Source organism: Salvia splendens, chromosome 1, assembly GCF_004379255.2.
Source record: "Salvia splendens isolate huo1 chromosome 1, SspV2, whole genome shotgun sequence".
NCBI lineage: Eukaryota > Viridiplantae > Streptophyta > Magnoliopsida > Lamiales > Lamiaceae > Salvia > Salvia splendens.
The window spans coordinates 35,873,650-36,014,729 of record NC_056032.1 but is presented as its reverse complement, the minus strand read 5'-3'; the positions used below and the strand labels follow the sequence as shown (position 1 = coordinate 36,014,729).

Genomic DNA, 141,080 nt, shown 5'->3' with positions numbered 1-141,080 from the left:
GGAGAGGAGAAACTCGGCTGATCTTCTAATTTCTTGGAGTTATTTAGCACGATTAATTTGTTTGGGCCCACATCATTTGTATTTTATTTACATTATATAGCCCATAATTTATTTTCTACCAGACTGGGCTTTAGTAATATTTATTCAATTTATCGGATCCAACACGAAATTGAGTCCAATAAATATTCCTCACGGAAAGGAATTATTTAAATCCGCATTGCGATTCACTCCACAAATTTCTAGCTCTCATAACAAATTATCAATTATTCGAAAACATTTAATTTCGCCCCACATCAATTATTTAAAACATCCACATCACATATTCAACGGAGTTGACTCGGTCAACCCACAATTATAACTCCGAACCAAAATTTGGTTACCAAAGAAGTCACATAACAAATCCACTCGTCATTTAATTTGTGGCATTAAATGAAATAAAAGAGATCGTTTTAGGGTTCGAAAATTAGGGTTCAAAAAGTGGGGCGTTACACTCTCACTCTCTCAATTACACGCTCTCACTCTCTGACTCTCTCACTCACAACCGCGTTCCCCTTTCTTCCTCCGTGGAAACCCTAATCCACGCCTCCTCTTCCTCCTCCAAATCGCCGCCTCCTCCTCCTCTTCCCCAGTCGAGCGTCCATGGATAATGCACCCTCTCCACCCCGATCCCCCATCTATGGGTTGGATTCGGCCAGAAATCGCATCCAACTTCCACGTTGGCCTCGTCCGAATCCTGCGCCGGAGTGGACGTTCGACCCGTCGGAGGGGTCGATCCCGACGCCAATTGCGTCGCACCTGTCGCCTATCCCTACATACTCGTGGGAGGCGGGTGATTCGATGTCTACGGTTGTTCCTGAAACTCCGACGGTCGACGTACCTTCCTGGACCGATTCCCAGCCCCCAATGTACCTTGAAACCCCAGATCTTGAAGATATGCCGTCGATGGTGGGTGGTTCCACCGTGGTCCCTGGTACGCCGGATCCCATGCTCGAATCTGAGCTTATTGTCCCTGATACGCCGGGTTACGAGAGTCCGGACTCCGATTTGGTCCCTGAAGCTCCGCGAGTGAAGAGACGAAGGCGACCTGTGGAGGAAGAGGAGTGGTTCAAGGAGATCCTCCTGATTCTCTTACCCGGCATGAAAGATTTCATCTAACATGGTGAGTTGTGTAAGAATCACCCTCGGACTAGGGTTTGGAGATTCTGTTGTCGGCTGTATTTAGGGTTCTTTTGTTGGTGGCTGTATTTAGGGTTCTTTTGTTATGCATTCGACTCCTATATGATGAAATATGTGATGTTTGTCCGATTACCCTACTGCTATAGGGTGCATTGTTGTTATACATGCTAGAATTTGTTGTTTGTTGCTCCTGTGGTGTTGGGTTATGTTTGTGGGTCCTGTTGTGTGTGAAATAGCCACCCCTTGATATGGTTTGGAGGCTTTTCACAATGCCTATGATGACATTTTTCTGAGGTGGTTTGATGTTGCTAAATTGTTGACTAAGTTGATGGAATATGTTGTTGGCTGCTGCATTCTGTGTTGGGATATGTTTGTGATTCCTGTTGTGTGTGAAATAGCCACCCCATGATATGGTTTGGAGGCTTTTCACAATGCCTATGATGACATTTTTCTGTGGTTGTTTCATGTTGCTAAATTGATGACTAAGTTGATGGAATATGTTGTTGCCTGCTGCATTCTGTGTTGGGATATGTTTGTGATTCCTGTTGTGTGTGAAATAGCCACCCCTTGATATGGTTTGGAGGCTTTTGTTGGTGTATTGCTGTTGGTTGTTGTTGTGATGTGTAAAAGCCACCCTTGTTTCTGGTTTGGAGGCATTTGATGGTGTAGTGTGGTTGGTTGTTTCTGTGATGTGTACAAGCCACCCCTTGTTTCTGGTTTGGAGGCTTGAGCCAATGCCCTATGATGAAATTTTTCTGAGGGTCTCATAGCATTATCCTGCTTATGTGCATTACATTAGGTTTGCACTATGTATGTGTACCAAAAAACCAAAAAAAATGCAGACCCTAACCCAAAAACCATAGGGGCTGACCTACACACCAAAAAATTAGACTACCCTATCTCATACACATGACTTTGGCTGACCTAGAAGCCAAATGCATTTGACAAAGGGCCAATATCATACACTGACCCAACATTGTTCTCTGGCAGTTGTAAGTACTGAAGCACATCTCTCACAACATCCTCCTCCACCTCCAGCACATTGGACAGCACACATAAACATGACTTTGGTGATGTATCTCTTGGATTTGCATGTCCTATATGGCTCATCCTCATCGGGCAAAAGGTAGTACCTGTCTGATACCTTGGTCATATAGAACCATTTTTCATCTATATGCACAACATTATGCATGCTCTGAAACTTAACTCTACCTTGATTAATCTGTGGCTGAAGTTGACTAAGACTCCATCTAGCTCTTGCTATCTTATTCATATTGGTGAGGGCAGGTTTGATTGCATTTGTATGTGGCCTTAGTTTACCTTGCTTCACCCAATGACCTAATGTGCTCTTACTCACATTCAATTTTACTGCCATTTTCCTCAGGGATGATCTTTCAAGAGTAGATAAGTTTCTAACCTTTTCTTGATCAAGTTCTAATATGTCTCCATGATGATAGCCTTTAACCTTTCCTTCCATCATTGCAGGTTCTCCCCTTTGCATCTGCTCATTGGCTGCCTTCCACAGCCTGTATACTGTCTTCCTACTGATGCTATGAGCTTCTGCTGCCTCCATTACAGCCCCTCTTGATAGTACTCCATCATGGCTATGCTTGAGTAGAAACTGAACCACATTATTCTTGATATTGCTGCTCAAGTGCAGGGTTTGCCTCTGCCCATTATCCATCCCAATGATGAAAATTTTCTGAGGGAATTAAATTTACTTGATGCTTGGGAGTGTTTTTGGTAGATTTTCAGATTTTGAGTTGGTAGGAGGTGGATTAAATGAGTGTAGTTGCTGCATTTATAGCAGCCATCAATGTAACTGTACTTTTTGTAGTTCAAATTTCCCTCACTCTTTGTAGAGGAAAATTTGAAAATTTGCCTTCCCTCAATTTCTTTGTAGAGGGAAATTTCCCTCAAACTCTATGTAGTTGGTGCAGCTATAGCTATGTTGAGGTGATTTCACCTAATGGAATGGATATTTTTATATATTGAGTGTTCTTTTTAAATTCAGTTTTCCATGTCTTATTCCCACTCATAATTTTGGCAGCCAATGACCCAACAATTGCATTCCATGAAATGATCCTCAACGTGCTGCATTAATTGACAAATTCAAATTTGGCAGCCATCAATTTAATTGGCTATCTTGAATTCCATTGGCAATGCTCATTTTTTATTTAAACTAAATTAGGTGGGTCCCAAATTCCACTACCACACCCCATTTATTACACACTCCAAAACTTTCTTAAAACCCGTGCCCGGGAGAAATGGGACTCCTATTGCTGGACGGAGGGAGTATTTTATTAATATTTAAAAAAAAAATAAAGTTTAATATTAAAATAATGGTGATGGGTGAGGCACAGCCGCCCCTGCTGTGATTGGAGCACAACTAGGGCTGACAATTTTTTATACGACACGGACACGCACGAAGTTAACACGACACGAACACGCACATTGAGGATCTGGGTCATTATAGGGTCGACCCAATAAGAACCCGAAGATAACGGGTTGGGTCGGGTTGGGTTAGTGTTATACGTTAAGGAAAAAAATAATTACTTTTTATAAATTAAAAAATATTAAACTTTAATTTTAGTTATTTTTGTTGATTAAAAAATATTATACTTTAATTTTAATTAATTAAAAAATACTGTACTTTAATTTTATTAATTAAAAAAATTTAATTAATTTTTTATGAATTTTAAGAAAATATTATGCTTAGATTTTATTAAAAATTAATTTTCTAATTATTTAATTTTATTATTTAGATTTAATATTCCTATACTTTAATTTATTATTTTGATTAAGAAAATAATTATTTTAATTTTGTAATTTTTTATTTTATCGTGTAATATAATGTTTAAATCGTATAATAATATCATGTTTTAGTCGTTATCGTGTCGTGTAAAGCTAACGAACTATCATTAACAGAAGGTTGACTTTTTTTGGGTACACGATAACACGCACGAATCCGACACGAACTCGTTGGGTTGGGACACGATAAGAACCCGATGATTTCGGGTTGGGTTAGATTGGGTTGGGACACGATAAGGTTGGGTCGATAATGGGTTGACACGATAATGACCCAACCCGCACGATTTAACAGCCCTAAGCACAGCAGGGGATCCAACTTCCAAGTTTGGGGAGTTTGTGTGGGCAGAGGATGATGCTGGGGATACAGTGCTGCATTTGGCTGTACGATTGAAACAAGTTCAGGCACTATTGTCCTTTATATCACTTTTTTATTATGCTACATTTTCTTTGATGTTTAAATTTTTTAGCTATTTATAATGTGCAAGTAAAATTATATGCAACTCATGCTCCATTAGTATGATGCCTTGGAAAGTATCCCAAGCACTAAACGGTGGAGCTCGGGTGTGTATTAGCGAACCCTCACAATTTCCAATTTATTAGTACTACATAATATAGTTGATTGTTTTCACATTTTTGCGACTAATTCAACTCAATCGGTATATGTTTAATCGTATTATATTAGTATTAATTTTAATTCTGTGTGGAAGTAATCAACAATCAAAATGGCAGATTATTAGATACTTGGTGACAAGCACACGAATCGACAAAAACTCAAAGAATTCCAAAGGGCAAACGCCGCTGAAAATGCTAGATCATGGTTCTAAACAGAATCCCACATGTCCTACCCCTCTCATCATCAGATCCCACCGGAGGATTGGCTGACGAAGAAGCGCGACTCTGTAATGGTGGTGGCCGTCCTGATCGCCACCATGGCCTTCCAGGCGGCCGTCAGCCCCACTGGTGGCGTGTGGCAGGACAACTCGTCAGGGCACAGAGCGGGCGAGGCCGTGATGGCTTACAAAAACCCTAACATACAAGAACTTCATATGCTCCAACACGGTGGCGTTTGTGACGTCACTCAGCACAATCTTGCTGCTCATCATCGCCTTGCCGTTCAAGTACAGATTCTTCATGTGGGCCCTCGTGGTGATCATGTGGGTATCCGTGACGGCGGTTGGAGTGACATATGGGGCTTCGATAATGGTGGCCACCCCCAAAATTCACAAGAGGTCGCTCAGATCGTTGCTTGGGAGTGGCTTATGGCGGTGCTGCTCGTTGGGACTTCGCTCCGCCTGCTGAGACGGTGGTGGAGGTCTCCGGTGAATTGTTTCAAGCAATGTGTTGTTACGGTTTAGCAGGAGAATATGTACGTTTGAGGTTTTTTTAAGTACTCCCTCCATCTCAGATAGTTTGTCTTACTTTGACCGGGTACGAGTTTTAACAAATGTAATGAAAAGTGAACAGAAAAAGTTATTGGAACGTGAGTCCTACTTTTATATATTAGTTGTATAATAAAATGTGAGTAGGAATGAGTTAGTGGAATATGAGGTCCAATACCGAAAATGGTAAAAAGTTAAATGGGACAAATTATATGGAACGGATCGGAATTGAAAAATGGGACAAACTATCTGAGAAAGAGGGAGTAACATTTTGGATTTTATTATGGTTAATTTGCAAGTGATCTGAGGTGATTAAGTTGGTTTCTAGGAGATTTGTTGGAGTATTGTTGGAGTTCCTTTAGTATTGCAATGCCTGAAAAAATACACTGGTCTCATTTATATAGAGGAAGAAGTTTGGCCACATGTTCGTTGTCTCAAAATACAAGAACATTACCTAATTCATAGTAATATTTGTGTGTTTCCTCATACTATATGTTTTCAAGGTTCGGTGAGATCGCTGCAAATTATAGAAAAAATACTGATTCAATCCATCATGAATGTGCTGATTCATTATCACAATACATTCAGTTCGACTGTGTGCTAGATAACATATATAAGAGATGTTGATAGAAATCATAGGTTTGCATCCTAAAATAATGATTAGTGACATATGAGACTTATATATAGTGATTTCAGTTTTCTATGAATACCGATGTGAGATAATTATATTTGTATATTTAATTTCAATTGCCAACAAAAGTAATCATCATGGATTTCAATGTCACGTTGAGAAACAAATCTATCTTTGCATATTAGACTTCATACTGCTCATGTAATCTAAGTTGTTAGTCAGTTCATGCACCATCCTCAAATCGATTGCGCTAAGAGTTACTCCATCCGTCCCAATTAAGGTGAGACAAAACTTTTGGGTACGAAAATTAAGAAATTTTGTTGAAAAGTAAGAGAGGAGAATAAAGTAGGAGAAATAAAGAGAGAATAAAGTAGGTAATAGAAAGATAGAATAAAGTAAGAGTGATAAAATGTTTTATTTTTTGTCAAAAATGAAATGACTCAACTTATATGGGACATCCCAAAAAGGAATACGACTCAACTTAATGATAGAACTCGGAGGAGCAACACTATGGTAGTGGTCTGTAGAGGAAGAAAACGAAGAATATGGTTGGCTTCCTAGGAACGTGAAGGATTGGAGGAAGAATAATGACACAAAACTCAAATTCTACACGATTTTTGAGTATGTCACTGCAAAATTTTGGAGTACCAATATGTTTGGTGTTGTTTCGTAAAAAAGCCAAAAATAAGTTTGAATTTGGTATATATATTTGGAGAAGTTTTTTTTACCAAAATTCATTTTTAGGGTATGATTGGAGATGGCGTTAGCTTATGTTCAATAATTAATCAATTCTAATAAATGGGTTCATCCACATACAAGTTTTGGATTTTATTATTATTAATTAGGATGGATTTTATTATTAGTAGTAGTATTAGTAGTAGGAGGAGGAGGATGGATTTTATCCGACTAAAAATATTACTCCCTCCGTCCATAAAAATATACACTCTTTGTTCTTTAGTCCGTCTACAAGAATATACACTTTCTAAATTTGGAAACTTTTTTCTCTCTAACGAAGTAGAACTCATTCTCCACTAGTAATATTATAATTACTTTTTCTTTCTACTTACCTCTTATTTTACTATATGTGTATTAAAACTCGCTTTGGGATGAGGAAGTATAACTATTTTCAAGCAAATAATTTAAATAATTTTATTTAAATACAAATTTAGATTTGAATAATACTCCTTCCATCACACAAAGTTTGTCCCATTTTAATATTTTCGTCCGTCCCACAAAGTTTGTCTCAATTGGAATCTTTCCAAAAATAGACATTAAATAAACTCACCATCTCCTCAGTGTGGGACCCTTATTTCACTACACATTCATTTAATACAAATTCAAAAAATTTCTTAAAACTTGCACTAGATCAAGCTGGGAAAAATTTTGTGGGACGAGTAATTAAAATAAGATATAATCATCTCCAAAGAAAAATGTAATAATGTACTCCATTTGTCTCATTAGAAATGAAATATTTTACTTTTTAATTTATTCCATTAAAAATGAAACGTATGGATTACTACTATAATCGCTCTTCTTCAACGTTTACGACCACGTTCCCAAATGGAACCAGATCCAAAAGCATTTCCAGAACAAAATATTTAGTCGTGAAATCAACTCCATCGATCGCTCATCCCTTTTCTATCCCCAATTCCCCATTTCCCATCCACCTTCTCCACCAATTCCTCCGCCGCAAATCGAAGATGAGAAACCTACTCCCCGTACTCCTTCCGCTCCTCCTCATCGCATCCTTCGCCTCTGCCGAGATCAAAAATCTCAAAATCACCTCCGATTCACGCCCTATGATCCTCTTCGAGCGATTCGGATTCACGCACACTGGTCAAGCATCCATCACCGTCTCATCCGTCTCCGTCATGTCCAACGTCGCCTCGCCGGAGCCGTCACGTCTAGGTTTCTTCCTCCTATCGGAAGAATCCCTAATTCAGGTTCTAATTGAGCTTCAGTCAAATCCTTCCTTCTGTGTCCTCGATTCCAAGTACATTAGTCTCCTCTTCACCTTCCGCGATCTGTCGCCGCCGCCTCACTCCTCCTTCTCCCACTCGTACCCGATCACATCTCCCAACGAGTACTCGCTCTTCTTCGCCAATTGCGCTCCTGAATCTACTGTGTCGATGAACGTGCGGACCGAGCTGTACAATCTCGACGGCCGTGGGGATGAAAAGGACTACTTATCCGCTGGTTTAACTCAACTGCCGTCGTTGTATTTCTGTTTCTCTGTTATTTATGTAGCGTTTCTGGCCTACTGGATCTATGTGTTGCTGCAGAATAAGAAGTCTGTTCATAGAATCCATTTGCTTATGGGGCTTCTGGTTGTTATGAAAGCATTGAATCTGCTTTGTGCCGCCGAGGATAAACATTATGTGAAGGTCACCGGGACTCCACATGGATGGGATGTGTTGTTTTACATTTTCCAGTTTATTAGGGTTGTTTTGTTGTTTACCGTCATTGTCTTGATCGGTACTGGATGGTCGTTTCTGAAGCCATTTTTGCAGGAGAAGGAGAAGAAGGTGTTGATGATTGTGATCCCATTGCAGGTCTTGGCCAATTTTGCATCCATTGTGATTGGGGAGACAGGTCCCTTTATCAAGGATTGGGTAACATGGAACCAGGTGTTCCTGTTGGTTGACATTATCTGTTGCTGTGCCATTATTTTCCCAATTGTGTGGTCTATTAGGTCATTGAGGGAGACATCAAAGACTGATGGGAAGGCTGCTAGGAACCTGGCCAAATTGACTCTGTTTAGGCAGTTTTACATAGTTGTAATTGGGTATCTCTACTTCACGAGGATAGTAGTGTTTGCTCTCAGGACCATTGCTGCCTACAAGTACCAATGGGTGGCTAATGCCGCTGAGGAGATTGCTAGTCTTGCTTTTTACGCTATAATCTTTTACATGTTTAGGCCTGTTGAGAAGAATGAGTACTTTGCACTTGATGAAGAAGAGGAATCTGCTGCAGAGATGGCTCTTAGAGATGAAGAATTCGAGCTTTGAAGTTGGAGATGAAGTGCTACTCTTTTTTGCCTGAATACTACAAGAGTGTGAGTGATTTGGTAGATTTGCTACAAAATCTGATTTGTGTAACTGTTGCACTTCTTCCTTACTTTACATAGAGACAGAATTGAGTTTGTCTTACAGTGGCCTCTCTTTTGCATAATGTAAGTTTTTCATTTGTTTATATGTCATTATTTCTTAGCCTTGTGATATTCTATGAATCTAGTAGCAAACTGCTGGCTATTTGACTGTATGTTGTTTTTTTGCTATAGTGTCACTATTTTCATTTGCTCTTGGTGCTGTCTCATTCCACTGCCACTAAATTGAAGTAGATCTTGTTTCCATTCTATGGATATGCTGTGGTATGTGCAGTTATATTTTAGCTTATAATGTTGGAGAACTTTTTTTCCTCCGTGGTTTGAATCCTGGTTTCTGCACACATATGCATAGTGGTGTTGGCTGTCATCTTGAATATAGGCTTACAAATGCAAGATCTTAGAAACATAGATGTTAACAGTATCACATTTTGTATATGGATCTGGAAAAGCTAGTCTTATCCAATGCATAGAGCTTAATTAGGAGGTGCTGGTGTTCAATTCTGATACTGAAAGCTAATGCAGCTAGTTAAGTTCGCTATTCTTTCAGTTACTACTTAAGTTCTTTCTGAGAGTGAAATTGCAGGATTTTTTCATAGTATTAATTTTCTTAGTTGAACTGCCATAACAGCCTTCCATGACCATTTGACATTGAAAGATAAGTTACATTGCATATCTATATTAATTGAGGAAACCTTTGTAATTGATTCCCACTGATTTATTTTACTTAGTCCATGCTGGTATTTCTGATGTGATATGTCTATGTTGTCACCTTTGTGTTGTGATAGGCAAATGTATTGCTAAAATTGTAGCTGAAAGGATATGGATGCGCATACATTTCTGGTGTGCAGCGATTATGGAATATTGATGCCGTCGTTTCTTTGAATACTTTGGTTTCGTGTCATGTTTGAAGTTTAATTCCCAAGATATCCAATCAAAAATGTACGCAATAAGATTAAGAGCATTCACAAGGAGCAGGCTGCCTGTTGTGGCCCAGCGCCCGTTGCTGTTCAGGGGGGCAGGATGTCATGATTTTTAAATCCCTAAAAATATTACCTCTGCGAGTATACAAGTAATAAATCCCTAAAAATACTACCTCTGCAAGTATACAGACGTGTAATGCAGTATAAAAGATGTCGAACCCACATGGAGGAGATTAATTGCTAAAACAAATAAACCTAACTAAAAAGCAGTAAAATAGTTTAATTTTGGGCTTTTGATCAAGAGGCGAGTGAAGGACGAAACGAGAAGGAAAAATACAAGGGAATCACGATAAAGAGGGAAGACTACTCCTAGCTTGTTTCGGGTTGCTTGTTCACATGAATCCTAAAGTCTAATTACTTTCCATTATTTATCGGGATCGTGTTGATTTTACGCTCTCACATAGCTGATCACTGATCGTGGAATTTTACACCTAGGATAAGCTGATCACGTCTCCTAGGCTCTACTCACCAACCCCCCACTCCTACAATCGCATAGTAAGCTCGGGATTGGCTTCTACGAACATTCAACACACAAGATCCACCCCAGACTATCCCCTGATCAGTTTTAGCCTAGGGTTTCTTATCTATGTTGGCTCCCTACTCCAAGTTAAAGAGACATTGAAGTTAAGGCCATTACCGGATTAAGTTTGCTAGCAAAACCCAACACGGATTGAAGTAAACACATAGACAAAAACCAAAATACGGAAATCAATCAAAACACAATCATGGATTCATATTTACAAGCTTCCCTAACTAACTAGGAGTAATCCCTAAAATCTAGCCACTCATAGTGGGCAACAATACAAGAAAAAAAGTAAATGCTACCATATGGGCAAAATTAGGGAAGAATTAGCCTCAAGCTTCTTCTTCTTCTTCTTCCTCCCAAAAATGGACTCCAAGCCTATTTCTCTCTCTACAAATCGCCTCTAGCCGCCAAAAGATACATTGAAAGTCGTGCCCTATCTATTTAAATAGTTAGGGCTTAAAAAACAGGCCAAGTACCATTTGCCCGGTCGGGCGATCTGCGCAGTGCAAAACGCCCGGTCGGGCATTTTGTCTGACTCTCGAACAGGTTGGGCGTTTTGAATGCCCGGTCGTGCGTTTTGCACTGCATTGCGCTGTCTTCGTAAAACAGCCGTATCTTCTTCATCCGGACTCCGATTGAGGCGTGCGAGGTATCCACGCGAAACTCTTTCGAAGGTGAATGCAATGATGGACTTGTAGAAGCATTTTTAAATTAATTTTGAAGAGCTGAATACTGATCAGATTCAGACCTTTTTTTCTTTCTCCTCTCTTTTAAAGCTTGGTCTTTTATCCTACAATATATCAAAATGAGTCCATTTTTCACCTAAAAACGTGTGTTGAAATAATACAATAAAGGACTATAATTTGATTCACGTCACAGGACTGGCGGCTGCCCGGGGCGGGATCTGGCTGGTGCTGCTCCGATCCACTATTGACTAAGAGTCATTCCCAATTGAATATCTGAAAATTATAATGCACATCGAGTCAAGCTAACTCAATGCATGTCTGACTTGCGTCCCAATGGTATTGATATTAATATATGATCCCATCTTTTATTTTCGATATCATAATAGACATCTTGGATTTTTTTCCTGAAAAAAAAATTAGTCCACTCTAAATTCCAGAATTAAGGACCTATACTAGCATTACTTTATCACTAAGAAAATGCTAAATCGTCGAGTAGAAATCTGAGTTGTTACATAAAAAGTAATATTGCATTGGTTGTAGTTATTTTAAATACTCACGAGTCACACTCCCTAAATAATCTGAGTGTGACTGATGAGTATTTAAAAAAAATTATTTAGTTTTTGCTATGTTATTCTATTTGTAATTATCTTCATCCTTTTTATTTTACCATCTTTATTTTTATTTTCTCTCACTTTTGAACTTTATTTCCCAAATGAGTTCCAAAGAGGGCAACTCTTCTCCTGTTCGACTTCAGTAGTGGAAGAGGAGTACATGGAAGAATATATCTGAAATTATTACGAAAGAAAAGTAAATAGGCCACCTAGCAAATCCTTCATCGTAGGTGTGTGTACAAAGAGCATGTCATTGCCGTTGAACAACTAGACATATACTATTTTATTGAACAACCACGATAGGACGGGACAATATTTCGGCACTATACTAAAATGCACCAATTTTTTTTTACCTGCACATTGCAAATATGTTGACAGAACTCGACGATTAATTCTATGAACCTCTCGAATGTTTAAGAAGGCTCGGTCTCTAGACTCTGCAGAAGTGCACAACTGTAACTAGGCAATATGGAGGGGCGTCGAATATCTCTATGTCACAAATACAACTGGTCGTCAACGCGAGAAGAAATTATGTCAAAGAGTTGTAGAGTAAGGGAGAGCAAAAAAACCGCAAACCGAATATCCGAACCGAACCAAACCGAAATTTTGAAATTCGGTTCGGTTATTTTGGTTTTTCGGTTCGGTTCAGTTTTAAAAATTCAAAAATTTTGGTTTTTCGGTTCGATCGGGCGAAGAAAAAAACGAAAAAACCGAAAAACCAAATTATATTTTATATAATATGCATTATATATATTCTATTAATTTTATATTATATATATATAGGGTCCTGTTAAGTTGAGATTTTTTAGCTTAATTGAGAATTGAGATGCATTTTCAGCCACTCATCCACAACATTTTCGAAATGTCAACTGCAAGTAGATTATGTCAACTCGGGGTTATTATCGTCGATAGCCTACACATCAAATGTCAACAACTTATAATTGACATTATATGTGTATAGTTGACATGAATTGTATATGTAGTTGACATTATATGTGTATAGTTGACATGAATTGTACACATAGTTGACATTATATGTGTCTAGTTGACAAAAAAAATTAATTTTTTTAAAAAAATTAAAAAAAAGTATTTATTGAATAAAATGTACCATGAAATTATCATTCTGCCCTTTCATAATTAATTAATCTATAAATATTTTCCATGTCGCAAATTCTGGACCACTGATTTAATAAAAATGAGTGGCTGATAATGCATCTCAATTCTCAATTAGGCTAAAAAATCTCAATAGATCACAACCCTACACACACACACACACACACACACACACATATATATATATATATATATATATATATATATATATATATATATATATATATATATATATATATATATATATATATATATTAATGTATACTCCATATTTTTTTCGGTTTTTCATTTTTTTTTAATTTCAGTTTTTTCGGTTTTGTTTGGTTTTTGAAGTTCGGTTTTCGGTTCGGTTCGGTTCGATTTGGGTTTTGAACTAAATTCGATTTTTCAGTTTTGGCAAAAAATCGAATCGAAACCCGAATGCTTACCCCTATTGTAGAGGGCATTCTGTGACACATATTTGCGAAGACCTACCTTGGGATGAGAAAAAAATACTGAAATACCGCGCTTACCATAGCGAAAAAATATCGAAAATACAAATTTTTCGGTATAGCGCTATTTTCAGTACGGTAATGATATCAATATTCCTATACATCGGTGTGACGATTTTCGGCATATACCATATATGCGATATACTGCATATATTGAAATATTATACATGCATGTACAAAATAGAATTTAAAAAAGAACCTTCAAAACCCAACTTTTAGAATATAAAACGTCAAACACTCTCGTCACCTTGACAATGAAGTTTCAAGAAATGAAGACAATGTTCATCATGACTTTATTGTTTTGGATTTGATAATTGAAGTTTTAATGATTTCAAATATTTTGAAAAAGAATTGATAATGGTGATGTTTTATTGTTTTACACGTTATTCAAATACCCCCTCCGTCCCACTCTAAGTGGAACATTTCCTTTTCGGCACTAGATTTTATGTAGTGATATTCTGTGAGTTAAATAAAGGGAGTAAAATAAGAGAGGGGGAATTAGTGTAGAGAGTGATGTTGCTGTTTTAGAAATGTGTCATTTAAAGTGGGACATCCCAAAAAGGGAAATGTGTCACTTAGAGTGGAACGGAGAGAGTAATTTAATTGTTATTTTAAATAGTTTGTGTATAAAATAAGTTTTTCCGGTATAACATAAGTGTATTGGTATACCGTATCATATTTCAGTATACCGTAAAAGTACGGTATACCACAATTATAGTATGGTAACAGTATAAAAAATTTATCTTACTGAATTTTCGGCATTATATTTTGTTATATAGTAGCTTTTAATACGGTATACGGGTTCTCGATACGATATACCATACAGACCCATCCGTAGGCCAACTACTCTTGTTTGACAGGGCTAATGATTTTCCAGATAGGTATAATATGTATTGGGCTCGGAAGCATTGTTGGACTCTATGAAGACGCATGTATACATACGGGAACAAGGCCGACATCCGACCGTCATCCTTAAAGTTGTCACTAACCAACGACTCTAGATCTAGCATATTCTCTTCGTCCTACAAAAGTATGCACTTTTGGTTGAGCATGAGTTTTAATACACAATTGGTAATGTAAGAGAGAGATAGAAAAAAATAATTAAAGTATTATTAATGGAGAATGAGTCTCACCTCCTTAGAGATAAAAGTGTTTCAAACTTAGAAAGTGCATACTTTGGTAAGACGGACTGAAAAAGAAAGAGTGCATACTCGTTTAGGACGGATGGTGTATTATTTTGGATGAGTAGTCAATATCCAAGGGGAAATGCATATACTCCCTTCATCCCATTCAAAATGTTTATATTTTCTTTTTAGTTTGTCTCAATTAAAATATTTACTTTCCTTTTTTGTTAATAAATTCATGTCTCTTCCCTTTTCATTAAAATATTCTATTATCATTTTTATGTTATTATATTCAACTTCTTCATTTAAAATCTCATAGTACTTCATCCGTCCCAACTAAAATGAATCGAATGGAATATTCCAACTAAGTTGAGTCACAAAGTAATATTTATTCGAGTGTTAGACATCTTGAACGACAAAGGAAAAATTTATACTACTCGCAATCGCTTTTGTTCGACGTTTTCTACCACATTCACAAATCTTAAGGGCATTTCTGGAATAAATTATTTCAGTCGTGAAATCAACTCCATCGATCACTCTTTTACTTTTTCTCTCCCCCAATTCCCCATATCCCATCTACCGTCGCAACCAGTTCCTCCGCCGCCGAAGCAAAGATGAGGAACCTGATCCCTCTTCTCCTTACGCTCCTCTTCATCGCATCCTTCACCTCCGCCGAGATAAAAAATCTCAAAATCTCCTCTGATTCACGCCCGATGATCTTATTTGAACGATTCGGATTCACGCACACTGGCCAAGCCTCCATCACCGTCTCCTCCGTCTCCGTCATGTCCAATGTCGCCTCGCCAGAGCCGTCGCGTTTAGGTTTCTTCCTCCTATCGGAAGAATCCCTAACTCAGGTTCTGATTGAGCTCCAGTCAAATCCTTCCTTCTGTGTCCTCGATTCCAAGTACATTAATCTCCTCTTCACCTTCCGCGATCTATCGCCGCCGCCTCACTCCTCCTTCTCCCACTCGTACCCGATCACATCTCCCAACGAGTACTCGCTCTTCTTCGCCAATTGCGCGCCTGAATCTACAGTGTCGATGAAAGTACGGACCGAGCTGTACAATCTCGACGGCCGTGGGGATGAAAAGGACTACTTATCCGCTGGTTTAACTCAACTGCCGTCGTTGTATTTCTGTTTCTCTGTTATTTATGTAGCGTTTCTGGCCTACTGGATCTATGTGTTGCTGCAGAATAAGAAGTCTGTTCATAGAATCCATTTGCTTATGGGGCTTCTGGTTGTTATGAAAGCATTGAATCTGCTTTGTGCCGCCGAGGATAAACATTATGTGAAGGTCACCGGGACTCCACATGGATGGGATGTGTTGTTTTACATTTTCCAGTTTATTAGGGTTGTTTTGTTGTTTACCGTCATTGTCTTGATCGGTACTGGATGGTCGTTTCTGAAGCCATTTTTGCAGGAGAAGGAGAAGAAGGTGTTGATGATTGTGATCCCATTGCAGGTCTTGGCCAATTTTGCATCCATTGTGATTGGGGAGACAGGTCCCTTTATCAAGGATTGGGTAACATGGAACCAGGTGTTCCTGTTGGTTGACATTATCTGTTGCTGTGCCATTATTTTCCCAATTGTGTGGTCTATTAGTTCATTGAGGGAGACATCAAAGACTGATGGGAAGGCTGCTAGGAACCTGGCCAAATTGACTCTGTTTAGGCAGTTTTACATAGTTGTAATTGGGTATCTCTACTTCACGAGGATAGTAGTGTTTGCTCTCAGGACCATTGCTGCCTACAAGTACCAGTGGGTGGCTAATGCCGCTGAGGAGATTGCCAGTCTTGCTTTTTATGCTATAATCTTTTACATGTTTAGGCCTGTTGAGAAGAATGAGTACTTTGCTCTCGATGAAGAAGAGGAATCTGCTGCAGAGATGGTTCTTAAAGATGAAGACTTCGAGCTTTGAAGTTGGAGACAAAGTGCTACTTTTTTTGCTGGAATACTAAAAGATTGTGAGTGATTTACTACAAAGTCTGATTTGTGTAACTTAAGCACTTCTTCCTTACCTTACATAGAGACAAATTTGAGTTTATCTTACAGTGGCATCGCCTTTTGCATAATGTAAGTTTCTCATTTGTTTATTTGTCATTATTCCTCAGCCTTAAGAGTTAAGATCATCTATGAATCCAGTAGCAAACGGCTGACTGTTTGACTGTATGTTGTTTTTTCTGTAGAGTGTCATTATTTTCATTTTCTCTTGGTGCTGTCTCTGTTATTTGATTTTTTCTCTGTTTATCTGCTTATTATATTTGTCATTCCACTGCTACGAAGTTGAATTATCCGTAATTAACTGCAATTAGATCTTCTTTCCTTTCTATGGATATGCTGTGGTACGTGCAATTAGCTTATATGCTGGAGAACTCCTCTTTCCTCCCTTTTGAGTCACCTGCATAAACCTTCATACTTGTGTTTGATTTGAGCCTCTGAATCATTGTTCCTGTACGCGTAGTTTGTCTGGCTTCTATTCTATGTATGTTGGTGTTGTCTGTCATCTTGAATAGAGGCTTGCAAATGCAAGATCTTAGAAATATATATGTTAACAGAATCACATTTTGTATACGGTGCTGGTGTTCAGTTCTTGTACCTCAATGCTAGTGACGCTAGTTTTAAGTTCACTATTCTTTCAGTTATTACTTATTTACTTTGGATTCATCTGAAAGTGAAATTATACATAATAGTGCCGGAAATGAAAATCTCTGATTATTTAGATTTAAATTACAAAATTCACGAACTACACATGATTTCTTCACATTATTTTCCCAGTTGAACTGCCATAACAGCCTTCCTTGACCACTGCCATTAGAAAGATAAGTACAATCAGAAACGTGGATCCGTGCTGAACGGTTAGACGATCAGAACTAGTAACATTGCATATCTATATTAATTGAGGAAGCCTTTGTAGTTGAATCCCACTGATCTATTTTTCTTACTCCAGTTAATAGTGTAGTTATTTTTATTTTTATTTTTATAGATTTCATGTGGGTATTTATAAATTGCAGATACACCTATATTTTTTGGTCCATAGGTTTCTGATGTGGTATGTCTATATTGTTTCCTTTTGCATTGTGATAGGCAAATGTCTTGCTAAAATTGTAGCTGAGTGATATGGGTGTGAATACATTTCTGGTGTGCAGCGATTAAGAAATTTTGATGCCATTTGTTTCTTTGAATACTCGGGTTTCTTGCCATGTATGCAATGCTAGTTGACTGTAAGTAACTGAATAAGGGTAAACACCTATGTATCAATAGTTGATAGCGATTGAAGAGTCATGTGTTCCAATATCACAAATGTCTTCTAGGTCAAAATGCCTAGTGACTATTTAGGAGTAGTGATAGTTCCTACAAGCAGGGGTGTGGATAGAGCAAGTGGTCATGGGTAGTTCCAACAAATATATGCACTAGTGTGGAAGGGATGCTGATAGGATAAACCTCCTATCGGGCTGATCGGCGTCCGTAGATCGGCGATCGATAAATGTTTGTCGCGGGCGAGTGCCCGTCGAGCACGACGGTTTTCTCACTTGGAGAAGAGAATGAACGATAATATTGATATTCTTGATTGATTTCTCAAATGATTACAATAACTCCTATTTATAATGCTAATAATAATTTAATGAATAAGAAAACAAAGATATGGAAAAGATATGCAAATCCTAATTTATCTGACTAATAATGCTCGTATCAGATGCTTAAATGATTATTAGGCTATCGGTTAACTGATAATCAAATACGTCAGGTATGGGCTCGATTATAGTTACCATATCTAGTTAAGCTTGGTTATAGTTAGCATACTTAGTTGTAACTGAGAATCATTTGGCATAATCGAAGTAGAGGTCTCCAAACCGAACCGGCCCGGACGAACCGGCCCGGAACCGTCACCGGCGGTTCCAAACCGGAACCGGAACCGTCGGCGGCGGTTCGAACCGGGACCGGAACCACCCGAACCGCCGGGCCGGTTCAGGTTCACAAAAATTGAAGAACCGTAACCGGTGGTTCCGAACTGCCGGTTTCGAATCGCCGGTTCGGCAGTTCTCGACACCTCCCGACACCTTTTCAGGCCTACTTCTTAGCCTTTTCAGAAACCGCTCCCCCGGCCGCCGGTTTCGGCCGAAAAATCGCCGGTTCCAACGGTAATTTCAAAATTTTGAATTTTTAAAATCGACGAAAACCGCCGGTTCCGGCGAAAAACCGGCGGTTCGGCCGTTTTTTTAATTTTTTTTAATCACAATTTTCCCCTATAAATACCCCCTCCTCTTCATTTCTACTCACCCCATTCTTGTGTTAATAAGAATTTCTCTCTCAATCTCAATTTCTCTATTCTCCATCCTCATTCTCTCACGTTGTTTACGTTATTTGCGCTCATACTTTACTCTCACGTTATTCACGTTATCATCTTCACGACTTTCAATTTCCATAAATATTTATATCATGTCTTCATCTCGTCGTGGTGGTGATCGGGGCAAGGGAATTGCCCAAGATCAAAGTCAAAGTGATACTCGTCGTCGACGTGCCCCTTCTAGAGCACAAGTTGCGGAGGAGGTGGGAAGGCTAGCCGCTCTTCGAGCTCAAGTAAGTTATAAGATCTTTTAATTTTTTGTTAATTCATTTTTATTAAATTCATAATTTCATTTTTTATGTGTTTTATTTTTGTGTTAGTATTTTTACTTAGTTGTATAATTTTCGTAGGAGGAAGAAGATCGAAATGTGGCCTTGTTACTTGCCCTCGGCGACGACGACCCACAAGGGGGGCATTCACATTCGGCTTCGCGTTTCGAGTACGATGTGAATCTATCGTCGGGCGAAGGCGATGATGGATCGCATCAATTCCCCCCTTCTAGCACCGGGCAAGTTGGCGACAATGATGAGGAGGAGGCCGATCCTCTTCCTTCCGCAGGACGACAAAAGAAAAAGATGTCTCCCAAGTTGAAATCCGAGATTTTCACCAAACATTTCAAGAAGATCCAGGTGTTAATTCTAAATCCTAATGATCCGACCACTACCATGGAGACGGGTGAGTTCAAAGCATATTGCAACTATTGCGATAAAGTCTATCCATTTGTTATCGGTGGGGGATATGGTACTCTCCATCGCCATTTGAAGTCAAAACACCCCGTGGAATATGGGCATACTAAGTCCCAAAGCCAAATAAACTTCCCCGCCGGCTCATCGTCTCAAACAGGTACGCCGCTATTTAAATATGATCCGAAAAATGTTACCGATACTATGGTGAGATGGGCGGCAATGAAACATTTGCCGTTCAATTTTTTTAATGACAAAAAATATGAAGTTACTATGCAAACCGCTTTTAATGTTGCTACAAAGAGAATTTCCCCCCTCTACTGCTCAAAGATCTAACAACCGTCAGTTTTTTGACAAATAACGAGAGGTTGGAAAATTCCTCTCCACCTTGGGGCACAAAGTTAATATTTGCTCCGATGTGTGGACGGATTCTTTCCAATGAAATTCTTACATGGGAATTTCATGTCATTTTATAGACAATAGTTGGTCTTTAAATAAACGTTTAATTGGTTTTAGACAATTTCCTTCCCCACACACCGCACAAGCAATTGCATCTTTAATTATTCAAGTTTTGAATGAGTATGAGTTATGCAACAAGATATTTTCGGTTGGTTTTGATAACGCAACCGCTAACACCGCAAGTATATCCGATTTAATTGCGGCTTGCTCTCCGGTGATAAGTGGTAAGTATTTTCACCAACGTTGTATTTGTCATATTTTAAACTTATGTGTACAAGATGCTTTGTCTTTGTGGCAAAGACATATTCAACCTATTACTACAGCTGTATCCTTGATCCACTGGAAGCCTCAAATTGGCAAGGCGTGGAAGAAGTATTGTCATTCGAAGAAAATAAGGTACACAACTTTTACTTTAGACGTGTCTACTAGATGGAACTCCACATATGATATGTTGCAATCTACATTGGAGCATATAGAATATTTAGTTGATTTTTATAGAACTTACCCTGTTGATGATTTATATCTAACATCTTCTTGTTGGGATCAAAGCATGAGCTTGTTTAAGTTATTCAAAGGTTTTCGAAATGCCACTATTGAGTTATCGGGTGTGTATTATTGCACATTCGTTCGTGTTTTAGAACATTGCATGATCATATCACTTGGTTTTAAAACTGCAATGAAAAATTCCACAAACAATCTTGAGTTAATGTGTGTTTTATATTATATGGTTGAAAAATGGCTCAAGTATTTCAACGAGATCCCCACGGTTTTTTTGCTTGCCAAAGTTTTGGATCCAAAGTGGAAACTAGTTGGTACTTTCAAAATTTTAGAATTTTATTACAACAATTTGGCTTCTATTGATCTTGAACCACTCCGAGCTTTGCAAACTGACGAGGACGACGACAACTACATAAACCTAGCCCAAACATTCCAAATAAACATCCCCACCTCCCAAGCCTCCAAAGAAGTTTTGAGTTCGACTTGCGGACTCTCTTTCACGATTACGAAGCCAAGTACAATCGTACCCACCAAGTGAGACCTAGACCCCCCGTCAAACACATAACTTTGGCTTCTTCCAAGTTGATGACCCCAGACCTATACGGCTTCAGCAGCGGAGGAAGGACGGCAAATTCGACAAGTGAGTTAGACTTATATTTTGACTCACACTTTTCATTCAATGAGGAAGAAGGAGGTCCCGTTCCCCAACAAATCGACGTCCTATATTGGTGGGGATCACACGAGAAAGATTTTCTCATCCTTGCATCAATGGCCAAGGAGATCTTTTCGATTCCGGCTTCCACTGTCGCCGTCGAGTCCGCCTTTAGTGTTGGAGGCAACGTCTTGGACGACCGAAGAAGTAGACTCACCGGGCAAAACATGGAAGCCACCATGTTACTTGATGATTGGTGCTCCGCCGAAATTAGAGACCAAGAACCGGATTGGGACAATCAAGTAGTACAACCCGACCAAGACTACTTCCCCGATGAAGAAGAGTAGGCGCCAATTCTTCCGATCAAGCCAAATATGTAAGCAAGGTAAGAGAACTACGTGGACTTTGATTCCAAAATGCAATTGAGCATTGAGGATACGTAGGCATCTCAACTTAAATTTCAACTTAAATTTTAAATTTAAGTTTAAATTTAAGTTGAGCTCAAGTCCTTTTCCTTTATTTCTTTTTTCTCCCCTTTGTTTCGAATATGTAATTTTGTAAATTGTAATCAAGACTTTAAGTCTTTTGTAATTTATAATTTTGAAGTTGTAATTTCTAATTTTTACGTTGTAATTTGTAAATTTTAAGTTGTGATTTGTAATTTTAAAGTTGTAATTTGTAATTTTGAAGTTGTAATTTGTATCAATAAAATTGCATTTGTACATCGCTTTATTCTAATTTTATTTATGCAAATATATTTACATTTTTTACTTGAATTACAAATTTACAAAAAAAAATTAAACGAACCGCCAAACCGGCCAAACCGGCCCGGAACCGGATTTGCACCGACGGTTCCGCGGTTCACGGTTCACGAACCGGAACCGCCGAACCTTGGCCGGGCCGGTTCAGGTTCCATCATTTCTCGAACCGGAACCGGCGGTTCCGAACCGTGAACCGCCGGTTCCCGAACCGTGGTGACGTCTAACTCGAAGTAACCGCACTTACTTAGAAAGATATGCAATCTTGAGTACGGCTATCGATATTCCTCGTTGTGTGTGCTATTTAATTGTCGTATGTTGTATTATGTGCAATTCACTGCAATTCACTGATTCGGTTATGCAACCATGCATAGTTATATTTTAGAGGGTATTATGCAACCATGCATAGTTATATTTTGAGCAGAACACGTGGCAGAATAGAAATACTTGTGGTTTCTTGTTCATCAATTGTTGTTCAGTTGTTCAGTCTATGTGGCTTTTGTGGATTTGTGATTATTTTTCATCGGTTCCAATCGGTTAACCAACTGCCATAACGCTTCAGTTATGATCCTGCAATTTGGCCATTTTCTTAGTCAATTAACTGATCGACTAATCTCAGTTTGGTTAGAACACAAGTAATTCTGCTCTAATAAAGAAAAGGACATAATTGAGTAAAATATACTCCCTTCGTCCCAAGGAAGATGACCCCTTACTTGGCGTCACGAGATTTTATGCAATTTTATTTTGTGTGTTTAGTGGAGAGAGTAAAGTAAGATAGAGGGAATAAAATAGAGATAAAGATGTTTCCATTTTAAGTAATGGGTCATCTTGATTGGGACAAACCAAAAAGGAAAGTGTGTCATCTTCAATGGGATGGAGGGAGTACATGAAATTGTGTTTCTTTTGACCACTGTGTCAGAGAATTGTTAGTAGAGCTTGTTGTGCAACGTATCTGATAATCTTGAAAAAAAAAGGTTGAAACCCCAGCCTCAAGGATCAAGGACCCTCTACATCCCGGCCCGACGGTACCCGCTAAAGGGAGGGTGTAACCCACTGTCATGCCAGAAGGGCACATTCCAAGGCCTCACACTTGTGCCTGAGAGGTTGCAACTAGTATATGACAGTAGTGGGAATCGATCCTTGGCCATTCTTGCAAATCTGCCACTGCGGGCATGTATCTAATTATCTAAAATTGTGTATGGGGCGTTATACAATAGCATAACCAAATTGAGTCCTCATCATCCCTTTATATAGTTGCAGCAATGTGAAATAAACTTCTTCACGATGTGCCTGAAGCCATGAAGATAAGAGTTTCGCCCTGATCGTAATTACTCCTAATTAACTGAATGTTTAGAAGTTTATAAAATCTTATTTGTGGGGACATTCATAGCATGCTCCTTATAATTTATGTAAATTCTATATATTCTTCATGAAAATAATCTTTTTTTCTATTTGTGTGTTATTTAACTAAATTCCAATTGGTAATATTACATAGTACTCCTGTAAGGTAGTAAATGCGTAGAGATAAATAGATAAAACGATTAAAATAAAGCCAAGACATCACTATTAACTATCGAAAGCTGAAAGATAGTGCAGATGAACACCCTTACCTACTGTAAATCCAACTTAGCACGAAAATGAATAAATGACGAGAGCTTAATTGTCGCTTAAAAAATCCTATCATTGACATTCTTTTCATTAGTTAGCGTGTCCAAATGATATTAGGAAAGTTTTGGTCACCACATTGAAAATAGCATTCATTACTATCAAATATGCAAAACAAAGTGATCTATGGAGTACTGAACTAATTTTTAAAAACGACTAATATATCATTTCAATCGATCCGTCCAATTACAGACAATCAACGTAACAAATCTATTAAGTTATGTAGTTTGTTTTGCTTATATATATTTGACTGAATATAGTTACGTTATTATTCCACTAATTTCTAAAATTTTTAGCAAATTTTTAATCCACTTTTATTTTTGAAAACTTTTTCACACACTACACTATTAATGATGTGAGATTCACTCCACTATTATTTAGTTCAATTACCTCTCTCTTTACCGGTCTCATTAAAATGATGATGAGTCTCCAAAATATCTAATATTAGGTGATTGAGTAAATTGTAGTATTTATTCAACTTAAATATGGTAATGTTACAAACACTCACGCAGACTATATATGTGATAATGTAGTAGTTCGAAGTTGATCTTCGCACACAATGTCTAATAAAAATTCATAGATGCCTCAAAAAGAAATTCTTGGCAAGAAACCTCTCCATAGTAGAAACGTGACGTCGAGCCGGTTTTTTAGCATCAAAACACTCGCACCCAAATTTATACATAATGTATGGGCAAGAAGAGCATTAATAATGACAGTGCAACATCCCCACCTAATAATACCTCTTCCCCACCCCACACGAAACAATCCACCATCCAACTTAGATATATAACCCTCTTTATCTCACACCAAAGCACCACTAAATGTTTACTTGTTTCTCTATACAATCATCTCAACACTTTGTGATCATTTAACAATAAATCCCATGCCTCGAAGCTTCGGATACGACAGCCTCTCGATGAGCAGCGACATGCCATTTCTTGGCCCGAGGCAGGCAATGGACCTCCAAGAATTCAGCCGCAAGCCCAAGCGTTCCACCTCCCACACCCTCGGCGAGCTTCTCCAGAGCATCGGCGACTCCACCACAACCTCCCCCACCCACCCCTCCCCCTCCGTCCCCTTGCTCCTCTCCTTCCACAACCTCACCTACAGCGTCAGCGCCGGTCGATCACTCCTCCCCGCCTGCTTCACCCGGCGCACTAGCACTAACACCGAGAAAAAGCTCCTGCTCAACGACATCTCGGGGGAGGCCAGGGAAGGCGAGATCATGGCCGTCCTTGGCGCCAGCGGCTCGGGAAAATCCACCCTGATCGACACGCTAGCCAACCGCATCGCCAGGGAGAGCCTGAAGGGGTCCATCACCCTCAACGGGGAAGCCCTTGAGTCGAAGCTTCTTAAAGTGATCTCCGCTTATGTGATGCAGGACGACCTCCTTTTCCCCATGCTGACCGTGGAGGAGACGCTCATGTTCTCTGCCGAGTTCCGCCTTCCCCGAACCATGCCGAGGTCCCGCAAGAGGTCCCGAGTCCAGGCCCTGATCGACCAGCTCGGCCTCCGCAGCGCCGCCAACACCATCATCGGCGACGAGGGCCGCCGCGGCGTCTCCGGCGGCGAGAGGCGGCGCGTATCCATCGGCACCGACATCATCCACGACCCCATCCTCCTCTTCCTCGACGAGCCCACCTCCGGCCTCGACTCCACCAGCGCCTTCATGGTGGTCAAGGTCCTCCAGAGGATCGCACAGAGCGGCAGCATCGTCATCATGTCCATCCACCAGCCCAGCTACCGAATCCTCAAGCTCCTCGACCGCCTCATCATCCTCTCCCGCGGCCACACCGTCTTCAGCGGCGTCCCGGCCTCCCTCCCGCTCTTCTTCGCCGAGCACGGCCACCCCATACCTCCCCACGAGGACAAAACCGAGTTCGCCCTCGACCACATCCGAGAGCTCGAGGCCACCCCAGGTGCCACCGAGGATCTCGCACGCTTAAACAAAACTTGGCAGATGAGAAATAACCCTAATCGCATCCGTCAAACGCAGAAACTCTCCCTCAAAGACGCAATCAGCGCCAGCATTTCAATGGGAAAACTCGTCTCCGGCGCCTCAAACATGGACTCCAATTCCGTCCCCAAATATGCCAATCCCTTCTGGAAAGAGATGATCGTGATCGCGCAGCGATCCTTCACCAACTCCAGAAGGGCTCCTGAGCTATTTGGAGCCCGGTTCGGAGCAGTGATCATCACCGGATTCATCCTGGCCACCATCTTCTGGAAGCTGGACAACACCCCCAAGGGCATCCAGGAGAGGCTAGGCTTCTTCTCCTTCGCAATGTCCACCACCTTCTACACCTGCGCCGAGGCCATACCGGTGTTCCTCCTCCAGAGATACATCTTCATGAGAGAGACAGCCTACAACGCCTACCGCCGCTGGTCGTTCGTCATCTCCCACGCCATCATCTCCATACCCTCATTAATAGTCCTCTCCGTGGCATTCGCCGCCACCACCTACTTTGCGGTGGGGCTGGCCGGTGGTTTCCTCTTCTACCTCACATTCGTGTTCGCATCCTTCTGGGTGGGGAACTCATTCGTGACGTTCCTCTCCGGGATCATATTCAACCTGATGATGGCTTACACAGTGGTGGTGGCGATTTTGGCTTATTTCGTTCTCTTCAGCGGCTTCTTCATCACGAGGGATCGGATCCCCTCGTACTGGTTATGGTTCCACTACGCTTCCCTGGTGAAGTACCCTTACCAGGGGGTGATGCAGAACGAGTTCGAGGATCCACTGAAATGCTTCGTGAGGGGGACTCAGGTGTTCGACGGGTCGCCGCTGAGGGCAGTGCCGGAGTCGGTGAAGCTGAGCCTGCTGAAAACGATGAGCAAGACGCTGGGAATGAACATCACGAGGACGACGTGCTTGACGACGGGGTCGGACATTCTGAAGCAGACGGGGGTCACTGATATAGACATATGGAGTTGCTTGTGGATTACCATTGCTTTGGGGTTTTTCTTTAGGGTTTTGTTTTATTTTGCGCTCTTGATTGGGAGCAAGAACAAGAGAAGGTGAGATTAGTTTGTGGAGGAGTGATAGATCAGTCCAACAAAGCTTCATGTGCTATATATGTATTCACTCATAATTTGTTTGCTGTGAGAATTGGAGTTGTAGATAGTTTGCTAGCTGCATTTTGATTTAGTGCAAGGTTGTGTGACAGCTTGGACTCCAGTAACTTCTGCTCGAATTTGTTCTATAGCTTCTCCCTTTCTCTTCTTCTTCTAATACAGTAATTAATACTCCTAAGATATTTTAATGTCGGTTTGGTTAGAGTAATTTTCTACTTATTTATTTCTCCTAGTATAAAGGATATGATGAGTACCAAATAGTAGTAAGTAAATTCAAATAGACTAACTCCGGCCAAATTCATACCAGAGTGGGAGCAAGGAATGACTAAAACGGTTAAGAATCTAAGGCTTATACAGCTATTAATAGATAATCTGGGGTGTTCGGTTGACAAGATTAAATCTCATGATTAAATATATATCATGTTTGGTTCACAAGATTGAACCCTTCAACTTAATCCTAGATGGATAGTCTCATGCATCCCCCTCCAACTAAAATAATCTCACAACTTAATCCTAGATGGATAGTCTCATGATATTAGTCATGGCAACCGAACGTCACCTCTGTGTTTTAAAACCCGGACACAATTGTGAGCCGGTCTTTGGTTCGGTCTGATTTGAATATTTAAAACTCAAAAACTTTTGAGTCTGCCGAAAATGAAAAATCAACTCATTCGGCCGTGAACAATAGGAATTGTGTGAAACACTTTTATCACGTCATTTTAAATCATTTTCTGATAATGTTATAGACTTATAGATATGTCATTCGTTAAGTGTATAACAAAGGAAAAATATGATTCATTAGATCGAAAATTGAACATCTAAGATTAGATTATTAGAATGACATTAAATTATCACATATGGGGCATTTATGTTTTGTATCTTGACGGTTGTATAAAATCGAAAATTAAGGATAATTAGTAGGGATGTGATATTTTTTACGAAACTGCTCTGTTTTCCCGCATAGATCATTTTACAAATTTGAAACTAAACTTCATTATAACAATGAAGTTACTTATCCCCATCACACTACAAGTATATATTAATATCACGATAGTTAAGGGATATTGTCATTAACCTCACTACAAAATTCAAGAACACGCTTCATTGTAGCATTTAAATTTGTTACATCATAATATCATATTTACATCATCAGAAAACTGAACTTACTTCATTGCATTGCAATAGACCTGTACTTACATTTTTTCATGTAAAAACACACCATTAGGATTTTGTTACGATCCTTATACAGATAGTTACCTTTAATTATAGTATAAATTATATGTGAATAATTTAAATCTGAGAGATTTATAGGAAACTATAAGTGTTTGAAATATTTTAGGAGTGTCCACTATAAATGAAAATGATAATTTTCATTACAGATTTGAAAATGTGCTTCAAGTAGTAACATTGAATATACTTCATAGCATTGAATTTACTTCATTATAATAGTGAATTTACAACGTTATTGTATTCATGTACATCATTATAACCAAACATCGAATTTTTATTCTTATTTATAAAAAAATTATCGCGTAATATGTGCATTTTATTGATCTAAATCATAATATCACATGGTTTAAATTTGGTCTTGATTATGCATTCAAATATAATACGTTTCGTCCTCTCGTCATTTTTCACATAAATATTTTCGATTGATACATCAATGATTTTTCACAAATTAAGAAAAAGATGTGATGATGATTGCGATTTTTTCATACTTTGTGTACTCCTATATGAAAAGTGTTAGATGGTCTTGATTTGTCTTCTTGCCCTTTTGGTTACATGGATATTACGGTTGAAAAATCAGCAAATCAACAGGTACTTTAAAAAGTATATAAAATTTATGATTTTTAAAAATTTTGTGATTTATAGGAGTATTAAATAGGAAATAGAAAAGAATTTGACTAAATTTAGTACCCCACTTACTAATTTATTTGAGAAGTGTTGATGCAATTGTATTTGATTATATTATAATAATAGTTCCAAGTTTCATCCCAGGATTATCTTGACCCTGATTCTGAACTTAAAACTTGTTTAATTAACTCCACTTGGTCAAATCATCTCAATAATCTAAAATATTCTAATATGTCATTACTTATTTACTAGATCTGCGTGATGGGTTTTAGACTCGCGTCTCGTCCCGGCGAGACGGGACGCCGGCGCGACGCGTTGCAGCCTCCATCTCGTCCCGCGTCTCGTCCCGGCGAGCCACGAGACCGGCTGTCTCGCCACGCGCCGAGGCAACGTGGAGCAACCCGGCGTCGTGCATGACGCCCACTCGCCGGCCCGCGAGTGGGCGTCGTCACGTGCTGACGCAATAAATATTTTTTTTTAAAAAAATTGAATTTAAATAAAAAAAATTGAAACGGTAATAATACCGTTTTTGTTTTTTTTTTATAATTTTTTTGATTTTTTATTAATTTTTTTACTCTATAAATACTCCTAAACTCATCCTCATTTCACACACAACTACACATCTATTCTTCCTATCATCTAAATTTTCTCTCAAATTTTCATAAACCAACTCAAGATGTCCGACGACGGCGACGGCAACTACGGCGGTTCCGGCTCCGGCGGGTGGGATCTCAACGCGTTCGGCGATTGGGAGACCATGATGAACACATTGGGCGGTTCCGGTTCGTCAACCCCTGGGACTCAGGGTTCGGCGACGCCGGGGGAGTACCAACCACCCAATTTTGACCTTGATGCATATGTCCGTCCCTCCGCCACGCGGTATTCGCAGGGATTATCCCAGATCCGGGAGGATTTTCCCGGTGGCACTGGCGGTGGAGGTGGCCGAGGCGGTGGAGGTGGCACTGGCGGTGTACAATCCCAGGCGGGCGAGGACGAGGAGGAAGAAGAAGAAGAGGATCTTGGCCGGCATCCGTACAGCAACTTCGAAACGATGGCGGTGTACAACGCCTGGATCACGGTCTCGTACGATCCCATCGTCGGGAATCAACAAACCCGGAAGTGTTTCTGGGAAAAGGTCTGCGAGGTCTACCACCAGATAAAGCCGAAAGGCTCCCGCAAGCGCAAAGTTAAAATGCTCCGCTCTCACTTTGACCGAGTCGACCGACAGATCAAAAAATTCTGCGGCATCTACTCGACTAAAGAGGCGCGCTACCAAAGCGGCGCCACGGCCACCGACATTTTGACGTCCGCTTTGCGCGCCTACTACCAGGACGAGGGTCATCAATTCAGATTTGTTGATGTTTGGCAGGCCGTCAAGGACGAGGAATGGTGGGCCGGAGGTTTTCGCTCCAGCTCGGGCTCAACCTCGAAGCGCACGAAGCATACGGCGAGTGGCCAATACTCGTCTGGTGGTGACACCGATGGCATCAGCCAACCTGAGGCTGAATCCCGGGAGTTTGCGGGTACGGTCGGCGATGCTGGAGGATCCGCGCGTGGGCGTCGTCGGCCGCAAGGGACGAAGGCGGCGAAAGCGGCTAGAGCAAGGAAGGGCCGAGGCGAATCAAGCCAGCCGGCCTCGGGCTCGCGGGGAGGCTCGGACACACTTATGGTGGCGTACATGACCGCCACAATGGCGGACACTTCCCACTTCTCGTACGCCCAATTCACGGCCTGGTGGAACGGAATTGTTGCTATGGCAGCACAACTTGACCTTCCGACACCCCCTAAACCTCGACCGCCTCCAGAGGATGATTCGCCGGCGGAGTAGTTTTTTTTTTATTTTGTGTGTTTTTTTATTTTGTGTGTTTATTTAGTTTGTGTGTTTTTTAATAAAGTGTGTTTGTTTAAATTGAATTGGGTAGAAAAAAAAATTCTAAATGAAATTGAATGAATAGTAATTAAGGGACGGTATAGAGACGGTTAAGAGACGGAGCGTTGCAGGTTCCGTCCCTTAGTTAAGGGATAGAGGAAAAAAGGACAGTGGGGCCCTCAAATAGTGCTCAAATAGTAGTTAAAAGACGATTTAAGGGACGGTATAGAGACAGCGTAGTGGATGGCCTTAGAATTTTAGGATTATAGGAGTACCCATCAATCCAATTGATAAAACGCCACCCACCTTACGATTTAACCATTCAATCCTAGCCGTTCAAATAAGTCGGTTATTGACTATAAAAGCACGTCGAGATCCCGATCTATCCCCTTTTGCGCTGTCCTTGAAAATTAGGGTTGCAGTCTCAAGTGTAGAATTTTGAATTGCAAGGTTTGATTTCATGCCTCTATCTGCCCTTTGTATAAATAAATTATTATTTTGAAGGTGATTTCTTTTTTCTTTTCCAATATCGTTACTTCTTGAATTGATTTTACTTATTTTAATTTCAATTTCAATTTCAATTTCAATTTCGTGCTTGTTGTACTGGTTTTGTGTTAAGTTCGATCCAGCGGTTAAATTTATATTATTCCTCAGATTGTGCAATTGGGGGAATGGATTTGCTTCTCTTTTAGAACTACGGCTACTGTTTCCAATTCTCCCCCTCTAATTCGAACTTCGTTTTCGGGCGTTTTAGGCTGTGTGCATCAAAGTTATTTGAAACCCGATTCTACCGATGGTTAATTTGTTTTTTAACCCACACATAGAAGGTTACCCCCAAATAAAAATAGATGATAAAAATGAATAAAACAAAAAATTTAGTAAAGCGGGAAGAGACTTTCGCAGTGTGGTGTAATTGGGTTGAAAAACTGCTGCATATCCATTCATTTCTTTATGGAATGATTTTTGGAGTTTGTTTTATCTTTAATCTTTCTTCTATATAGCCCCAATCACTATCTAACAAATTACCGCATATTTTGCTTGGCTCTAACAATTCTCAATTTGAATTTGTAGTTGTAAAATGCCTCGCTATGAGGATAGGTATGGGAGCACTACTCGCCTCTATGTTGGTCACTTGTCCTCTCGGACCCGATCCCGGGATCTTGAGCATGTTTTTAGTAGATATGGCAGGTACTTAATTGGCGTTTTGTTATCATATCTTGGTGTCTTTTAGTTTGTGTTTCCTTGAGAATTTTAAGTTTCATGCTTCCCACTGCTTTTTACAAAATGGAGTTGTATTTTTTTGTATTTTGTGGATCCATCTATGTTTAATACTACATCTAGCAGTAGCACCCTCTGCCTAAAGCTGGAACTTTGTGGTCAAATGTCGCTGTCTATGTCTATTTATTCCATCTATGTTCAATTTAAAGAATTTCTTCATTCTGATTTTAGTACATATTGCAAAAGATTTTGGTATGTCCTTCCCTGTAGCATAAATAAGGGAAGTTAAAATGGTTATCTGGTGATATTTATTCCTTATCTGGTATGAGTTCCCTGAACTAAGCATGTCCAAGAACATATACTTCTGGTTTATTCTCCCTCTATCATCGTGCTACATCAGAGGTTGCTATATGGTGTAGCTTCGCTTCCCACCTCTTGCTAAGAGCATAGTTGCTTTCCAGGCATGGTTGTTGCTTGGGCATCATTATGATCTTGTTTTTTGTGAAGGAAAAAAGTGTCTTAGGTTCTTTTGAGTTTGACTTTAATGATTCTATTGAAGGTTCTGAGCCTTTGCCTGACCTGGTTGTCAATGGTGGGAGGGTGGACTATGCCTGACCTGATGGTCAATGGTGAGAGGGTGGACTTGGTGGAATTTCTTGCCGATTGTTAGAAGCCTTTGGCGATTATCTATGTTGTCTTTGCATGTTTTTATGGAATTTGCCACAATCAAACTGGTGTTTAGTTCGTCTTGAGGACCAAGTTTCATGCACTGCAGTTCGTAAGTAGTTTTGATGGCCTTACTGTTTCTGGAAACCATTTCCGCAGAGTACGCGATGTGGATATGAAGCGAGACTACGCCTTTGTTGTATGTACCATCTCTCTCAGTGTCTGAATGTTTGTAGAAATACTTTTATCCTTCATCTTAAGATCAACTGATCACATGTTTCTCAACTACACTATTTGTATTTCTTGTTGGGGAATTTTTCTTGTTGCCTTGATCAGGAATTCAGTGATCCACGGGATGCTGATGATGCTAGATATAATTTGGACGGGCGTGATGTGGATGGACGCCGCATAACTGTGGAATTTGCTAAGGGTGTAAGTACTTCCAGCATTCTCTTGTTATATGCCTGTGATGTCGAGATACTGAGATATAAAAGCTGCCTTTCTTTTCTTTGTCATACACCTGTATTGAAGATGTAAAAACTCCCTTTGAAATATAGCTACCACATGTTCTATATTAAGTTATTATGATCCATGTCTATTTTTTCGCACATGGTTTAGGTTATGTGGTAGAATACTGTGTTGCCAGCATTACCTGCCTGACTTGGCCTAGTTGGTTTTAGAAACTTATTAGTGATAGAACTTGTGGATTTTGCTGTACCTTCTGACATTGCATGATATGGGACACAGGTTCCACGTGGGCCTGGAGGGGTTCGGGAGTATGTGGGCCGAGGTCCTGCTCCAGGTTCTGGCCGATGTTTCAATTGTGGCATTGATGGTCATTGGGCTCGTGATTGCAAAGCTGGAGACTGGAAGAATAAGTGTTACCGCTGTGGAGAAAGAGGTCACATTGAGAGGAACTGCCAAAACAGTCCTAAGAAGCTCAGGTATGCATTTTGAGTGGCTTCTTGAATTGATTTTATACCAGCCCATATTTTTCTTGTGTCTTGTTGTATGCTTCAAGTTGATACGTTTCCTGTCTTGTCCTGTCCTCGACTGTTGTGAGCATTGATTAGATCTTGCTGAAATTTTATAATTGTTATATAATCTAATTCTTCTAATGTCTTGGTAATGCTTCAGTAGTGGACGTGGGCGCAGTTACTCGAGATCTCCTGTGAGGTCACGTTCTCCTCGCCGTGGTGGCCGCAGTAGGAGTAGAAGTTTCAGCAGAAGCCGCAGTTACAGGTTTGAGCTCTTGGCCTTGAACAAATTAAGGGATGTTTGGTTATTTTTAAATATTACCAGTTATTTGATCACTATTACCTCTGTTCAGCCGGTCAAGGTCCCCTGCTGCCAGGAGAGGACGTGATGCTGATTATAAAGAAAGGAGGTCAAGGAGCCCGATTGATGAAAGCCCAGATCTTAAGAGGGCTGCGACTCCTACTAAATCGAGGAAGCTCAGTCCACCACCTGACAGGGATGTGCCCAGAGAGCAAAGTGCTTCCCCTAGTAAAGGCAGGGTGGAGACTGAGCAAGATGGGTACAATAGTGATAGCCCAAAGGAGACTAGCCGTAGTCCCGTTAGTCCTGCAGCTAGGAGATATGAAGAGAGTCCTTATGAGGAAAATGGCCGCAATCGCAGCCCTAGTCCTAGAGAGGACAGAAGCCCTGTTGAGGATGATGATCCAGTACGCTCTCCCCGTGGTAGCGCCTCTCCATGAATCTATTTATAATGTGGACACACTAACTTGGGATTTATGTAGTCTCTGCTCTACACTTGTGTGTTGTCATTTTGTGAGGTACTAAAACTAGTGTTATGTTGAGCCGTGGGTTGGAGAATTTCCAAGTTTATCTTTCAGACTACAAACTTTTATGTGTCGTAATTTATTTTGTCGAGCTTTTAGAGCAAATGGTTATGAATTGTCGGTGGAGTTTTAGTTGTGTGATATCGTGCGTGTTATTTGACTACATTGTCTTATTTTCCTTTTCCGAATGCACCGTCTGTGTAGAACATCGACAGTCACCTGTGATTTTGTTATTAATTAAATAGTTTTATTTTGAGTTGATCATGGTTTCTGAACTGGTTTCGCAGCAGCAATGATACCGATAGTGAGACTTATCGGATATTATTATTGCTATGACTGGCAACCAAGTCAGATACGATTGTGGCTTTGTTATCCAGCCTGCTGCTTCTCCTAATGTCACCATCACCAACTTTTTTAATGTTTCAAGTGTTTTAGGAGAAGCTGAAATGGAATATAACTGCAGTAATTTGAGACCAAGGAGTGATGAATTTCTCTCCCGAAAATGACAATCGTTTCTATTTTGACGCCGAGGGATGTGAAGAATGTGGTTCAAGAGCAAGATGTATGATTTTTGTTGCAGCTGCTGCCTCAGACGTGGTGCAGTGGGATGTATTGTACCACCAGATCGACCGGTACTCTCTGCGGCGAGCATCCCTTTATGGTGGTATCCTTGTAATAGTGTTCTCATGGCGTGCCAACCCTAGTCTTATATGACAACTAAAGTGAAATCTTGACCACTCGATTTCTCTATGTGACATCGATATTTATTAAAGTAAAAGGATAACGGTATAGTCTTATATGACAACTAAAGTGAAATCCGATTTCTCTATGTGACATCGATATTTATTAAAGTAAAAGGATAACGGTATATCAGTCATTTTACAATATTTGAAAACATTAAATCTTTTATAACTCTTATGATTTAAATTATTTTTTCACAAATCATACATCAAATTTAAGGTAATTTTATGAGGATTCTATCGTAATCTTAATTGCATACGTTCGCGTGGAAAAAATTGCTTGTAATATATTCTGATTAAGTTTTATATATTCATATGCTTACTGAATTTCTAATATACACCGATTGAGTTTCTACTACTCCCTCCAACTATTAATTGAATTTTTACCACATGCTAATAAAGTACATATATAATTAATACAATCAACATAATTATAACATACAATCAACATATCTAAAGGGTATAATCAATATATCTGGTTATATTGCTAACTCAATACTTAATTGGTAACTATAATTAAATAATAGTCATTAGACTCAATACTTAATTGCTAACTACAATTCATTAGATATTCAAATCAAGGGCCTAGATCATCAGCTCCGTAAGGTCAATACGATCAACAAAAAACGTCAATAAGAATAACAAATTAGTTGTAACTAACTTTTGAAAAATATCTCATAATTTTAAAACGTATATAACTTTCTCGATTTAAATTAATTTTTCACACAACATATATCAGATTAAAGATAATTTTATTAGGATTCTAACGAGATCTCACTTGCATATGTTCCGATGTCAAAATTTGAAAAAAAATGTCAAAAATTTTCAATTTTTTCATACAACAACAAATGTCAACATAGTATATAAAATATGTCAATATAATACGTGTTGAATGTCATTTTTAAAGCAATGTGTTGACATTCTCAAAGCATTGTATTGATATTTTCAAAACACTATATTGACATTTTCATCTAAAACCCTAATTTGGTAGTTTTTTTTATTTTTATCTTTTTCGATTTAATTAATAAAAATGAAAATTACACGTGGCAAATTTTAGACCACTAGATTTCTAAAATCCTATGGTCTTAAATTAGTTGTAGTTAGCAACTAGAGAGGAAATTAGTAATGGATCAAAAGCCTCTATAACATAGTACAAATTATGCCACCTTTATGCATGATTCTATATGCAATTTCAAAATGTCTAACATCCATTTTCAGAAGGAAAAATAATTATGACCTATTGAGTGAATTTAGTTGTTGGGTTAACCTATTTTGAGAATTTTGCTTGCAAGGTCAGCATATCGCTTTCTGCAGTTGCATTTGTTTTCTCCAAAAGTTAAAAGCTTTATTTTCTTTTCCTAGAAAAGAACTCAAACATTCATAAAAGATCTTTTCGCAATTTAGTTTCAAATAAAAGTATTGCTCCCTCCGTCTTTCTTTTCGGCACGGGATTTAAAAAAGTTGTGTTAAATAAGTTAAGTAAATGAATAATAAAGTAGAAAAGAAAAAAAAGTAGAGAGATAAAGAGAGAATAAAGGAAGAGAGAGTAAGGAAGAGAGAAGAAAAGTTGGTGCTTTTTGCCAAAAAGAAAACGACTCAGCTACAGTGAGACAATCCAAAAAGGAATACGACTCAGATACATAGGAACGGTGGGAGTGCTAGTTTTTATGTAAAACTGATTTATTCGCATGGAAAAGTTTCTTCTCTTTTATTTATAAATACATTGATAGAATTCGCCCGCACAATATTAAATTAGATACAGAAAATAAGCTAAAAGCTTGGAGGTTAATTATAAGTAGGAGGAATCGCCTTGTGAAGAAATGAGCAGTCATCTAATCTTTGGAGATCATATATAAATTTGATTGGTAATTTTTCCACACCATTAGCAAGCATGATTTGGGAATTTTCCTACTTTTCTTCTGCTTCCTATTTGCGTTCTAACTCGTATGAAATCATTTGAATACGTATAAAATTCTCCTGCAACATATGTATTTTTGGATGTGGAAGTTTTCGTAGATCTATTTCCTTCAATTGGATATATTGCTATATAGGATTCAGAAATTGCGAAGATTCAAATTAAATTCACCATCTGGTCAGACTTGATCGAGCCAGGTGAATTGAACTACAGAAGAATCATGGAATATAATCATGGAATGATATGATTTAAAAGATGAACAGTGATTCGACATTTTCTAGAGATTTTCTTGTGAGCTTGTTGCCGAGGACAACAATTATTTCCGAGTCTGATTTTTTTTTAAAGAGTACACCACGTCTATACTGATTACTTGATTAGTGATTACTATAACCAAGATAACATTAAGGGCACATTTGACTCGACATGAGGTTTAAGAAATATAGTAGAAAGTAGGTTGAGAATGCCAGTGGAAGGTAAATCCTATTTAACATATTAATTTTATAATAAAATGTGAGTTAGAAAAAATTAATGGAATATATGTGGGTCCATTACCAAAAAACGTAAAAAGTAAATGAGATTTTTATTGGTGGACGGATGAAAATAGCTAAATGGAACGTTTATTGGTGGATGAAAGTATTAATGGATTATCATGATATACATATTCTGAAGAAAAAAAAATGTTCGCAAAAGTATATATACTTATTAGTTATTACTAATATTTTCAAAAAGTTTTGTACTACTTCGTGTTGGAAAGAAATCCTGTAATTAAGGTGATTGATTCCAAATTGATTGTATACCATAACTAGAATAGGATCTCCAATGATCTCGTTTACCATATGTAAATTTTCTCATGCCTATAAAGGTTGTAACCCTAGCACATATTCAAATCAAGCAATAAAATACATCTTTCCGATCCCTAGTTATTTCTTCATGGCATCAAGAGCAGGAAGAATTCTAGCTCAGAGAAATCTCATCATAGCCGTGTAATACCCAATTCTCGGCCTTTACCTAAAACCAAAAAAAGAACCCAACTCTCACATCAAAATGTCAGACACAGACGAGGAGAAACCAGCAGTCGAATCCTCAAAATTGAGGACAAACAAGAACGTTACCGTGGCGTTCAAATTAAACGGGAAGAACTACCCGTTGTGGTCGCGCTTGATGAAAGTCGCGATAGGAAGCAGGAGGGGATATTCACATATCCAAGATGAACCGCCGGAACCAGGCAGCAAAGGATACCGGGATTGGGAAGAAACCGATCTGGTAGTCTTTTCTTGGATCATCGATAACATCGAAAATGATATTATCTCCGATTTCGCTCACCACCAAACTTCCAAGGCGTTGTGGGATAATCTCGCAATCACATTCGAAGGCAAGGCGGATCCATATCTGATTTATGACATGGAGGACAAAATAATATATATGAGACATGGAAATCTTGATCTTGAGACGTATTACCGTCGAATCCACGGATTGTGGGTGAATATTGATCGAACTCAGAAGCAACCTGATACGACCACAAGTTCCGAGCCTCAAGAGTCACTCGTACTCCATGAGCCTTGGGTAGATTGGGGTCCTAGAACGATGAAAAGGCCATGACAAGGAGCTAAGATGTAGCTGGGGTCTGATTCAAGCAGTGATCTGACAAATCAAATGACGTCCAAATTCTCTTCCAAGGCAACCGATGTCTTCGTCTTCGAAAGAGGGTCGCGTGAGTATGTTTCACGCCTCAAACGGAGTTCGGATGAGAGAGATATGGCCGTTTGAAGAAAGCCGCGCCATGCAGAACAAAACGCGCGGGCGGGCGTTTTCCCTTATGCAAAACGCCCGGTCGGGCGTTTGTGTCCGATTTTAAGAATTTAGGCAGAAAATTCGCCCGGTCGGGCGATTTGCCATTTTCTAAACGCCCGGTCGGGCGTCGGCACTGTTTTTGCCAATTTTTCACTTATTTTGGGCCATTTTCTTGGGTTTCCAACCCTAGCTATAAGTACCATTTGTGAGACATTTATTTGCAGACTTTGATGAATGTTATTATGAAGACTCCTTTGAGAGCATCTCCCATGTGAGATTTCTATCCAAATTCCTACATTGTAGGTTGCTTGTTTTATGTTCATTTGGCTAAATCAAGTATAGGTATGCATTTATGGTTGTGTAATCATGAATGTGGAGCCAATGGAGTATTTGCTTTGGGTGAAAGTAGCCTAGGGTTGCCCACATCTTTTTGTGGGAGGTCATAGGTCCTCAAAGAGGATTCCTCCTTCTTTACACTTTCTTCTCACCTTTTTTCTCTCCATCCAAAACCATTTTGAGTTTAGTTTTTGTGGCTAGCTCAACTTATCTTTACTTTATCTTTGAAAACACAAAAAAATTGAAATCAAACACCGCTTTGGGTATTTCTTGGGCACATGGAAGGTTTCCCTCACAAGGAACCTTTATCATTTGGTATCTAGAGCCTAGGTGCCTACCAAGTGTTTGATTTTAAACCTCTATGAAATTTCATTTTCCTTGTTTTTCCTTATTTCTTTTGTTTTAGCCTTTGCTTGTTTATTGGTCAATTGTTGTAGGATTGAGCTGATTTTTGGTGTGCATGAACCTTGATATATGAACTATTGTCCTGAAAATCTCAGCCAAAAATTCTATCATTTGATAGGTCAAATTAATGTGTGAAGTTGCTGCCCTGTTTTGTGCCCTAGTTTGACAGATTTGGGGAAAACGTAAAATCGAGGGTCTTCTCGAAAACCTGCTATATTGGGGATATTTTTCCCTCTTTCTAAACCCTTTAATCTTGTTATCTACCAAGTTTCATCAATTTTGGGGTTGGGTAGCCATATCAAAAAAATTCCTAAAGATCAGCCAAGAGTTACATAAATTTTCAGCTCAACTAAGTTTGTTTGTTAGCTTCCTTAGGCATTGAACCTTACTTTCACATGCTTGATTGGCTTTACTTGCTTGGTTATATTGCCTATGTGTATACCTTGATTGATTTGTCTTAGCACTTGCATTTTGGAAGTTGGATATTGAGAGTGAGTGAACCTAGCCCTCACTATATTCTAAGCTTTGTTCCGAGTGACATTGGTGAGCGAATTGGGGGTGGGATTATCATTTGGGAAGTGAGCTCTTACTAAAATCTCCTCTTGTTGTGTGGGTGAGTTGTGTTTTTGCTAACCACACTTGGACTAGCTCCTAGTGTATTGTTTGTTATTTGTGTAGGTACACCTTTATGGATGTTTACACTAAGGTCCGTGATTGGCAACTTAACTCATTGAGGAGTGAAAGGAGGATAGCTTGTGATAATTGGGGTCGAGGAGAGCAAGAGTTGGAATATGAAGAAAGACCTCATCAAGATTATAAGTGCTATGAAGAATATAGTCGAGAGAGGCATGGTAGAGGTGATTATGTGTCAAGGGGGCATGATAATGTAATTAATAGAGGGATTAGAAGGGAACGAGTCTCAAGGCGTTATGAAGAGACTCCTCGTAGAAGCAAAAAGAGAGAGTTTTGTAGAATTCCGGGGCTTGAGAGGGAAATTGAAAGAGAAGTTCCATGTAGTGTACGTATTGGTCCTTTTGATCGACATGGTGGTGGGGACATAAACCAAACATTCACCTCATTAAGTTGTAAGTGCACATCCTCTTCTTTCCATACCCCGAAGGTGCCTCATGGTTTGTGTCCGGATGCCTCATCTTCATCGATTTTAATCCAAAGTGATAGAAGAGATAACCGAGAGAGAGAAAAAAGGCTTGAGAGTGAAAGTGAGTCTAAAAAGCCAAGAGAGCGTGATAAAAGACAAGAGTGTGAGGTGCAAAAGTCAAGAGAGAGTGGTTGGGGTGAGAGAAAAGAAAAATATCAAATGAGAGAAAAACCACAAGCACAAGTGAGTAAAGGGTGTTTGTTAGATTCTAAGGCCAACCTTGGGTGGGCACCAAATGAACCTTTGCCTCTTGCCCTTGGTGAGGAAAATAAGTTTTTACCTACTAACACTACTTGTATGTCTTCTTGTGTTGATGACTTTGTAGTGAGTAAAGTTAAAGACATGGAAGTGAAGTATCAAGTTGCACATGGCTTGGAAACTATGCCCCCAGAAAAGGATCAAGAGGAACGAGGGCAAGTGGATGAACTCCTTGCCCAAGGTTCAAGTGCACTATCTTTATCTACTTGTGATGATTCTTTGAGTGTGATTACATTAGAGAAGTCCCTTTGTGTTGATAGATTTGTTAATGATGATTTGTGTAAAAAGTGGGCTCATGAGCTTGAATCTTTGGAGGATAAATCTATTTTTGCCTCACATGTTGATCCTTTTGGGTTAAATACTAGCATTGATAGACATGACTACTCTCTTGTGAAATCTACCTTGAATGTTGGAGTGACTTCCTTTCGTGCCAAGATGCCTAAGCTTTCATTTGTTGGTAACTTTGAGCTTCATGAGTATGTAGATGAGAATAGTAGGACGAAGAGAAGTGACATAGATAGTGACTTTAGAACTTGGTGTGGGCTATGTTTTCAATGCAAGGTGGTTAGACCCTTCAATGGGATTGGAGTGTTCTATGGCCGTTTTGTGAAGGATTTTTCCACTCATATGTCTCTTGTAGATTGTGTTGTGATTAATGGCATAACAATGTATCGTTCTCATATTTGTGTTCATGCTTTGAGATTGTTGGGGCAATTGAGTGAAATCCTTTTTGATAAAATTGGTTTGTTGATTGACATATCTTCTTGCAAGCTTGATGTGAATTGTCATGAACCTACTTTATGTGTTGGACAAAAGTTTGTCAATTTGAGGAAGAGTATTCCTTATTTGAGCAAGAATGATGTGTTAATGATTATTGATGGTCTTCCCTTGTATGATCTTGAGGTTAGAGATTTTGTGCTTAGGTTTTTCTTGGTGATATTCGACTATGCACAATATGAATACCCTTTCTTGTGTACATTTATCCCTAATGTGAATGTCAAATCTTTTGTAAAGATATTCAAGAATTTGGGCATAGATAGTGTAGGGATGATTGAGCCAAATAGAAACAAAGTGCTTGGGGTATGTGTGTTTTGGCATGTTAGTTGTTTTTATTGCATGTCAATCAAGCCTTTCAACGTAATTGGGATGTTTTATGGTCCTTTTATTAAAGACTTTGTTTCTAGTGGTCTTGTTTGGGATTTCATTGTTAAAGAATGTATAGGCTTATGTGCACCCACATCTAGTGCCGATATTTTGAAATTATTTGAGTATTGGCATGAAGGATATCTTGATGAACTTGATGTATTTTGTTATGGTGATCGCTATTTGAAGTGTTCTAATATCCTTGGTCACATGTTAGCTATTGAGAATGTCTATTTGCATGAAAACCTACATTTGTCGATTGGTAAGCGGAATAGATGTTATGTATTCTTGAATGAGATTGGTTCATTTGATCATATTGCTATGCATGTTAGAATCATCCACGACAAGGGAATTGAGAATGTGATGAATTGGCTTATGCTTGGTTTCTATTATGCATCAATTAACCCAATCAATGGAGTGGTAATAATTTATGGAAACCTTGCTAAAGACTTTTCTTCATATGGTTGTGCTTTGGACATGAAAGAATCCATGAATTTATGTTCTCATACTTCTTGTTACATGGTCTTGAATTTGATGAAGCATGAATATGTTAGTTTGCCGTTTGGTTTTGTGCATGATTATACCCACCTTATTGGTGTGATACCATATTTTGGATGTTGTGGTGGTCATAATCCCTTTTATCGTACCATGATACTTGATTGGTTCATGTTCACTCTTGTAGGTACGCGCGGGCGGGATTTGAGGACAAATCCTTTTCAAGGAGAGGAGGATGATATGACCACGTATGCCGGGCATCAAGAGTCACTCCGAAGACGTGAGCCGTGGGTTGATTGGGGTCCAATGATGGCCTCCCAAGGATGATAGGAAAGAAGAACGCTCGGATTTGAGGACAAATCCTTCCAAAGAAGGATAGGATGATACGACCACAAGTTCCGAGCCTCAAGAGTCACTCGTACTCCATGAGCCTTGGGTAGATTGGGGTCCTAGAACGATGAAAAGGCCATGACAAGGAGCTAAGATGTAGCTGGGGTCTGATTCAAGCAGTGATCTGACAAATCAAATGACGTCCAAATTCTCTTCCAAGGCAACCGATGTCTTCGTCTTCGAAAGAGGGTCGCGTGAGTATGTTTCACGCCTCAAACGGAGTTCGGATGAGAGAGATATGGCCGTTTGAAGAAAGCCGCGCCATGCAGAACAAAACGCGCGGGCGGGCGTTTTCCCTTATGCAAAACGCCCGGTCGGGCGTTTGTGTCCGATTTTAAGAATTTAGGCAGAAAATTCGCCCGGTCGGGCGATTTGCCATTTTCTAAACGCCCGGTCGGGCGTCGGCACTGTTTTTGCCAATTTTTCACTTATTTTGGGCCATTTTCTTGGGTTTCCAACCCTAGCTATAAGTACCATTTGTGAGACATTTATTTGCAGACTTTGATGAATGTTATTATGAAGACTCCTTTGAGAGCATCTCCCATGTGAGATTTCTATCCAAATTCCTACATTGTAGGTTGCTTGTTTTATGTTCATTTGGCTAAATCAAGTATAGGTATGCATTTATGGTTGTGTAGTCATGAATGTGGAGCCAATGGAGTGTTTGCTTTGGGTGAAAGTAGCCTAGGGTTGCCCACATCTCTTTGTGGGAGGTCATAGGTCCTCAAAGAGGATTCCTCCTTCTTTACACTTTCTTCTCACCTTCTTTCTCTCCATCCAAAACCATTTTGAGTTTAGTTTTTGTGGCTAGCTCAACTTATCTTTACTTTATCTTTGAAAACACAAAAAAATTGAAATCAAACACCGCTTTGGGTATTTCTTGGGCACATGGAAGGTTTCCCTCACAAGGAACCTTTATCACAACCAGTCACGTGCTGTGACAAGGGGATCGGGCAGTATCGGCAGCACGCAAGTGAGAAACGACTTATCAAGTTTCGCACGGGCTTGAATCAGGAGTATGACCACATCCGTCGGGAGATCCTCAAAGAACAGCCGTACCCCTCACTCGAAGAAGCCTACGGATGGGTGAAGAAGGAGGCAGCTCGACAGAAAATCATGCCACCGGCATCCGCTCCACCCACCGGAGACTCCACTGTCGTGGGAAGCGCCGATGCATCATTGGGGGAAATAGGCTACGGATTCGGGGCACAGAGGGATAGATCGAATAATCGAGGAAGCCAGCAACGACCGCTACATGCCGGAGCCACATACCAAACCGCCAGAGGCGGAGGGAAGCCGGACAAAAGCAAGCTGTGGTGCTCCCACTGCGGGAAGAACAAGCATACAAGGGAGACATGCTTTCTCCGGGTAGGATACCCGGAATGGTGGGACGAAAAACAGAAGGCACGAGCCCAAGGGAAGCTCGCCGCCATCGGAATTGCGGAAAACAACCAGCGACAGATTACTCCAAATCAGAATAGAGAAGGGGCGATTGGAGGAGGGAATCAAACCCTTCCCAACCGGAAACCGGCGGCGGTGGTGGCGGCGGTGGGAGTGGCATCCGAATCGGAAATTTCGTGGAACGAGCCGGAGCGACGACGGAGGGTCAGAACTGGGGAGACGGAGCAATGACAGGAGGTAAAGGGTTTGATTCTCAATCAAACCCTAACAAATCCGTTAAATTGCATAGTCAATCCCCATTTTGTGTTAAATACCAGAATATACCCCATTCTCTTACAAATAAACCCCTTATTCCTCCAATCATAATAAGCTGCCCAGATTTGTTAGAAATTTCAAATTAACCCCAAATGTTGACCAAATTGGCACCCAAAACCGTTTTGCACCTCTGATGAATATTTCCGCTGCATTCAACGTGCAAAATAGTGATAGAATTGATAAAAGGGGATGAATTTTTGATTGTGGGGCCACAGATACCATGACCCCAGAGAGAACAGACTTTAGTGACTTTAGTGAGATCACTTAGACTATATTAGAACTGCAAATGGAGAATTAATTAAAGTAGCAGGGGCTGGAACCATAGAAATTTCTCCAAGTCTTCGTCTGTCGAACTGTTTATTTGTGCCAAGCTTGTCTCAAAGATTAATGTCAGTAAGCCATGTCACAGGAGAACTGAATTGCACTCTTCTGATGCACCCAAACTGTTGTATTTTACAGGGTATTCGGACGATGAAGATCGTTGGGCGTGGCACTGAGAACCAAGGACTCTACTACGTGGATGGGGTAGCTCAACATGGCAGTGCAATGCTAGCTCACGAATCCACAAGAGAAGAGGCTTGGCTGTGGCACAGAAGACTAGGACATCCTTCCTATGGTTATTTTCAACTTTTGTTTCCAAATTTTAAAATTCCTAGAGACTTTTCCTGTGAGACATGTGTTTTGGCCAAGAGCCACAGACAATCTTTCAAACCTTCAAATACCCGTATGAAATTTATGTTTGAACTTGTGCATGCTGATGTGTGGGGCCCTGCGCCTGTTATTGGGGGAAAGGGATTTAGATATTTTGTTACTTTTATTGATGATTGCACTAGGATGACTTGGGTTTATTTCTTGAAACACAAATCTGAAGTGGCCGAAAAATTTGTTCTCTTTTTCCATATGATCCAAACCCAGTTTTAAACTACCATAAAAATCCTTCGGTCTGATAATGGGAGTGAATTTGTCAATAGTGACATGTCTGAATTTTTTAGGAAAAAAGGCCTTGTTCACCAAACTTCTTGTGCCTACACACCCGAACAAAATGGGGTAGCTGAGAGAAAAAATAGAATAATTCTAGAAGTAACCCATGCCATTATGATTGAATCCAAAGTCCCAACATTTCTTTGGCCAGAAGCCGTGGCAACCTCCATCTACCTCATCAACCGATTGCCCACAAAAATCCTCAACAAAAAAACTCCCCTTGATATCCTCTCACAACAAGCCAACATACCCAAATCCCATAGCATGTCACCTAAAGTGTTTGGGTGTACAGTCTATGTCCATATTCCCAAACATGAAAGAACCAAATTTTCTCCTTGTGCTACTAAATGTGTTTTTGTGGGATACGGGATAAACCAAAAGGGTTATCGATGCTTTGACCCAAGTACTAAGAAAATCATCACCACTATAAAATGCAACTTCTTGGAAACTGAGTTCTTCTACCCTCACCACCTTAGCAGTCAGGGGGAGCAAAATCCTGGAACTAACTATGAGGACTGTCTAAGTTGGTTTGTGTCACATCCAAGCCCTTTAATTGAGGAACCAAGAGAGACCGTAGCGGTCACTGCCGCCGAGCACGCCCCTCCACCAGAGTCTCCTCAACCACCTCAAGATCAACCTCAACCGATATCCCAGGTATCCCATGTACCAATTTCTGAAGAGAATACTGTAGTTAATGCTAACACTACAGAAGAGGAAGAAGAGGATAATACCATTGACAGTGACACTTGGAAGTATGTTCTTCCATATCGGAGTACTCGGGGTATTCCCCTAAAGCGATATTCTCCCGAGAAGATTGGTGCAAAGCGATATTCTCCCATAGCGGCACTCTATGAGGAAGAGGAAATTGCTCAAACTTCCGAGGAAGCAATGAAGCACAAACACTGGAGAGAGGCCATGTTTACAGAGATAAAAGCATTGATGAAAAACAATACATGGGTGAAGGGAAAACTGTCGTAAGGGGTCAAAGCCGTGAGGTGTAGATGGGTGTTTACTATCAAGCGAAGACCAGATGGCTCAGTCGAGAGATATAAGGCGCGACTTGTAGCAAATGGGTACACTCAGACATACGGAGTTGACTATGTTGAGACCTTCTCGCCAGTAGCAAAAATCAATACAGTCAGGGTACTGTTCTCAATTGCAGCCAACAAAGATTGGCCACTTCACCAGTTCGACCTGACGAATGCCTTTCTGCATGGAGAACAGCCTAAACCAACTTTTATGGTTCCTCCCCCGGGATTCACGAATGAGTTTCAGCCTGGAGAGGTGTGCAAACTCCAGAAGACATTGTATGGGCTTAAGCAGTCTCCAAGGGCCTGGTTCAGTCGATTCACTGAAGTGATGAAGAAGTATGACTACAAGCAGAGCAACTCAGATCACACATTGTTCATCAAAAAGAAGAATGGGAAAATCACGTGTCTTATCGTCTATGTTGACGACATGATCATCACGGGGTATGATGAAGAAGAGATTGGCGAATTGAGGAAGAACTTGTTCAAAGAGTTTGAGATGAAGGATCTGGGTCTTCTCAAATACTTTTTAGGAATTGAAGTTCTGATATCAGAAAGAGGAATCTTCATCAATCAGATGAAGTATATTCTCGATCTTTTAGCAGAAGTGGGCATGGTAGACTGCAAGCCGGCAGACACCCCAATGATACAGAATCACAGATTGCAGATAGTAGAAGGAGCGAAGCTCACAGAGAGGGGGAGATATCAGAGGCTGGTAGGTAAGCTCATTTATCTTTCTCATACTAGACCCGACATAGCATATGTTGTGGGAGTAGTAAGTCAGTTCATGCACTCACCACAAAAAATCATTGGGAAGTTGTTCTACGAATTGTCCGATATTTGAAGGGTACTGCGGAGCATGGGGTGCTGTTCGAAAAACATGGGCACATGGAGATTAATGGCTTTACTGATGCAGATTGGGTCGGGAACCCAAATGACCGAAAATCCACAGCAGGGTACTTTACATTGGTAGGAGGAAATCTTGTCACTTGGAGGAGCAAGAAGCAGAAGGTAGTTGCACCTTCAAGTGTAGAAGCAGAATTCCGTGAAATCAAAAGTGGCCTCACTGAGATATTGTGGCTAAGGAGGCTCATGACAGAGCTTGATCTGTACGTACCAACACCGTGTAGACTGTTCTGCGACAACAAAGCTGCGATTAGCATCTCTGAAAATCCAGTTCAACACGATAGAACTAAACACGTGGAAGTCGACAGACACTTCATCAAGGAGAAAATTGAAGCCCAGATTGTCGGGTTTCCATATGTGAAGTCGGAAGATCAGTAGACAGACATTCTAACCAAAGCTGTGAATTCCAAATCGTTCAAAGAAGTATTGAGCAAGTTGAGTATCGGAAACCCCGTTACTTAACTTGAGAGGGAGTATTGGAAAGAAATCATGTAATTAAGGTGATTGATTCCAAATTGATTGTATACCATAACTAGAATAGGATCTCCAATGATCTCGTTTACCATATGTAAATTTTCTCATGTCTATAAAGGTTGTAACCCTAGCACACATTCAAATCCAGCAATAAAATACATCTTCCCAATCCCTATTTATTTCTTCACTTTGTTTGATATTTACTGAGTACATTACACTGATTAGTGCATATTTAATGCTTGTAAGATAGAATCCTGACATTGGCCCCATTCAAACCTCATTTAATTCATTATGAATTTCAATAATGCTTTGGCTAAATTATATTGGATGCAAAGCATCGACCACTTTTTCCACTATCACCACAAATTTACTGTCGTTTATCGGTCATTGAGAAGAAAAGCATCATAAAAAAAAATTGCAAATGATGGTTATTTTAGGCTTATCATTTGACAAAAGTCGCATGGGATTCGATGTCGTATTTTCGTGTTCCACTATGTTTATTACCGGCTTATTCTACTCTTTTTTTATTTTATAAAATATTTTAGTTGTGTAACTATGCAAATTAAAATGGAATAATTATTAGAACCAAAATCTTGATATATTAATAAAAAAATCAATGACGATGAATTCCAACATTATTAGATAGCAACATATTAGTAGAAAGTGTATCCAGAATGATGGCAGGAATGCATTTACACCCATTCGATTGGTTGTTTTCGTTGACCTTGACACTGATTAAATGCCAGCAATGGTTCCCTTGCTCAACTCAAGTGAAACACGTCCCATTCACACTGTTAAAATATTCTCAATTTGAACACAAACTTCAACATCTTGACATGCACACTCCACCATCAACATTAATTAATCAATTTTCGGAACGCACACTCACATGCAGATTCAAACACCACTCACCAACTGTTCCATTAAATACTCCTACTACTATAAACTTTAAATATAAATTCTTTTAATTTTATTTTTAACCACTTGCCCTCATCCTTATATATATGTAGTTCCGTATCAGTTTTTGAAAATCAATCGCCCAATAAAACTCAATCTTCCAATGGAAACTGTTTGGTTGATGTATTACCTATTATCCCCCATTATCCTAATAGCCCTGTATAGCATATCCCTACACATCCTAAACAAGCTAAAAAACCTACCTCCAACCCCGTTCCCGGCCCTCCCTTTCATCGGCCACATCTACCTCCTCCACAGGCCTTTCCACAGGAGCCTCTCCCAAGTGTCGAGACGCTACGGCCCTGCTCTCTTCCTCCGTCTGGGCTCTCGGCCCGTTCTCCTCATCTCATCGCCATCTCTAGCTGAGGAATGCCTCAGCAAGAATAATGACGTCATCTTCGCCAACCGGCCCGATCTCCTCAACGGCAGATACTTCGGCTACGACTACACCAGCCTCTCGTGGTCGTCTTACGGCGATCACTGGAGAAATCTAAGGAGGATTTCCTCTCTAGAGCTGCTGTCATCACAACGACTGCACACGCTTTCGCATATCCGGGCCGACGAGGCCTTCAGCCTGGCCCGAAAGCTCTATCACTTGACCAAGGATGAGCCCGAGAAGGTTGTGGAAGTGAAATCGGCTCTTTTTGAGTTCACTTTCAATGTGCTGACGAGGATGATCACGGGCAAGAGGTAGACGGCATAAATATTACTAAATGTTTGTAAATTGGTTTTGTGATGAATTTGGTTTTGTAGATATTATGGCAAGAGCGCGGAGAATTCGAGGGAAGCGAAGGTGCTGGAGGAGATAGCGGCGGCGACGTCGGAGGTAGCGTTTGAGACGAATGTGGTGGATTTCCTGCCGTTGATGAGGTGGTTTGGGTTCGGAGGGGTGGAGAAGAAGCTGATGTCGATACACGACAAGAGAGACGAGTTTATGCAGCGTGTCATTAATGATAATCGGAAACTCATGGAGATGAATATTGATATTGATGTGAAGAAGAAGTCCATGGTGCAAGTGTTGCTCGATTTCCAGAGGTCAGACCCTCACTATTACACCGACCTAACCATCAAGAGTCTCCTTCTGGTACGTAACTCCATTTTTTATCCTTAATTTATTATTCCTCTTATGTTTAGTCAATGATGATTTTCCAATACTTCATTCATCATAATTCAATAGTTAACCACAATATATTGGATGCATATATACATACTATTATCATGATGATGTCAACATTCTCGAATTGGTCATTAATTGTTTGTGTTGCAAATAGAGTTGAGTACACTGCATGATGCATGCATCTGAGTATTTGTTTTGATTTGTGCACTGCATTATATCTTTATTAGCCACCACATGTTAATTACATACATATTTTTGTGAGCACGCAGTCGTATATATAAAACACTTTCAAGTATAAAATTCAAATAAAATAGTAGCTAGCTGCTCAATTTCGTACTATAATTTGAAGATAATCCAAAATATTGTCATACATACATGCAGTTATATAGTGAGCATGTGCACTGGTATTGTTTAGGAAATAAGGAAATAGTACAGTGACCTGGAATAACACAGGCTGTCACCAGCAATTAATAAACCTGACACTATCAACATATACTATAGTTTAGGGACTAATTAATGGGCTAAATCAAGATGTTAATTTATTTTAATGAATCATCATATTCGCTGCGTAATTGCCATCTGTTGGTTCTTTATTATGTGGATTCCAACTTGCTATATAGAAACACATCACGAGGTTCAGTTCAGACGATAATCCATAACTAGATTGTTTTCTATTTTTAGAAATAATTCTAGATTCTTTGTTGATGGAAAAATTAGTGAGACGGTTCAACTTATAAAATGTTACTCCACTCCTTTCAGTGTCTAATAGATATCCCATAAATGATTTTCTAAAAAATGGATAGAAAAATTAATAGAATGTGAATCCTATTTTAATATAATAATTTATAATAACTATCTACGAGTAGAATGAATTAATAGAATATGATGTTTCCTTATTAAAAATAGTAAAAATAAAATAAAACACTTATTATGAACCATCCAAATAAGGTATAATACGAAATAATTAATGGGGAGGAAAGGGAGTAATGAATTTCAAGTTTAAGATTTTGTATCACAAATATTAATACTTGTTACATATACTAACAATTCAGAATCATATTCAGGGGAAAAACCTTACAGCCAACCAGGAATTTAAATTTAGCGAAACATTCATAATTCATTGATTTCAGAAGACAAAAATTAATATTCCTTTTAATTAGTTTCATAATGAACTTAGAACAATGTAGGTTATGGTATATTCGTATGAAGACATTAAATATCATATGACAATTTTACTTGTCGGCTAAGAGGTTTATAGTTGATGGTTACATATATAGCATACTTAAATAATGGGACGTGATGATTTGTGTGACATGATCGTACATAATTATTTACTCAATCATAAAAAGACTCCATATTGTCAAACCATATCAAATGGGATATTCCCACAAAGAGATAAGATTGCACAAAATCAGTGATAGAATAGGATTGATTACATTGTATTAATTCCTAGAATAGATTGATTACACAATTATTGTGATTACCATAGATAGGGGATCGACCTCCCTATAAAGTGTGAAGCTGTAACACTCAATCATCAAGCAATACAATACAATCTTCTACTCCAATTACCATCGTCTACTCCCAATTCCTTTCACCAATATGCAAATCATCTCCTCTCTCGATTACCATCTTTAAGATGGTATCAGAGCAGGATTGATTCGGGATCAAGACTCAGAGCAATGTCATCATCGTCCCGAATACCTTTCCCGACCTTTTAAGCCCTGCACAACAGCCAAACAGACAAAATGTCAGAATCCGACAATTCCTCAAACACAAACCAACCCATAACACTTTCTGCCGAACAGTTTGCAGAATTATTGAGACTAAGCATGTCTCAAAACTCTCCAAAACAACCCCAATCTGAACCCCAGCCAGAATCATTGGAGGATATAAATCTGAAAACCAAGCTCGATGGGGAGAACTATCCCCTATGGGCAAAACTGATGGAGCGGGCCATTGGGGGGAAGGGTTTGACGTCTCACATCTCTGGAGTTTCAAAACCCCTCTCACCAACCGACCCAAACTATAACCGATGGCTGCAACGAGATCATTGTTGCTTCAATTGGATCATCAACAACATCGACGCCAGCCTTGTGAACGAGGTTTCCCAATACGAGACGGCTCAAGATTTGTGGGAAAATCTGGCCATCACGTACGGAAGCGGCGCCGACCCATTCCAAATCTCAGACCTGCACAGACAAGCTTACGGGATGAGACAAGGAAATATGTCATTGGAAAACCTATGGCAGAAATTTCAAGACTTATGGATCTCGATCGATAGCCGAGACCCGAACCCAATGGATACGCCCTCCTCCATTGAGAAATACAACCAAAACGTCCAAAGACACCGGCTGTACCAATTCTTATGGGCCCTCGACGATCGGTACGACACAATCAAGCGTGAGATTCTGAATATGGACCCAATTCCGACGGCGAGGAAAGCTTACGGGTTGGTCAGACGGGAATCCGTCAACGGAAGATTGATGAATCCAGACACCAAGGAGTCAGGAGTCGGGGTAGGACTCGCAACATTCGACCGAAACCGAGTCCACCCCATCCCAAGCGCCGGGAGCCAGCCGCCACCAGCCAAACCCTACCGGCGAGACGAAGATAAAAGCAAACTTGTGTGCACTCATTGTGGGGGGAAGAAGCACACGAAAGACACGTGCTTTCACCTCCACGGATTCCCGGAATGGTGGGAAGAAATGAAGAAGGCTCGCCAACAGCGAAGTGGACACAGGAATCACAGCGGAGGCGGCGGGAGAGCCGCGGCAGCCGTCACAATCAGCGACCGAGCCACCTACACCGATACATCGGCGGGCGGCGCTGGTCCGACTGTGGTAAACGGAGGCGGCGAGAGGGACAAATCAACAACGGAAGAGAAAGCTGTTGCCTCAGCATCAATTGCGAGAATGTGGTCAGAAGGTAAAGAAACGAGGAGAGCCCTCACCGGAGTCAGGCAGACGGCGACGGCTTGGGTCCCCACTGGAGAGGATTCGGCGGCGACAAGGGATTCAAGAGAGGGGACGGCGGCTAGGGTTCCTAAAGGAAATGGAGACCTTGCCTTAAAACCCTCCAAGTCTCAACCTTCACAAATAAGCCCCAAACCAAAATCAAAATCCCACCCCGAACCCCGATCCGGAAATATACCTCAAAATGCACCCCCAACTTCTCACATATTTCCCTCTGACCCCCGAGCCAAACCTATCTCCCAGAATCTACCCCATAAGTTCTATAAAATACAGAACCACCCCAGAAAATCAAACCCGCCTGATACTCAGCCCCACAAAACCCGAAAGTTCCATTCCGAACCCCACACAGCAAAAACATTACAGATTACACCCCAAATTTTCGAAAACCTTGAAAACTTACCATCTATACCCTGTCAAAATTCCTTTGATGCCTTGGCTTGTTCCTCTATGTCCCAAACAGGCCCTAAAGATACCCAGTGGATTTTTGATTGCGGCGCAACTGACACAATGTCGTTTGACGCATCTGATTTTCAGACTATCACAACATCCACCAAGTCTTATGTCCAGACGGCCAGTGGGGACCTAGCCCGGGTCCAAGGGGCGGGCACAATTAATATTTCGCCAACTTTACGCCTATCTAATTGTCTTTTTGTGCCTTCATTATCACATAAGCTCCTCTCTATTAGCCATGTAACTAAAGAACTGCATTGCAAATTACTAATGCAGCCTCAATTTTGCATGCTACAGGATATCAAGACGGGGACGATAGTTGGGCGTGGCACTGAGCGCGACGGACTGTACTATGTGGATGAGATAGCCCAACAGAGTGTTGCAATGCTGACTCACGGACCGACGGACAGGCATGCTTGGCTTTGGCATCGTCGGTTAGGACACTCATCCATAGGATATCTACGCATGCTTTTTCCTAAGTTAGTAACCTCTATGAATTCCTTTCGTTGTGAAACTTGTTTACTAGCCAAAAGTCACAGACATACCTTTAAGTTGAATAATACGAGAATGAAAACTCCTTTTGCTTTAATACATTCTGATGTTTGGGGCCCCGCTCCTGTTATTGGGGGACAAGGTTTTCGATATTTCGTACTATTTATTGATGACTATTCTCGCATGACTTGGATTTATTTTATGAAACATAAGTCCGAAGTGTTTGACAAATTCACAGAATTCTTTAGCCTGATCCAAACCCAATATCACCAAACAATCCAAACCCTTAGGTCCGACAACGGGGGGGGAGTTTGTCAATGCAAAAATGCAAAACTTTTTCAGGGAAAAGGGATTAGTTCACCAAACATCATGTGCCTACACTCCCGAACAAAATGGAGTTGCCGAAAGGAAAAATCGATATATCCTAGAAATCACCCGAGCCCTACTACTTGAATCCAAAATACCCAAGTCTTTTTGGCCTGAAGCTGTAGCTACTTCAGTTTACCTGATGAACCGCTTACCCACCGGGATCCTAAACTTCAAAACTCCCCTCGACATTTTTTCCCAACACTTTGAGCTTCCATCATCCTTGTCTTTAGAACCTAGGGTATTCGGATGTACTGTCTTCGTTTATATCCCTAAACACGAACGTACCAAATTTTCCCCCTGTGCCCTAAAATGTGTGTTTCTAGGGTATGGAAAAAATCAGAAAGGGTATAGGTGCTATGACCCAGCCACCCGCCAGATACACACCACCTTGAATTGTGATTTTGTGGAAGGAGAATTTTTTTACAGCCAATCTAGTAGTCAGGGGGAGACACCAACTTCAGATGAACATCAGAATAGTGACCTACTAAATTGGCTGCCTACACCCATACCAAACATTGTTCCTAGGGAAAACCACTCTAGGGGAGAGTCATCGCCAAGTCCGGTCACATATGTTGGTCCAACAGATGAGGTTAACAGCACCGCCGGGCCGTCAAATCCAGTAGTACAGAACGAAGTGCAAAGTGACATTGACCAGAGATTACCCCGGCTTTGAATCCTGAGGTACAAAATTCCAATATTGATGATAGTATTTCTCCAGAAAGTACTAATGTGGATATGAACAGAGGTGATGGAGGAATGGAACATTCATATGAGCTACCTCCAAGAAGTACAAGAGGAGTCCCACCTCGGAGGTACTCACCAGAATGGAAAGGAAGAAAGGGCAGATATTCTATGGTGAATACCGCACAAGGACAATTATCAGAAATGGCTCGAGCATTCGAAGCCGCCCTGTACGAAGAAGAAGAAATTCCTCAATCATTTGAGGAGGCATCAAGACACAAACACTGGAGAGAAGCCATGAAGAAAGAAATAGATGCACTCATCAAAAATGAAACGTGGGAGAAGTGCATGTTACCTAATGGGAAGAAGCCTGTTGGATGTAGATGGATTTTCACCATCAAAAGAAGAGCAGATGGTTCAATCGAGAGATATAAGGCGAGGCTTGTGGCGAAAGGATACACACAAGTGTATGGGATAGACTATGAAGAAACCTTCTCCCCGGTTGCCAAACTTAACACGGTCCGAGCTTTATTGTCTGTAGCAGCATGCAAAGATTGGCCCCTACACCAGTTCGACGTCACCAATGCCTTTCTTCATGGGGAATTAGAAGAAAATAAGGAAGTATATATGGAAGTGCCGCCGGGTTGTGCGGCAGATTTCGGAACAGGACAAGTGTGTCGGTTAAGGAAAACATTGTATGGACTAAAGCAGTCCCCAAGAGTATGGTTTGGAAGATTTTGCCAGGCTATGGCCAAACAAGGGTTCAAACAGAGTCAGTCGGACCACACACTCTTCACAAAGAAGAGGGGAGACAAGATTACCTGTCTAATTATCTACGTAGACGACATGATCATTACAGGGGATGATAGTGAGGAAATCCAAATCCTGCGAGAGAATCTATTCAAAGAATTTGAAATGAAAGATCTTGGAGCATTGAAATACTTTCTTGGAATTGAAGTGTTGAGATCGAGGCACGGAATATTCCTAAGGCAAAAGAAGTACGTCCTTGATTTATTGGCAGAGACAGGCCTATTGGAGTGCAAGCCGGCAGAAACTCTCATGCTTCCAAACCACGGCTTGAAGATAGAAGAAGGAGCGGTACTTGCAGATCGCGAACGGTATCAGAGATTAGTAGGGAAGCTTATCTATTTATCCCACACTCGGCCAGATATTACTTATGCAGTCGGCATAGTTAGTCAGTTCATGCACCGACCGCAAGCTGACCACATGGAAGCCGCCTTGAGGATTGTTCGATACCTAAAAGGAACGGTAGGATATGGAGTGTTCTTAGCAAAGAGAGAAACTCTAGAAATCGACGGATACACCGATGCAGATTGGGCAAGTAACCCCGTCGATAGAAAGTCTACAGGAGGCTACTTCACCTTTGTTGGAGGCAATCTTGTCACTTGGAGAAGTAAGAAACAAAAAGTGGTGGCCTTATCTAGTGCAGAAGCTGAGTTCAGAGGAATCAAAAGTGGACTTACGGAAATCATGTGGTTAAGGAGGTTGTTAACAGAAATTGGCTACCCACCTACGAGGAAAAGTCAATTATTTTGCGACAACAAAGCAGCAATCAGCATCTCAGAAAATCCGGTGCAACATGACCGAACTAAGTATGTGGAAGTGGACCGTCACTTCATTAAAGAAAATCTCGAGGCAGGTACCATTGAATTCCCGTTTGTACGATCAGAAGAACAGTTGGCAGACATCTTAACCAAGGCAGTTCATCCGAAAGCTTTCAAGGAGATTTTGGGCAAGTTGAGTATTCGAGATACCGTTTCTCAACTTGAGGGGGAGTGTCAAACCATATCAAATGGGATATTCCCACAAAGAGATAAGATTGCACAAAATCAGTGATAGACTAGGATTGATTACATTGTATTAATTCCTAGAATAGATTGATTACACAATTATTGTAATTACCATAGATAGGGGATCGACCTCCCTATAAAGTGTGAAGCTGTAACACTCAATCATCAAGCAATACAATACAATCTTCTACTCCAATTACCATCGTCTACTCCCAATTCCTTTCACCAATATGCAAATCATCTCCTCTCTCGATTACCATCTTTAAGACATATTAGCTGCCTTGGTTGTTACCTATATAAAATAAGCTTGATGAGACCCTTCAATATAATATGCCGAATTGATTTCAATTTTAATTGATGCAATGCTGTGCTCTAAAATCAACATAATGTGCAGTGCCACCTTTTTTCACACAAATATTATTTTTATAATGAATAATTATCAGGTGCTACTCCAAGGAGGAACCTCAACCTCAACGATCGCCCTAGAATGGGCATTTTCTCTGCTGCTCGACAATCCCGAAACCCTAAGAAAAGCCCAATCCGAAATCGACCGCCACGTCGGACGCAGCCGGCTGATCGCGGAATCTGACGTAGCGGAGCTGCCGTATCTCCGCTACGTGATCCTGGAGGCGATGCGGCTGCATCCGCCGGTGTCCATATTGATGCCGCACCTCTCGTCGTCGGAGTGTGCGGTGGGCGGGTACCGGGTGCCGGCGGGGACGGTGTTGCTGGTGAACTTGTGGGAAATCCACCACAGCCCGAAGATATGGGCCGACCCCGAGGCATTCAGGCCCGAGCGGTTTGAAGGGCTGGATGTGAAGAAGGATTTGGGGGTGCGGCTTTTCCCTTTCGGGTGGGGGAGACGGGCCTGCCCGGGAGAGAATTTGGCCAACTTGCATATTGGGCTGGGCCTGGGATCGTTAATCCAGTGTTTCGAATGGGAGAAAGTTGGGGAGATTGATATGAGTGAACAAGGTGCTGGAACCACTACACCTAAGCTTCAACCGCTAACGGCTATATGTACGCCCCGTCCATTTATTCTTGATTTTTTCGCATAATTCATCATCTTTTTTCTATTTTTCATCATGGAATATACACATTTCTATGCTTATACATGTACGTATAAATAATTCAATACTTTATGGACTACATTTGAGTTCAGGTAACTTTATATATCTATATCATAATTTCATTGACAACTCAAATTTAGGTTTCTGAATAGTTTTGAATTTAATTCAATACTTACTTATCATTGCTTATTATGGCTCTACTTTTTATTCAGTTTATAAAATATTTATAAAGCCGTATTATTTTTTCGGTCTGGACTCTTTTCCATATTTTGATAAGATAATTGAACCAGCTAAAGAAGTAGGTTTATTTATCTGCAACAAAAAAAGGAGATAATTTAGTTTAGTTACTTGATTATCTTCAGTTAATTGAATGCCTAAACCTTGCATAACGTTTTTACCCATCCTCTTGTCTATGCAAGTAAAATCTGGCGCAGCCCTCCATTATCAGCTTCTTGTATAATTGATCTAATATACCAAATATTAACTAATGTTATTTAGCCATCTAAAAAACTAAATAATACGAGTATTAAATGATTTTTAACTAATTAAGTAATCTTAACTATATATTAAATAGACCCTAAAAATAATGGTTCAGTGATCTAGAAGATAATGGGCCTATATAGAAAAATGCTTATGAGGAGAATTTAGACTTTAGAGGCTCAAAGTCATAAAAGCACTTGGAGGCCACAATGATTGATGAATATACTACTCCATATAACTTCTTTCCGTCGACATTAATAGCTTTATTTTGCCATTTTCATTCATTCTACGGTAAAAGTCATATTTCTTTTTACTATAGATAGTAAGTAGGCCTCATATTTTATCAACTTATTCACTCACATTTTTATTATAAAACTAATATATAGAAATGGACTCACATTCCACTAACTTATTCAATCCACTTTTCTTTACGTTCCTTAAAACTCATGTACAAACCAAATAGGATTCCTATGGGACGGAGGGAGTACTATTTTTATTTTATTTTCAAGGGAATATATATAGTACTCCCTTCCAACTAAATTGTAAAGGAACATAAAATAAAATAAAAGATAATGATAAAGTAGGAGATATAAGAGAGAGTAAAGTGAGTGATGAAAATAAAGTAAGAATGGTCAGATTTTTTTGTTTTTTTATCAAAAATAAGAAATTATTCAACTTAATTGGTACATTTCAAAATTGAATACGACTCAAATTAATTGGAACGGAGGGAATAGTATTTACTAATTAGCTAGGCAGATATATGTGCAACATCATGCATGAAAAATATGATCCTAATTGGTTGAGGGTTATAGGGGTTGAAAGAATAGAGTGTTTGGGTATTTATTTGACAGCAAGTTAAACTTAAACGTGAGCATACTAAGTAGAGAGGCAGAGAGAAGTGGGGTTACTGGTGATGCATAAGATACCAACAATATTGCAAGTAACAGAACTTAGTCAGACTCCCATCACGCTTCCACTGTCTCCTTGATCAAATTTCAAACACAAAAACATTTAAAATTGGCCCCTATCTTGGCTTTTAATTTACATATTAATTATTGTCCAAATTTCAATTGAAAAAAAAAGAGAAAAAAGAAACGTGGAGCAATGTTTGAAGTTGAAATTGTTTTATCGATTTGGCAATTTGGATGGGTAAAACTCGGCCTCAGCTAACAACTTGTTGCTTGTCCAAAGAGTTGAATGAATAAGTAGATTGAATAGTAAAAGTTAAATAGCTAAAAGTGAAAAACCGCTGCAAATAATTAATTTGAAGGTACAGCAGCCACGTATAGAGGAGCTGGGATCATCACCAAGTCGATGTGTGATTTTAAAAGTTTCAACACGTCCCTTCACGTATGGGCCGGAATGATACATGGACTTCCATCACATGGGTAGGCAAGAGAAGAGATAAAGAGATATAACTCATCATCGACTTGGGCCTACTCTGATACCATAACAGATTTCTTTGTGGGGAAGTGAGCAACATTCATGAGAACCTCAACTACTGGATGCGCTTTAATACTACATCCTTGAAGATCTAAGAAGACCCCACACCAGTGGATGCAGTCTTTCCACTCTATCCCGTGATCAAACACCAGTTCTCGTGGAGCCCAAAAAGGTTCGCCACAAACATTCTAGGTGCTCGTATTAGACTCGTACACCTTAATCCGACAGCGCCTCGACCAGCTTCCTGATCTCCTCCGAGTAGGCTTGATCAATGTAATGAGGCGATTCCAGGGGATCGAATACCAAGTTGAGTCCAAAATCAATTCTATACTTGCGATCCACGTTGACCAAGATCTTCTTGGACTGCTTTGTGGCGAGATTGTAGACGCGACAACCTTCAAGATGGCTCTCAACGTTGCGGCATTGGAGCAGAAAGAGGCCGTTGGAGAAGCTCCGTATAGTTGGAGAAGCTATAGCCGAGGAGAAAGCATATGGCACCAACTTTTCACCATTGGGGCTGCTGTGAAGATACAAGTAGCTTGATGCCTCTGCGAGATAGAAGAGGAGGGAAGGCCTCAACTTTGAATGACGCATCTGTGGCGCTGCTGCAGAGTATGTTGTTCGGATAAATGATGGCTCGAGATCAAATCAAACCATTTCCTGCTCACCAATTTGAATCTGATGTATTATAAATGGACCACTCACCCCTTAAAAGGCCTTATAAGGGGGGAGGGTTATCCACACTTATATAGAGGAGCTAGAATCATCACTAAGTCGATGTGAGACAAGATTTTTAAGAGTTTTAACACGCCCCCTCACATGTGGGCCGAAATGACACAGAGACTTCCATCACGTGGGTAGGCAAGAGAATAGATAAAGAGATATAACCCATCATCGAGTTGGGCCTACTCTGATACCATAACAGATTTCTTAGTGGGGAAGTGAGCAACATTATGCAAAAAACCATTCGACTCTACATATTTCTGGAGGATGCCCCTCGTTTGATCATTCTTGTGAACCTCAACTACTGGATGCGCTTTAATACTACATCCTTGAAGATCTATGAAGACCCCACACCAGTGGATGCAGTCTTTCCACTCTATCCCGTGATCAAACACCAGTTCTCGTGGAGCCCAAAAAGGTTCGCCACAAACCTTCCAGGTGCTCGTATTAGACTCGTACACCTCAATCCGACAGCGCCTCGACCAGCTCCCTGATCTCCTCCGAGTAGACTTGATGCAAATAATCTTCTAATGAGGCGATTTTAGGCGATCGAATACCAAGTTTAGCCCCAAATCAATTCTATACTTGTGATCCAAAATTAGAAAATGTATATTCTTGTAAGAATGACTAAAAATGAAAGAGTGCATATTCTTGTGAGACGGAGAGAGTATTATATAAATGGCGGAAATTGACAATTTACTGTTTTTTTTAATGATGATATTATATTTTTGAGTTGATAATGTCGTGATGGTAAGTAAATGATATTTTGACGAAGGGAAATTATAATACTTTTATTATGTTAACAATATGATTCTATGAAGAAGGAAAAATATACTTCCTTCTATCCCTGAAATATATGAATATTTGGTTGGACATGAGTTTTAATGTATAAGTGGTAAAGTAAGAGAGATAGAAAAATGATAATGAAAATAGTGTTAGTGATAGTATAGAGTAAGATCAACCATTTTTTATTACTGTAGTTGGATTTTTAAAATTAAAAATTTTATACTTTTTAAGAATGAGGGAACATCTTTTTTGGTCCACGAACTTTGTCAAAGTATCATTTTAGATCCGTGAACTTTGAAAATATCATTTGAGGTCCACCAACTATAGATTAATATCATTTGAAGTACTTTTTACTATTTCCAAGTTTTTTTGGATGAAAATACCCTCAATACCTTAAAGTGTATATATTTTTAATAAATTTATCATATACTCATATTTTTTTATAAATATCTTTACAATATATTTTTGACAAATTTTCTAAATATAATTTGACCTTAAATATTATCACTTAATTTTGTGACATGCAAGTAAAATTGCTTCTTCAATTTTTCATATTAATTTTTTTTAAAATTGAATAAAGAACTTTTCTTTAATAATAAAAAATTGAATAAAGATCTTGCATGTCACAAAATTAAATGATAATATTGAAGGTGAAATTATATTTAGAAAATTTGTCAAAAATATATTGTAAAGATATTTATAAAAAACTATGAGTATGTGATAAATTTATTAAAAATATACACCCTTTAAGGTATTGAGAGTATTTTCGTCCAAAAAAACTTAGAAATAGTAAAAAGTACTTCAAATAATATTAACTCATAGTTGGTGGACCTTAAATGATGTTTTTAAAGTTCACGGACCTAAAATGATACTTTGGTAAAGTTCGTGGACCAAAAAAAATATTCCCTCTTTAAGAATAGACCAAAAATAAAATAATTTATAATTTTCTGGGGGTATTAGTTTTCAGTAATAATGATGTTGGGTTGAATGAAAAATGACGTTATGTTTAATTTTTAATTGATTGATCTTTCTTTACAAAAAGATACCCTAATAGTAATAATGATGTTGGGTTGAATGAAAAATGACATTATGTTTTATTTTTAATTGATTGATCTTTCTTTACAAATAATACTCTAATAAAGAGAAAAATGATGTTGGTCTTCAATAATAATAGAATTATATCAAATAAAAAATTATATTGTGTTGTAGTATGTGAATATTAAAAATGCTTAACTTTTAAATATGAAATGAACCACAATACCCATAAAATCATACTCCCTTCGTCTCATAATAATAATCATTTTTTTGTCATTTTGATTCATCCTACAAAAATAATTCATTTCTATTTTAATAGGTTTTTTCTCTTTAATCCTTATTTTATGGGATGGAGTGAGTATATATTAAATTTGGATTAAATCCGGATCTTTCATTTTAGTTTAGTGGTCTAGATTAGTAGTTGGGTTATCAACTAAGTGGGAGTTTTAGGCTATTATGACCTTATATATATTGTCATACTTGTGTGATACCACTATTCTAGTGCATAACAAAGACCACTTAACATCCACTACATCAGAAAATTAGCAGTCCTTGGAGAGATCCATGAGGTGGGTAAAACGTGGAGTCATAAATAGTTATTGAAAAAGGACGATCGGTTATGAGAGTGTTATCTTAACTCTTAAGTAAGAAATATGGTCAAAATATTTTATGAAATCCATTAATAATCTATGGAGTTCCATAGTAATTGACTATTGCATAATAGATTATATATTTCTTATATTTGCTAATATCATTTTGTGATCAAGCTTCAACTGTAATAGGAGTAATAAAGAATGAGTGGCATTATCCTTTACGTAATGATGCCAATTAGCCTATTTTTGAACTCCAATAGAAATCTATAATCGTTTCTACGTACTAAATAATTAGCTCTTGGACACTATCTTAATTGGTGAGTTCAATAGCACCGACTCATAAAAATGGTGCAGCAAAAGACAATCTATTAAATAGTGTTATGTCTGGAATAATAATTGAAAATTAAACCACGTCTTTGTCTTTTTGGATGGCCTACTTTTTATCATGTAATCACTATTGTCAATTTTATTTGGAAGACTGTCGCATCAATGTTTTCTGATTTCTTATTAGTACTAAAAAATACTCCTCATTTTTGGTCCACGAACTTTGTCAAAGTATCGTTTTAGGTCCGTGAACTTTGAAAATATCATTTTAGGTCCGTGAACTTTGAGTTATTATCATTTGAGGTACTTTTTACTATTTCCAAGTTTTTTTTGGACGAAAATACCCTCAATACCTTAAAGTGTATATATTTTTAATAAATTTATCATATATTCATATTTTTTTATAAATATCTTTACAATATATTTTTGACAAATTTTCTAAATATAATTTGACCTTAAATATTATCACTTAATTTTGTGACATGCAAGTAAAATTGCTTCTTCAATTTTTTATATTAACTTTTTTTTAAAATTGAATAAAGAACTTTCTTTAAAAATAAAAAATTGAATAAAGATCTTTTTATAAATATCTTTACAATATATTTTTAACAAATTTTCTAAATATAATTTGACCTTCAATATTATCATTTAATTTTGTGACATGCAAGAAAAGATCTTTATTCAATTTTTAATTATTAAAGAAAAGTTCTTTATTCAATTTTTAAAAAAATATATAAAAAATTGAAGAAGCAATTTTCCTTGCATGTCACAAAATTAAGTGATAATATTTAAGGTCAAATTATATTTAGAAAATTTATCAAAAATATATTGTAAAGATATTTATAAAAAATTATGAGTATATGATAAATTTATTAAAAATATATACACTTTAAGATATTGAGGGTATTTTCGTCCAGAAAAACTTGGAAATAGTAAAAAGTACCTCAAATGATACTAACTCAAAGTTCACGGACCTAAAATGATATTTTCAAAGTTCACGGACTTAAAATGATACTTTAACAAAGTTCGTGGACCAAAAATGATATCCCTCTAAATTAAATGCCATCCCATCCTCTTTGCGCCACCGCACAAATAAAACTTTATCTGTGTGATATATATTCCTCTTACTATCGTCAACTTTGAACTTTCAACATTTATATTTAGTTGATTTGTATTACGATGTCTAGTACTCTATTGGGTGGTTGAATTGGGCAATTTTCTTATGTTTTGCAAATCCATCTAAAGATTAAATAAAATGTCAAATCTTGGCGACCAAGAAAGTTTCAATAATATCTCTTGATTTAATAATTATGCCTTTATCTGCCAGCACACAACTTCAACTTTCAATTAAAATCCACGCATTTTGTTCGTTATCATATAATATGAATTTTAATTTTCAAACGTTGAATCTATATTAATTAAAAATATGACAAATTGGGGGTTTCCCTACCCAAAAAGATATACTAAGTACTACATATCATAATTGATAATACAAATGGATTGGAGCCACCAGGCACCAGCTGTAGAGAGTGAATTCAAAATCAGAGTGACACCAGAATTTGTAGAGCAGTTTTGGGGGACCAATCAATTGAATGAATGAATGAATGAAGAAGAAGAAGCCCATAAACTGATACATATGAAATTATTGAAGTATTAACATTACTAAATGTGACCCACTCATCATGCTATCCTAATACAGAAAATAATGTCACTGTCACTCATTTTTCTACTACATTCTTTAGCACTGATATGCCAATATTTCACCTACCTAACACCCTTATATCCTGGCAACTTGAAATCACAAATCTTCACTACCTTTTTACAACATTTTGCTGAGTCACGTTAGTTAGTAAGAGATGGAAATTGGAAAGAATTTTGTAAGACTGACATATATTCAAATACATTTAGGGCTCGTTTAATAATAAAGATGAGATATAAGAAGATTTGCAAAGTACGATAAGAAATGCGGGCTTCGTGTCAAGATAAGCTCAAATAAGAGTTTTTTTGTTATTGTTCGGTAGACAAGAAATGAGCCAGAAATGCTATCCGATCAAATTTGTGAGATACATATCATTGTATTTTGAGAAAAAAACTGCGGGCTTGGATGGGTCATAAAGGGATAACACATGCTTACATGATAAGTCGACGATGATACCAAACACTTGAAAATAGTCATATAAGTATTTATTTCTAGGCATTATCAATTTATCAAAGAGACCCTATATTATAGTAGTATATAATTAGGCGAGGATTGAATATGTTAGTTGAGTTAAGCTAATGTGGCCCGCTAATAAATAAACCAAACTCATTAATCTCTCAACTTTGAAAGATCGGTTCGATTATACCTAAAGAAATGAAGATACAAAGGAACATTGCCAAATAATTAAATGTGTTTTGCCATAATGATCGTAGTGATTCACATGTATGAATACATGTGCCCAACCCGGACTTATATAGGCAAATTTTATTTCGAATCATACTTAAATTTAATTGGGTGCGACTATTACATACTAGCAGTATTTTAGATTCAGAGAATAAAAAAAGTCATAATTCACTAAATTCAACTTTCATTTTGCTGATATTCTTTTTTCTTATTTTCTTAATGTTCACATTCTTGCACATGAGAGTGAATTTTTCAATTGGTGATGGTTCATTAAATCTTACTCCATATGCAGCTTATGACAATGACAAAATTGGCAGCTTGCATTATTTTCAATATATGAACAACAAATTAAAACCACAACCATGAAAGTTTCCCTTCACATTACACAAATCCAATGGCCTAAACAAGTAACAAAGTAAACAAATCCAATATCTAAATGCAAAACTACCAATGTTAAACAAAATTTGGTATCTTCTCTATTATCTTTACGACACTAGCAAATGTTCCCTTTATTGTTATTCGAAAACCAGAATTAGAATTTGTTATTGAAGTTCGAGTCTTGATAAGCGAATTACTTTTAAAAAATAAATTTTCTCGGTGAGTAACAAAACTAGTCCATCCCAAATAATCTTTTCTCCTAGCAAATTGGCAATTGCTAGGAAACCTGAAGACTTATTACGGACCAGTTTGGTGAATAAGAAAAAAGCAAAATGAGGAAAATGACTTCGCTTGATTTATATTCATAGTTTAGGGGTCTCCAGTGATATTTTTTCCAATGATCACAAAAATAAGATTCCAATAATTTAAGAATTATTTATATAACTCACTCTTGAATATATAAGAGCATCTCCAATGGCGGCGAGCGGACAGGCTAGCCGATTCCCGGCGCTGGCCAGTCCGCTCGCCGAACCATTGGAACCGGCGAGCGCCATTTCGGTGAAAAAATCGGCGACCCGACGCCGATTTTCGGGGGCTGGCCGATCCGCTCGCCGGTCGGCTGGCCGCCATTGCAGGCTCCCGATCGGCGAGCGATCGGCCAGCTCAAATTTTTTTTAATTTTTCGAAACACTATATATACGCGATTTGCATGTCATTTTCATTCGCACCACTTGTTTTAACGAGTTTTCTCACCATCTTAATTTCTGTACAAGAGCAACAACGTGAAATGAGTAACGCGGGTGGTAGTAGTGGTGATAGTGGTGGTGATGCTGAGGAGTACGAACGGCAAATGAAAGAAGAGTTGGAGGCCTATACGTCCCGCGAGATAAACCGGTTGATACAAAGGGCCTTGCAGCTGACGGTACCTCGACCTCCACCCGTTGTCCACCGACGAGCAGTGATTGATAGGGATCACGTAGCTGCACATCAGCGGCTATATGAAGACTACTTTGCGGAGGAGTCGCGGTTTGGGGTGCCTCTTTTCAGGCGGCGTTTTAGGATGCGTAGGGCAGTGTTTATGCGTATCGTTGATGCTTTGGAGCGTCGATATTTATGTTTCCGGTTCAGGTACGATGCGGCTGGCAGACCCGGCCACACACCTATACAAAAGTGCACTGTGACAATCAGACAGTTGGCCTACGGAGGCGCGACAGACATGTGGGACGAGTACCCCCACATCGGTGAGACGACTGCCCTGGATTGTCAGAAGTATTTCTGTCAGGGCGTCATTGAAATATTCCGTGATCAGTATCTTCGAAGCCCTACCCCTGAAGAGTGCCAGGATCTGATGCAGATGCACGGGGAGAAGCATGGGTTCCCCGGGATGTTGGGCAGCATAGATTGTATGCATTGAGAGTGGAAGAACTGCCCCGCTGCCTGGAAAGGGTTCTACACGACCGGCTACAAGGGAAAGAATCCCACGATGATCCTCGAGGCCGTAGCTGATTACCGGTTGTGGATTTGACATGCATATTTTGTGGTAGCCGGGTCGAACAACGACCTCAACGTCCTCAACTCGTCGCCCTTTTTCAACGAGCAGTGTCAGGGTGTCGGTCTTGCCATCAGTTTTATCGCCAACGGGAACCAGCATGATATGGGCTACTACTTGGCGGATGGGATATACCCTAGGTGGCCCGTCTTTGTGAAGACGATCAGATGCGCTTCAGATGAGAGGAAGACCTACTTTGCGGAACGGCAGGAGTCGGCGCGCAAGGACGTGGAGCGCGCATTTGGTGTGCTCCAGTCTCGATGGGCGGCAATTAGGGGTCCAATGCGTTTGTGGCATGTCGACTACATTGCTGATATAATGTACGCCTGTATTATCATGCACAACATGATTGTCGAAGATGAAGGTGTACAATTGACTAGTTGGGCCAATGACGATGCAAATGAAGCCGGCCCAAGCCACGGCGTGGCCGCCCCCAACGTACGAAGGGGGGTACCTCAAGATGAAGTCGGCCGCCTCAAGGCACATGCTTACATGCGCCAAGTGGATGCTCATATTCGACTCCAAAAGGATCTAATTGAAGAGTTGTGGGCGCGGAGGACTGCACGTCGTTAGATTTTTTAAATTAATGTACTTTTTTTTAATTAATGTATTTTTTTAATTTAAATATTATTATTGAATTTTCCCGTATCTTTGTCGTAAATTTAATTCCGTATTTTGTGTGATTGTTAATTATTTATTTTTTATAATTTTATTTATTGTGGCTAGCCTATTGCTTGTCCAGTTGCTTGTCCTGATGATGTGACAGGAGGAGTTTTTAATGCTAATAATATGACAAGGGGAGTTTGTGGCTAGCCTATGGCTGACCTATTACTATTGGAGATGCTCTAAGCTAGGTCACAAGTAGTATAGTCTATATAAAATAGGCTTTAGTATTGGTATTTAAATCATACTCATAGAATTCACTTCTAAATTCTAATGTAAGTTTATGACCTCATAGTCAAATTGAACTTGACATCCTTTTAAAAGTTACTGTAAAACAAAATGGATCCAAATAAATTGTCAAAAGAAAAATTGAAGTGAGTGAAAATTGAATCATGGCATATGAATATGATTTGCTAGTGTCAGTAAAAACTCAGGAAACCAAACAAAAGGGCCTCAATTGCCCCCCAAGAAAAAAAAATAATTGAGGGAGAGAGAACGAACTACTCTTCTACTATTAAACTAGAATACTCAGAAGAAAAAAAAACTGGTTCTTTGAATTGAAAACAATACTCCACAAACAATCCCTAGAATTATTTGTATTTTTCTGAGCCTCCCACCATATTAACAATAATCTGAGATCTCATTCTGACACTAATCTATCAAGATTTTCTCTCTGCCAACAAAATTCCAAGGAAGAGTTTCTTTTCTTTTTGTTATCCAATCTGCGATCCAGGAACAAACTCTGTCACCATCAAACTTGTATGGGTTTTTCCAGCTAAGGGTGTTGTTGAAAGTTGGCACAAAAGCTATGGAAGGCCCCCAGGTTCAAGGTATGAAATTAGAGAGAGAGAGAGAGACAGAGAGAGAACGCCATCCAATCCATATTCTCTGCACTTCTCAGATAAAAATTAACTATTGCTTTATTGTCTCTGCAGAGACAGATTTTGAAGAGTAAATTCGGCCCATACCCTTTTGGTTTCCTTCAATTTGTATCTTGCATATTAATGGTGTCTACCCCTTGTACGGCTGTTGGGTATAACACTTGTGCTATGCTTAATCTGGAGTTGAGGTCGGGATCGATGATGAACATGTTGTCTGCTGGCTGTTTTGGATGATATCTGTCTGTATATTTATATGTTTAGGGTTTAATTAAGTTGTTGTGATTCTTTGTTAGATAGATCAATTGGACATGTAGGTTTTATATGTGTATTATTATAAGTGCTGTGTTGTTGTATCAAGGAGTAGTTGAATAGAGTAAATGATGGTGAAGCCTTGTTGGAGAGCATGTGTTGAGGGAGATGGGAGTGGGAGTAGGGATGATACAGATGGTAGGGCTAATGGGCTGTGGTGGTATAAGGATCTTGGCCAACATGTTAGTGGAGACTTCTCAATGGCTGTGATTCAAGCCAACAATTTGTTGGAGGATCAGAGCCAGCTTGAATCAGGGCCACTGAGTTTGCTTGACTCGGGGCCTTGTGGTACCTTTGTCGGAGTTTATGATGGACATGGAGGGCCGGAGACCTCCCGCTTTGTCAACCAGACCTTGTTCACCAATCTAAAGAGTATGTCTCTCAAGAAACTTGTTTGTTTGTATCTTTAATTCCTTTTGTAAATGAGCCTTAATTCATTATTCATCATAAGATACCAATACAAAGGGGCAGAGAGAAGAGGTAGTATAGGTTTAGATTGACACAAATGCATAACTTCTACCATATGTTAAGTTGCTGCATCCATTACTTCACTATGAGATTGATGCTTACTTTGTTGGTAAAAATGTGGCAAGATATGCATAAATCCAGTCTCAGACTCTGAATTTGTTTGGTGGTAGTTAATCCTTGTTAGCTTAAGCTCGTGCCGCGAGTTGTTGATGACACAGGCTATGTTCTTTCCTGTTGCTAACATGGCAATTACCCCACTGAACTAGCTTGCCTTGATAATATGCTGAAAGATCAAAGATGTAAAAAGTAAATAGGCAATTGTATAAGGCCAAATACTAAGTATGAAGTTTATCTAGAAAAAACATGTGCATAATCACATCTTCCTAAATGTCAATTGTGTGTTCAAGTTATGTGATTGGTGGTGTTGGTGCAGGATTCGCCTCCGAGAGTGAGGAGGTATCTGCAGATGTAATTAGAAGGGCTTTCTTGGCAACTGAAGAGGAGTTTCTGTGTCTAGTAAGGCAGCAATGGTCTACAAATCCTCAAATGGCTTCAGTGGGGACATGCTGTTTGGTAGGGGTGATATGCAACGGGGTCCTTCATGTCGCCAATGCTGGAGACTCACGAGCTGTCTTAGGCAGGGCAGATAAGAGTGGTAGAGGAGTAACCGCCGTTCAATTATCCACGGAGCACAATGCTAGCTTCGAATCAGTTAGAAATGAGCTACGGACCTTGCATCCTGATGATCCACATATTGTAGTTTCAAAGCACAAAGTGTGGCGCGTGAAGGGCATCATCCAGGTAACCACCTTTGCATTTCCTCGTCTTTAATCCAAAAAATATGCGGCTACCAAGATGATAATGGAGCTGGTTTTATTTAAACAACAGGTATCAAGATCCATTGGCGACGCCTATCTCAAGAGGTGGGAGTTCAACAGAGAACCACTCTTGGACAAATTCAGGCTGCCTCGACGGTTCAGCAAGCCAATTCTCAGCGCAGAACCGTCAGTACTCATACACAGGCTCAACCCTGAGGATCAATTTCTCATCTTCGCGTCAGATGGTTTGTGGGAGCACTTAAGCAACCAAGAGGCGGTAGATATTGTCGCCAGCAATCCCCGTAATGTAAGTCTCTCTGATTCTGCTAGGAAATGAAACCAAAGAGTTTGAAGTAGTTTTTCAAGCAGCTTATATGATTTTTTGGTACAATGTTGTTGGACAGGGCATAGCTAGGCGACTGGTTGAATGCACTCTTCGAAAAGCAGCCAAGAAGAGAGAGATGCGCTATGCAGACCTGAAGAAAATCGAACGAGGCGTGAGGAGGCATTTCCACGATGATATAACGGTTGTCGTCGTTTTTATAGATCGTCAACCATCTATTGCTCGATCAACTCCCGTTGTTTCCATACGAGGGGGTGCTCGCCTTCCCAGTCGTGCAAATGCTTAATGTACCTACCTCTTTTATCTTTCGTTTTGAAAAGATAAAATGAAAGAAGGAATATATTGTTTTATTGAATCTCAGATGACTAGCTCATTTGGGAATTGGGATATTAACCATCGACTCAACAGATAGGTCATCGCATTTCATATCTTCATTTTAAATAATAATGACAACTTATAATGATTTTGAGATAATGATCAGAAATAACAATACCCTTATCAACATATTTAATTTCTCTAACTTTAATCTATGTCCATTTGCTTTATATTTTCATTTAAGTGACTAAACACACCCTTCTTAAGTTCAATGCCCAAAAAAACACTATATTGAGACAATCATGTAAGTTATTACGAGAAAGATATAGTTGGAAAAGGATAGTAATAATTAATTCACAATAATTCACATATGGTTTACAAATTCATTCACAACAATTTTCTGTTTGCATTAGCATAACGCATGTTGTATGTTCAATGGATTTTTGAGAGACTGAAATCATCCATAATAGAATCAGATGGTATGAAGAAAGAACTACAAACATCCCTCTAGCCGCCAACCAAACTATTACAAGTTCACCAAGCTTTCCATGCTAACTTGCGTTGCTAACTAGGAATTACTACCTGAAAGCAAAAGAAACCTTGCTAGCATTGCAAAGTAGTTGCAACAACCAATTCATGCACATTCAATAAGCCTTTAGCTGATTCACCTGACATGACCGTGCATGGTCGACAACCACAAACCACCTCCTGAACGGCATTTCATCTCAAAGGACAAGCCAACCATTTCAAAAACACCATATGATAAGAAAATATTTATCCATCATTCAAATTTTAAAAAATAAAACTACCAAAACATCAAACAAACTAGAAGGTTTCGAATCATTTTGAAGTAAATCTATCAGATCAGATACTTCTAAGAAATTTTCTGGAAAAATAGCACAGAGTCACTAACATAGGAGAAGAAAAAAGGTGATGGTTTTAAACAGCTGTTGAGTAAACCAGCATTAACCTTATCAAAAGTTGACAATTTTTAAAGATCTCTAAACAACAACTATTTGAAACGCAAATCATCAACAAAGATTTTATCAGTCACTTCCACATAAGCAAGCCACGGGTGGGCATATAGTACACTACAAGCACAATGACAAGTTTGGGTAGCAAATATTCGATCAAACACAATCTAGCAAAACCTAACAAAAGACTTCTCATAGACCAACATGACCAAAATTTATGGGTACAACCTGTTAAACCAATATTTGTTATCCAGTTCATACAAAAGTACTCATGCATATCAATGCTTGCGGTCAGACAACAAGATGCAGGTATAAACAGGAGAAAAACGCAGAAAATTACACAGAGCTACACATCTAAAAGACCTTTTAATGCATTTAATTCTTTAAATGGATGGCATGCCGATTCAGAAGCACTGACATAGAGGAGGTGACTGTTGATTGTTGCAGGCATCACCAAGAACCCATAACAAAAGGAGTCCAAATTACAAAAAACAAAAATCACTTGTTAATCACAGATGGCTATGCAAACAGGTGTTAATGTCAGGTTGTCAGCAAGAGGGTAGCAGGGGAGTTGAAGACGTTACTCTAACCTACGCAACCTGAAAAAAAAAAGAATGATACATCAAATTCGGAAATGCCATAAAGAATAAGTAACTGAGCTTTTAGGTTGACAGAATCTTAAAGACGAAGAATTATGAGGTTTGCAACGATAAATGTCAGATGAATGTCTTACTATCAATTATAGACCAATGTTTATTTAGGTTCCTCCTACAGCCTTGCCAGATATTGCTGTCTTCTGAAATGTTAAGCCCAGGAATGAGAAAAGGAACCAATAAATCTTATTACAAAAACACTTTCCATAACAATTATTATTATTTTGATAAGAAACATAGGCTCTCATTCATATATTTATAACTCATCACCTCAATATTTCCTTCTCCATTTGCCTTCTGGCTAGACTGAGGCTGCGAAAATCTGTATTGCAGCAAAGTCCAACTCATTAAATTAACTCTAAAAAATTTCAACTTTTATAATGTTAGCACAACTTTCAATTGTGGGTACATTGAAAGCATCCTCTTCGCCATCATTATAATAATGGGGTAAAAAAATCTTGCTATACCTGAGTGCCCTTGCTTTCTTTTTATCTTCCTCTACTGAATCAGTCACAGGAGTTGACCCAAACCTAGCAAGTCTAGCTTTTTTCTTAGACTCCTCATCAGCCGATACAGGTTTGGTAATCCCAAACCTGATGAACAATTGAAATGGGTAAAATGAATTAATCCAATTAATCGCTCACTTAACAGCAGCAACAACAAGAAAACACACACATAAGCACACAAGGGCAAAGAAGGCCCAAACCTCTCTGCTCTAGCCTTCCTTTTCAGATCTTCTGATTGCTTTGACGAATCCAATCCATCAGCAGCAGAAGCTTTACCAAACCTGCTTAAAAGCAAGTGCTTAGATAAGCTCATCTGCAACCATATTCAGTGAGACAAAAAGTAACACAATATGTTTTCTAAAAGTCTTAACACTAACAATAATAACATCACTAGTTAGCACCAAAAGAGCAGAATGGGGTATACAGGAATAACCATCACAGTATACCAGATAGATGTACTGCTACACTCTGATTATCATTTAAAGCCAACTATAGATTGCAAGTTCAAAGTATAAACAACCAAATTAAAAGACTACGTAATAGACCCATAATGTTCTACTATAACTTTTATGTCTAACTTAAAAAATTAAGATGGCAATCCATAAATGATACTGCTAATTAGGTCGCCGCAACTTCCCAGCACCGATTCGTGAGCAAGAACTTGATGAGGAGCAATTTTCTCGAATCCAAAACTCAAAACACCAAATGTCGAGCCATAACCCTTACCGTAAACACAACATACAGGTCGAAGTTACATGGAGTAATACAGAACCAATTAGTGGAGGCAACACTATATACCTCTCTGCTCGAGAATTGCGCTTCTCCTCTTCCGAAAGGTTTACCGGCATCCCAAACCGCTCCGCGCGCTTCATCTTCTTCTGAATATCCGTGGCCGCATCGCCTCCGTCTACGTCGCTTGTTTTCACAGCCGCCGCATCCGGAGTCGCCTTCGTTTGGTCGCCTGGAAGTTGAGGAAGTTGCTGAGTCGATGAGGCATCTTCAATGGGCGATGGCGCTAAATTGAGGTCTGTGGTGGTTTTAGGGTTTTCGAATTTAGATGCCGTCGCGGTGGCCATTGGGGAGAGAGATATTGGAAATCCTGAAGATGAAGGAATTGAAAAGTGCTCAAAATCGTAAGTCCAGAGAAAATACTAGAATATGTATATACAACTCCATATTTATTCTGCGCAAGGATGTTGGAGTATATCACAATGTTAAAACGACAAAACTCATTCACCAACATATTGTAAGGCCTTGTTCGGATTTTGTCAAAATAAACAAATAGATAAAAAAAAGTATAATACAACTTAATTTGATGCTAAAATACTACTCCCTACAAACATTGTCAACCCCAGTATATTGAAAAAAATCTTGTTTTTCATTTTTACTCTCTCTATCAATTTATGACAAGTTAAGGAGTATTTTTTTATTAACAATATATTTCTACTATTATTCTTTTTATTTTTCAATATATCAATTTTGTATTAAAATTTGCGTATTTTCACTTCAAATATTGTTTTCATGGCATAATAAAGTGGAATATAGTGCTTCTTGAATAAACCATATCATATTCAACATAGAGTTTTATGCAGTATTATTTGGTTAGTTAAATAGAGATAATAAAGTAGAGAACATGATGTTTTTTCACTTTGAAAAATGTGATATCCTAAAAAATGTGTCACTTTTAATGGAAAGGAGAAAATATTAACTTTAAAGACAAATGGACATAATTATAGGATAAAGAGTAGATTGTGTCGCATCGTTTGAGGTGTTTACTCAAAAATGTATAACCGTTCGGATAATTGTCATTTTTTTGTGATAAAATTTTTCCAGAAAAAGCCCGCAATAGAAACATTGATGTAGCAACTGAAGTTACACATCACTTGTCTATATGTCAATGAACATCTGATATGTAACTTATAGAAGTGTTAGCTTACTCGATTTATATGTTTATCCGTTTTTATCAAATCGTTTAAAGGTTTTACTCATTTATTTCTCATAGTTTTTGTCACAAGGTGAAAGATGAACTCCGGTTAGCAGAGTTCACGGAATCCACACTACTACAGGCTCGCTTTACTTAGTGGGTGTGGTGTGACTTGAGAATAATTGAAACTAGAATGAGTTTTGTTTTGGTTAGGACTGGGTGGTAATAAGGCGCAAGCCCTAGGGATAAATTTGTCATGTTTGGCTTAAATTCATTACCAATAAACCACATGATTGACATAAATCTAGCAGTGTGTGGTGCAACGCTGTGGACTGTGGCGGATAATCAACTAGTTGTCTAGCTCATTGGCGGCGCAGAGGCATCCCATTACATCATAGCCTCACCTCCACAACACTTCTGTTCTTCACTCTTAACTGCAGAAAAAAAATAAAGAAAAAAGAACAAATTTCCGAGCCATAAAATTGGCTTCCACAATGCACACCAATTCAATCCAAATCCATTTTAATTTCGATTTCAATCTGCTTAAATCATCCCCAGTCTATTGCCCTAAGAACGTCGCCAGTAGGTTTATTCTTCGCCGCTCTCGCCCCCATTTCTCAGGTTTAATCTCAAGCATGCATTTTTATGTAAAATGATTCTCTGTCACATTCGATGTTGTTGGTGACTTTTACCTGTTCGTTTGGAATAATTTCAGGTGGATGTTGTTGTAGTGGAAAGTACCATTTAACATCAGCGATCTCAGAAGGTGGTCTGAGCAGCAAGGCCCCAAGAAGACTTAATGCGAAAAAATATTCGACAATTACTTGTGCAAGGAAGACCGAGCATGAGGAGAAAGCTTCTACTTCGCGAGATGATATAGGTGAACCTTCGGGAGTTTTCTGTGTATGTGTGTGTTGATCTGCTTTTCGAGATGACTTTAGTTTCTCTTATACTAGTATAAATGCAGCATCATGTTTTACTCTGTCTGAAGACATATAGTGCTTCAGTTTTGTTCTAAAATTAGAATGGGGTGGAGAAAAATGATTATACGCATCTTTTTGTTCTGTTTATGTGTGTGTTGATCTGCTCATTGAGAGTTTTTTGCATATAGAAGTGTCCCGATTACTTTACTTTGCATCATTAATGGTGGCCTTGCTTGAAGATCTTGTGGATCTTAATTACAGACTGAAAGACAATAGGTTGTAAAATTATGCTGATTTGTTATTTTTTAACTGATCCCACAGCTCATGATGTATCTAGATATCAGTCATCCAATGGCATGGGTGACCGTGAGGACTCATGTGATGATGTCTCCCGTGCTGATGCTAAAGAAACGACTTTGAGGACTGATTATACTTCATCTCTAAGAACTGTGGGCTTGTGTGTATGTGTTTCCTGACTGTAATTCTGGCTATGCTTAAGTTGACTTATATCCGTGAATAAGGTGAATTGAAGTCTATTTAGTAACCTTTGTTGTAGGTGTTCTCGGCTGTGGTATTTGGTGTTGGTGTGGGTTTGAAAGATGGAGTTGGAAAGGCATCTGAGTATTTTGCTGGGTATGATTACTGACCTTCTAGTGGCACACCTGTTCTTTTGGTTCTATGCAAGTTCTTCCCATGGCAGTAATAAACATTAATATTGTTCCCTTTTGGTAATCTATATTCTGTTTTACATATGCTTCAAACATGGCCTTGTTATCAGAGAATTTGACTTATATAGAGTAGCTGAAAGTTCCATTATCTCCGTGCACAAGCTCATATACAATTGAAATATTTTATTAACTTATTCTTCTCATAACTTGTTTCATAATTACATTTCCTCCTCTGTATGTTTTTTTCTTTTACAGCTGGGTTGTTTTAATCTTTCAGAAGGATGACACATGATAATTTTTTAATGTCCTCAGTGTTTGAGTATAATTTCCCGTGCACAAATGTTGTATTTGTTGCATTTCTGTTGATGACTTGATGCTTGACTATGTTTAGGTATCTACTGGAGCAGAGTTTATCTGTGGATAATCTGTTTGTATTTGTCCTAATATTCAAGTATTTCAGAGTGCCGATCAATTATCAGGTCTAGCACCATAGTCCTATTAAAACATTTGACCTTTTCTTTAGAAGATAATTGGATGTAGTATATTTACCTGGTTTTGTGTTGGTTGATGATTCAATATGCTTACTGAAAATAGAACCGCGTGCTTTCTTATGGTATTGCTGGTGCTGTAATCTTCCGATTGTCATTGATACTTCTTGGGACAGCAACACTTCAGGTCAGTTGTAAACTTCAGTGTATATGCTTGCTAAAATTGGAGGACTAAATGCATGAAAAATGTATCAGTATCTCTATCTTCAATGCCATTCAAAAAAATTATCTTCTGCTTTCTTCTAATTATGGAGTTGCTTTCTCTTGTCTTTTAGAGATTTGAAGCTGTAAATCTATTTCTGGCAGCAATACTCCTCTATTCCTCATTCAAGGTACCATCCGCTCTGGTTCATGTGACCGCCATTGTGTCAGTATTCATGTTTTTTTCTCTTTCAGAAAATTGTTCCAAAACTGATTAGCAATCAGATATTGCATTTGAATATAATTATGCACATAGATGGATTTGAATCATATCGTTTGGAGGCTGCCGTGAAGAGAACTTCCTTATTGCCTTCTCTTGTAGTCTAGCCTAATTCTTTCACCTTTTGATACCTTTGCATGAAATTCAGAAAAACTTTCTCCACAAATTGTGAAGTTCTATTGTCCTGTGTCTCAGTAAAAATCATAGGATAATATCTTATCATGCTGCCATACAACTTTAAGTTACTTTGGAATCCCCCTGATTCTCAGCGATATCAAGTAGCAGCAGCAAGTGGGTCTAATCGACTTGATGGATATATACATTTGTTTTTTGACCATGCGCAGTGGCCACTCTATGGCCCTCCCTGGAACCATTTCAACAAAAACAAATATCCGCTACATTCCATGAATAGCATGAAATTAGATTTCATTTTCTGTGATATGATATATACTCGGTACTTCTTCTGTGGATATATGTGATTGCCTATCTGCTGCATTCCTGCATTACTAGCATGTTGTAGAACGGTTCCTATGCTTAATCATATATCTTTGATTGCTTATATTGTTAACTTGACAAAAGTGGCCACTTATTAGGTTTTCTTGGTGCTGCTCTCTTATTCTGGCTATATTTATCTTTTCAGCTATTTGGCGAGGATGATGAAGATAGTGATCTTTCAGATAATTTCATTGTGAAGACATGCAAGAAGTTCATCCCTGTAACTTGTAATGTTCCTCATTCACCTTCCTTCCTATTCTTCTGGAAAATCATTTGTCGTAAAAGCACCAGGCACATGCCTGATTCCCGAGCTCACCCTATACATTTCTGGGAGTGCTTGCGTGAAGATCCTTTTTCATTTTTATTTTTTCCTGTTTTGGCATGGTGTAATATTTGATTATATTTTTATAGAGGTGTAGGTTAGTGCTTGATTTGGAGCTTGATATCATATCATTAACTTATGTCTGATTATGGCTTTGCTTACCCCATATCATTTAGAAACTTAACTCATAGCTCACTACTGGCATTTGGTTCTGAATCTTCTGATCCCATCATACAACCTGTCCCCACCCCCCTCATCTTGTTCTTGTTTGGCAGCTGAACACTGCCTAGCACCATCTATGATTTCTTTTATTTTAATGAGTTAATAACTCTTACTCCTTCCACATGTCTAATCTGCAGCTGACTATGATGGAAATCGATTTTTTACTATCCAGGATGGCATCTGGAAAGTATGTTCTCAATTCACCATCTCACTGTAACTAATGTGACCTCACCTCATGTTGAGACATTTCTCCACTTGATGCATGAAATTTTGGGCACAAGCCTTTTCTAATTTTAATCAAGTCCCTGGACTCTCTCCTGAATATTTCCAAATTCCAACAGCTGCAAATGGGACCTAAAAGCCTGTATTATGTGTTTCACGTTTTCAGCATCCCATGCACATAAATTCTTTAAGAAATTGATTTCTAGCTTCGTTTCTAACAGGAGTCAAACATTTTGGACAGGCTACACCTTTGCTTCTGACAGTAGCTGTTATTGAACTCAGCGACATTGCATTTGCTGTAGGTGTCCTATTCCTCAACTATCTGAAATGCACATTTGGAAGCTAAAAGATCACTGGTGTTTCATTATCATATTTTTCTTTCTTGTCAGGTGGACTCTATACCAGCAGTTTTTGGTGTCACCCACGATCCCTTCATAGTTTTTTCATCTAACTTCTTTGCCATTTTAGGTACTACTTGTCTGTCTGTGTCCCTTCCTTATAGTGTGTGTACGTAGTATTAAAAAAATGATCATGTTAAGGCATTATTGACTATGTTGATTAAACCAGGAATTTGAGGTAGTTTTTTGAAAACTGAAAGTAAGCAATATGAAACTTTAAGTTCTAGTATATGAATCTTAAAATTAAGCTATATAAGATTTAGATGGAATCCTTAAAAAAGGTTGGATGACATTAAAAATAAATTAGTTTAGATGTCGTTTTTTTAAATAACAACCATGATAACTTTTTCCTGGACTAACTGGCATACAAACCTGGTTTTGATGTGCAACGGTTCTGGACAGGAACTAACTTCATCAGAATTTTGTTTGGCTTGTAGGGTTAAGGTCCTATTATACACTCATCTCAGAAGGCATGGCAGATTTGGAGTATTTGCAGGTGAATTTTTGCTTTCTTGGTTTAAGATTAGGTTGTTTATCATGGTTTGAGCCTTTGAGGCTATACACTCCACTCCACTTCACTCCACGGTCACAGGTTTAGCTTTTGTTACCATTTCTTTGATATGATCGAAAGTTTATAACGTGGCATTTTGTTGTCTTCATAAGCTACTTTTATTACGTACTAATGTCATTGCCAAATTTCTGCCAATCAGCCTGCTATTGGGGTGGTTTTAGGATTCATCGGGTGCAAAATGATACTAGAATTCTTTGGTGAGCGTGCACGTTTGAAATAAGCTCAGCTCGTGAATATCTGTAGTTTCGTTTAATGTATGCATTTCATTCCGACTTCTCTCCAGGTTTGCATATATCTACTGAGGTTTCCCTTGGACTGGTTGCCACATCTCTCACGAGCGGCGTCTTGCTGAGTTTACTGAAGAAGTCAGACTCGGAAACGATAGAGTGAGAAGCCGATGTTGAACTCGCTACGTATTACGTGATTATAATAACTTCTGTCGACCAACATCTGATGAAATCATAATTGAAATATGTATTCTTATTTGAATAATGATAGCACGAAATAAAGCTCTAGGCAAGAATTTAATGCAATTGCGTTATAACGATTTATACTAATTCGTTGGAAGTCTTTTGGGTGGAGAAAATAGGACTTTTTTATGGATTTATTCAATATGTGCACCTATTTAAATTCATTTTTCCTTATATGCACACAAGTCTTGCACAAAAATGCCACAACTCCACTTAAACCACTCAAAATTGCCCTAACACGTCAATTATTAATCTCAAACCTTTTTCCTTTCAAGGTTCGGAACATAAATGATTACAGTTGAGATTATTATTCAAATAATAGTTGCATTGAACTTCATAATAACGAATATTCTCACTTTCACCACTTTTGCCGATACACTTTCAAGTTGAAGTTTGTGGGTTTTGAAATTTATACAGCAGTCAATCAACTACGTGTTTGATCCTAAACTGCATATTTATTCACAAACTCAAATAAATTTTGCAATCGATTTATGATGATTTGATCGATTATCATCTGTGCGCAAAAAAGTATTAGCCTCATCTTTGTATATTTGATGAGATAATTGGATATTAACCTCGATGGACCATGTCTATTTAAGATACAACGCTGCTCTCCTCATTCTCTTTGCATTTATATACACGTCTTAACAATGTCGTACTTACTACAGGATCACGCTAAGCTTAGGTTTGCAGACGAGATGACACGTTCCTTAAGAACATGTTCGCATCATTACAAAAACTAAAATTTAAGATATTAATCTCTTGAATCAAATTTATTCACGTAGCAATCCAATTCTATAAAATCTTGTCATTCACTCATTATACACTATCGTGGTCCATTGTACAAATCAGATAATAATAGTAATAGCTATATACATTCTATAACTGTACGAAAACCAGTCATCTACACAATTATCCAAAACAAATACATGCACCCTACGTAGAAGACGATCAAGAAAACAACGCATGACACAGAATAATCCAGACATTCACAGTTGAATTCCGAGGAAAAAATTATTTAAGTAATAGCACAAACCTCAGAAATGGTTGTCAGTTTGTTCTCTTCTGGGGCCAACGCTTCCATCAATTCGTTTCTTATCACCTTTGCCTTTTGTTCTAGGAGGAGTGCAAGGTTTCCAGAGAGGGTTCTGAGCAGGATGTGTTTCAGAGTCGTACTTCTGTGAAGACAGATATGTCAGAGCTGTGACAACATCACCAATCATGGGTCGCAGGTTAGGCTGCTCCTGAACGCACATTGCTGCAATGGCGAGAGCTTGGTACAGGCCTCTAGTTGGGTATTGACCTTGGAGCACAGGATCAGCAATCTGTGGGAATTTCCTCTTGTCCTTGAACAACGGTCTTGCCTGTAGAAATAGCAAAGGTCCAAGGGAATCAACTCAAGCAGCTGAAACAAGAATATAGTACTAAGTGCCAAACTTACCCAAACGACGAGATTGTGCTCATTCCCATTCTTTGAATTGTCAACAGCTTTCCTGCCTGATATGATTTCGAGAAGAACTACACCAAAGCTATAGACATCTGACTTGAGAGTCAGCTGGCCAGTCATTGCATATTCAGGTGCACAGTATCCATAGGTGCCCATGACCCTTGTGGATACATGCGTATTATCCCCAACAGGTCCCAGTTTAGCCAAACCAAAATCAGAAAGCTTTGGATGATAACCCTCACCGAGCAAAATATTGGAGCATTTTAGATCACGGTAAATGACAGGAGGGCTAGCTTTGTCGTGTAAATATTCCAATCCTCTTGCCGCTCCGGCAGCAATTTTCATTCTTGTGTTCCAATCAAGTATTGCCTTATCGGGCATTGGATCTGCACAGTAATAGTCCAAATCATTAGCAATGCCTTAGCAGTGCCAAGTACTGTGGGTAAGGTTAAGTAACATACCATGAAGATGGTCCTCCAAAGAACCTAGCTCCATATATTCGTAAACTAGAAGTCTCTGGTCCCCATCAGCACAGTATCCAATTAGATTGACGAGGTTAGGGTGATCAAGCAGACTCAGCATCAATACTTCAACAAGAAATTCTCTGTTTCCTTGCAAGCCATTCCGATCAAGTTGCTTGATTGCAACAGCCTACAAAATGTGCAAGATAAACTCAAAAACTGATTAAAGGTAAAACAATTGAAATTGGGGGGAGAAGAGTGCTTAAAAGATAAAATGCCAAGAATCAATGTTGTTTACATACTTGACTGGTTCCTTCCAGCTGTCCTTTATACACTCGGCCAAAGCCTCCCTCCCCTATAAAAGATTCTCCACGGAAATTTTTTGTGGCAGCTGCCATTTCACGGAAAGTAAAAGTCCTGGCTGCAATTTTATTGGACGATCCATCTTTGGTGGCATCTCCGGCTTTACCTTATAGACAACGAGATAAATACTAGTGAAGAATGTCATACGTATACCAGACAAGTAAAAAGATAAAAAGATCCAGATAAAACTAAGCATGCAACTTTGAAAATGTTGAGGCACACCAGGTGCATAAAGAAGTACTTTTGAGGACAATGATTAGTTGTTTCATGCAATAAGCTGTGTGGTGGAATCAGAGCTCATTTTGAAATAGAAATTTACTTCTTCTTCCACCGAATACATATTTAGCTGTTAGTGTTAGATAAGCTCACATAATCACAAACTTAAATGAAATAAACACAATAATTGTTTGCCCCAGTTTGATACGATGCGTAACTACATCTAGGGGTAACGTTATGCCAAAGATTTCACCAGATATAATTTACAATGAGAGGGGATATATATAGGCAAAAAAATTGAACCATAAACCTATCAACAATAGGAATTGGGCTGCCCCCTGCGACCCCAGCCAACTCACCGATGAGTTGGATGATCCCTTCTTTTCAGGATCTATACTCGACAGTTAGCACTTATTTTTACGGATGAGAACAAGTCTTCATTAGCACTGGATGAATAGGATCTTAGATAATTGTCCAAGACAGAAGTACTCTTTTCAAATTTTAAAAAAATGAAATAAGGTGTCATAGTTAACTCGCCAGTAAATCTGGTTTCAATTACAACACCAACTAAGACAAGCACATTAGTTGTTTCAATAACAATTTCCTTGTACTCAACAATAAAATCTTTCTCTGGTACTACGTTATAATGGAAAGTGACAGCTTTATCACAAGACCCGCATATCATTTGCTCCCGGGATTTCAGTTCATTGTCAATATAAAGAACTCAAGCTCATATCTAGTTATAGGAGACACCTTCAAATTTAACAGAGTGATTCAACTTGAGGTCCATATTTAGAATTATAAGCTTATCCTAAAAACTCTACTGTAGAAACTTTATCCCTAGCATTAAGTGAAGTTTGATGGTCAATACAAGAGGTCAACAAAACAAGAAAAGCTCCCAATAAACCTTATATCTCTCTGTTTTTTGTAATAATTGGTAGCAAAAACATTAACAGTTCCCAAAATTCAACAAAACGAAAGCTACAGTTAAAAAATCCCAACTCCGTCGAGGTCTATCAAGAATTTACACCCTCAAATCAAATAACATAATCGAGAAAGGAAAGCGTGAAATGATAGATGCTGAAGTCCCACATAATCAACAACATTCAGAAGAGCTGACAGATTTCAAAATTCAAAGTAAACATGTGAAAAAAAGTCAATCTTTATGGAAGCCCTACCTGAAGAGGGCTCGACTGGATCGAGTGACCTATTCTTCTTCCCCAGCTTTTCCTTTGACTGTCCCGAGCATGGGAACCATCCCATTTGTTGCCGTCTTTGTCTCTCTCTCACACACACACACACGCACGCACAGTTGCTGCGTTGGCTGAGCGCTGCAGTCTGCAATGCGACGTTGAATACTGCTCGAGAGAAATCAATAGAGGTGAATCAATCAGTAATTGAATTTAGTAGTATTTCCCAAAAGAATCTGTAATTCAGTATATGCCTTTTCTTTTTTGAGTTAAATAAATAATTTGGGAAAAGCTCTTTGCTGTAATATGGGTCGATTATAGTAATAAAACAAATATATATGTAATTTGACAAATAAGGTATTGAAGTAATATTAAATGCAAATAAATATAGCTAGTATACAAAAATTAAAATATTTCGTGGGCAGTAGCAATTATGGTTGTCATAATGAATATACTAAAATTAAAAATATTTTATGAGGCGTAGCAATTATGGGTGTCATTTATGTAAAGGCGATGTCGGATCTATGCCCACAACTTGAAGGCATCATTACTGTAGAGAATTGAAAATTAGTGCGAGCCCATTAACTTCAACAATGCCGTCCACATCCAATACATATGATACTAATACTATTATATCATTTCAACTAAACTCAGTTGAAAATCAACAACACTTTTTGGACCAATCATCGTTGCACTAGTTTTTTCAAAAAAGAATTCAATGATTCACCAGTCTCCGACTCCATCACCAATAAAGGAAGAAATGCAGAATAAGATAGCCAATAATTAAGATTTGGTTACACATTGTTTGATTGTAGAGAACGATGAAATGCAGAAAAAACATATTAAGTTACATCCCAGTTGATATGCCTCATCAGAATAATTGGGATCGGATGAATTCGTCGTTCGAGCAAAATCTTCTTTCTCCTTGGATGGGTTCAGTTCTTGGCACTTGTCTTGGATGCCTCTACATTTGCAGTTTTCATTGGCATGGCATGGCTGTGTTTGCCCTCATACGTCGTTATGAATGTGCCTGGATCTTCAGAGGTTCTCTCTACATACTTCCTCACATTGCAGTCCCGATGGGTGCATCTGTAGTAACTCCTGCAAAACCATTCATGCCATGAATATGATAGGATCAGTAGTTGCAAAATCATTCGTACCATGGAAGTAAAGAAAATTGAACAATGGAATTAACTAGCTTTGTAAATGAACTATTCATATTTCTATTTAACTTCCATTAATCAAGAAACTCATGTTGTTTGGTCAAAACATACATAATCTTGACGCTCAGAATTCTTCACCTTTAATATCATCATCAACAGGTTCCATGGAATATGATTCGGACCAGTTCAATGTATTATTATGAATGCTGAAATAAATGAACCAAGCATATTTAGTGCAAGTACTAACCTAGGGTACATCTTTCCCCTCACTACTTTCTGGCCGTACTTCCTCCAGCGGTATCCATCCCCGATTATGCCAGAATCAGTATGGTTCTGAACGACAATGGATGAGGCTTCCCCAGCCATACTTGCTCTGGGTAATTGGTTGTCGGATTCCCTAGAGCAATAAACATCAGTTTAAGAGGGCCAAGTAGTCTGGTACCACCTTCTGCATCGACAAATATGAAGCTACACAAAATAGCAATCTTAAACATTAAAAAAGTAAATTTATTTTACGTTCTTTTGCTTCTGAAGGCACCACCTTCTGCATCGACAAATCTACCAACTTCATCACATTCACCCAGCGAATTATGGGACACTGAGGGGCCAGCATTGCATGCTGCAGATGCAACAGTATAATTGGTTGGTGGAGTACTGGAAAAAGTTGACTGGTTAGATGATTCAGTAAAATCCTGAATGTCTGATCCCCCTTGATGAGCTCTCACTGCCTCAGCTTGTTGATTTATCACATGACTTTGCACCTCTTTCCGAGCGGCATCATAAACTGGTGTCTGTGTGTGTCCATCTGCTGGAGTGTGATCAGGTGGCTGGGGCTTTAAGTGGTTATGCTCACCATTGTAAACTATCTCTGCAATCTGTCCATCAAGCGATTTTTCTACTTTCTTTTTTACGGGACAGTTCGGGTATGTACACTTGTAGTAACTTCGAGGATACTCACTTCCTTTAACCTGTTTCTGTCCATATTTACGCCAATTGTGACCATCATATGAAGTCCGATCCCTGATGTTTGCAGGGATTGAGAATTTGGTTTCCTGAGCATGATTTTCTACTGGAGTAGTTGCCCTATGTTCCGACTGTGTGGGGAAATCAGGATGGATCTCTAATTTGGTGCCGGATTGGTGAGTTACTTGGTTTGAATTTACTCTATTACCGTCCTCACCAACTTCTTGTGTAGGAGCAATACCATTACCCCCCTAAATGATCGAAAAAAAACATCAAGATCTTGATGGGAAAAAAAAGCATGGGTAAAAGATGTAAGCCAAAGCTATAAAACAAATTTTTACAAGAATTGTGTTTTCCCAGGAGGCCTAATTAATAGTAGTGGAGTATAAAAGAACATATGTGGGTCTTACATATCATAATATATATACTAACCAAATTTGACAGGAGAGAAACTGTTGTCCTTGAAACAAGCTTAGCTATTGGTTTGTAGACCACACTGCACGCGGTGTTAGATTCTAGGTCCCTTTTAGTTGGAATGCAAGCTGCAGCCTCATCCTAGAGTCATTATATATATTTGAGAAACAACAAAGATTACGGAAGTTTGCATAATACGTAAACAGAAAGTAGTCTTTGATAATTAACAGCTCCAACCAAATCAAGAATGCTGTCAGGCTTAAAGCGCACTGTCGTTGGTCTTATGACTGTAGCAGCTTCAGTATTAGCAGGAGGTGGAGAAGCATCAGTTGTAACAGAGAGAAGGACAGATAAGGATTTCGGATTGGAGAAACGAGGTCTACATGCAACTGGTTTGGCTATCACGATTTTCTCTTTCTCCTTGATTTCCATCATGACTGTAGCAACTGCTATGACTCTCCTGCAAAAATAATGTCATAAATGGGATTGCAGGTATAAGATCCTCATTCAAACTTATGAGAAGCAGATTAAATAGCTCCCATGTTCATCAATTTTGAGATTAAGATTAAGATTAAGATGAGAAACATCATGCATCCATCCATAATCCCCATTGACAAGGTGAGAACATATCTATAGACAAAGGAAACAAGAGACATGATTTCAACGCGTTTTGTCGAAGAAAATTAATAAGAAATTAGAGCATGGAAGCATCCTGACTGATACATGCGCAATTTCCTTGCAGTGCTGTTTCGAGAAAGACTCCATAACAAGCTTTTCAGACACCTTCAATTTACATTATTATTATTATTATTATAGTTCTTGTTAATTAGATTTAGGAGGTTGCATCTGCATCAGTTAGAGCCGAACACTAACCTAACTATTGACCCGAACAAACATATTTGCATTTCAAATAAAAGTGATATCAATATGATAGCATACATCATGGCTTAATGAAGAAGGGCTAATATCCAGGAGCATAAACGCAGCATAATGAGACATCTCAACAGAAGATCCTGAAATTCAATAATGCTAATTTGGACAAGCTCAACATCATGATTAAAATTTATGCCATTTTGCTTCAAGGTTATCCTAAAACCCATTCTGGGAAAAGAAATAGTGATCACCGATTAAACAATCTTCATAAGGTCATCATTTCAAGCCATTTTTGCAGTAATAAACAGTAATAGAACATACAAACAAGAACCTTTAGTAATGTACAAATTCCAATATCCATCTAAATGAAGAGATAGAAGGCAGGCGCCCAATCGAATCCAAAAAATCAACAGCCCTAACAATCATTTTCAAGTGTAAATTCATATCTCATTGATACATAATTCTCAGCCACAAGCTCTAAAATTGCAAATGCATGACTTACAAGTAGATTTATAGAGCCAATCTGCATCCATTCTCATCACTGAATGTTAAAACTGCATTCAAAAGATGAAATTAAAAAGGAAGGAATAAAATTGGAAGTATTCGCTATGGCCAATAATACAGCTCAAAATTAAATTTTAATTTTTTTTAAAAAAAGAGATAATTTTCTATCGAACCCTTTCTGCAGTTCTTTCCAGGTTCCAGCTACAAGGATTATTGCCCACTCCAATGGAATAGCAATAGAAAAAGAAAAGAAATAGTATCTCTCTGTTTCTTCTCTTTCAAAATTGCCCTTGGACTAACGACAAAAGATTTTGATCGAAGTAAAAGTGTATAACACTGTTAATGTGGGAATTGGGGAAGGCGACGCAGAGGTGAAATTTGGTTTTCTGTGGATTTTGAGAAGAGATGCTGAATTGCCAGAGCATGTGATGGTGGGTCAACTAACTGTCTCTCCGCAACTCAATTCATTCTTCTAATTAAGTTTAATTACGAGTGCTAACTCAGTTTGGCATAGCTAATCGTCTTCATATGCATTAATTATGTTTGAGAGTCGCCTTATTTTAACCTTGCGAATGGTAGTTGAATTTTGGAGCACGCTCAATGCGCACGTGCTAAAACCACCCACCAATTCATGCCCATATTAATTTTATCCTATTTTTAGACTTCACACTCATGCCTGTATTCTGTTTCTATTTTTGAGTTGGTCAATATATTAAGTATCTACTAAAAATTGGAACTCGAAAATCAATATATCCCTTTGATTACATTAATATTACTACAAAATTTAACCACAACACCAGCAATTTATCCACACGACTTTATTTTTCCAATTCATCATTTTCTATTAATCTTTAATTTCACATACTTATTGAAAGTGATCTAATGACCAATAATTAACCAAAAACACGGAGGGTCATTGTTAAGCAATTTTAGGTCATATTATAAAATTCGGTTTTAAGGTTATGTTAATATTATTTTAGGTCATTATTTGTTAGAATGACCTAAAAATAAACTAACAATGACCTAAAAATGTCTTACGTATGATTTTATTTTGTGTTTCTGTATTTAAATCTAGTTTTGCATAAATCAAAACCCTACACATAGTATTATTTATACGGAGAGAAAGGATTAATTCAAATATTTTCCTAAATAGCTACCATCATTTTTATTTTATAAGCATAAAAGTAAAATAGAAATAAAATAAAATAATGAATCAAAATATTTTTTCACATGCATTTAAAAAAAATTGTTATTAGCTTTTAAAACTTTGAACAAAATAATAAAAGTTGAAAACTAAACAATGGAAATTAACTCATCTTGGGCTAATCCTATTAGGCTCGGGTTGATATCGTGTCAACCATATCGGGTTGCAGGCCACTCGATTAAGGGAATTCGGATTGTGAATTTTCAGACTAACTTTATCAAATTGTCGAGCTAGTTGAGTCAACCCGTAAGTTGACATTATCACTAGATATGCCGTCCATAAAAACATGTACAACTTCCAAGTATTAGAGTTGGCATTCTATAAACAATGCTGGAGTTGCATAACAAATCAAATGATTAATGAAAGGGCCAAACAGGCCAAGACAAACACCAACTGGATGTACTGTTACAACTTACAACACTTCTCTCTCTCTCTCTCTCTCTCTCTCTCCCCTGCAATATGACTACTATTATGGGACAACATAGAATCACAGCCAAACTTATTTGCATGGTGCAATGCTAAAAACTATGCACCTACAGCGTGAAAAAATAAAGAATGGATGAGGTAAAAAATACATCTACAAGAATTTTCACCGTTTTGAAGACACAGTCTTCCTACGCAGCCATTGATGCAGAGATTTCTTGGTCGCCTTTAGCCTTCGAAGAATTATAGGTCTTCGTGTTGGATATTCTGATGTTTCTGCCAAGCTACTCTTTTCGTCTACTTCAAAATTTAAACCCGGACTTGTAGGACTTCCCTTGTTATCTCTGTCACTCCTAGCTCTTGAACTCGCTTCAATAACCTCAAGCGCCAAGTCATGTTTCAATAATCGAATCACAGCTTCCCCAACTCCACTATCTTCTCTGCTGTTACGGTCACCGTGTCTCTGTTGCTCTAGTATGATCGACAAATCATCTTTTATTGATTTTCCTGCAAACACAATTATAGGTGAAATTATTGGTCTCATTAATCTTGACTTCCAACAGCAGAAACAACAAACAAGGAGGATGTCAACTTTATTTAGTCACTGTTGTTTTCTCAGATTTTGAAGAATCATTTTCAGATAGAGATTATGAAGGATATGAATGGTTTCAAAATCACCAATGGGGAGTATTGTATACGACATTGTTACCTGCAGCACACTTCTCTTTGATCTTCCGAATAACTGCAAGAACAACAATTCGAGCTTCCACCTGCCATTGTATCATAGAAAGCATGGTGAAATCGAGCAACATGTGTTCGATGATATATAATCAGAGAGCAACTACTTTCAGAAGCATGAATTTAAACTGATTGAATTCTATTTAAGTCATAACATCATTTTTGTGGATATGTTAAATTAACATCATTTTTTTGGACTCTGTACAGCTGTTCCACTACTATTACAACTTAAGGATGTGCAAGTATACCTTGGTAAGACCTCGGAGGTCAATGAAGAGACTTTCAGCATTACTATCTTGCAGGTATTCTGTAACTTTCTCCAGCAGCAGGCTTTGATGCCCAAAATCTGTTATATGAGAAGCATATTGGCCTTCACTCCGACGTTCGGTTTGCAACACACCTTCGCACCAGTCTTCGATGAGTTGCTTCAGATGATGATCATTAGGTTTGTACCTTCAGAAGGTTGGTTGATGCACCGAAGTTTAGGAACTGCGAATAAAATTTATCACCACATACCAAATCCTAGTACACATCAGGGCATTACTGAACAAATTAAAGTAAACCTCCTCATGTTCATGATTGATACAAAGATGAATACAACATTAAGAAATAAATCTCAGGTGAGCATACCCTGCTTTTCTCATTTGCTGATATATTGCAAGACAATGTTGTAGTCCCCGCAGTGAACCATCCACATTGCGGTCTCTAAGAATAGTGTTGTAGGTCACCTGAAATTTGAATTTTTAGGTAAACTGCAACTGACAAATTAAAGGGAAGAGGAAATCATTCACGGTGAGATCCTCTACCATATTTGGTTTTATTTGATATTTCTTCATCTCTTTAAACAACTTAAATGCAAGCTTTGGCTTCTTCTGTTTTACACAGATCTGCAGTCGAAAAGTTAAAAACTATAGAAAGCAAACCAGTCATTTTAAAAGGGCAGCGTAATCAAGCATACTCTTCGTGTCAGTATAGGGAGCTGGAATAGTTACTGAGATTATGCACCTTAATAGCTGTTGTATAGGCAATAACATCAGGTTGAACCCCACTTTCACGCATGGATGTCAAGATCTGCAAAGCAAGTAAAAAGGTCATCTCCTCTAATCTTATTAACGTTCCACTGCCTATAATGGAAAATTTACTCAATGATACAACTAGATATGAGTGAAACTCCAAAGCCCAAAATATGCCAGTACAAAGCACTAACATTTCTGTTTTTACGGTTCACTTATGATATAACCTTTTACCCATTTGCCGGATTATGGAATGGCAGGCAATACCATATAAGTATAACTTAGACTGTAAAGCTGAAATTCTAGACCTGGCAAGTCAAGATCCTTTTTCATATGTTCCCAATTACATACAAAATGACATCGTTATGATAATTTCTCATATACTACTATATCAGAATTGAACCAATATTTCAAATGCAGCAGAATTTATTATTCCATGCACAAATGTGACAGACCTTAGAAAGTTAACCATCATATACAGGGAAAGTAGAACAGCTTACTTGTAAAGCACCCAGTACATTTCCTGAGCCTCCACAAACATCTATTAATATTGACCAGCTAATATGATTAGGAGTAAGGTTGAAAGTTTTCATTTCCTCCATCAAATCTTTGGCACGGTAATAATCAGTACCACAGGCTTTCATCATAATATTATAAGTCGAAGTGGTGGGTCTAAATGGAACTCTCATGGTTAAGTGTGAGCACAACCTAAGAGGAACTCCCATTTCAGTCATTTGGTCCACTGCTTCAGTGTATGCATGGTTAATCATATCACCACTGATAGTTTGTTGAGAACCCCTCTCTTTCCAGCATTGGAACAGCCGAAAAGCCCGATCAAATTGGCAAACCTCAACACAGGCATGAAGAAGGGTATTGAAACACTGGGTATTGGGTTGAGCACCAGCTTGAAGCATTTCATCAAATAGTATAATTGCTTTCTCTAAGAGACCTGCATTCGCACATGCACTGATCAATGATGACCAAGTAATTGTGTTGGGAACGATACCAGATAACAGCATATCTTCTTTGATTTCAAGTGCCTGTTTCCACATTTTGGCATCTGCAAAGACCTGAATATTATGGGAAGAGGAGATATATTTAACCTTCTCACTCATAATTCCTTGGAACAGAGAAAAAATCGTAGTGTTCAAGTTATTCAAGGACTTTTCGTGTAACGGAATGCATATTAGTTGAATGCAATGGTGAATACTGCAACAATGTATATAGCATCTATTTTAATTGCAATAATATTTGGCTATCACATCCTCACAAATTGGTAGTCTAGTTATCATGAAAAAATGGAGTACAAGGAAAAATACATCACAAGCATCTCACAGGAGAATGCAATTATTTTGTACCCCAACCGGACTAAAAACGAATAAATTTCTAAAAACATTAGTCATTCAAGATTATACCTTAATGATCGTGCTATATGTGAAGTCGTCCAATTTCAATACACCTTTTGACTCCAGCTCCCGTATCTGCTTATATGTATCTTGGGCAAGCTCAACTTTTGCAGCAAGACAACATGATTTGAGAAGTATGTTATGTGATGTAATATCAGACATCATACCAAGTGTCTGCATTTTGCAATAACTTAAGTCAAACAGCTGATATTAAGTCAAACAGCTGATATTTCAGCTAAAAAGTTAAAAGAGAGCATTGATAAAAAGTAAAGAGAGCAAGGAGGTTAAAAATCCTGCATCTTGTTATTAACGAATCAAGTTTGGAAGAGAGGCCCAATTGCTTTCTTGCATGAAAGCAACAAGAGCCATGGAGAGAAGAAAGACAGAGAGAACCTTACTTCCATTTTCTTGTAGATACCCAGCGTGTAGCTTAGATCATGGGAATTCACATTCATAAGACTGTTGAATACATATATGTTTGGGGTGATATTTTCAGCAAGTAATCCCTGGAGAAAAAACATTTAAAACAGCAGGCATCATTAATAAGTTATAACAACATAAGACGCCTGGGGGGATGATTATTAATTAGTACCAGTATAGACATAAATTGTGCGTAAGAGAATTCCAGATAATATACCACTGTTTCAAGATTACTTATAAAGAGTAAAATACATCCTTAAATCATAAAGGTCAAGACAAGCATAAGTACCTCATAAATGGCCCTTGACTTCAAGTAGTCACCACAAAGACCACATACATCTATTATTGTGCGGTATGCGTGCATATTAGGAGAACTTAAAATTTGCTTTGATGCTTCGAAGGCTTTCAGTGCAGAATCCAAGTCCCGTTTCTTCCCAAATTCAAGAATTATTGAACAAAATAGCACTTCAGCATGAGGGAAATTCTGTGCATACCTGAGAATAGCCATATTAAAGTTTGATCAAGTCTTAGGAGAGTTTATTATTCAATTAAAGCTTGCCCTTATCAGTGCCATTGAGTTCTGGGCCCTTCGGCTTACCAAATAACAAAACATTTAACTTTGTGTATGTATATATTAAATGCATTCAGCGTGAAATGAGGTGACTGGTTTTGGTGCATGAGATATAAATAATACATCTAGAATTGATCAAGGGTAGAAAAAACGGAATAGCAAACCATAAGAGAGAAGTAGCAACAAACAGGTTACGAGTTCATAGTAGGGAGTTAATAAAAAAAGATGGAAGAGAAGGCAGAAGATATTATCTTCCCAGCCAGACCAATCATCACAGATCTATCGTCTTTTACTTCAATAAGCTTCACCTCTACACATATTTAAAAGAAAATGATTTAATATAAACCAAAAAAGAGTTAAAGCAAACCTGATGGCTGCTGTAGGATCCCTCTTGGTGATGCAAAGTTTTATGAACTCAGATGGCTCCACCAGTTCTTTGATTATAAATTGAAATCCTGAACCAGTTAAACACACACTTCTGGGATGTAAAAATCTTGCAACCAATCTGATCAGGCTCTCCAATTCCAAAAAATAATTAAATACTACTAATAATAATTATTATAAAAATGGTTAAGCTCTCCTAGCTATATATATACAGACACTTTTTCTTGCAATTCAATGTAAACTGTTTCCGCTTAGGCCTATTTCCCGGAGCATTAATTGATCATCAAACTTGGGGGAGAATAAGCATGATGATTTTTACTGATGAGGTCATTTGCAGAATAACAGCCATGAGGTACTTTACTGATACTATAAAATAAATGCTAAAGTTGAGTGGCATACCAGCAAACATTTCTATCAAGCTCACGAGCCGCTCCAGCTCACCGCATTTCAGTAATCCCCGGCACTCTGCCTTCAACGACTCAATGGCAACTTCATCAAACAGCCCCGCCGGCTCGACGCCGAGCTTCTGAATGCCGTTGAACAGCGTAACAAAAATTCTATCGAGCTTTCCGTCACGAAGAAGTCTGACAACGCCATGGGCTAAATGTTCCGATTTCAGCAATGTTAGAAATTCCGATATGTTTACCCCCGATGCGACCACGCTCTCTGCTATCATGAGAAAATCATCGAACTTTCCGTCCTCAGCGAGCTTGGATGCTAGCTTGGTGTAGTAAGCCAGGCTCTGGCGATTAGCCCAGCGCGAAGAGGAGAGAAGGGGAGAGGAAGCGGGAAATTGGGGCTTTTGCTTGGGGTTATGATTTGGTCTGGGTTTGGTAGTGGTAGAGGTGGTGGAGTGGCGGTGACGGCGGCGGTAGTTACCAGAAGGGGTGGCTGAGGGAGGGAGGACGGTGGCGGAGGCGAGGATCGATAGTGCGTCCCTCATTTCCTGGCCAACCGTTTTTTCCCCCTTTTCCAGTTGCCGGTATAAATATTAAAGTCAAGTGATGGTATGCTTTATTTTCACTTGTCGTTTTTCAGGATTGAATTCGAAAGGCGGGTGCTTCATTTCTACACCTACGACATAAATTCATATAAATATTAGGAATTTATTCGTGAAACAACTCTAAATATCTCAAAATATTTATGAAGTTATTTACAAGTCACATTTTCACATTTTGTCTTTTTTATATCTTCTTACCTCGACATAAATATATTTTTTGTATTTGTTCATATTAACTAAAACTTAATTTATTCAAAATTATTACTCAATATGAAAAAGATTAATCCCCGTGTTTATAATTAAAAGCATATTTAAAATTACATTAAAGTTAACAAATAATACTATTGACTAATTTATAAATTTTTATCAGAAATACTAGTGTATTATTTTTTAGCATTTTAATTGTTTATCGTTAATTTTGAAACACGTGGTATGCATATGAAAAGATTTTTGTTTATTACTGATCTTTAAAAATATTTTTTTTAAAATACACATAAATTTAATGCATTATTAGTAGAATAAGAGAAATATAAACAAAAGGAATAAAAATGCATAAAAAAAAGATAATTGAAGCAATGCTAGTAAATTCTGAGATTCATTTTTTCAAATAAAAAATAAAAAAATTATTTTTAAAAGATTGACTATATTGAAAATAGTCCATATTTTTAAATGAAGAAAATAGTTTGGGCCAAAAGTTCTAGTTCTGAGTAGTGGGCCAAAAGTCGGGCGAGGAAAATCCAATAGTAAGATAGTTTGTTGGGCCGGACTTTTTCAAACAACGCTATGCCCTTCCTACCCACACATAGTATTTCTCCACCGCCGGCCGCCGCCGAACTATCATTCGAATTTCTTCGACGCCAACTGCATTCGGTATCAATTGAAGCGAAAGCAATCTTCAAGGAACAAAAATGCCTCCCAAGCAATCGAAAGCCGAAGTAGTGAAGAAGCAGAAGGCGGTCGAGGACAAAACTTTCGGATTGAAGAACAAAAACAAATCTAAGACTGTACAGAAGTACGTACAGTCTCTCAAGCAGTCCGGACAGCCCAAACCCGACCCAAGCAAACTCCAAGCGCAGGTCAAATTATAGTATTCCAGTTTTCAGTCATCGACGATTGCTTCTATCGGTCCAAGTTGTGTGTGCAAATCGGAGTTGCTACCAGCCTCATTTTTCTTTTTCTTATTTTTCAAATTGACTAAAAATGTACAGAAGAAGAAAGAGGAGGAGAAAGCTAAGGAGAAGGAGCTTGCTGAGTTGTTCAAAGTTGCTGTGAAACAGCCTAAAGTCCCTGTTGGTGAGTTTTTCTCTGAGATTTTACTATTGACTTAGGAACCAATTTGTTAGTGAGAGGCAATGTTTAATTTTTTGAGCCCTCCTGTGATTTGGTATTATTGTTGCTTATACTCTTAACAATGCTGTCTTCAGGCGTCGATCCAAAGTCTGTACTGTGCGAGCATTTCAAGTTGGGGCAATGTGCAAAAGGGTTCAAGTGCAAATTCTCCCATGACTTGAATGTGCAGAGGAAAGGAGAGAAGATTGATATCTATAGCGATACACGGGAGGAAGGTTGGCATTCCAAGTAACTTCACTTCAAGTCTAAACCCCAACCCAAAATTCTAATGCATGTTTTTTTAATGATTAATTTTTGCACCTAATAAAAAAGAACAAGGAACCATGGAGGACTGGGATCAAGAAACATTGGAGAAGGTTGTCGCGTCCAAGAGCAATGAATACAACAACAAGAATAAGCCTACTGATATCGTAAGCATTTGTCTGTTAATGTTGTCTAATTGTGTTACTTATTGACATTGTTCAACTGGATAGTTGGCATGCTTCCTTTTCCTTTAATGGAGTTCTTAAGGGCATCCGCAAAGCGGATCATGTCCAGAGGGGACGGGACCCTCGCAGAACTCGATGTGAGTGGGGTGGGGGTGGAGGCTAGCATCATGAAAGCAAGTGAATGCCACACCCCTTCCCTCGGCCGAGACTATGTATAAGTAAAATATTATAATTTGTGGGATATAATCCTTTACATTAGCGAAGTTTTTATAAGTTGTTTCCCCCACGTTTAATTGTGTTTTAGATGTGGGACAAAACTTGAGTGAATTTTGCCGTATATTAAGGGAGCATTTTATAGGTGGCTTTCCCACTCTCATATTGGTTGTGACTTCAACGTGGGATATTGGTTGGTTTTACACTTGAGGGAAAACTTTTATTGCTTTTTTATATATAGAGTAAATGCCAAAATTGGTCCTGAACATATGCTCATTTTATGATTTTGGTCATAGACTTTATCTTTTGAATTTTTTGGTCCTGTACATTTCAAATCGGATCACAATTGGTCCTCCGTTAACAATTCCGTTGTCAGCGATTTTTAATCACAATTTTGACCAACTTAAGCAATTTTTAATGGGATTACCAACTCCTAATCATAACCTTAATTATTTTAAAGATATATCATTTAAAATACCAAAATAAGAGTATTAAAAAAGAAAATAAAGAGTAAGCAATAAGTTTACAACACTCTAACAATTTTTGAACAAAAACGAAAGGTCACTCTCACCCTCTCTCACTTCGACGGCGCCGTTGTTCTCCGAGCGGCGAGCGACAGGACGAGAGCTAAGCTAGTTTATCGGCGGAGAACGATAAGTCGACGGAGAAGGAGAACGAGAAGGGGGAGGGGAAGGGGAAGAGCACCTGCCTCTCAAAATCGAATCCGACTGAGAATCGACCTCAAGCACCGCCTCCTACTGAGAATCGAAGGGGTGGGAAGGAGTCGGTGCGGCGGAGGTGGTCGGCGAGGACGAGGCGGAAGCCTTGCAGGATGTACTGGCACTCGGAGTGGGTGTCGAGATTAAGGCGTTTGGAGTCCGGCGCCAGCCACCGCAGGAATCCGAAGGTGAGAGGACATTTGGAGGAAACAGTGTCGTTTTGGAGGAGGCTGCGGCGGTGTACCGAGAAGGACGCCGATGGGATTATTAGTAATTGGAAATTGAGAGTAAAAATAGCTACAAATAAATGAAGCGAAGCATCTAAAATTGAGGAGATGAAGGGATCAGCGAGGTTTGCAATTGTGAGAGTGTGAGAAAATGGAGGTGAGGTGAGTTTCATTTGCAGCTGCAGGTGGCGGCTAACAACGATGACTAGTTGCAGAGAGAAAAGGTTCAGAGAAGGAGGCAATTTTACCACTTTGATTTATGATTTTATTTAAAAAATAATTTTGATTATTAAATAATTAAAAATTGCTTAAGTTGGTCAAAATTGTGATTAAAATCGCTTACTGTTAAATATTAACGGAATTGTTAACGGAAGACCAATTGTGATCCGATTTGAAATGTATAGGTCCAAAAAATTCAAAAGATAAAGTCTATGACCAAAATCATAAAATGGACATCTGTTCAGGACCAATTTTTGCCTTTACTCTTATATAAATGTGTTGGGTTTAAATACAAAATCAATACTTAGCCTACTGGAAGATGTTCTTTGGTGAAATTAAAAGGTTGTGGGTTAAAAACTGAACTCACTTTTATTTTTATTTCTGTTTTTTGACTCTTTTTATGCTTATTTCTGCTTTCACTCTTTTTTATTGTTTTTTGTGGTGTTTTTTATTGCTTGTTTCTTTCTTATTTGCTTTATTTTTTTAAATAGTATGTTTATATTTTTGTTAGCATAGAAATTTAATTCATATACAAAAGTAATTTGCATCTGAATTTATTTAAATATTAATTTAAAATTTTAAGTTAATATTATTCACGTATGAATTTTTTATTTCGAATGAATTTCGTATTTTGAATTAAACTGAAAATTCAATTCAATTAGAATATGCATGATAAATAAAATGAAGTAAGAAATGAATAAAAAATTAAAGGGTGGAACCTATGAATAGTCAAGGTAAGGAAGATGTGATGTGATAGGTTGTGGGTAGTATTTCTTAAGTAAGGGAAGAGGTAAAAAGTGTGGTGGGGCCCATGAATAGTTAAAGGAAGGGACGGTTAAGGGATGTGGGTACTGGGTTGTGAATGGCCTAATTGATTACATAGGATTTGTTAGATTCTAGTGTTCAACTTCTAGCAAGCACAAAAGGCTGCAATTTCGGAAGAAAAAAAAACGAAACAAGGGATGAGTAAAATGATTCTGAATCATATATTGAGTAAAGTGTTTATTTAGTTCTTCCACATGCAAATGTTTGGTAATTACAAGGTTAGAAACTCTTCTTATGTTTGTTGCCACTGCATATGCTTGTTAGAAGTTTAATGGATGATCATCATGGTGAAACTAGACAAAGTTTACATAGTACTCCAATATTCATTGAATAATTTGAATTGCTAATGGAAAATATTATAATTTCATTTTGATAGATGTATGTAATAGAAAAAGGTTTTGTTGCTGTTTTTTAATAAGAGCCTCAATTTATGACAAACGTAATTCAACAAATCTCATTCGCATGAGGACTGGAGTCAGTTTTCTGTTGAGATAATTACATAGTCGATAAACATGCCGAGCTGCACTTCTTTTCTACTTAAAATGATTCATAAACAAAAGTTGAGCTATTGCGAGTCTATTTAATTTAGCTCGGTGAGAATGTTTATGTGTAATTGACTAATTGTATAAGCGGTGTCTCATTATTTGGAATTTTGTGAAAAACTCTCTCTTCTCACCTGACTGCAGGTATGTAAATACTTTTTGGAGGCAGTGGAGAAGAAACAATATGGTTGGTTTTGGGTTTGCCCAAATGGCAGTAAAGAATGCCATTACCGGCATGCACTTCCACCTGGATATGTTTTAAAATCTCAAATGAAGGCCCTGTTGGAGGAGGAAGCTCAGAAGATAACTATTGAGGAAGAGATAGAAAACCAGGTAACTTCTGCCTGGTGGAGCCATATGTTCTGAATTTATTAAATTTTTTGTGGGTTGTTTTGCTTCTTGAGCAGTGTTGTTAGGGTCGCGGGGTGCACCGGGTCGATGAGGTGAAAATTCGGGTCGACGAGTACTGAAAATATCAAAACAAAGGAATATATGAAGGGTGGCAGCAAAAGATCTTTGAATTGTTTATTTGTTTAGGAGTGAAGAGGCCGAATTCTAAAGTGTAGAAAGTAGGTTTGAAAAGTTTGATGTGGCGCATGCATATATATAGAGAATTGTGATTGAGAGAGTCAGAAAACATGTCAGAGATTTGAGAAACTCAGAGATAGCATGTGTTTAGGGCGACCCAGCCGACCCAGCGGCGACCCTGTATCTCGATCAACCCACCCATGTTGGGGCGGTGATGGTCTCGACCCGGGCGACCCGAGCGACCCAAACGACATTTTGACAACACTGTTCTTGAGTTTGTCCTCCTCACTTCCTCGAGCCCCTGATGTCAATTTATTGTGCTAATAGGTTTTCATACTTATTTTTTCAGCGTGCAAAAGTATCTACCTGTACTCCTATGACTACGGACTTGTTCATGCAATGGAAGATGAAAAAGGTGGAAGAGAGAGAAGCTGGATTGGCTGCACAAAGGGCAGAGAGGGCCAAGAATGACCGTATGAGGTAATTCCTCTTCAGGGACTTCTCGTATTCATGTTTAGGTATTCTTATCCTCATGTGCCTGCTGGATGTAAATATATTCTTAATATATGCTTTCTTATTTCCCAGTGGTCGAGAGTTGTTCCTCTTAGATGCAAGCTTGTTTGTCGATGATGCTGAGGCCTATGACAAGTACCAGAGAGAAGAGGAACCCGACGTCGAGCAGAAGGTAGTGCGTTGTCTCTGTCCTACTATTCGTATCTCTTAGTTGGTGATCTGATTTGTTTCTGAAATGTTGTCTGGTCCTCAAAAAAACGTAGTCGATGGAAATTGCAAAAATACAAGGCAATTTAAGGATCAAAATATGTTAGCACTGTCAAGTGATAATAGTTCTTCTATCAGATACAGTTCACCCTTAACTACATGGTGCTGTTAGTCAAATTAGCATGAAATCTTATAGCTCTCGAGAAGTCTTGCACACCTGTTGAAAGAAATAAATATACTCCAAAACCATCAACAGTTTGGCTCTCTTGTATTATCGTCTACATGGATCACCTTAGAGTCGTGAAAGACGTAGTTTTCACTCATTACCTTTACTTCTTTCTATCAAATTTGTAGCATCCAAATAGTATCTGGTCCAATCTTCGATCCTGAAAAGGTGCATACAACATACTACTCCCTCCGTCCCTCTGTAGTTGGCTCGGATTGTCATGTTATAGTTGAGTCATTTCTTTGTCTGGCCATAAGCAACATATTACATACCTCTTAATTTATTCTCTCTCCTACTTTATTCTCTCTTCACTTAACTCACACAACACAATTTTCTTAATTCCTGTGCCCAAAGAAATATCTCTACTATAGTGGGACGAATGGAGTACTGTATTATAGGCAGAAGTGTATATCAGATATTTTTCTTACTTGCTGAGCTGATCATGGTGTCAGAAATAATTGCTTTTACTCTTATTATTTTTGTAGTGCTTCACATATCTTGTTCTCCTATGCATTTTGATGGCAGTCTCTGATGTTTTGACTCACTCTTATATTCAGGCTGATAATGGTCCTGCCATGGACGGGCCAAGTTCGTCCTCGTCAACTGCACGAAATGAAGAAGATATCACTAATCCTGTTGGTGATAACGAGGAGGATGATGACGATGATCTTGACATGGATGAGCTGGAAGAACTGGAAGCTAGCCTTTCGAGAACAACATTGCAAATCAAAGAACCAGGGGACAGCACATGATAACCAGACTACTCCCAAAAAATGTGAGAATTCGATCAAATTTTTGTCTAATTATCTGAATGAATGTATTTTATTCTATCTAGACTGATTGCTGAAGCAATTTTGTGAAAGTAGATGCTGATTTTTGTTTGTAGACATCAATTACATTGAGCAAGTTTTGAATTGTTTCGAGACTAAAAAAATTTGTGGACTAAATTGCAACTGAAATGTGTGGCAAACACTTTTGTGCAAATCGTTTACTAATGGCAGGTTGATATTGATGCCACATCTATAATTACTAATAAGTGATTCTCTCGTGTGATTTTTGTTCATACAAAAATGTTGCTTGTATTTTTAAGATTGACTAAATGTTTCTATATATAAAGTAAAATGTATTGTTATAAATATATTCAGACAAAAAGATGTGTGTTCTCTTATTATTTATTACAAGCAAAATTTATATGCTTGTACATAAAGTAGTCGTTATAATTGATAGAATAGCTGCTCATGATACGGATGGGTGAGAATGGTGAGGGAGCACCGGAGCAGGAAGCCAGTCTAGTCTCGAAAGATTACTGAGAGGTCGTTCGGTTTGAAAGATTATATCTCATGATTGAATACATATTATATTTGGTTTAAGAGATTAAATTTCACAACTTAATCTTAGATGGATAATCATATGATAATGAATCATAGTCAACCCGCTTTAGTTAAAATTATTTCATAGATTAAAATCCTAGATGGATAATCATATGATGATGAATCATAGCAACTGAACAACACTCTATTAATTCTACCATGCCTTTGCATTTTCATATTACTATCTCCTCCGTTTCATTTCCTCTTTCACTCCGTTGTACCAAGAAGAACCCTAATATTTGAGGACTAGAATGTCCGAAGCATACACCAATATTTCGATAATATTTTTGTCTAATCAACAATCGTACTCATTGCAATTGAAGTCGAATGTTTTTTCCTTCTTTTCAAAAGATGATCACAATGGTTCCTCATTTATCCTCGTGGTAACTTGAACTCCCCCTATTGAATGGAGGAGGCGCATCTTACTATCTAAACTGGAACTTCATCGTTGCAATGGAAGTCGAGGTTACTAGCTAAGAATTCCCACAATAAATCATCTCCAATATATTTCGTGATGTTGCATGCAATAACGATTAAAGAACAACAAAGAATTATGTGGTTTGGCAAATGCGTATCCTATGCCCACGGGCAGAAGAGTATCTCTATACAAAGAAGGAATATACGCAGATTAATCCAGAAGATAGATTCCCCAACTACTAAGAATGAATTTCTTTGCGCACAAGACCAACATTTATACGATGTAGCTGAAAAATGCTTGACAGTGTCGGGCCATTGGCCTCGTGAATAAGAATTTTTAAAGTTAATATAGTTATTATCGGTTAATTGAATACTCCCAATTATTGGTTAAATATCGTTTTATGAATAACCGAATTTTTAATGAGTTAAATTTCAATTCTCTATTTAGGCAATTTTTTATTTGGTTATTGACTATTTTGATTCAAACTAACCCAAGTAGAATATATGAGATGTTTCATCAATCAGAGTTACCACACACCTCAATAACATCCAAAATTTCCATTCCTTCTCCCGAAATTGGAGTATTATTCAGTCTCTCAAATTCTCATGTCACATAAATAAAGGAAAACTCTTGACGCCCCCAAAAAACACAATATACAGCACACAAAATGAAAACCTGATGTCAACAGCAAACTAACTACCTATGCTCTAAAAGTTATGTGGACCACCTAGGGCCACGTGTCGCGCACCGAGTTAGGATTGTCACATGTGGCGGCCAATCGGTAACCACATAATATTAGAACGTTGTAAATCCTCGGATCTATTCTGATCGGACGGTGTAAAGGCCCCGCTAACCCTCGGTGGGTGATGTCTTGTCGCTTTCGAAGAAGTTCAATCAAAGGGCAAGCAATAACGATGTGGCCACATGTGAAGGGAAGCGACCTGATTAATCGTGCGCCTAAGATTTTCCTCCAGTTCCACCAACCAAACAAGTTGATTCGCATTCTCACAAACCACCGCGCCCAGCCCAGCTGAATGAATTCCAATCCGCCGCCCTCCCAGCTCTCCGATGCCTCCGCCAAGAAGGTCCGGAAGCCCTACACCATTACCAAGTCCAGGGAAAGCTGGACGGAAGAAGAGCACGACAAGTTCCTTGAAGCTCTCCATCTGTATGTTTCTCTATTTCTCTATGTACTTATGCATCTTTGGTGTTTAACTTGTTTACAACTCCAACGTTCATGCTCAAATTCAGATTCGACCGTGATTGGAAGAAAATTGAAGATTTTGTTGCCTCAAAGACAGTAATTCAGGTGCCAAATTCATTTTATTTAGGCATTTATTTTCAAAATTGGTGATTTCAGCAATCTCATTATATTCTATATTTTGTATCTGTATATATATAGTTATAAACAAGTGCAAAAGATAATTAATTAACTTTCTGAAAGATCTGGGGAATTTTGTGGCATCACCTTGCTGTATGAAATTGAAGCTTTAAATCTTACATGTGTAGGAATTATGGTCTCGATTTGGTGTTTCTAGTGATTGGCTCTGAGTACTGAACATGATTTCATTTGAACTAAGAAATCTTACTTACATGTGTAGGAATTTATGTGGATTTTTCTCGTTTGATGTTTTGAAGACGTAAAATATTTATGAAATGTTTGTTGACAGATTCGGAGTCATGCACAGAAGTACTTTCTAAAGGTTCAGAAGAATGGAACAGTGGCTCATGTTCCTCCACCTCGGCCTAAGAGGAAAGCTTCTCATCCATATCCACAGAAGGCACCCAAAAATGGTTGGTTCCTATGTGACAAGAAAAATACTACTATTACTGAGCCTGAAGTTTGTATTTCTGAAATCCTGAACTTGCTCTTCTCTTACTGTTTTTGGTAGTTTTGGTGCCCCTGCAAGCATCAATGGCTTGTCAGTCTTCTTCTGTGAATTCTATAGCACACGGATATCCGACATGGGAGGAGGCTTCGGTGCTTGTGAACAATGAAGTGCCTGGAAGCATGCCATCTGAAAATGAATACAATTATCTTGGAGTTGAAGGTTTGTATATAATCTATTACTAATTGTTGCTGTTGGGTGTGTATGATTGTCATAAAAAAGGAGAAAAAAGGAAAATAATGATGTACTTATCAAGTGAATTTGCTCTTATTATGACATGTAAACATTACTGATTCAGCTGATATTGGATCAAAGGGGGTTACAACTATTAGTAACTGCAGCATGAATGCCTTTGGAAGTTCCCCGAGAGCAACACCAAGTTCTGAGTTGCCAAATCAGGGAAAGCAAGGCTCTATTCATGGTAAATTTACAAACCTTGCTTCTAATTCATTCTAGTTACATTATCCCGTTCTGATTCCTCTCTTTCATCCTTTTGGCCTCCAGATATTTATTGTCGTAATGTGTTTTGAGTCAAGCAGCCATATTTTTTGTTCTCAACTTCTGCTTTGTAACATTACTAATTCACTTTTTGTTGCTTATCATTGTTGTGAATTATGAGAAACTTCTAGTTAGTACTGCTTCCTTGGAGGTTCAAATTATTTTTTTCAATCAAATCAACCTCTTAGTATACTATGCGAAATGGATAAATGAATGCATCATACAGTATCATATGACCTGCCTATAGGTTTATCAATATATGAGGTTAATGCCATATTTGTCTTTTCAGGTATTCCAGATTTTTCTGAAGTCTATGGCTTCATCGGTAGTGTCTTTGATCCAGATAGCAAAGATCATGTACAAAAACTCAAGGAGATGGATCCGATAAATTTTGAAACTGTAAGCTCATATTAGCTTGATGTGGGTCATTTTCTTGTGAACTAATGATGCAGTTAACATCTTGAATATGAAGTCAAAGTGTTATGTATTCCTTCTTGCGATACTATATAATTTCCATATCAAAATGAGGATATTTACAACTGGACATACAACTGAAAATATGTGGTTGAGAAGCGTAATAATGACCATCTCATGACATGGACCATCGATACCTAAAACAAGAGATGCAACTAATTCTATGCTACAAATAAAACAAAGATTAACAATACTATCTCTGCTGTGGTTCTCCTTTCCCCATTCCCTTCTCTTTTCAGTAACATGAATGGTTAAGCACCGTTAGGTATACTTTTCCCTAGTGTATGGAATGAGGTGGTTGGGTGGGGGTAGAGATGGCTGGGATTGTTGTCTGCTCCCAGATGCTTGTAGCCAAGGCTCAGTTTGTGTTCATTACTTGGTATTTTGATGTGGACCTGTAAATGTAAAGTTATTTTGCATCACGTTTATTGAAAAATTGTATATATAAAAGATTAATTGCTTTACATTGATTTGCAGGTCTTGTTATTGATGAGAAACCTGACCTTAAATTTGTCCAATCCTGAGTTCGAACCAATTGTAAGTGTGCTGCCTCATCTGGTTTCCCCAACATTTTATGTAGAATTTTCTATTTTGCCTTCAAGAAGTGCTGTGCTTTCTGTTTGAGACATTGCGTTAAATGTAGTAAAATGAGCCATTTATATTCTAAAATTTACCTAGTATGGTGGATAAATTATTGACAAGATGATAATTTTTCTTGAAATTCTCCTATTAGTTCATTAGGGCAGGCTATACATATTGTTAAGAGTATTTTGAGCTGATACAAACACTCCAATGAATCAATGAGTTCAACGGAGGCACTTAGAGGTTGGCAATAGAAGGATCAATTACAACGAGCAAGAAGCCGTTGCATGGAGCAGTTGGAGATCAGTTACACAAACTGATCTTACTCTATCTTACACTCCCTATAAATATTGCCGTAATCCAAAGAGCTCATTGAGAAGAAACGAGAGAAAGAAATCAGCTGAGGGATCATAACAACAATCTATGGCTAGAGTGAGAGATACACACTATCTTTGTGAGGAACTAGCTTGTATAGTCTTCGGTGTGATATGAGTTCATATGCGAAGAGGGAGTAGCTTGTTCTTGAGTGTGTGATCTTGTTGTATGATTGTAGTTCTTGATCGTGATTGAAGTAAATCGATTCGTTATTCTCCCGTGGACGTAGGCTTACGCCGAACCACGTATATCCTCGTGTTCTTGTTGTTCCATTTCGTTTTTGCTCCGATCTCGATTTCCAACAAATGGCGCCGTCTGTGGGAAAGAGGAGAATCGTTGGAAGAAGTCAGAGATCAGTTTGAAAATGGATGGGCAGCGGTCTTGGAGAAGGAGATTGCGTTCTTGATCACGTCAGTTGAAGGGGACGAAGGTGTGGTCGGTTTTGGTTCGTGCAGCTTTGAGCGATATTGTTGAGAAGTTTTCTGCATTGGCGATTCATTGTGGAGAGAGCTCGAGGGTTCATCGATCAAGAAAGAGGGAAGTTCTTGGTGATCGTTGGTGTAGCTCGCTCAATGATCGTTGCTCATATTGATGGTCCATAATGGGATCGAGTATGGCGATATGCAACTCATTTCCGAGGCCCATGATGATGTTGATGGATATTGAAGCCCACAAGAGCCTTGATGAGATGATGATCAGAGGCGGAGCATACCTCTTGGATGATGCAATGATGGTGTTCGACGAAATGCCGGAGAGTAATGTGATTACTTGGATGATAGTGATCGCTAGGCACGTCGAAAATGGGCGGTCGAGCTGGCAGAGGGCGTTGAAGGTTTACGAGTGGATGAATCTTCGCTGTTGGTAAGCGCTGAATGCTAGGATGCTGGCCACGATTCTCTCTGTGCTTGGGAAATGGTGGTTGCGCGTAAGGTGTTCGATGAAATTCGGGAGAGAAATGTGTTTTCCAATTTTCGATGATTTGGAGAGTTTGCAGGGGCTGTGATGATGTCGCTCATGAGTTCCAGCAACGACGACCAGGTGGTACCGCCGCTACAATGGGAAAGAGACACCGTCGAAGAAGATAAAATCGCCGGTTGCGAGTGATATTTCTTTGCCCGGAGCTTTCGAATTTGGCACAGTAGTTTCGAATGTGGAAGTTGGTCGAGTTGGCGACGATGAATCAGATGACACTAGGTTTATCAGTAATGTGAGTGATTCTAGAATTGCGATTGAGAATGAAGAATTCTTGTTCCACGTTCTATCCGGATAGGCAAGCAAGAAGGCCTTGTCTTGGTGTTTTTGGGGACAGCAGCTATGGGTGGTTCGATCCGGCGGAGTTGATTCCATTTGAGGAGAATTTTGCCCAGAAGTCAATGCAAACTACATCCCGGTCAATCATTAAGACGGTGGAGGAAGCTGCGGACGAGAAGGCCAGTGGAGAAGTGTTTGAGGGATGCGAAGAAGCATAAGAGCAACGTCGACGACGTCGTGATCGTTAGCGATTCGAGGAGGATCCCGAAGGGGCAACAGCCATGTTATTTACTTCAAGATTTTTGTTTGCGTTTGTTGAATTGTCCGTGGGAGAGGTGCAACAGCCGTGTCATCTTAAGCGATGAAAGTGGTAATAATCTTGACAGAAATTCGGTTATCACTTATGAGGGATGTGTGATATCTCTAGGAATCAGCAACTCCAATTCTGAACGGGGAAGATTCAGATTAGGTGGAGGTTTTATCGTCCGGTGGAGGCGATCGTCCGGTGGGAGCATTGTGGCTGATCAAGGAAGTGATAAAGGAGGATCTGGGGATGATTCTTGGGGATGATTCTCGGAGTCAGGATGCTGACAAGAATAGTCAAGATTGGCGCTACTCGGACATGAGATCGACAAAGAACAAGATGATCGAAAGAAGTGTTGTATCATCTCAAAAGGTGGAGGATTGTTAAGAGTATTTTGAGCTGATACAAACACTCCAATGAATCAATGAGTTCAACGGAGGCACTTAGAGGTTGGCAATAGAAGGATCAATTACAACGAGCAAGAAGCCGTTGCATGGAGCAGTTGGAGATCAGTTACACAAACTGATCTTACTCTATCTTACACTCCCTATAAATATTGCCGTAATCCAAAGAGCTCATTGAGAAGAAACGAGAGAAAGAAATCAGCTGAGGGATCATAACAACAATCTATGGCTAGAGTGAGAGATACACACTATCTTTGTGAGGAACTAGCTTGTATAGTCTTCGGTGTGATATGAGTTCATATGCGAAGAGGGAGTAGCTTGTTCTTGAGTGTGTGATCTTGTTGTATGATTGTAGTTCTTGATCGTGATTGAAGTAAATCGATTCGTTATTCTCCCGTGGACGTAGGCTTACGCCGAACCACGTATATCCTCGTGTTCTTGTTGTTCCATTTCGTTTTTGCTCCGATCTCGATTTCCAACACATATCATAAATCAGTTGTTTCAGGTTTATAATAAGTATACTAAAATCAATCATATGACCTCAACAACCAAGAGTATACCTCAACAATAAATTTTGCAACTCCAGAAAATTCTTGATTATTCGGTCTGAATCCCACTACTAACCACGAACCACTGGTAATCCAGAACCTTGCTTGTACCTTTCCACCAAAGTTGGGAAGATCGAATTTGACACACAAGTGTTGATCACACACACAATTTCACCTTGGCTTCATCGAATATAATTCCAAGCTGGTATTGTTAATAGAGTTCTGCCTATTATGTAAACTTGAGGCATTTGTATATATCTGGATTATAAAGTTCTCTCGCATTCCTAAAGATGATATCTCAACGTCACTAAGTGGTTTACATATATATGTTTGCAGAAAGAGGTGTTATCATCATATGATGTCCATGTGAAGGAAGTACAAGTTTCACCTGGCACTGTGATCAGTGCTGAATGAGCTTACCGGCTTACCAGAGAGGATGACGTAATTTAATCTGTGTATAGTAACAGCTGAGGCATATATATGTTGTCTGAGTCTCTCTTCGCGGGCACGTAAGACCTTTATATACAAGGTAGAAACAGCCGGCCCAAATGACACCAGAGATGACAGGAATCACCGGCTTGATTTGTGTGGACGAGCAGTTGCATGTGATTCCTCGGATCTCTTCTTTTGCCTCTGTTGTATAGAAAATTGTTTAGGTATGAGCATGACATCGTTCTCACCGTGCACTGCAGTCTTTTTCTGATTGGCTGCAGCTATGTAGATAAGTGAGATTGTAGTTCAGCTCTTGGTGTAAACTTTCTAGTATTGATAGTGCATCTTGAAGGCTGCTTATATGGTTGACTCAATCAAACTTATAAATGCGGGTGATGTTTTTTTCATGGGAATCTGCAACCGCTAGCCAAACTCGCTTTCCCACTTTTATTAACAATGACATAGTTATGTACTCACTTTCGCTTGATCTTCTAAATACTGAAAAATGGCCAAATTCCATTTATAAAATATGTATGGTTATAATTGTGGAGTTTAGCAACAATGTACAGTTCTTAAGATCATACTATCAATACAGTAGTACTCCGCATTTCTTTTCGGCACAGAGATTAAGAAAAATTGTATTAAATGAGTTAAGGAAGACAAAAGTAGGAAATGAAAAATGTTGAGAGATGAAGAGAGAATAAAGTGAGAGAGAGTAGAGTAATTGAGAAGAAATGTGTTGAGAGAAATGACTCCACTACCATGGACCGTATCAAAATGGCACTCAATGTTTTTCTAATTTGGGGAGGATATTAATCCTTTCATAGCATTTTTTTTCTAATTTGGGGAGGATATTAATGTTTTTAATGTTTTTAAAATGGCAACCTTATTTTTAACATTAGAGTTTTAGGAAAAATGCGTTGGTGTGCACCATTTATTTATTAAAGCAAACCTTTTTAGTCAAAAAAGTATACTTCCTCGGTCCCAAAAAAAATGGTGAAAGTAGTATTAGCAAATTGTAAGGTCCATATTATTAATAATATTTAATTATTTAAAATCTTTTATAATTAAAAATTAATCTAATTTTAGTGGATGTCTTAAAATGCTAAAACTAGTCCATTTATATTTTTTATGAATGAAGGAAGCAAGTATCTAATTGATTTCAGAATTTATTTTATTTATACACATATCAAGCGTTAAGAACTAAGTTAGTACTCCTCCGTTCCATAGTAGTGTGGTCATTTTGTCATTTTGATATGTTCCATAGTAATAGAGTCATTTCTTTTTTAATAAAAGTGAACATATTTTTTCTCATTTACTTTATTCTCTCTTAATCTCTCTAATATTTTCATTTCCTACTTTATTCTTCTGTTATTTAATTCACTTAATATAACTTTTCTTAAAGTGTCGAAAAGAAACGTCTCCGAAATTGGGAAGTACTTGAGTAGTAGGCCTTCTACAAATGAGCATTACCTGGTTCGGGTTGAAATGCTTCTTGGATTAATCCAATAGAATTGGGCTTTACAAACAGTAAAATATAAATAAAATAAAGGTGGCACTACAATGATTTGTATATTCATATCGTAGATATGGTCATTTTCGGCAATAGATTAAACTTACTGAAACTACTCCGAAATTTCGAAGACACCACCTACGACCTTATCAACAAGACAACTAACTCAAATAAACTCCAATGACCTACCCATTTACTTCATATTATAAAGACTCCCATCTAGAGATGCCATGGTTCGTAAACTGGCGGTTCCGAACCCGGTTTTGAGAAAGGCGGAACTGGAACCGAACCGTGAGGCTATTTCACGGTTCCGGTTCCGGTTCCGAAACCCCAGTTTTCGGACGGTTTTCACAGTTCCGGTTCGAAAACCAGCGGTTTTCGCGGTTCGTTTTTTTATTTTTTTTATTTTGCTATGTAATTTAAAATTTGGACTTATACAATAAATTGAAACAAGATAATGGATAATTTGAATTGAAATAAAACGAATAAGGTGAAAATCATATCAATTTTATTGAATTTGAGTTGTGACGGACAACGATACATTACAATTTACAATACTAGTATACAACAATGTGATATAATTTACAAGTGTCGTCGGAACACAAATAAAAAAACATGAAATGGGGGGGGGGGGAAAGGGAAAAATTGAAAAGGGCTTGAGCTCAACTTAAACTTTCAAAGTTAAACTCGTCAAATTTAAGTTGAGTTGCCTACGTATCCACAATTTTATTGAGGAATCAAAGCTCACGTAGTTCTCTTACCTTGCTTACCTTTCTGGTCGGCCGTGCTCGCCATTCACTACCCCCGTCATTGATATTGTTGAGCTTGAGCGCCCTCGCTTCCGACCTCGTCACCGCCATCGGTGGAAAAGTCTTCACCATCACTCTCTGCACGGAGTTGAAATCCGGCTCTTGTGCTCTCATGTCCGCCTTTGCCCAATCATCAAGTAACATAGTGGTTTCCATGTTTTTGGCAGAGAGATTGCTCCTTTTGTCATCTAAGACACAATCGTCGACACTAAAAGCTTGCTCAACGGCGACGGTGGAAGCGGGAACGGCGAAAATCTCCTTAGCCATTATCGAGAGTATCGAAAACTCTTTGTCATGTGTTCCCTATCAATTAAGGACGTCAATTTGTTGAGTAGGAGGACCTGCATCTTGAAAAATAGAGCGCGATTCCAAATATATATCTAACTCACTAGTAGCTCTAGTCCTATTGGTTGTAGCACCGTATATATCTTGCAATTGTGATGCTACGTCTAGATCAATCATGACATTGCTATAGTTCCCGCCACCAAAATCAAATGTAGAAGGATTAGGAGGAGCACGTACCTGGTGAGTGGTGTTATACCGCATTTCATATTCCGCGTACAGAGCACGAAGTGCACTATCTAACCTTAGTTTGATTTCATCAACATTCGGAAGACTTAGTTCGAAGCATTCTCCTCTTGCCAAGCTCATTTCGCGAAGTTGAGAAAAATCCAAATCGTGCAAACAACCATAGTACATGTCTAAAATTTTATGAACACCATGCAACTTCCACTTTGGATCCAAGCATTTTGCAATAAAAAACGCATTTGGAATACACGCAAAATATTTCAACCATTTTTTAACCATATAAAACAAAATAGTCCTCAACTCTATGAATTGAGTATTTTTCACACATGTCTTAAAACCAATTGCCACATACATGCAATGCTCCAAAACGCGCACAGAAGTAGGATAATAAACACCGGATAACTCAATAGTGGCATTTTTGAAAGCTTGGAATAATCGAAATAAATTCATGATGTGATCCCAACAAGAGGGTATCAAAAGCAAATCAGAAGGAACATGCGGGCAAGTTCTAAAAAAATCACATAAATATTCAATGTGGTTCAAGGTCGACTCCAACATATCGTACGTCGAGTTCCAACGAGTTGAAACATCCAAACGAAAATTGGTGTACCTGCACTGCTTGCTATGACAATATTTCTTCCAAGCTCTACCAATAGGAGCTTTGTTATGAATCAACTTAACAGCAGTTCTAATAGGATCAACATACTTTTGCCACAAATCGATCGCATCTTGAACACACAAATTCAAAATATGAGCAATACATCGCACATGAAAATATTTGCCATCAATAACATGAGAACATGCACTGATGAGTTCATCTATACTAGCAGTGTTAGCGCTAGCATTATCAAAACCAACGGAAAAATTTTTATTGAGCAATTGCTTGTGCAGTGTGTGGTGCAGAAAATTCCCGAAATGCAATCAAACGTTTGTTTAAAGTCCAACTGTGATCAACGAAATGCACAGTGATGCCCATATATGAATTTTTGCAAAAACAATCAGTCCACACATCAGAGCAAGTAGAAACTATATGACCTAAGTTAACAATAAACGTACCTAATTGCGCCTTCTTTTCCAAGCATTGTCTAACAACAGCTCGAGTCATAGAACTTCGACTCATTTTTCTTGCAGTGACATTATAAACTTGTCGCATACTCAACTCAAACGCATTATTATCAAAAGCATTGAACGGAAAATGTTTCATCGCAGCAAATCTAGACATCACATTAAGAGCATTTTTGTGATTATATTTTAAAAGAGTATTGATACACATACCTAATGTTTGGGATGAACCCGTTCCACTCCCGGTCTCGACTCCATGTTGAAAGTTGAGTTGAGTTTGGGTTGGAGCGATACCAAACTCGACCGGATGCGCTTTCTCCATGTGACGGGTAAATGTACCATATCCTCCACCCTTTCGGAATGTGTATACGTTTTCGCAATAGTTGCAATACACATTACAAATGTCCGGATTGGTACTATCTCGTACCTTCTTGAAATGTTTCACCATGATGTTTGAGGTTAAAGACCTTTTAATTGGTTTAGGAGGTTGAGGAGGGTGTCCACGACCACGACCACGACGACTCCTTGGTGGTGGTGGCATTTCTTGAACCTCTTCCGCCTCTTCCTCATCCTCCTCCTCGTCATCATCATCATCATCGTCGTCATCAAGATTCACAGGGGTTGGAATTTGTTGAGAATTGGCCATATCTTGCTCTTCTCGAATCTATAAAATAATATTTGTATTGTAAATATCAAATAGAATTATGAACAATAATGTAATGTGATTCATAATTAATAATATTAGTAGATAATAATTATTAACCTCCCACACATCCATGTTCCTTTGAGAAATCTCATCAACAACGGATTTTCGACTTGGCCTCTTGGACTTTCTCTTTTCCTTATCAACACGACCTTTTCGGGATGAAGACATCTTGATAGTAACAAATTATATAGTAGAAATGTGGAATAATATATATATATATATATATATATACCTATATATATATATACACACCTATATATATATATATATATATATATATATATATATAGGGTAGTGTTAATCTCCTTTTCCTCCCTTAGATTTAAGTTCCTTCTTAATATCAACCATTAGATTGATGGAATGGATGGACTAGATGAAGCATCACAAAATCATCCTGTGTTGCATTATTAAACTCATTCTGTGCATTATATGGGTATAATTGTAAAAACGTAATGAGCGAGATTTCAGCGTGCTTTTCATAAACCTTCCATCTACCCACTCTCTCTCTCACTCCCACCGTCGCACTCCTCAAACCCACGATTCAACATCGTCTCCCTGAATTCCCCCTCATTTCCAAACCCCAGCAGCCACTCCAATCCACCGGAAACCAACCTTAGTGTCGATTTTCGCTGTTAATTCAACCTTCCGCCGCCGTTTCACTGTCGAAAACTCACTCCCTTCGCGCGCGACTTCCAGTTCGAGTCGACAACAAGGTAGGGTTTTAACGCTTCAAATTCTCGTAATACCCACTGTTTATCGCCGATTATCACCGCTGACACACCACCTAATCGTCGATTCAATCTTTTTCGCACTTGTTTTGGTCGAGATTTTTGTAAATCGTAAAATCGTGTTTATTTGTGTTAGGGTTCTGTCTATTATTGAAGTTTGTAGTTAATAACTGGTTGATAATTGTGTATTGAGCGATTTTGGAGAGAAGATTGTATCCGATTTGATTTTTGGTTTGTGTCACAGATCCAGGATGACGAAACGAGGCAGGCCTTTCAAAAGCCAACCAACCCAGGCTACAGGCGAACAATGTCGACAACTTAATATGTTTGTAATTGAGTGAATGTTGTATTTATTCGTGCATTGTTTGATGCAATGTGTACATTATTGTAGGAATTGTTGTGCATTATATTTTTGTTTGAAGCTACAAGAATCAGTTTAATAAGAAGCCTGTAAATGAGTGAATGTTGTTATCATTTGTGCATTATTTGCTGCGATTTGTTCAGTATTGTAGGGAGTTGTTTACCATATTTGTTATTGTTTTAATATTCGTTTGTGCATTATTTGTTCTGTACATTGTATGGATTGGTATACATTATGGTTTTGGGTTGAGTGTATGTTATATTATGTCGTGCATTATTCGATGGAATGTATACATTATTGTAGGAAGTGTTGTGCATTATGTTTTAGGCATTATAGGCCTGTTGTTGTACATGGGTAAATGAGTGAACGCGGTAGTTGTATGTTCATTAGTTGATTAATTTTTACACTATGTAGCTATTTCTATGCATTATTTATCATGGTTTAGCCATTATGGGACTTGTGTTGTACATGCGTCATAGAGTGAATGCAATATTTGTATGTTCATTACTTGATCGAATCTGTACATTACGTAGCTATTTCTATGCATTATTTTTCCTGTTTTATGCATCATTTGGTTGCTGTTGTACATGAGTCTAAGAGTGAATGCAATATTTGTATGTTCATTACTTGAGAGATTCTGTTCATTATTTGGTTACTTGAATGCATTTTTATTATGTTTTATGCATCATGTGACTACTGTTGTACATGAGTCAAAGAGTGAATGGAATATTTGTATGTTCATTACTTGACCGGATCTGTACATTATTTAGTTATTTTAGTGCATTATTTATCATGGTTTATGCTTCATGTGACTGTTGTTGGACATGGGACAATGGGTGATTGCAATATTCGTGGTACATTTGTTGATTGATTCTGAACATTATTTAATTATTATAATGCATTATGTATCAGTTTTTAGGCATTATTTTGAGTCTTTTGTACAAGGGTGTATAAGTGAATGCAGTATAACTGTCCACATTATTTATTCAATCTGTACATTATGTAACTAATTGTATGTTATTATTGTGTATGTTGTACACCATTAAAGCAGCTAAGATTGGACATCGACCAGGCAGTCGATGATATACTGTCAATAGGAATTACCCAGAAATTCCGGGAGCAATTATCAAAGGCCGGGACTAGTACAACTCCGGAAGAGACGGAGGATAGGAAACCAAGGGGTAGGCACGTCGACCATCTGTATTGTCGATGAACCCCTACAGATTTTTTGAATTGTATAAAGAGTTTAACTCCACGGCACAAGGAAGCCGCCACGGAACTCGTACATGAGTCTAAGAGTTAATGCAATACTTGTACATTATTTAGCTATTTCTATGCATTATTTGTCATGTTTTATGCATCATTAGACTGATGTTGTACATGAGTCTAAGAATGAATGCAATATTTGTATGTTCATTACTTGAGTGATTCTGTACATTATTTGGCTATTTGAATGCATTATTTATCATGTTTTATGCATCACGTGGTTACTGTTGTACATACTACACCCTAGCTCCTATGCTTGTTAAACCCTTGGGGAAAACAAGAAACGTGCGCCAAACATTGAAACACAGTACAACTTAAATGAAACGGGGCAAGATAAATGTTCATTACATATCACAAATAATGCATTACAGAAGCTAAAAATATGCATTATACTACATAATATGTACATTATGAATATCTGTTTTAAAAAATGCCTACGCGCTATACATGTGCAACCCCAGACGAATGACTATAGCTCGTGTATTTGGACAACGTTTTTTAGACTTAGAACATACTACACCCTAGCCCCTAGGCTTGTTAAACCCTTAGGGAAAACAAGAAACGTGCGCCAAACATCGAAACACGGTACAACTTAAATGAAACGGGGCAAGATAAATGTTCATTATATATCACAAATAATGCATTACAGAAACTAAAACTACGCATTACACTACATAATATGTACATTATGTTTATCTGTTTTAAAAAATACCTACGCGCTACGCATGTGCAACCCCAGACGAATTACTGCAGCTCGTGTATTTGGACAACGTTTTTTAGACTTAGAACATACTACACCCTAGCCCCTATGCTTGTTAAACCCTTAGGGAAAACAAGAAACGTGGGCCAAACATCAAAACACGGTACAACTTAAATGAAACGGGGCAAGATAAATGTTCAGTACATATCACAAATAATGTATTACAGAAGCTAAAACTACGCATTACACTACATAATATGTACATTATGTATATCTGTTTTAAAAAATACCTACGCGCTATGCATGTGCAACCCCAGAAGAATTACTGCAGCTCGTGTATTTGGATAACATTTTTTAGACTTAGAACATACTACACCCTAGCCCCTAGGCTTGTTAAACCCTTAGGGAAAACAAGAAACATGCGCCAAACATCGAAACACGGTACAACTTAAATGAAACGGGGCAAGATAAATGTTCACTACATATCACAAATAATGAATTACAGAAGCTAAAACTACGCATTACACGACATAATATGTACATTATGTATATCTGTTTTAAAAAATGCCTACGCGCTATGCATGTGCAACCCCAGACGAATGACTATAGCTCGTGTATTTGGACAACGTTTTTTAGACTTATAACATACTACACCCTAGCCCCTAGGCTTGTTAAACCCTTAGGGAAAATAAGAAACGTGCGCCAAACATCGAAACACGGTACAACTTAAATGAAACAGGGCAAGATAAATGTTCATTACATATCACAAATAATGCATTACAGAAGCTAAAATTACGCATTACACTACATAATATGTACATTATGTATATAATTAAATGAATCACACAATCTTTCCTCAATAACAAAATGGTCATCTAATTCCAACATATACATGCAACAAAAACCAATCACATTTGTAACATCAAAAAAAATATCATGGCAACAAAAACCCGCACTATATCCCTCACATGTCTCCTGATCGCCCTCTCACTCCTCCAAGCCACCCTAGCCGCCGTCCGATTCGGCCCCACCAACAACGCCTCATCCACCCTGGGCGGCCAGCGCTTCAACCGCGACATCGGGATCCCGTACACCCTCCAAACAATGCCCGAAGTCGCCAACTTCATATGGAAGCTATTCCAGTAGCCAACGGACGGCGAGCAGCGCCACTACTACCCGGACGACGTCGTAAACGTGATCATCCAAGACCTCCAGGACGGCGCCCTCGGCGGGGCCCTAGGCAACAACGTGTACATGAGCGCCAAGGGAATCGAGACGTACCCTCCTGGAGACGGAGCTAAGTTTATGTTCACCTCTAATGAATCCTAATGAATGTTTTACAAATAACCGCACAGATCCTGGAGGGACGAAATTATGGATCTTTCCATAACAACCAACATTAGTGAATCTCTTTTCTACCCTTTCCGAATTAAAAAAGAATATATTTAATGGATTCAGCAAATAATCTAACCCCTACGATTTGATTAAATGGACGCATGAGATGAAGAAGGAAAATGATAAATTATGTGAAAAGGATATGAACATGACTCTATATATATATATATATAGGGGTGTGTTAAGGTACTTTGCAGCTTTTCAGTCCAATGTTTTTTTTTAATCACAACCATTGGATCCTTAAATTGGATGGTTGTGATGATCTGCATTATTTGACGAAATATTTGCATTATTAGTCGGTGTGCATTATTCAACTGAAAATCTGCATTATTACACTATAATGGTGCATTATTAGTCGGTGTGCATTATTCAACTGAAAATCTGCATTATTAAATGACACGTGGCATCAATCTAACCGTCGGATGACAAAATGGTGGGGCTGAGATTAAAAAGAACAATAGAACAAAAGATACAAAAAGGAAATGAATATATCCATATATATATATATAGGGTAGTGTTAAACTCATTTTCTCCCCTTAGATTTAAGTTCTTTCTTAATCTGGACCGTTAGATCTCATTCATCAACGGTCCAGATGATCTGCATTATTACACTATAATGGTGCATTATTAGTCGGTGCGCATTATTCAACTGAAAATCTGCATTATTACACTATAACGGTGCATTATTAGTCGGTGTGCATTATTTAACTGAAAATCTGCATTATTAAATGACACGTGGCATCAATCTAACCGTTGGATGACAAAATCGTGGGACTGAGATCAAGAAGGAAATAGGAGAAAATATGAAAAAAGGATTTGAATACAATCCTATATATATATATATATAGGGATGTATTCATTTCCTTTTCCTATATTTCTTCCTTTTTCCTTCTTAATATCAGCCATTAGATTAGAGAAATGGACGGTCAAGATCAACATTGGGTAATTAATCCCGTGTTGCATTATTTGTCCTATTTTGTGCATTATGAGGGTACAATAGTAATCTAATAATGGCTGGAAACCGCTACGAATAATGCACCACATGGTCACGAGTAATGCATATAATTGCCTATATAATGCACAATATGTGAACTGCAATGCATACGAACAAGATGTGCTGTGTTATGATGTTTGACACTCGTTTCTTGTTTCCCCTAAGGGTTTAATAAGCTTAGAGGCTAGGGTATAGTACGTAGACACGTATGTAATCTTCACATGGTAACGAGTAATGGATATAATTGACTATATAATGCACAATTTGTGAACTGCAATGCATACGAACAAGATGTGATGTGTTATGATGTTTGACACACGTTTCTTGTTTCCCCTAAGGGTTTAATAAGCTTAGGGGCTAGGGTATAGTACGTACGCATTAATAACAAATTATAAAACGATACGAATAATTCACCAAATTGTCACGAGTAATGGATGTTATTAACTATATAATGCACAATATGTGAACTGCAATGCATACGAATAAGATGTACCATGTTATGATGTTTGACACACGTTTCTTGTTTCCCCTAAGGGTTTAATAAGCTTAGGGGCTAGGGTATATTCCAATAACAACAATTTGTTAGTAATGTCTACGTACTATACCCTAGCCCCTAAGCTTATTAAACCCTTAGGGGAAACAAGAAACGTGTGTCAAACATCATAACATGGTACATCTTATTCGTATGCATTGCAGTTCACATATTGTGCATTATATAGTTAATAACATCCATTACTCGTGACAATTTGGTGAATTATTCGTATCGTTTTATAATTTGTTATTAATGCGTACGTACTATACCCTAGCCCCTAAGCTTATTAAACCCTTAGGGGAAACAAGAAACGTGTGTCAAACATCATAACACATCACATCTTGTTCGTATGCATTGCAGTTCACAAATTGTGCATTATATAGTCAATTATATCCATTACTCGTTACCATGTGAAGATTACATACGTGTCTACGTACTATACCCTAGCCCCTAAGCTTATTAAACCCTTAGGGGAAACAAGAAACGTGTGTCCAAACATCATAACATGGTACATCTTATTCGTATGCATTGCAGTTCACATATTGTGCATTATATAGTCAATTATATGCATTACTCGTGACCATGTGGTGCATTATTCGCAGATACCAAAATGTGGCAGTTACTTTTCCGTCAAATGTCAATAATAACCCTGTAATGCATACAACCACCTTCTATAATGCAACACGGAACCAGTTTTATAGAATCAATCTGATCCGTTGATGCCTTAGATCTAACGCGTAATATTAAGAAGGAAAAAGGATCTAAGATGTGAAAAGGAGACTAACGCTCCCCTATATATATATATATATAGGTTCATGATCAATTGAGATTTTTTAAGTTAATTGAGAAATGAGATGCAATCTCAGTCACTCATTTTTATTAAATGAGTGGTCCAGATTTTGCCACACAAAAAATATTTTTAAATTAATTTATTATGAAAGGGTATAATGGTAATTTAAGTTAGAAACAAATGAAACACGTGTGGTTTCCAGCACTCCAATTCCATTCCCAAATTTCCTCCAATTCCATTCCCAAATTTCCTTCATTAAAGCAACGCCTGCACCAAATCTTCAACCAATTAGCCAATGGAAGGCGTTTTCGCCACCGTCTACCGAGGAAGCTCATGAGAAGATTATCCAAAGTAGGCGACTCGTCGCAGTAGTGGCTGCTCAGATCGGAGTGGCTGCGGAAGCACTCCTCCTCTGGCGGCGTTCCGGAGGGGCACCTGCCGATGTATGTCGGCGACGAGATGGAGCGATTCGTGGTGAGCGCGGAGCGATTCCAACGCTTTCTGATTCAACTGATTCGAAAACTAGAACACAGATGATTTCAACGATCTCTGATTCGACGATTCCTCAGCATATCAATTTTTGAAAAAAATGACTAATTCGACAAAGTTTGGTTGAATCTGAAGTTTTTAGGTTGATTTTATCGACTTTGATTCTGTTTATACGCTTTATTTGTTGATGCCCAGTCGAATTTGTTCCTAATCAGTTTTTTTTCCCTTTTCATCTTTAGCTTCGAGTTCAATTCGTAATCAATACATAAGGTGTTATCTGATGGATTCATCATCTTATTCCTAGTCGGCGTTGACGAATGGTGAAGGTAATTTGGATTGGTTTTCATTAACATGACTTTTTTGTACTTTGTTGGTGAATTATACTCCGTTGACATAAATGCACAGTTGTTGATATTTGAATTGATGTTCTGTTGACATAAATGCAAATCTGTTGACATGATGTATGTTACCTGTTAAATATTCTATTAGTTATACTCTTTGTTGACATTTTGTTGACATACAAAATAGTTGTATGCAAAATGCACTCCCCCCTGGCTGAAGAGCCCTTGCTGTGGTGTTTGTTGGTGGAGGAAGGTGTTATGGGTAGGGTTGACAGTCCATGATAGGATGTCTAAGATGTTGGTGTTAGTGTGTTGGTGCTGCGTATTTTGAGATTTTGATTCTAGTATGGTCAGTTAAGATATGCTAGTTGACATTATGTTCTGGTTTGAATTGATGTTTTGTTGACATAAATGCAAATATGTTGACATGATGTATGTTACCTGTTAAATATTCTATGTAGCTATACTAACATTTTGTTGACATACAAAATAGTTGTATGCAAAATGCACCCTCCCCTGGCTGAAGAACCCCTGCTGTGGTGTTTGTTGGTGGAGTAAGGGGTTATGGGTAGGGTTGAGAGTCCATGATAGGATGTCTGATATCTTGGTGCTGTTTATTTTGAGATTTTGATTCTGGATTCTGGTGTGGGTCAGTTAAGATATGCTAGTTGACATTATCTGTTTTAGGTTGTTGACATATTTTCCCATTATGTTGTAAGATATGTTATTCCAATTTGCAACGCAGAGTTGAGGCACTATGAAGGTCAAAAATTTTCTTCACTTGAGGAGGGAATTTCCTTTTATGAAAAGTATGCTCAAGAGGCTTGTTTTGATTGTCGAAGATTTGGAAATAGGTCTAGTGGTGGTGTTATTACTTTTTCAGTATGTTGTTTGCAACAGACAAGGTTTTCATACAGTTGATCCATTGGATGTTGATGTAAGTATATCTGAGGATGTGAACGTGTCAGATGATGATGAAGTAACTTCAAAGAAGAAATGCAGACGTGGCACAAAAAGGTGTGCATGTGGAGCATGGATCAGTTTCAAGTTTTTTTCTGATTGTGGTGTTAAATATTATCTTGTGCATCAATTCATTGAGGAACACAATCATGCTATGGTTGACAAAGATCATAAGCGATTTATGAAAGGAAGTCGCAGTATGAATGATGTTCATCACAAGTTTGTTGAAGATTGCACCAAAGCTAACATCGGTCATACTTCAACTTTCAACTTATTAAAGGAGTTTTTTGGTGGTTATGATGTTGTTGGGTGTACGTTGAATGATGTTAGGAATTGTTCTCGTGATATTAAGGAATAACTGAAAGAAGTGGATGTTCAAATGATCCTAAATCAGATGCAAAAAAAGAAGAAAATTTGTGAAGGCTTTTTTCACAAATATCAAAGGTATGTGAACTGTTTCCTATAGATATTTCAGTTTATTTGTCATATGTTGCTCAAACAGGACGACGACATTCTCTGTATCTAACAAAAACACTCATGTTTAGTATATTTCAATTTTGTGTTGACATAAACTATATAGGCTGTTGACATGTTACAGATTTAGTGTTCATATAATTTATATAGGATATTGACATGTTATATGTTTGCAGGTTCTAACGAAGATGACAAGCTACAGATTGGTAACAGGTGTCATGGACGTTACTTTGGTCTATATCAACGCGCTTTTAAGAATAAAAATCATCTGATTGCATTGGATAATTTGCTTGCGGGTATTGGTCCTCAAATTTTTACTGATGACACTACTGGATCTTCATCGGTTGATGAAAATGATTCCATCAAGAACATATATAGTATTGTTGTACCTGAAGAAATAACTGCACATGCTCCAGATGTGGTTAGTACAAAGGGAGGTGCAAGTGACAAGAAAAGCAGGATTAAGTCAAGCATAGAGAAAGCAATTGAAAAAGCAAGTAACCTTCATAGGCATTGTGGAAAGTGTTATAAAGTGACTGATCATAATGTCAGGAGTTGTGGCAGAAAGTAGACATAATTGTTCTTTTTTAACTAACAGAGTTGTTTTTTAGTTTTAACATATGCTACAAGTTATTGACATTTTCTTATTAGTTGTTCATATTTGATTTTGCTCTCTATTGACATTCTATTGTATGATTTTGTTTTTTTTAATTTTAAGATTTGTTTTCTGAGTTGTACACACTTTATTCAAGCTGTTGACATTTGTGTATAAGTTGTTGACATTTCAATACAAGTTGGAGTCAGGCTTGCCTCTGTGCTCCTCGCTAATGAGGGCGTCCAGGCTGCCCCAGTCTTGACTGGAGGGGTAATTACAATTACAATTCAAGTTTTTAAGGTTAATTACAATTAAAAATTATGTCAACTATATATACTAGCCATGTCAACAACTAATATAACTATGTCAACTATGGTGCATATCGTGTCAACGGCACATACATGTCATGTCAACTACGGTACATATCGTGTCAACTACACGTACAAGCCATGTCAACTGTGTTACAAGCCATGTCATCTACATGTACAAGCCATGCCAACAACAATCAGAGTTGTTTTTTAGTTGTTATCATATGCTACAAGTTATTGACATTTTCTTATTAGTTGTTGATATTTAATTTTGCTCTCTATTGACATTCTTTTGTATGATTTTGTTTTTTTAATTTTAAGATTTGTTTTTTGAGTTGTACACACTCTATGCAAGCTGTCTACATTTGGTTATAAGTTGTTGACATTTCAATACAAGTTGGAGTCAGGCTTGCCTCTGTGCTCCTCGTTGATAAGGGCGTCCAGGCTACCCCAGTCCTGCCTGGAGGGGTAATTACAATTACAATTCATGTTTTTAAGGTTAATTACAATTAAAAATTATGATAACTATATATACTAGTCATGTCAACAACTAATATAACTATGTCAACTATGGTGAATATCGTGTCAACGGCACATACATGTCATGTTAACTACGGTACATATCGTGTGAACTACACGTACAAGCCATGTCAACTACACGTACAACCATGTCAACTGCACATAGAAACCATGTCAACAACAATTATAAGTCATGTCAACTAGACATACAAGCCATGTCAACAACTATCAGAGTTGTTTTTTAGTTGTTAACATATACTACAAATTATTGACATTTTCTTATTAGTTGTTGATATTTGATTTTGCTCTCTATTGACATTCTATTGTATGATTTTGTTTTTTTAATTTTAAGATTTGTCTTCTGAGTTGTACACACTTTATTCAAGCTGTTGACATTTGTGTATAAGTTGTTGACATTTCAATCAAGTTGTTGAACTGATTAACATTTGATATAACTGCTAAGTTCAAAAGTCTGAATCCACAATAACAGTTTTAAAACCCATCCAAAAAATAAGTTAACATCAAACATTAATATCACTTTTTGTTTACTTCTTTTTTCTACGACTAAACAACTATGTGTACTTGTTGTTTAGCTCAAGCAATTTGTCCATGTTTGCTTCTATCCAATCATGAGCCAGTTGTAACATCGGCGACCTCTGGTTATTGTAAATTGATGAAATCATCGTGTAGCAATACCTTCCCCTGAGTATGTGGGGAATCTTTACACTACGCGCAGAGAAGCCAATATCCCATTCACTGCCCTTTTTGCCAACATAGGTCTCCATGTGCCTCATCAAATAGACACCACAGTCCTTCTTTGTTCGTGCTTGTGGCCCACTCTAAAGGCAGAAAGTTGATTGAAGACTTGTTTATATTTTCTGAAATATCTAACATTTTCTTCTCTATGAAGTATGCTTCAAACATATCTTTCTGCAAAATATATAAATAACTAAATCAAACTAAACAAACAAAGCATTTTAACATGATGTAGAAATTATGTCAACCAAATGTAGAGAATATGTCAATAACATAGATAAAATCATACCATTAAACCAATATCAATGTCATACTTCTCGAACGGATCCATATTTTTATGTGGCTTGTTGTTATCTATTATCTCAATGGTGTTTTTCTTCATCCAATATACTACAAGATAGTAATGGAAATTTGCACAAACTGGGAAGAAGACCTGTTCATATTCTTACGTAAATGTCATTAAAGATAAAATTATATCCAAAGAACACCTGTTCATATTCTTACGTAAATGTCATTGTGAGATCTTATTACCAAATCAATTTTTCTCCAGTTGAAATCTGGTCTTCTTTGAATCTCATTATCTATCTGAGAAATGAAATTCTTCTTTGCTGTCGAAGCATCCCAATTATAGCTATGTCAATAGCCATGTCAAACAAATCATATACTCTGTTTTATAGCTATGTCAATAGCTATTGTATGAAATGAAACACAATAAATCTATATCAATAACTCTTTCTGATTCAACCTACAGTCATCCTAACAACTATTCAAACAAGCATATACTGTTATTATAGCTATGTCAATAGCTATTGTATGAAATGTCAATAATCTTAAAAATTTAAACAAATCCTTAACTGGAAGGTGATGCTTCCAATTGCGATTCTACCATAGCTAATCAACAAAAAAATTCAGTAGAAATTGAATTCACAAGAAAACAAATCCAGATTTGTTTTAATACACTAAAATCGAAGCAATATACTTAAAATTTGAATCAATTGCTGAACCTGAAGAAGTCGGAACCTTCGCTGAAGAAGTCGGAACCACCACTGATGTGGAACGCCGATTCTCTTCGATCGGCGCTTCAACCGATTCAACTACAATCGGTGCTTCAACCGGAACCATTGTCACTGAGCTCCATTGTCAAGGCGCTGATCTCCATCCCATATAATCGAACGACAGCCATGGTGTCCGGCAGCTCTTCCCTCGTGGCATCCATTAGCTTCTCAAGTAATTCCGCAACTCTCTTGAAGGCATTCAATGGAGAAAAACAGTGGATAGGATAGCATGTCACCACATCCAATCAAAGAAACAAAATCATTGCATTTTACAACCATTGCCTAAAAATCAATATAATTTCATAATTGCATTATCCTTGAAATTGAGTTCTTCATTAACATTGACTTGAATCAGAGTTTCCCCAGAATAGCTACAGGAATTGAAAAACCACTAACTAGTAGGGCTGGAATTGCAGCGCAGAAAAGCCAGGTTGCAGAAACTGCTGTCAGCAAATCAACACCAAATTAGTGCTAAGATCCCTAAATTTGTAAAACCGACGAAAATACATATTAAACAACTGAAGCTAAGAACCCTAAATTTTCAAAATGTGGAGATATTCATCACTCAGTTCAATTAGTTTAGCTGAACAACGCAACGAGCAATATCCAATCAATATGAAATGAATTAATCATAAGCTGAGTAGATCTTCCCCAATTATATCAAATTCAGGTAGAGAGAAAGAGATAGAGAGTACGGCGCGGACGATGAGACTGAGAAATTGAATGTGGCATTCTCGACGGAGAAAAGAGTGAAAGAAGCGAAGCGGCGGGGAGCGGGCAGCCGGAGACTCAGCCGGCTAGGAAGGGAAACAATGCCGCCATTTCCGCCGCTGGAGCTTCACAGTGTCTGCCCGCCGGCGCCCAAAACCACCTCTCAGAAGCTCCGCCTCCGCCTCTCCGAGATATTCTTCCCCGACGACCCGCTCCACAAGTTCCAAGGATCAGTCGTGGTTTTGGAAACTGATTTTGGGGCTGCAGTTCTTCTTCCCTATTAAAACACGAAATGACACTTATACCCCCGTGTTGACATAATGTGATACTTGTTGACATTTAGTTAATCTTGTGGATTAGTGGCTGATATTGCATCTCATTTCTCAATTTAGGTAAATAATCTCAACCTAACAGGACCCTATATATATATATATATATATATATATATATTTGTTTTATCAATTGAGAAAGACAACTTATAGAAATAGAACTACGGAATAAGTATAAATGCATAAGTATAACAATGCGTAATGTAAGAGTAGCACTTGAATAATTTAAATGTAAGCACAATAGCACAAATGAGAAATGGGAGACAAAGAGAGAGAATTGGGAGATAGAAGAGAGAAACTCTTGTTAACACAAGAATGAGGTGAATGTAAGTGATGATAGAAGGGGGTATTTATAGATAAAAATGGGGAGAAAATGGATTAATTTGAATTCAAAATCATGATTAAAAAAATTGAAAATCCGACGAAACCGGCGGTTTTGGTGTAAAACCGTCGGAACCGCCGGTTTTACCCCAAAACCGGCGGTTTGGTCAACAAAAATCGCCTGACAACCTGCAATGTGTCAGCCTCGTGTTCCGCACCAGGACTCGAACCGGAAAACGGCGGTTCCGGCCAAAAAACCGTCGGTTCCGGTCAACAAAACCGCCTGAAAATGCTGCCACCACCTGACGCATCAGATGCCTCGCCGGAAACGTGAAACCGCCGGTTAACCGGCGGTTCGGCGACGGTTTCGGTTCAAAAAATCTTGAACCGAAACCGGACCGCGATTCCAAATACGACGGTTCCGGTTCGAAAAAATTGTCGCGGTTCCGGTTCGAAACCGGAAACCGTGGGCATGTCTACTCCCGTCACCAAATTTTTCACAAGTATATTAATATTAAATTCATCAACCTAAAATAGTGAAATTATCTATATATTTTTAAATTATTTATCAAAATTAATTCTTATATAATTATAATAGGTTTCTCTTCTAATCAAATTAATTAATATAAGATAATAATTATAAAAGTAAGATCATCCTCAAATAATTTATTAAATCTTTTGCTAAAAGTAAACGAGTCAATACTCGGCGTGGTAGAATTATCAGTGTTTATTTCCAATCAATTATATTGCACCTTCCAAGTTAAGACCCATTTTATTTTATCTCATTCTCCCCTTTCATTCTCGCCTATTTTTCCTTCGTATTCTATCTGCATTCTAAAAAACGATTGTATCAGTCTATTCTGCCTTCGTATTCAATCCGCATTCTAACAGTCGAGATGGCAGCTTATGCAGCTTTAGCTTCTCTTATGCACACCATCCATCAGATCGAGCATCATCCTTTTCCTCCAATTTCTCTGGACAAAAAACAAGTTGAATCTCTGACCGAAAATGTTGTGTTCTTGCAAGAATTTCTTGAAGGTTACAAGTCTCCTGTTGCTGAGGGCGATGAAGCTGATCCATTGGAGATGCGCATTGCAGATGCAGTTTATGCTGCTGAGGATGTCATTGAATTTCACATTATTGATCAAATTCGCCCTACTGTGTCAGCATCGACTGGTTCCTCACCATCTGCAGACTTGTATGAGAGTCTGGTGAAGGTGATAGAAGACATGGATTTGATCAAGAAAGAAGTGATGCTTCTTGATATCGATGCAGTCAAAGATCAGCTGCTGCTGCAGAGAGTCAATTCTTCGGCATCTTCTCTCTATAGGCTCAACACCTCTACCATGGTGGGCGTTGATGATGTGATGATTCAACTCATGGATAAGCTCAATAACGGAGAACTCAGTTGCCAAGTCATCCCAATCGTAGGTATTGGAGGAATTGGTAAGACCACTCTTGCCAGAAATGTTTATGCACAAAAGTTTGTTAGTCAACATTTTGATGTATGTGCTTGGGTTAAGATTTCCGGACAATATAACATAAAGGAACTTCTCTGTGAAATTCTATCTCAGACTAATAAAGAAGGATTTAGTCAATTGAGCGAAGATGAAATAGGATTAGAACTCCACAAATGTTTATTGTATAGACGTTATCTAATTGTGTTGGATGATATGTGGAGTATTGAGACATGGGAGAAGATACAACGCTATTTTCCCGACAATGGTAACGGTAGTCGGATAATGGTGACGACTAGGCTATTGAGTTTGGGATCTCAATTGGACTACAAATCTGGCCTTGAGATGAAAGTTATATATAAGGAAAGTAGCTGGAATATGTTCTGCAAAATTGTTTTTGGAGAAAAAAGTTGCCCTTCGGAATTGGTGAAAATTGGGAAAGAGATTGTGGAGAGTTGCAGAGGACTTCCATTATCAATTGTTGCGATGGGAGGTCTTTTGAAAAAACTGAAACAAACAAAAGAATGTTGGGAATCTATTAGGAGAAGCATAAGTTCACTAGTGAGTTCGGAGAATGATGAGCATTGTTTGAAAATACTGAAGTTGAGCTACAACCATTTGCCGGTATATCTTAAGCCGTGTTTTCTATATATGGGAATATTTGAGGAGGATAGTGAAATTCGAGTGTCGACAGTGGTTAAACTATGGGTCTCTGAAGGATTTCTAAAACCAATAAGTGGCAAGAGTTTGGAAACAATTGCAAAGGAGTACTTAGAGGAACTTGTGGACAGAAATCTAATTCTGGTTCACAAGTTTGGAAAAACTGGAAACATAAAGTACTGCAAAATACATGATTTGTTGAGAGGTCTTTGCATAAGAGAAGCTGAAAAGGAGAGTTTTTATCATGTGGTAGGGCATCATAGTCCTAAAGGCACGTGTAGTCAACGTCGTGTAGTTATTCCGAGAAACACCTCAGAGAAGAAAGTCCTTCAGGCCATGAGAACTATACGAGATGCGCGTTCCTATATAAGTGAAAGTGATGATGGAATAGTGGGATTGTTGCCTAATTTTAGATTATTGAGGACATTGAGAGGACATGAGTATTCCCTGGGAAGATTGTTTGAGTTAGTCAATTTGAGGCTTCTTGCTGTAAAATCTGGTGGGTACCCTGCCCAACTTCATTCTTCAATCAATCTCCTCTGGTGTCTGCAGACATTAATTGTGTCTCAATTTGAAGAAGAAGTGAATGCACCAGTTGAAATATGGGACATGCCTCAACTTAGGCATGTTAATTATTATGTTTCATACGGTAGTGGAGCATTGCATCTCCCAGATCCTCCAACTGACAGCATTGTCATCATGGAGAATCTACAAAGCCTCAAAGGAGTAAAGAATTTCAAGTGTGATGAGAAGATGGTTCGTAGATTGCCCAATATCAGGAAATTGGGACTGATTGGGTCTCCTGATGATGACTATTGTGTCCACAACATCGAGCGTCTGCAAAAGCTTGAATCTCTTAGCTGTGAGTGCTTTCATAGGGCTGATTTTTCGCTAAAGATTACCTTTCCACATTCTCTGAAGAGTCTAACTCTTGAAATCAGATATGGTAGAATGGAAGACATATTGGAAAAGGTAAGTACATTGCCCCTTCTTTGGAAGCTCAAGTTGTTTTTTGGAAGGTTCGAAACTCGCAAATGGGAAACAGCTGAAGGCCAGTTCCCGAGTCTCAAATTTTTGTTACTCTCAAGTTGTTCCGATTTGGAACGTTGGACGATGGAAAGCTCTCATTTCCCATGCCTCGAGCACCTTCGTCTTCGCAATGTTGATTTGGAGATCCCCGCAAAACTTGGTGAAATTCCGACCCTAAAATCCGTGGCCTTGGATCGTTGCAGCAACTCAACAGTGAACAGTGTGATAAGAATGCTGGATGAACAAAAGGAGTTGCAAGGAGAAGATATATCCTTTAAAGTTGTAGTTACAGTTACACAAGGAGAATGAAGAGCTAAGCTTGGGAAATCCCAACTTTCAAGTTACTGCTGTTTTGTGAGATCCCTTTGATTTTCAATAAAAATTTAGATGTCTTCAGTCTTTTGTGGTTTTAGTTTTCCATTTTGCTGATGGCGTCCATGTGTTTTCTTGGTACGCAACTGAAAACAAACAAGACCATTTCCGATTTTTAGTTAATTCAATTGATGTAATATAATTATAAACTTATTATTGTGTCCTTGTTCGTTCTTTTCGGAATTGTATCAAAAGAACCGAACTGAATATGGACACGTTCGGTGTTCATTAAATGACCACCAATGGGGTCAAATCATGGCAAAAAAGTTGGTTCCGTGTATGAATCTGCTCAATTTCCATGCCCTCGATTTCCACTCCGGTCCGCACTGTTACGTTTGACTTTCGCAAGAGATGAATCATGTTGCTCACTTGATATTGGAAAACTCGTCCGCTACAGTGCATAAGAATTGGTGTGGAGATTACCAAAGTGTCCCTCAAATTTTTGGGTTTCCTCCTATTAACACATGCATCTGCATTTTTGAGTTTTGCATTAGGGGATACTTCTCTCATTACATTACACTCCTTGGAAGCTATTGAAGACCCGGTGACGAAGATCCACATATTTTCGGCGCTTCCAAACAGTCAACGCGATCAACGCGTTCTACCCCTTCCAACGTTCGTCGAATATATTTTCTTGGATCTAAATGAGTTTTGTGTGCAGTTTCAGATCCAGTTGCTAACAAAATGAAGTGAAAAACTAACGTCGGTATTTTACAGACGGTGGTTGCTAGCCTAGAACCACAGTTTGAAAAGTGATTGCGTATGGGAAGCTGGATGTTGGCCAGGTAACGTGTATTTATGTGGCGATGAGCGGCGAAGAATGCCAAAGTTTTGGAGGGTAATTCAAATGTTTCATTTTCAGTTTACTGCTTAAATCGACGGGAGTGGTACCGGAGGGAATTACAGAGAAGTGATAGGGACATATTCGTCAGACGTCATGGACTTTGCTTGCGTGTTGTCAGCCAAATATGAATCACTAAATGCCACAACTATTTCCTGCTTGGTGAGACCTGGCTGTTTTAATTAAGTTAACATTCATTTCTTACTTTTCCAAATAGGTAGAAGTGAACGATCCCTTAAGGTCTAATATACATTTTTGTCACTGCAAGTTAGGGGTGGCAAATCGTGCGTGTTGTGTCGTTATCGTGTCGACACGATAACAACACGACACGATAACAACAAACACAAACACGACCCGTTACCCTCAGACACGAACACGAACACGACCCGCTACCCTCAGACACTAACACGGCACGAATCCATTAACGACACGAACCACTTCGGGTCAACACGACACGATAACAACACATATATGACACGACACAATAACGACACTATAATAATAATATTATAATATATTCATATTATTTCTAATATTAAAAATTTTAAATTTTAATTCTAAAATTTTAAAATTTTAAAATAAATAAATAAAATAAAAATATTATAATATATTAATATTATTTCTTAATGTGTAACACGAATACGACACGAAATTTTCTTGTCGTTATCGTGTCGACACAATAAGGACATGAACCCAATAAGTTTTGACACATACCCATTAATTTCGCGCGGGTTCGTGTTGTGTTATCGTGTCGTGTCGAAAATTGTTAGCCCTACGGCAAGTGCATTGTATATTCAACTACATCATTCATATTGTATTATAAAATAAATAATTATATAAATATAAGATTTATATTTTATTAATTTTTTCTCTATCTCTTCACAAAGTCAGATAATTTCTAAAATCTCATGCTAAATTAAATTGGGCCTATAAATGACAAACAAATGGAGTTTATAATTATGTTGGAATTAGGGATGTCAATCGGGCCAACCCGTTCGGGTTCGGGCCAACCCGTTCGGGTTGTCGGGCCATTCGGGTACGAGCTATTCGGGTTATGATTTTTTCAGGTTATAAAAGTTCGACCCTAACCCTAACCCTTCGGGTTTCGGACTAACCCACCGGGTTATTCGGGCCAATGCGTATTTTTAATCCTTTTAATATTTTCAAAAAAATAATACGTATTTTAAATTTTCTTTAATTATATACATATTTTTAATTAATCATTCAACAATGAAATACGTATTTTTAATTTTCTTTAATAATTTTAAAAAAGATTAAGTTATTTAAATTTAAATTACTTATGCATTACATAATTATTTACAAAATATCTATCATAGTATGCTTATGTTTATGTATTTAAAACATAAATCAACACTTTGTTTCAAAATTCAAATATAAATCAATTCGTAGAAAATTGAATAAAATTTTCATAACGTGAGAGGTGCATCGTAGATGTAACAAAAATATGATTGGTCAAATTTAATTTATTCTAGTTGTAAATAAGTCAAATAATAATTTATCTTTGTTTTAAGAATCATCAAAGTACGCATAATTCAATGACGAAGCGGCGCCAAAACACTTTGCACTATTATATTGGAAATATACTAAAAGAAATCTTTTATATACGAGTATTTATGAATCCATGAACCACATAGTGATTTTTTTCGTGATCTTATATAGTCGGTTGACGTATTTGGATTTTGCATGGTTTTAGAGGGTTCTCTTGGATGATTTTGATTATATTTCTATATTTTGATATGTTTACATGTTTGTTGAGAAATGATAGAAAATGGATTAGAAAATGTACACAAAATATGTGGATGTGCAGCAGCCTTGTTTGAGTCAATGTTTCTCGTGATTTTGAAGTCTGATAAACCCCTAATGCATATCATTCTCTTCGTCTTTGAAAGAGCTTTGCGTGGATATATTGCACGCCTCAATCGGAGCTTTGTAGAGAAAGTTATGACCGTTACAAAAACTGCTCGATGTACAGAAGCCTTCAACCCGACGTATTTTGGCTGCCTAACCCGAACGGCCCGATTTTAAATTCGGGCTGCGAAATTACAACCCTAACCCTATATTTTTATCGGGTTATTCGGGCCGACCCGCGGGTTCCGGGTTACATTGACATCCCTAATTGAAATGAATTTCATTTCACTCAAAATATATTCAAATAGTTAAACAAATTCTTGCTAGAGTTAGAGCATCCGCAACATTGAATGAAAAAAAGAGAGACGTCTCATACGAGATGGGGTGAGATGCATTGCAAGCGTCTCATCCAGAGAAGACTTGCGCGGCGGAGGGGAGGGTATGAAACAGTGAGCCACCCCCTCACACGTAGCGACTTTTTGTGGGGTAGTGACGCCACTCAAAGGATATCAACTTTTTACCGTTAAATATTTATTAATTTTAATACTGCTAAATACGAAATTATTAGTTGATTATGAAGCTATCCAACTTCCTCACATATAAGAGCATCTCCAATAGCGGACGTCCGGTCGGACGTGCGCGACGGGCGACCGGGACGTCCGCCATTATGGCAGGGGAGGTCGGATACGGACGTCCCGTGAGGACGTCGGCGCGACGGGCGGGCGGACGTCCGCCATTGTGGCGTGGGTCGGACGTCCGGGTCGGACGTCCGATTTTTAAATTTTTTTTAATTTTTTTTAAACTCTATATATACGGCTCGTTGAATTTTATTTCATTCGCACCACTTTTGTTAACTTTTATTCGTGTTGTTAATTTCAAATCATGTATGTTTTTTTTAAATGAAGTTGTTAATTTTTCTAGTTCGTATTCGTGTTGAAATTTTATTTCCGTAAACGTAAATTGTTTTATTTGTGAATTTGTGATTTTTTTTATTGCGGGAAGTCCTAGTGGGAAGGGCGATGGGAAGGGCGGATTGTGAAGGGGATGTCCTAGTGACGTAGCAGTGGGATGGGAAGTCCTAGTGACGTGGCGGGAGGTATTTTCGGGATGTCCTAGTGGATGTCCGAGTGGGACATCCGCCCACTGGAGATGCTCTAACCATTACACTACTGTTTTTCTCCTTTTTTTATTTTTCATTTTTTTATCCCACAAATTATTTCAAAATCATATTGTATCCATTCTATAAAAATATAGATATATGATATGGCATGATAATCGATAAAGTAAGAGAGATGAAAAGAATAGTAGTTAAAATAGTGTTAGTGGATAGTGAGACCCATATTATTATTACTCCCCCAGTCCCTAAAAATTTGTCACATATTTCTTTTTTCGTCCGTCTCTAAAATTTTGTCATCTTTCACTTTTACCATTTTTGGTAGTGGACCCCACATTCCACTAACTCATTCACACTCACATTTTATTATAAAATTAATAGTACATAAAAGTAGGACCGACCCACATATTACCAACTTTTTCGACTAATTTTCTATTACATTTTTTAAAACTCGTGTCAGGTCAAATGGTGACGAATTATTAGGGACGGAGGGAGTAGTATTTATTGGTGGTGTACGTTATAAATAACTTGATGTATAGAGTAATAAATTGGATAACTTTTCATAAATGGATATGCACATATATTTATGGAACGGACAAAAATAGAAAATACACATATTTGTATTGGATATAGGGAGTATGCAAATATTTTATTTATCACATACTAATATTTTTCATTCAAAAAACTCTATATCTCACAATTTTCATTCTTAATTGTGCAAAAATGTTCGGCGGAAGTAACCAAATTCTGTTTCTTATCAATCTCGACGAGCAGGACGTGTTGCCTCCGAATTATCCAACTCCGGGAACCCAAGGCTCGACCACGCCCTACAATTTGATGCCCCATCCTCCAAATGATCGAGGATGCCTATGTCCCCCCACATGTCTCACATGCCCCACAACCACTACAGTTCGATGCGCTGCAACCAGACGTTATCTTTGTCCCAGATTTTGATGGCCAATGAGCAAATTTTAGAGCTCGACGAAGACGTTGAATCCGACGCCCGTCATCCTTATACCCCGGTCGAGACGGAAAAATTATTCAAAGTATTGATCGCCTTTTCAGAGGATGTGACGTGGGAACCTAAAATTAAGGCTGACAATTTTTGATACGACACGATAACACGACACGGACCGACACGAAATTAACACGACACGAACACGCACGTTCAGAATTTGGGTCCTTATAGGGTCGACCCAATAAGAACACGAAGATAACGGGTTGGGTCGGGTCAGGTTTGGATTATACGTTTAAGAAAAAAATTATTTTTTATTAATTAAAAAATTATTAAAATTTAATTTTTAATTATTTTTGTTGATTAAAAATATTATACTTTAATTTTAATTAATTAAAAAATATTATACTTTAATTTTAATTAATTAAAAAATACTATACTTTAATTTTATTAATTAAAAAATATTAATTAAATATTTTTAATTATTTAATTTTATTATATAGATTTAATATTACTATACTTTAATTTTATTATTTTGATTAAGAAAATAATTATTATAATTTGATAATTTTTATTTTATCGTGTAATATCATGTTTAAATCGTATAATAACATCATGTTTTAGTCGTTATCGTGTCGTGTCAAGCTAACTTACTATCATTAATAGAGAGTTGACTTTTTTCTGGGTACACGATAACACTCATGAACCCGACATGAACCCGTTGGGTTGGGACACGATAAGAATCCGATGATTTCGGGTTAGGTTGGGTTGGGTTGGGACACGATTAGGTTGGGTCGATAATGGGTTGACACGATAACGACCCAACCCGCACGATTTGACAGTGTTATAGTTGGCCACCGATTTGTAAAACGCAAGAACAACAAAGAAATGGACACGCGGATTTTACGTGGTTCGGTCTTTCGATCTACGTCCACGGGCGAGGAAGAAGGTATCTTTATTGATGATGATTTGAAGATTACAACGACGAAGAATACAACTCTCAAAACTTCAGACTTGCCTCTAATCTCACTTTTCTCTCCAAAAGCTAATCAAGCAAATGAAAACAAGAATTGATTCGCGTCAGTTACTATGCACACACACTCTGCTCGTGCATGCATCTGATCTCTCCTTTATATATGGAGAATGCACGCTCCTTCAACGGCGAGCTATTCCAGCTGCAATGGCATCCCAACTGATTCAACCGTTGCCTTCAAATCATGTCCGTCGATCTTGGTGGTCTCTGATGAACGGCCTAGATGATGCTTGGTTACTTTTATCAGACAGCCATATCTAAAATTTGGGGGACATAGGCATCCAACAAAGCGAATAAGCAGAAAAGAACTCGAAGATACTTTGATCTCATATCGACCGAGTGAGTCTAGAAATTCAAAGGTTCGCCGACATCTATAAAAATGAAGAGAGGCAGTGCAGGAGCGGAATGAGTGAGGCAACATTCTGAAATCGGCGATGAGAATCTACTAACATGACGCAAGACGAGAGGTCCTTCAAGCATGCCATGCTTGGTGATTGATAAGTGTTAAACGAAGGCTTTGATCGGTAAAAGGGTTCTCGCTTTATTCACTGATTTTCATCATACATTAGGCACTACAATTAAATAGGACTCGACTCAGCTATACATGGAAAAACATATTAATTACAATGATTGATATCTCTTATGTTTGGTAAGATATAATCTAGCATATCTCTCGTATGATTTGGAGCATATCTCGTGATCTTCTCCAACACTCCCCCTCAAGTTAAGTGACGGGATTCCCGATACTTAACTTACACAATACTTCCCGAAATGACTTCGAGTTTACTGCCTTTGTCAAGATGTCTGCCAGCTGATCCTCGGATTTGACATATGGCATCTCGACTATCTTTGCCTCAATATTGTCTTTTATGAAATGTCTATCAACCTCCACATGTTTAGTCGGGTCATGTTGAACTGGATTCTCCGAGATACTTATGGCCGCCTTATTATCGCAGAACAACTTGCACGTTTGGGTCGACGAAAGTTCTAACTCCCTCATAAGCTTCCGCAGCCAAAGCAATTCTGTTAGTCCACTCTTAATTCCTCTAAACTCTGCTTCTGCGCTAGATAGCGCTACCACCTTTTGTTTCTTGCTTCTCCATGTCACAAGATTACCTCCTACAAGGGTAAAGTATCCTGCAGTGGACTTCCTATCATTCGGATTGCCGGCCCAATCAGCGTCAGTGAATCCATGTATATCTAAGTGCCCATGTTTTTCAAATAGAAGCCCATGTTCGACTGTCCCCTTCAAATATCTCACAATTCGCAAAACTGCATCCCAGTGCTCTTCTTGGGATGCGTGCATAAACTGGCTTACGATCCCTACGGCATACGCAATATCTGGTCTTGTATGTGACAGGTAAATCAACTTCCCGACCAATAGTTGGTATCTTCCTCTGTCGGTCTGCCTTGTTTCTTCCTTCATCTGCAGTCCATGGTTTTGGACCATTGGAGTATCTGCTGGTTTACAATCCACCATCCCGACTTCAGCTAATAAATCCAACACATACTTCTTCTGATTGATAAAGATTTCCTTCTTCGATCTTAGCACTTCTATTCCCAAGAAATACTTTAGCTGTCCCAAATCTTTCATCTCGAACTCGCTGAACAGATTCTTTCTTAGTTCCGCCATTTCTTCTGTGTCGTCCCCGGTAAGAATCATGTCATCCACATATATGATCAAGCATGTAATCTTATCTCCCCTTTTCTTGATGAACAGCGTGTGGTCAGAATTACTCTGTTTGTACCCAAACTTTTTCATTACCTCTGTGAACCTTCCGAACCATGCTCTCGGAATTGCTTCAGTCCATATAAAGTCTTCTGGAGTCTACAAACTTCCCCTCCTTGAAACTCGTTGATGAATCCGGGCGGAGGCTCTATAAAAACCGGTTTTGGTAACTCTCCATGCAGGAAGACATTAGTCACATCAAATTGATGAAGTGGCCAATCCTTGTTGGCAGCAATCGAGAATAACACCCTTATAGTGTTAATTTTTGCTACAGGTGAAAAGGTCTCAGCGTAGTCGACTCCATAGGTTTGGGTGTACCCCTTAGCCACCAGCCTGGCTTTATATCTATCAATTGTGCCGTCCGGTCTCCTCTTTATCGTGAACACCCATCTACACCCGACAGTCTTTGTTCCTTCAGGCAACTTATCTTTGACCCAAGTGTTATTCCTCATCAGTGCCTTCATTTTAGTGAGCATAGCCGCCTTCCAATGTTTGTGTTTCATTGCTTCCTCAGCTGATTGTGGGATCTCTTCTTCTTCGTATAGAGCAGCTTCAAATGCTCTTGCCATTTTTGATAGGTTCCCTTGCACAAAGTTTGCCACTTCGTATCTGCTCTTCCTTCCAATCTTCTCAGGGGAATATCTCTTCGGTGGGACTCCTCTTGTACTCCGGGGGGAAGAATATACCTCTCCGTGTCACTATCAATCGTATTGTTCTCTTCGATGATTCTGCATCTGCCGGGTCAGTAGAAACCGTATGGAGATTTGGTTCAGTAATTACCTCGGATATCGGTGGAAGAGGATCGGGGGTTCGCGGTTGAGGTGACTCATCTGACGAGATCTGCTCGGTGGTAGTGACAACTGGTTCTGTTAGATCTTCAATCGAAGAGCTTGGATGTGGCACGACCCAACTTAGATAGTCCATGGAACTTCCATGATCACTCTCCCCCTAACTACTAAGGTGGGTATGGTAGAAAAACTCTGTTTCTAGAAAGTTACAGTTCATGGTTGTGGTGATTTTTCGGGTATTAGGATCGTAGCATCGATAGCCCTTTTGATTAACCCCATATCCGACAAAGACACATTTGGTAGCACATGGGGATAGTTTGGTTCTTTCGTGTTTGGCGATATGAACATAGACTGTGCAACCAAAGACTCTAGGTTGAAGGTTCAAGTGTGGAGGGATTTTGGATTTGGAGGATAGGATATCGAGGGGGGTTTTTTTTTTTTAGGATTTTTGTGGGTAGGCGATTCATGAGGTAGACAGATGTGGCTATTGCTTCAGGCCAAAAATGTTGTGGAACTTTGGATTCGATCATTAGGGCTATGGCTATTTCTAGGATGGTCCTATTTTTCCGTTCGGCCACCCCATTTTGTTCTGGTGTATAGGCACATGAAGTCTAGTGAACCATTCCCTTTTCTTGGAAGAATTTGGTCATGGGGCTGTTAATGAATTCCCTCCCATTGTCGGATCGAAGAGTTTTAATTGAGGTATGAAATTGAGTTTGAACCATTTTAAAAAACAAGACAAACTTATCCATGACCTCGGACTTATGTTTCATAAAATAGATCCAAGTCATCCTAGTGCAATCATCAACAAATATAACAAAGTATCGAAAGCCATTTCCCCCAGCAGAAGGCGCGGGGCCCCAAACATCATAATGGACTAAAGAGAAAATTGATTGCATACGATTGTTCGAGAGTTTAAACGTTTGACGGTGGCTTTTTGCCAAAACACAGGTTTCACAAAAAAAATCAGTAGGAACAGAAAGGTTCGGAAACAGTAGTTTAAAATACCCAGGGGAAGGATGTCCTAGTCTTCGGTGCCACAGCCA

General features: G+C 38.4%; 15 protein-coding genes across 23 annotated transcripts; 10 read left to right on the top strand and 5 right to left on the bottom strand.

The window, feature by feature from the left end:
* Window positions 1-2,134: 2,134 nt before the first annotated feature.
* Window positions 2,135-2,860, bottom strand: LOC121781346. The gene has a single exon (XM_042179115.1). The coding sequence runs from the start codon at window positions 2,858-2,860 to the stop codon at window positions 2,135-2,137; it is 726 nt and encodes a 241-aa protein (XP_042035049.1).
* A 4,674-nt stretch (window positions 2,861-7,534) lies between these two features.
* Window positions 7,535-9,217, top strand: LOC121799263 (protein CANDIDATE G-PROTEIN COUPLED RECEPTOR 7-like). Its single transcript, XM_042198586.1, has one exon. The coding sequence runs from the start codon at window positions 7,698-7,700 to the stop codon at window positions 9,003-9,005; it is 1,308 nt and encodes a 435-aa protein (XP_042054520.1). The 5' UTR covers window positions 7,535-7,697; the 3' UTR covers window positions 9,006-9,217.
* A 5,887-nt stretch (window positions 9,218-15,104) lies between these two features.
* LOC121748555 (protein CANDIDATE G-PROTEIN COUPLED RECEPTOR 7-like) lies at window positions 15,105-16,846 on the top strand. The gene has a single exon (XM_042142990.1). The coding sequence runs from the start codon at window positions 15,249-15,251 to the stop codon at window positions 16,554-16,556; it is 1,308 nt and encodes a 435-aa protein (XP_041998924.1). The 5' UTR covers window positions 15,105-15,248; the 3' UTR covers window positions 16,557-16,846.
* Window positions 16,847-24,546: 7,700 nt separating this feature from the next.
* LOC121799252 (ABC transporter G family member 20-like) lies at window positions 24,547-26,864 on the top strand. Its single transcript, XM_042198575.1, has one exon. The coding sequence runs from the start codon at window positions 24,582-24,584 to the stop codon at window positions 26,718-26,720; it is 2,139 nt and encodes a 712-aa protein (XP_042054509.1). The 5' UTR covers window positions 24,547-24,581; the 3' UTR covers window positions 26,721-26,864.
* Window positions 26,865-30,820: 3,956 nt separating this feature from the next.
* Window positions 30,821-34,324, top strand: LOC121748537 (serine/arginine-rich splicing factor RS2Z32-like). 3 transcript variants are annotated; one of them, XM_042142970.1, is made up of 7 exons: window positions 30,821-30,947; window positions 31,569-31,685; window positions 32,541-32,580; window positions 32,718-32,813; window positions 33,129-33,325; window positions 33,522-33,623; window positions 33,712-34,324. In XM_042142970.1, the coding sequence occupies exons 2-7, from the start codon at window positions 31,576-31,578 to the stop codon at window positions 34,097-34,099; spliced, it is 933 nt and encodes a 310-aa protein (XP_041998904.1). In that variant the 5' UTR covers window positions 30,821-30,947; window positions 31,569-31,575; the 3' UTR covers window positions 34,100-34,324. The 3 variants fall into 3 exon arrangements, with proteins under 3 accessions (XP_041998904.1, XP_041998896.1, XP_041998912.1); XM_042142962.1 differs by having other exon boundaries at window positions 33,519-33,623; XM_042142978.1 differs by lacking the exon at window positions 30,821-30,947 and having other exon boundaries at window positions 32,275-32,580; window positions 33,519-33,623.
* Window positions 34,325-48,968: 14,644 nt separating this feature from the next.
* On the top strand, window positions 48,969-57,965 carry LOC121748523 (cytochrome P450 81Q32-like). Of its 2 annotated transcripts, none has more exons than XM_042142949.1 (3): window positions 48,969-49,567; window positions 49,631-49,961; window positions 57,216-57,965. In XM_042142949.1, the coding sequence occupies exons 1-3, from the start codon at window positions 48,981-48,983 to the stop codon at window positions 57,828-57,830; spliced, it is 1,533 nt and encodes a 510-aa protein (XP_041998883.1). In that variant the 5' UTR covers window positions 48,969-48,980; the 3' UTR covers window positions 57,831-57,965. The 2 variants fall into 2 exon arrangements, with proteins under 2 accessions (XP_041998883.1, XP_041998875.1); XM_042142941.1 differs by lacking the exon at window positions 57,216-57,965 and adding an exon at window positions 53,717-56,868.
* A 10,701-nt stretch (window positions 57,966-68,666) lies between these two features.
* On the top strand, window positions 68,667-71,411 carry LOC121748518 (probable protein phosphatase 2C 48). The gene is made up of 5 exons (XM_042142929.1): window positions 68,667-69,029; window positions 69,135-69,761; window positions 70,291-70,658; window positions 70,746-70,982; window positions 71,080-71,411. The coding sequence occupies exons 2-5, from the start codon at window positions 69,458-69,460 to the stop codon at window positions 71,302-71,304; spliced, it is 1,134 nt and encodes a 377-aa protein (XP_041998863.1). The 5' UTR covers window positions 68,667-69,029; window positions 69,135-69,457; the 3' UTR covers window positions 71,305-71,411.
* A 248-nt stretch (window positions 71,412-71,659) lies between these two features.
* On the bottom strand, window positions 71,660-74,671 carry LOC121799238 (protein MODIFIER OF SNC1 11-like). 2 transcript variants are annotated; one of them, XR_006050223.1, is made up of 7 exons: window positions 74,265-74,671; window positions 73,667-73,747; window positions 73,428-73,553; window positions 73,231-73,282; window positions 73,041-73,103; window positions 72,002-72,906; window positions 71,660-71,915 (listed from the first exon to the last, which is right to left on the bottom strand). XR_006050223.1 is itself a non-coding variant. In XM_042198567.1 (6 exons), the coding sequence occupies exons 1-5, from the start codon at window positions 74,540-74,542 to the stop codon at window positions 73,065-73,067; spliced, it is 576 nt and encodes a 191-aa protein (XP_042054501.1). In that variant the 5' UTR covers window positions 74,543-74,671; the 3' UTR covers window positions 71,660-72,906; window positions 73,041-73,064. The 2 variants fall into 2 exon arrangements, 1 of the variants encoding a protein (XP_042054501.1); XM_042198567.1 differs by having other exon boundaries at window positions 71,660-72,906.
* Window positions 74,672-75,715: 1,044 nt separating this feature from the next.
* On the top strand, window positions 75,716-80,787 carry LOC121748506 (thylakoid membrane protein TERC, chloroplastic-like). 2 transcript variants are annotated; one of them, XM_042142906.1, is made up of 14 exons: window positions 75,716-76,011; window positions 76,106-76,270; window positions 76,635-76,774; window positions 76,870-76,946; window positions 77,373-77,460; window positions 77,576-77,656; window positions 77,805-77,861; window positions 78,591-78,672; window positions 79,127-79,176; window positions 79,453-79,509; window positions 79,601-79,679; window positions 80,047-80,105; window positions 80,320-80,377; window positions 80,464-80,787. In XM_042142906.1, exons 1-14 carry the CDS (start codon window positions 75,885-75,887, stop codon window positions 80,568-80,570), a joined length of 1,227 nt encoding a protein of 408 aa, XP_041998840.1. In that variant the 5' UTR covers window positions 75,716-75,884; the 3' UTR covers window positions 80,571-80,787. The 2 variants fall into 2 exon arrangements, with proteins under 2 accessions (XP_041998840.1, XP_041998850.1); XM_042142916.1 differs by lacking the exon at window positions 75,716-76,011 and having other exon boundaries at window positions 76,130-76,270; window positions 76,651-76,774.
* Window positions 80,788-81,422: 635 nt separating this feature from the next.
* On the bottom strand, window positions 81,423-84,621 carry LOC121748497 (probable serine/threonine-protein kinase PBL7). The gene is made up of 5 exons (XM_042142894.1): window positions 84,316-84,621; window positions 82,861-83,027; window positions 82,559-82,748; window positions 82,092-82,483; window positions 81,423-82,014 (listed from the first exon to the last, which is right to left on the bottom strand). Exons 1-5 carry the CDS (start codon window positions 84,398-84,400, stop codon window positions 81,688-81,690), a joined length of 1,161 nt encoding a protein of 386 aa, XP_041998828.1. The 5' UTR covers window positions 84,401-84,621; the 3' UTR covers window positions 81,423-81,687.
* A 455-nt stretch (window positions 84,622-85,076) lies between these two features.
* Window positions 85,077-88,770, bottom strand: LOC121748489 (WRKY transcription factor 44-like). Its single transcript, XM_042142883.1, has 7 exons — window positions 88,418-88,770; window positions 88,243-88,294; window positions 87,105-87,327; window positions 86,886-87,008; window positions 86,007-86,704; window positions 85,738-85,887; window positions 85,077-85,428 (listed from the first exon to the last, which is right to left on the bottom strand). Exons 3-7 carry the CDS (start codon window positions 87,300-87,302, stop codon window positions 85,263-85,265), a joined length of 1,335 nt encoding a protein of 444 aa, XP_041998817.1. The 5' UTR covers window positions 87,303-87,327; window positions 88,243-88,294; window positions 88,418-88,770; the 3' UTR covers window positions 85,077-85,262.
* A 1,014-nt stretch (window positions 88,771-89,784) lies between these two features.
* Window positions 89,785-95,429, bottom strand: LOC121748478 (pentatricopeptide repeat-containing protein At5g02830, chloroplastic-like). Of its 2 annotated transcripts, none has more exons than XM_042142866.1 (12): window positions 94,803-95,429; window positions 94,387-94,474; window positions 93,738-93,942; window positions 93,427-93,534; window positions 93,038-93,202; window positions 92,123-92,692; window positions 91,615-91,680; window positions 91,416-91,517; window positions 91,240-91,337; window positions 90,858-91,062; window positions 90,581-90,641; window positions 89,785-90,378 (listed from the first exon to the last, which is right to left on the bottom strand). In XM_042142866.1, the coding sequence occupies exons 1-12, from the start codon at window positions 95,344-95,346 to the stop codon at window positions 90,038-90,040; spliced, it is 2,553 nt and encodes an 850-aa protein (XP_041998800.1). In that variant the 5' UTR covers window positions 95,347-95,429; the 3' UTR covers window positions 89,785-90,037. The 2 variants fall into 2 exon arrangements, with proteins under 2 accessions (XP_041998800.1, XP_041998808.1); XM_042142874.1 differs by having other exon boundaries at window positions 91,416-91,496; window positions 94,803-95,426.
* A 767-nt stretch (window positions 95,430-96,196) lies between these two features.
* On the top strand, window positions 96,197-102,426 carry LOC121748471 (zinc finger CCCH domain-containing protein 11-like). Its single transcript, XM_042142854.1, has 8 exons — window positions 96,197-96,479; window positions 96,612-96,696; window positions 96,828-96,968; window positions 97,066-97,163; window positions 100,071-100,259; window positions 100,804-100,934; window positions 101,040-101,139; window positions 101,958-102,426. Exons 1-8 carry the CDS (start codon window positions 96,312-96,314, stop codon window positions 102,150-102,152), a joined length of 1,107 nt encoding a protein of 368 aa, XP_041998788.1. The 5' UTR covers window positions 96,197-96,311; the 3' UTR covers window positions 102,153-102,426.
* A 1,675-nt stretch (window positions 102,427-104,101) lies between these two features.
* Window positions 104,102-110,358, top strand: LOC121748452 (protein REVEILLE 8-like). 3 transcript variants are annotated; one of them, XM_042142841.1, is made up of 8 exons: window positions 104,102-104,356; window positions 104,440-104,497; window positions 104,859-104,982; window positions 105,081-105,239; window positions 105,376-105,498; window positions 105,865-105,974; window positions 106,527-106,586; window positions 106,783-109,390. In XM_042142841.1, the coding sequence occupies exons 1-8, from the start codon at window positions 104,223-104,225 to the stop codon at window positions 106,810-106,812; spliced, it is 798 nt and encodes a 265-aa protein (XP_041998775.1). In that variant the 5' UTR covers window positions 104,102-104,222; the 3' UTR covers window positions 106,813-109,390. The 3 variants fall into 3 exon arrangements, with proteins under 3 accessions (XP_041998775.1, XP_041998759.1, XP_041998767.1); XM_042142833.1 differs by lacking the exon at window positions 106,783-109,390 and adding an exon at window positions 109,850-110,358 and having other exon boundaries at window positions 104,103-104,356; XM_042142825.1 differs by lacking the exon at window positions 106,783-109,390 and having other exon boundaries at window positions 106,527-106,770.
* A 17,280-nt stretch (window positions 110,359-127,638) lies between these two features.
* Window positions 127,639-131,642, top strand: LOC121781262 (putative late blight resistance protein homolog R1B-16). The gene is made up of 2 exons (XM_042179033.1): window positions 127,639-127,803; window positions 129,042-131,642. Exons 1-2 carry the CDS (start codon window positions 127,639-127,641, stop codon window positions 131,640-131,642), a joined length of 2,766 nt encoding a protein of 921 aa, XP_042034967.1.
* The last annotated feature ends 9,438 nt before the right edge of the window (window positions 131,643-141,080 follow it).

Excerpts from the sequence above, each read along its gene's own strand:
- LOC121748497 (XM_042142894.1), bottom strand. The coding sequence starts at position 84,400 with ATGGGATGGTTCCCATGCTCGGGACAGTCAAAGGAAAAGCTGGGGAAG. Across the intron at positions 82,484-82,558 it reads TTTGGAGGACCATCTTCATG|ATCCAATGCCCGATAAGGCA; the intron begins GTATGTTACTTA and ends ATTACTGTGCAG. Across the intron at positions 82,015-82,091 it reads AGCACAATCTCGTCGTTTGG|GCAAGACCGTTGTTCAAGGA; the intron begins GTAAGTTTGGCA and ends CTATTTCTACAG.
- LOC121748555 (XM_042142990.1), top strand. The coding sequence starts at position 15,249 with ATGAGGAACCTGATCCCTCTTCTCCTTACGCTCCTCTTCATCGCATCC.
- LOC121748452 (XM_042142825.1), top strand. The coding sequence starts at position 104,223 with ATGAATTCCAATCCGCCGCCCTCCCAGCTCTCCGATGCCTCCGCCAAG. Across the intron at positions 104,498-104,858 it reads CCTCAAAGACAGTAATTCAG|ATTCGGAGTCATGCACAGAA; the intron begins GTGCCAAATTCA and ends GTTTGTTGACAG. Across the intron at positions 105,499-105,864 it reads AAAGCAAGGCTCTATTCATG|GTATTCCAGATTTTTCTGAA; the intron begins GTAAATTTACAA and ends TTGTCTTTTCAG.
- LOC121748478 (XM_042142866.1), bottom strand. The coding sequence starts at position 95,346 with ATGAGGGACGCACTATCGATCCTCGCCTCCGCCACCGTCCTCCCTCCC. Across the intron at positions 93,203-93,426 it reads GTATCTACAAGAAAATGGAA|ACACTTGGTATGATGTCTGA; the intron begins GTAAGGTTCTCT and ends TGCAAAATGCAG. Across the intron at positions 91,518-91,614 it reads CCTATACAACAGCTATTAAG|TTTTTAACTTTTCGACTGCA; the intron begins GTGCATAATCTC and ends TGCTTTCTATAG.
- LOC121748489 (XM_042142883.1), bottom strand. The coding sequence starts at position 87,302 with ATGATGGAAATCAAGGAGAAAGAGAAAATCGTGATAGCCAAACCAGTT. Across the intron at positions 87,009-87,104 it reads CTGACAGCATTCTTGATTTG|GATGAGGCTGCAGCTTGCAT; the intron begins GTTGGAGCTGTT and ends TAATGACTCTAG. Across the intron at positions 86,705-86,885 it reads TTTCTCTCCTGTCAAATTTG|GGGGGTAATGGTATTGCTCC; the intron begins GTTAGTATATAT and ends TCGATCATTTAG.
- LOC121748471 (XM_042142854.1), top strand. The coding sequence starts at position 96,312 with ATGCCTCCCAAGCAATCGAAAGCCGAAGTAGTGAAGAAGCAGAAGGCG. Across the intron at positions 96,969-97,065 it reads TAGCGATACACGGGAGGAAG|AACAAGGAACCATGGAGGAC; the intron begins GTTGGCATTCCA and ends CTAATAAAAAAG. Across the intron at positions 100,260-100,803 it reads AGGAAGAGATAGAAAACCAG|CGTGCAAAAGTATCTACCTG; the intron begins GTAACTTCTGCC and ends TTATTTTTTCAG.
- LOC121781262 (XM_042179033.1), top strand. The coding sequence starts at position 127,639 with ATGCCGCCATTTCCGCCGCTGGAGCTTCACAGTGTCTGCCCGCCGGCG. Across the intron at positions 127,804-129,041 it reads AAACTGATTTTGGGGCTGCA|TCTATTCTGCCTTCGTATTC; the intron begins GTTCTTCTTCCC and ends CGATTGTATCAG.
- LOC121748506 (XM_042142906.1), top strand. The coding sequence starts at position 75,885 with ATGCACACCAATTCAATCCAAATCCATTTTAATTTCGATTTCAATCTG. Across the intron at positions 77,657-77,804 it reads TTGGGACAGCAACACTTCAG|AGATTTGAAGCTGTAAATCT; the intron begins GTCAGTTGTAAA and ends CTTGTCTTTTAG. Across the intron at positions 80,378-80,463 it reads AATGATACTAGAATTCTTTG|GTTTGCATATATCTACTGAG; the intron begins GTGAGCGTGCAC and ends ACTTCTCTCCAG.
- LOC121748537 (XM_042142962.1), top strand. The coding sequence starts at position 31,576 with ATGCCTCGCTATGAGGATAGGTATGGGAGCACTACTCGCCTCTATGTT. Across the intron at positions 31,686-32,540 it reads GTTTTTAGTAGATATGGCAG|AGTACGCGATGTGGATATGA; the intron begins GTACTTAATTGG and ends CCATTTCCGCAG. Across the intron at positions 33,624-33,711 it reads AGCAGAAGCCGCAGTTACAG|CCGGTCAAGGTCCCCTGCTG; the intron begins GTTTGAGCTCTT and ends ACCTCTGTTCAG.
- LOC121799238 (XM_042198567.1), bottom strand. The coding sequence starts at position 74,542 with ATGGCCACCGCGACGGCATCTAAATTCGAAAACCCTAAAACCACCACA. Across the intron at positions 73,748-74,264 it reads CGCAATTCTCGAGCAGAGAG|GTTTGGTAAAGCTTCTGCTG; the intron begins GTATATAGTGTT and ends GCTTTTAAGCAG. Across the intron at positions 73,554-73,666 it reads AGGAAGGCTAGAGCAGAGAG|GTTTGGGATTACCAAACCTG; the intron begins GTTTGGGCCTTC and ends ATTGTTCATCAG.
- LOC121799263 (XM_042198586.1), top strand. The coding sequence starts at position 7,698 with ATGAGAAACCTACTCCCCGTACTCCTTCCGCTCCTCCTCATCGCATCC.
- LOC121799252 (XM_042198575.1), top strand. The coding sequence starts at position 24,582 with ATGCCTCGAAGCTTCGGATACGACAGCCTCTCGATGAGCAGCGACATG.
- LOC121748523 (XM_042142941.1), top strand. The coding sequence starts at position 48,981 with ATGGAAACTGTTTGGTTGATGTATTACCTATTATCCCCCATTATCCTA. Across the intron at positions 49,568-49,630 it reads AGGATGATCACGGGCAAGAG|ATATTATGGCAAGAGCGCGG; the intron begins GTAGACGGCATA and ends TTGGTTTTGTAG. Across the intron at positions 49,962-53,716 it reads CCATCAAGAGTCTCCTTCTG|GATATCAAGACGGGGACGAT; the intron begins GTACGTAACTCC and ends TGCATGCTACAG.
- LOC121781346 (XM_042179115.1), bottom strand. The coding sequence starts at position 2,860 with ATGGATAATGGGCAGAGGCAAACCCTGCACTTGAGCAGCAATATCAAG.
- LOC121748518 (XM_042142929.1), top strand. The coding sequence starts at position 69,458 with ATGATGGTGAAGCCTTGTTGGAGAGCATGTGTTGAGGGAGATGGGAGT. Across the intron at positions 69,762-70,290 it reads CTTGTTCACCAATCTAAAGA|GATTCGCCTCCGAGAGTGAG; the intron begins GTATGTCTCTCA and ends GTGTTGGTGCAG. Across the intron at positions 70,983-71,079 it reads TCGCCAGCAATCCCCGTAAT|GGCATAGCTAGGCGACTGGT; the intron begins GTAAGTCTCTCT and ends GTTGTTGGACAG.